At 41.8% G+C, this 125851-nt stretch overlaps 4 protein-coding genes across 5 annotated transcripts; 2 read left to right on the forward strand and 2 right to left on the reverse strand.

Moving 5' to 3' along the window:
- Positions 1 to 21944: 21944 nt before the first annotated feature.
- On the reverse strand, positions 21945 to 27207 carry NHLH1 (nescient helix-loop-helix 1). Its single transcript, XM_037059783.1, has 2 exons — positions 26954 to 27207; positions 21945 to 24088 (listed from the first exon to the last, which is right to left on the reverse strand). Exon 2 carries the CDS (start codon positions 23912 to 23914, stop codon positions 23513 to 23515), a length of 402 nt encoding a protein of 133 aa, XP_036915678.1. The 5' UTR covers positions 23915 to 24088; positions 26954 to 27207; the 3' UTR covers positions 21945 to 23512.
- A 6683-nt stretch (positions 27208 to 33890) lies between these two features.
- Positions 33891 to 49150, reverse strand: NCSTN (nicastrin). Its single transcript, XM_037059785.1, has 17 exons — positions 48998 to 49150; positions 47727 to 47831; positions 43718 to 43841; positions 43163 to 43284; positions 42577 to 42722; positions 41691 to 41841; positions 41382 to 41491; positions 40760 to 40912; positions 39988 to 40092; positions 39743 to 39820; positions 38348 to 38520; positions 36818 to 36920; positions 36606 to 36701; positions 36222 to 36309; positions 35757 to 35911; positions 35308 to 35520; positions 33891 to 34698 (listed from the first exon to the last, which is right to left on the reverse strand). Exons 1-17 carry the CDS (start codon positions 49080 to 49082, stop codon positions 34576 to 34578), a joined length of 2130 nt encoding a protein of 709 aa, XP_036915680.1. The 5' UTR covers positions 49083 to 49150; the 3' UTR covers positions 33891 to 34575.
- Positions 49151 to 49195: 45 nt separating this feature from the next.
- COPA (coat protein complex I subunit alpha) lies at positions 49196 to 107599 on the forward strand. The gene is made up of 33 exons (XM_037059784.1): positions 49196 to 49330; positions 52600 to 52713; positions 52911 to 52984; positions 56501 to 56581; positions 56918 to 56994; positions 58240 to 58349; positions 61115 to 61224; positions 63035 to 63134; positions 73083 to 73218; positions 74087 to 74169; positions 75517 to 75667; positions 76551 to 76617; positions 77552 to 77627; positions 82370 to 82452; positions 83106 to 83245; positions 83798 to 83883; positions 83999 to 84137; positions 98436 to 98598; positions 98701 to 98847; positions 99579 to 99768; positions 99873 to 99968; positions 101152 to 101240; positions 101385 to 101508; positions 102633 to 102722; positions 102895 to 103004; positions 103394 to 103471; positions 103638 to 103706; positions 104268 to 104404; positions 104679 to 104865; positions 104955 to 105065; positions 105393 to 105554; positions 106094 to 106288; positions 107060 to 107599. Exons 1-33 carry the CDS (start codon positions 49291 to 49293, stop codon positions 107117 to 107119), a joined length of 3675 nt encoding a protein of 1224 aa, XP_036915679.1. The 5' UTR covers positions 49196 to 49290; the 3' UTR covers positions 107120 to 107599.
- Positions 107600 to 110845: 3246 nt separating this feature from the next.
- PEX19 (peroxisomal biogenesis factor 19) lies at positions 110846 to 116841 on the forward strand. Of its 2 annotated transcripts, XM_037059793.1 has the most exons (8): positions 110846 to 110953; positions 112381 to 112490; positions 112909 to 113074; positions 113510 to 113595; positions 113810 to 113971; positions 115094 to 115270; positions 115502 to 115546; positions 115708 to 116841. In XM_037059793.1, exons 1-8 carry the CDS (start codon positions 110884 to 110886, stop codon positions 115789 to 115791), a joined length of 900 nt encoding a protein of 299 aa, XP_036915688.1. In that variant the 5' UTR covers positions 110846 to 110883; the 3' UTR covers positions 115792 to 116841. The 2 variants fall into 2 exon arrangements, with proteins under 2 accessions (XP_036915688.1, XP_036915689.1); XM_037059794.1 differs by lacking the exon at positions 113510 to 113595 and having other exon boundaries at positions 112909 to 113070.
- Positions 116842 to 125851: the final 9010 nt, after the last annotated feature.

Below are 125851 nucleotides of genomic sequence, written 5' to 3' on the forward strand. Positions count from 1 at the left end.
AGAGGAGAAGAGACTGAGAGGAGATGCACTGTGGAATATCTGATGTTAAAGGAATCTGCTTGTAAATAATAAAATAATAACATTTTGAGACTGGGAGAGATCTTTCTCTGTGTTACAGATGAGAAAACAAGTGTAGAGCAGGTAGATAGCTCACTGCCCAAAAACCATACAGCTAAAAACTGGTGGCAGCACCCAAACTAGAACCTAGGTCTCCTGACTTCATATTCAGTAGTTTATCAACTGCACTGTGTTAATGGAGCTCTTATTATTTCACTTAAATTTAAAGTATAGAGCAATGGCCGTTAGCTTTTTGTGGACTGTTGCCTTCTTTGAGACTGTGATGAAAACTATAGGCTCCCTCCATAAAAATGCATATGAAAATTTCACATCCATTATCAGGGAACACAGGATGCTGGTGACTGAGTGAGGGATGAAGAGTCTAGAAATGGAGAGACTAGTAAGAAAGCTGATGCAAAAGTTGAGAGAGAGAGAGAGTGCAGGACCTAAAATGAAGGGGATAAGAAAGAAAGTTTAAATTTAAAAGGTGACCTGCAGATAGTAGAGGTGAGAAACAAGGAGGTATGTAAAATGACTCAAAGTCTTCTGGCATAGATCTTAAGGAATGTGGTGATGCCACACATAAAATTATGGCTACTGAAGGAATAAGTTTGAAGAGTACACCTGTATTTGATTTGACAGGTGTCTTAGATGTCTGCAGGCCATCAGGGTGAAGATGTTTACAGAAAGCTGTCAATATCACAAGCATCTTCCACATTTTCTCCTGCCACTGTTCCTGAGATCGTCTTGACAATCTATTAGTACCTGCTCCAAACACATATTTCCTGCCTTCATCTCCTCTGTTGTTTCCACTCCCTCTGTACAATGTACATTCCATTCACTATCATCCTTATTGAAAATATTTCAAGGCCCAAGTCAAATCATATTTTCTCTGATAAGCCATTCCTGGCACTACCCATTGACCTAATCTCTCCCTCCTCTGAAATCTCAATTTTTCTCAGAACCTCTCTCACCATATTTTACATTTTGAATTTCAGTTATGTTTTTTTTTTAAGGCATAAAGAGAGGGGAAGGAATCAAGACAGATGGTACAAATAGATAACAAATAGCAAGATGGAAATTTTAAACCTGACTATATAAAAACTCACATTGAATGTAACTGGTGTAAACACCCCAATTAAAAGGCAAAGTTTGTCAAATTGCAGTATAAAAGCAGTATTTAACTATACAAGAAATACCTTTATATATAAACATGAATTTAACCTATTCATGGTTATATTTAACAATATTTATATTTATAAAAGGAAAGGGGAAATATATATATCATGCTAACACTAATCAAAATAAAGTACAAATGGCTATATTAATACTAACTAAAGTGGATTGCAAGCCAAAGAGTATTACCAGGAATAAAGAAGCTCATTTTATAATGGCAAAGAAGTCAATTCATCAAAAAGACATATCAGAGATTGAAAGTACAAAATCAGCCACAACTCGCTGATTGGGTGTTGGCTCAGTTGGATGTCATCCCATAAATGGAGAATTTGCCCGTTTGATTCCCGGTCAGGGTGCATGCTGGGGTTGTGGGGTTGAGGGGCCGGTCCCTGGCTGGGGCATGTGCAAGGAGCAATGAATTGATATTTCTCTCACACATCAATGTTTCTGTCTGTCTCCTTCTGCCTCCCTTCCCTTCTCTCTAAAAATAAATAAATAAAATCTTTTTATTTTTAACATACATGAATCAAAAACTGACGGAACTGCAAATAGAAATTGACAAACCACAATTAGAATCAGAAATATCAATCCCCTTCTCTCAGCAATTGATAGAACAAGTAGACAAAAAATCAGTAAAAATAAAAAGGACTAGACTAAAGCTATGAACTAGCTTGATTAAATTGACATTTGTAGAACATGCCACTCAGCAACAGAATGCACATTCTTTTCAAGTGCCCATGGAATATTTACCAAGATAGGCCATATCTTAGACCATAAAAGAAATCTAGATAAATTTTAAAGGAGTCAGATCATACACACTATATTCTCTGACCAAAATGCTATTAAATTGTATGTCCATAATAGAAAAATATCTGGGAAATCCCCAAATAATTGGAAACTAAGTAACACAATTCTAAATTATTCATGGGTAAAGAAAGAAATCAAAGGAAAAATTAAAATTTTGAACTGAGTAAAACTAGAAACATAACATCATAAAATTAGTGGGATGTAGCTAAAGCAGTACTAAAGGAAAATCTGTGGCTCTAACAGCCTACATTAGAAAAAGGAGAAAGTCTCAAGTTGATGACATTATCTTTTACCTTTCAAAATTAGAGAAAGACATAAATGAGATCCAAAGTGAGATGAAGAAAGAAAATAATAAAGATCAAGCAGAAATCAATAAAATAGAAAATGGAAAATCAACAGAAAAAAATCACTTAAATCAAAAGCTGATTCTCTGAAACAATAGGAAAAAATGGATAAATCTAGCCAGACTGATCAGAAAAATAGACAAAAGAAAAGACCAGTAACTAGTATCAGGAATGGGAGAGGCAACATCACTACAAATTCTACAGATATTAAAAAGATAATAAAAATATTATGAATGGCTTTATGCCAATAAATTTGGCTCTTTAGATGAATGTAAAAATCCCTTGAAAGTAACACAGTATTAAATTCATTCAAGAATAAATAGATCAAAGCCCTGGCTGGTGTAGCTCAGTGGATTGAGCACAGGCCTGCGAACCGCACAATCGCAGTTCGATTCCCAGTCAGGGCACATGCCTGGGTTGCAGGCCAGTTCCCAGCAGGGGACTCACAAGAGGCAACCATACATTGATATTTCTCTCCTTCTCTCCTTCCCTTCCTCTCTAAAGATAAATAAATAAAATCTTTAAAAAAATAGATCCTTTGAATCCCTCTACAGCTATTAAGGAAATTGAATTGTAGTTAAAAACCCTCCCACAAAGAAAATACCAGGCTTAAGTGGCTTTACTGGTGAATTTTACCAAACATTTACAAAAGAACTAATGCCAATTTTACACAAAGTCTTCCAGAAAACTGAAGCATTGAGAATATTTCCCAATTCATTATATGAAGCCTACATTATTCTGACACCAGAATGAAACAAAAACATTACAAGAAAACTACAGACCAATATCCCAAATGAACATAGGTGAAAAAATCCTTAACAAAAATCTTACTAAATCAAATACTAACATTATATAAAAAGGATAATACATCACGAACAAAAATGCAAAGTGGACTTAATATTTAAAACACTGAAAGCATTTTAAAAGATTTTTTAAAAAATAAAATGAATAAAATATGATTATCCCGCTATCAAAAAACCTTAACAAAAATCCAATATTAATTTCTAATTTAAAAAAAATCTCTCAACACATTTAAAATTAGAAGGGAACTTCCTCAACCTGATAAAGTACATCTACAAAAAATTAGGAAAACATCCTATGTAATGGTGAAAGGTTGAATACTTTCCTCTTAAGATCAGGAACAAGGAAAGGATATCTGCTCTCACAACTTTATTCAACATTATAATGGAGGTTTTGCCCAGTGCAATATAAAGCAAGAAAATAAAATAATGGCATCCAGATTAGAAAAAAATAAGTAAAATCATCTTGATTTGGAGATGACAAAATTATCTACACAGAAAATTCAATGGAATCTATGGAAAAGTTACTAGAACTAAAAACTGAGTTTATCAAGGTTTCAGGATACAAGATCAATGTGCAAAAAACAATTATATTTTTATATACTCACCGTATTTGTTTCCTAGGTCTGCTGTAACAAAGTATCACAAACTGGAGTGACTTAGATCAGCAGAAATTGATTCCCTCACAATCCTGGAGGCTAGAAGTTGATATCAAGGTATATGCAGGGCCATGTTCTCTGGTAAGGATATAGAGAGACACCCTTCCTTGCCTCTTTCAGTTTATGGAGTTTCCTGCCAATCTGTGACTTCCTTGGCTTATAAATGCATCACTTCATTCTCTACCTCCATTGTCAAATGACAGTCTTTTTCCTCTCAGTTTCTACATAATCTTTCCTGTCTGCTTGTCTGTGTCCAATTTTCCTTCTTCTTACAAGAACACCAATCATAGATTTAGGGCCCATCCTACCACAGTATAAACTCATCTTAGCTAAATCTTAACTAATTATATCTACAGAGACCCAATTTTAAAGAAGGTCACATTCACAGGTACCAGGGGTTAGGGCTTCAGAGTATCTTTTTAAAGAATATATATTTTATTGATTATGCTATTACCATTGTCCCATTTTCCCCCTTTATCCCCCTCTGCCCTGCACACCCCCTCCCACCCACATTCCTCCCTCCTTTAGTTCACGTCCATGGGTCATATATATAAGTACTTTGGCTTCTACATTTCCTATACTATTCTTAACCTCCCCCTGTCTACTTTCTACCTACCATTTATGCTTCTTATTCCCTGTACCTTTTCTCCCATTGCCCCTTCCCCCTCCCCCTCCCCTGTTGATAACCCTCCATGTGAGCTCCATTTCTGTAGTTCTGTTCCTGTTCTAGTTGTTTGCTTAGTTTGCTGTTGCTTTTGTTTTAGGTGTGGCTGTTAATAACTGTGTTTGCCATCGTTTTACTGTTCATATTTTTTATCTTCTTTTTCTTATATAAATCCCTTTAATATTTCATATAATAAGGGCTGGTGATGATGAACTCCTTAAACTGTACCTTATCTGAGAAGCACTTTATTTACCCTTCCATTCTAAATGAAAGCTTTGCTGGATAGAGCAATCTTGGTTGTAGGTCTTTGGATTTCATGACTTGGAATACTTCTTTCCAGCCCCTTCTTGCCTGGAAGGTCTCTTTTGAGAAATCGGCTGACAGTCTGATGTGGACTCCTTTGTAAGTAACTGTCTTCTTTTCTCTTGCTGCTTCTAAGATTCTCTTTTTATTTTTAATCTTGAGTAATGTAATTATGATGTGCCTTGGTGTGTTCCTCCTTGGGTCCAACTTCTCTGGGACTCTCTGAGCTTCCTGGACTTCCTGGAAGTCTATTTCCTTTGCCAGATTAGGGAAGTTCTCCTTCATTATGTTTTCAAATAAGTTTTCAATTTCTTGGTCTTCCTGTTCTCTTTCTGGTATCCCTATGATTTGGATGTTGGAACATTTAAAGATGTCCTGGAGGTTTCTAAGCCTGTCCTGACTTTTTTGAATTCTTGTTTCTTCATTCTGTTCTGATTGAATGTTTCCTGCTTCCTTCTGATCGACACCATTGATCTGAGATCCAGTTTCCTTTCCCATCACTGTTGGATACCTCTAGATTTTTCTTTATTTTACATAATGCAACCTTCATTGCTGCCTAGGTCTTTTTTGTGTGCCATTGAAGTACCCTGTGAGTTCCTGGAGCATCCTGATAACCAGTGTTTTGAACTGTGTATCTGATAGGTTGGCTAGCTCTTTGTCACTTAGTTGTATTTTTTCTGGAGCTTTGAACTATTTGTTCATTTGGGCCTGTTGTTTGTTTGTTTGTTTGTTTTTGTCTTGGTGTGCCTGCTTCATAGTAAGGGGCAGAGCCTTAGGTGTTCACCAGGACGGGGCAACCCATGTTGCTGTGTTGTGATGCTGTATGAGGGGGAGGGGTCCAAGAGGAAACAGTGCTGCTTGCTCCAGTCTCAGCTGGTTTTCAGTCACTTCCCCAGCTACCCACAATCAAATTCGGCCCTTCTTGTGCTGAATCCTAGTGGGTGGATTTGTGTACATTCTAGGACCCTGTGGGTCTCTCCAATGAACTCTCCCGTGAGGCTGGGAGTTTCTCCCACTGCTGCCTCAACCCCCACAGGTGTTTTCAGTCAGAAGTTTTGAGACTTTATTTTCTGCACTGGAACGCTGGGTTGCACAGTTTGTCTCGGTCCCTAGTTGTTCCTCTTAGTTTATCTGCACATGAATGTGGAACTGCCAGTCTGCAAGCCACTGCCTTGCCACAAGTCCTCTCTACTTGGCTGCCCATCTCCATCCCTCCTATCAGTCTGGATGAATGTTTCTTCTTTAACTCCCGGGTTGTCAGACTTCCATACAGTTTGATTTTTTGTCAGTTCTTTTTTTAAAAAAAATTTGTTGTTGTCCTTGTTTTAGTTGTGCAAGGAAGCACGGTGTGTCTACCTACACCTCTATCTTGGCTGGTATTTTTTATTTTCAAATTGTTGTTGTCCTACTTTAGATTGTGTGAAAATGAAAAGTGTGACTACCTATGCCTCCAACTTGGCCAGAGCCAAATGATTTTTGACAAATGTACTAAAGCAATGCAGTAACAAAAGACAGTCTTTTTAATGTAGAACAATTAGACATCTATTTGCCAAAATAACAAGAAGAATATCAATCTATACATTGCATCAAACATAAAAATTAACTCTTAATTGATTGTAAAACTAAATGTAAATCATGAGACTTCTAAAAGAAAACAAAGGAGAAAATCTTAGTGACCTTTGAGTTAGGTAAAGATTTTCTTAGCTCTGACACTAGAAGCATGATCCATAAAAGATATAAAATGATAAATTAGACTTTACCAAAATTAATAATTTCTGATTTCAAAAGATACTTTAAAGAGGTAAAATGATGGATATGCTTACAAATAACATATTTGATAAAGAATTTTTATCCATGTTATATAAACAACTCTCAAAACTAAAAAGTAGAAACAAGAAAGAAAGAAAAATAAAAGGAAAATAAATAATATGTAAACATATTGAAAATGAAGAAGTAAGAGTGTTATCTCAATAAATAAAAGACAGATTGTTCATACATGGTATTGGGATAATTGGGTAACCATTTGGAAAAAAGTATAACTGAGTTTCTTTTCTTATCAGTGATTTGCAAATCTTTTTTTAAAATATATTTTATTGATTATGCCATTACAGTTGTCCCATTTCCTCCCCTTCATTCCCCTCCACACTGCACACCCCTCCCCCACCATCCCCCCCTTTAGTTTATGTCCATGTGTCACAAGTTCTTTAGATTCTATATTTCCCATACTATTATTGCCCTCCCCTCCCATCTATTTTCTACCTACCGTCCATGCTACTTATTCTCTGTACCTTCTCCCCCCTTCTCCTCTTCCCACTCCCCTGTTGCTAACCCTCCATGTGATCTCCATTTCTATGGTTCCTGATCTAGCTGTCCTCTTAGTTTGCTTTTGTTTTAGGTGTGGTTGTTAATAACTGTGAGTTTTCTGTCCTTTCACTGTTCATATTTTTATCTTCTTTTTCTTAGATAAGTCCCTTTAACATTTCATATAATAAAGGCTTGGTGATGATGAACTCCTTAAACTGTACCTTATCTGAGAAGCACTTAATCTGTCCCTCCATTCTAAATGAAAGCTTTGCTGGATAGAGCAATCTTGGATGTAGGTCTTTGGATTTCATGACTTGGAATACTTCTTTCCAGCCCCTTCTTGCCTGGAAGGTCTCTTTTGAGAAATCAGCTGACAGTCTGATGGGCACTTCTTTGTAGATGACTGTCCCCTTATCTCTTGCTGCTTCTAGGATTCTCTCCTTCATTTTCATCTTGGCTAATGTAATTATGATGTGCCTTGGTGTGTTCCTCCCTGGGTCCAACTTCTTTGGGACTGTCTGAGCTTCCTGGACTTCCTGGAAGTCTATTTCCTTTGCCAGACTGGGGAAGTTCTCCTTTATTATTTATTCAAATAAGTTTTCCACTCATGTCTGTTCCTCTCCCCTTCTGGTACCCCTATAATTCATATGTTGGAATGCTTAAAGCTGTCCTGGAGGTTCCTAAGCCTCTCCTCATTTTTTTGAATTCTTGTTTCTTCATTCTTTTCTGTTTGGTCATTTTTTTCTTCCTTCTGGTCCACTTTCTTGATTTGAGTCCCATTTTCCTTTCCATCACTATTGGTTTCCTGTACATTTCCCTTCATTTCAATTAGTGTAGCCTTCATTTGTCCCTCTAATTGGTGACTAAAATCAACCAGTTCTGTGAGCATCCTGATCACCAATATTTTGAACTGTGCATCTGATAGATTAGCTATCTCTTGGTCACTTAGAAGTATTGGCTCTGGGGCTTTGAGTTCTTCTTGAGCCATAATGTTTTGGTTTGTTTGTGCCTGTTACATATGAGGGGCAGAGGCTTAGGTGTTCACCAGGGTGGGGCAACTCAAGTTGCTGGGTTGTGATGCTGTATGTGGGGGCGGGGGTAGAGAGGGACAATGGTATTTGTTTCACTCTCTCTCGGATTTCGGTCCCCTCTGTTGCTTCCTGCAAGCAAACCTGGCCTCCCTGCTGCCAGCTCCTGGGTGTGTGGGCCTGTGCACCCTCCAGGACCCTGTGGGTCTCTCCAACAAACTCTCTATGAGCCTGGAAGCTTCTTCCGGCACCTCAGCCCCTAGTTTTTCCAATTGGTGCTTTTAGGCTTTAATTCCCATCACTGGGGCCCTAGCCTGTGCAGTCTGTCTCACTGTTTGCTCCTTCATCTGGTTTATCTGAGTGTGAATGTGTGATGGTGGTCAGCCAGCCGCCTTGCACCCCCACTGGGTCTCCCCACACCTGGAATCTGCCAACTGCTGCCTGCACGTCTGGGTCCGTCTGGCCACTTTGTCCTGCTGGACCCTGCTCCTCTGCCAGCCACTGACTCCACCCCTCTTACAGTCTGGCGGAATGGTTTGTTGTTGTCAGACTTCCGTACAGTTCAATTTTCTGTGTTTTGGTTGCGTTTTTGTTACTAAAACTTTGTTGTCTTTAAACTTAGTTGGCGAGGATGCAGTGTTTCCACCTACACCTCCATCTTGGCCGGAAGTCCTCTATAACTGAGTTTCTATCTCATTTTTTATCAAATGGCATGGAAATAGATAAAAGTCCAAAGGTAAACAATAGAAACAACAAAATAATAATAAGTATTAGAAGAAAGCAATGGAGTGTTTTGGTTTTTTTTTTCATTTGTGAACTTGGAGCAGGGAAAGCCAAGGCCTAAAAACCAGAAGCCATAGAAAAAAGTTATAAATTTGAGGAAATAGAAATGTTCTGTGTTGTAGGCCACTCTGCCTGGTTCTAGGAATTGTATCTCGATCCCTTGTGGCTAAGGGCCAGGCACGACCTTTGGAATGGCAGCCACGGGAGACAAAGCTTGTCTCTGGTAGCAAACGCTGCCTCAGTTTCCTCTCTCTGCCCCCAAAGCTTGGTTGGAAGTCAATGACAGGTAAGACCCCTCACAGCCAGAGGCAACCTAAGCCAGACTCGATCACTTGGGAGGCCTTTGTGGGAGGATTCAGGGGGCCGCAACAAAGAAAGAGTAATGGACTCTCGCCCCCACCCAGCTTTGAGATAACCCGAGTCCCCATGTTCTCTGGGAGAAATGCTCCCTGGCTCTAATCCCCTTAAGCCCGAATACCTGTTGGGGAGAGGTGCAGCTCCTTGCCTTGCTAGAGCATGTCCTGGGGAAAAATCTGGCACCACAAAGACTTCCTGATAAACCTGTTAAATCTGCTCTGCTAAGAATGCTTTCATTCATATGTTAAGGGGTCAAGGGAGAAACCATAAAACTCTGTTCCTGACAGACTCTGACTCAGAGTAAGCCCTCAGATTTCTTTGAAATGTTATCTACTGTTTGATCCTTGCCTCCTGGTATTCCTGGGTATTAGAACCCAATAAAAGCCCTGCAGGAGGGGGTTTGGGGCCTTTTTCTCCTAGGAGAAACTGGCCGCTGCTGCCCTTTGTTTCCCCAGAGAAACTGGCCACTGCCCACGGCCTTTTCCCTCTGGGAAAATGGCCACTTCTCCTCCCTAAGCAGATCACATCACGTCTCAGTCATATTACTCTCATCCATGACACACGGGGTGGGGGGGGGGGACTTGCAAGGAAAGTAGCTCCCACAGTTCTGCATAGCAAAAGAGTTGCTGTCCATATATTGCAGATGCTACAATCTTATAATTTTAGAGAACCTACAATCAATTGCAAAATTCCCAACAAAGAAAATAGGAAAAGAATGCCTATGACTTTACACCTACCTGAGCAGCAAAATTTAAAAATTAGATAATATTAAGTGCTAGTGAGGTGGTAGGTAATAGAGATCTTTTTTTCTCCTTTAAAGATTTTATTTATTTATCTCTAGAGGGGAAGGGAAGGACAAAGGAACAGAAATATCAATGTATGTTTGCTTCTTATGCATCCCCTGCTGGGAACTGGCCTACAACCCAGGCATGTGCCCTGACTGGGAATCGAACCACGATCCTTTGGTTCACAGGCCTGCACTCAATCCACTGAGCTACACAAGCCAGGGTGGAAATAGAGATCTTAATGAGTAGCTGGGATGGGTATAAATTGATGTTTTGTAGGGCAATTTAGATGTTCTTAGTAAAACTGAATATATGTATTGTAGACTATACTCCACTTGCCTCTTTGGGGAGATATTGCAAAAATAACCTTGAAAATGATACATAAAATGACATACTCAATGATACTCATCAGAGCAAAGAGTTGCAGAAAAACCTTATATGATAAATACATGGTGAAATGAACATATGGTATATGTAGGTAAAACTGAACTAGTTCACCACATACTGTGTTTTAAATTCAACCTCATATATTAAAACATAATAGAATCTTAAAACATAATGTTTAGCTAAAAAAAAAGAAGAAACATAGTGAGATGTATATCACAATACTGTCCTGAAATGTAAAACACACAAAATAATATACTATGTCAATCATTGTTATATATATGTGTAAATAAATAAATGAAAGAGAGATTCGAAGATGCGCACTAAGTAAACGAGTAAATGCCTCTGGGAGGGGTGGCAAGGAAATCAGGATAAGGGATGGGAAAAGAGGAAGCAACAAAGAGGAAGCATGGACCAATTATTTAATGTGCCACATTAAAGAATTTAATTAATCATAGCAGCTGAATTTTGTGAAGAACAAAAACATTTTTGTTTTAATTAAAATAAACTACATTTAAAAAATACTGCATAAAGTTAAAAAAAACAATAGGCCAAAGATATGAATAGGTAATTTACAGAAGAAATACAAATATCAAGTAACCATATATATTTTTTAAATTTTATTTATTTATCTTTAGAGGGGAAGGGAAGGAGAGAGGGAGAGAAATATCAATGTATGGCTGCCTCTTGTGCAACCCCTGCTGAGAAATGGCCTGCAACCCAGGCACATGCCCTGACTGGGAATCAAACCACAATCCTTTGGTTCGCAGGCCCATGCTCAATCCACTGAACTACACCAGCCAGGGCTACCATATATTACTTTCACCTTCAAATATAAGAAAAATGCTTATTAAAGAAAAATTTGTTATTTCTTTTATCCATCAAGTTGGAGAAAAAAATTAAAAGAATGCTGACACTTATTGCTATAAAGGGTGTATAGAAATATGGAGCTGGAAATAGTGTATACTGATAAAGAGTTTTTAAAGGGCCCTGGCTGGTGTAGCTCAGTGGATTGAGCGCGGGCCTGTGAACCAGGCGATCACGGTTCAATTCCCAGTCAGGGCACATGCCTGGGTTGCAGGCCAGTTCCCCGCAGGGGCCAGTTCCCAGCAGGGGACGCATGAGAAGCAACCATACATTGATGTTTCTCTTCCTCCCTCTTTCCCTTCCCCTCTAAAGACAAATAAATAAAATATTTAAAAAAAACAATGCTTTTAAAAAAACAAAAACAAAAACAAAAAAAAAGTTTTTAAAGGGCAATTTGGAAGTGCCTATCAAAATTTAAAATGTGCATTCTCCTTAATCCAATTTTTAAATGAATTTATTTTCCAAAAATTCTCACATAGGTGTACAAATATGTATGCATAAAATTATGTGCACTGTTAGTAACAAAAGATTAGAGTTTATTTTTTCTTTATTTTTTAAAATTATATTTCACTGATTATGCTATTACAGTTGTCCTGATCTTTCCCCCTTTGCCCGCTCCATCTAGCACCTCCCACCCCCTCAGGCAATCCATCCACCTCTGTTCATGTCCATGAATCATGCATGTAAGTTCTTTGGCTACCCCATTTCCTATACTGTACTTTAGATCACCATGGCTATCCTTTAACAATGTATTTGTACTTCTTAATCCCTTCACCTCTTCACCCATTCCCCCATAACCCTCCCATCTGGCAACCATCCAAATGCTCCCTGTATCCATGATTCTGACTCTGTTCTTCTTGTTTGTTTTGTTTGTTTTTTAGATTCAATTGTTGTTAAATAGGTATTTATTGGCATTTTATTGTTTATATTTTTGATCGTCTTTTTCTTAAATAAGGCCCTTTAACGTTTCATATAATAATGGTTTGGTGATTCCTTTAGTTTTTTTCTTGTCTTGGAAGCTCTTTATCTGCCCTTTGATCGTAAATGATAACTTTGCTGAGTACAGCAATCTTGGCTGCAGGTCCCTCCCTGCTTTTCATGATTTTGAGTATTTCTTGCCAATCTCTTCTAGCCTGCAGTTTCTTTTGAGAAATCAGCTGAGTCTTATGGGAACTCCCCTGTAGGTAAGTAACTTCTTTTCTCTTGCTGCTTTTAAGATTCTCTATCTTTAATCTTTGGCTTTTTAATTATGATATGTCTTGGTGTGGGCCTGTCTGCAATATCTTGTTTGGGACTCTCTGTGTATTCCTGGGCTTGCATATCTACTTCTTTCACCAAATTAGGGAAGTTTTCTTTCATTATTTTTTCAAATACATTTCCAATTTCTTACTCTTTCTTTTCTCTTTCTTGCACCCCTATGATGTGAATGTTGAACTGCTTGAGGTTGTCCCAAAGGCTGCTTATATTATCCTCATTTGGGGAGATTCTTTTTTCTTCTTGTTGTTCTAATTGGTTGTTTTTTGCTTCCTTATGTTTCATATCATTGATTTGATTCTTGGCTTCATCCATTCTACTGTTGTTTTCCTGTAAATTGTCCTTTATTTCAATTAGTGTATCCTTCATTTCTGACTGGATCTTTTTTATGCTGTTGAAGTTCTCATTAAATTTCTTGAGCATCCTTATAACCACTATTTTGAACTATGCATCTGATAGATTGCTTATCTCCATTTTGTTTGGCTTTTTCTGGAGTTTTGATCTGTTCTTTTATTTCAACCACATTTCTTTTTTTTAATTTTATTTATTTATCTTTAGATGGGAAGGAAAAGAGAGAGGGAGAGAAACATCAATGTATGGTTGCCTTTCCTGCGTCCCCTGGTGGGAGTTGGCCCGAAGGGAACCAGCCTGCAACCCAGGCATGTGCCCTGACTGGGAATCGAACCACGATCGTGTGGTTGGCAGGCCCGTGCTCAATCCACTGAGCTACACCAGCCAGGGCTCGACCATATTTCTTTGTCTCCTCATTTTGGCAGCCTACTTGTATTTGTTTCTATGTATTAGGTCGAACTGCTTTTGACTCTGTCTTGGAGTTGTGGCCTACTATATAGTAAGTGTTCTGTAGGGTCCAGTGGCACAGCATCCCTTATCACCCAAGCTGGGTACTCAAGGTGTGCCCTTTATGTGAGTTGAGGACACCCTCCTCTTGCAGTTGAGGCTTGACTGCTATTGCCAGGTCAATGGGAAAGATTTACCCAGGCCAATAAGCTTCAAGGATTGGCTGTGACCAATGACCACCAACCTTTGGCCTTTGTGGAGGATCAGCTGTGCAGGGTCAAGGTGGTGGTGCTCTGACATGGTCTGTAGCTGCCTACTGGGTATGCAAGCTCTGAGATTTCCCCGGCCAGGGAATGGCAAGGTCAGCCCCCTACCTGTTTTTCCTGGGGCCACCCTGCTTGAGCTATAAAACAATCTGAAATGGCTGCTACTTGTGCTGGGCTTGGAGATTCCCAGGCAAAGCCAAGCTGTGAATCAAGGCTGCCTACTATTAGTGCTGGGCCTGGGTGTCACTGAAGCCGATTGTTGCTTGTTTGAGATGATTTAGGAAGGTGTGAAGCATGAGCCAAGACCAGCCATTCATATAGAAAAGCAGCTTGGATGGGTTTATAAGTTGGGTGGATTGGAATCTCTGGGGATCTCCAATGCAGGTCAGACAATATTAGCCAGGTTGGGAGTTTTAGATATGCACTAGCTTACCAGCTCTGTGGCTCTGTGGATCTGTGGAGAAGGTTCAGAAAAGGGCAGTGGCCTCTGCTTGCCTTGATACTAGACACTTCAGTTTCTCCCTGTATACGTACCACTGGTGCCTTTTGAACTGCTACCCTGTTGCTAAAGCTCAGAGGGAATGAGTCTGTATAGGGGAGTCTATGTGTGGGTTCTTTAGGAGAAACTGCTTGGGGCTCTGGAAATTTCTTTCACCTACTCTATCCCCACTTGGTTTTGCTGTCAGAAGCTGGGATTTATCTTCCTAGTGCTATAACCCTGGGTTAGGGGGCATGGTGTGGCACTGTACTCCTTGCTCCTGAGATAACCCTCTTGAATTTTAATCCACCACATTCTGCATCTGCATCCTTCCTACCAGTATGGATGGCAGTGGTTTCTTTAATTGCATATTTGATAGACTTCATTCAACTTGATTTCTGACAGTTCTGAGTGATGGTTATTCTATATTTTAATTGTAATTTTGATGTGGTTGTGTAATGAGCAGTCCATGACTGCCTATGCCACCACCTTGACCAGAAGTCAAGATTGGAATTAATTTAAATGTCCATCAGCAGGAGAGTGGTTATACATAGGCCCTATGCAGAAGTTTAAGAAGTGAAGTTAGTCCATATATAAAGATATAAAATGATGTTTGTAATGTATTGTTAAAGGAGTGGTACATGTAAGATAAATAAAGTCTAATAGTAAATGTACAATATAATTTTAATTTTAAATGCCTGGACCTATATATTTATGTATATTTATAAAACCTAAAGTCTGGAAGGATACAGACCAAGTATTTAGTATGGACTTCTTTTGGGGAAGAATGTGTAATTCATGCCTACACAATTGGTATGTAGGGGTCATACATTTACTTTTATGTTTGTGTACTGTAGCATTATTTGAATGTGTTACAATAGGCATATATTACTTTGGTAATTTTTTAACTTTTTAAAAATTAGCATCTTACGGCTCACAGTGAAGTGAAAAGATAAGACACAGCTTTACAGAGGAGATAATGTATGAGAACCCCACCTGAAATGTCAAGTGGATTGGAATATATGAACAAATCTGTGTTCTTAAGGTGAATAGTCAAAGGCAGATGTTGGGACAACTCAAGAAATTGAAGTGGAAAGTAATAAAAGCAGTAATAATCCTCTAATAATCACCATTTACTGAGTTTTGTTATATACTAGCATTGGACTAAGGGCCTTACATGTTGTCTTTGATGAGGAAACAGATGCTCAGAGATTTTAGTAACTCATCCCAGGTCACACTGAAACTCATTAATGATTTCAGTACAATTCAATAGGAGGAGGGCAATCATAGAGATACGCATGGGAAGTTAAGGGGATAAGGAGGAGCCAAGCTTAGGGGCATAGGAGGGCACACCAAGTCAAGAGGTGTCCTGGAGTAGAGGATATCTGCATTGTCTTGAAGAATGAGTAGGACTTACCTAGGCGAAGTAAGAGGAAGAATTCCAAGAGCACAGGCACAGAAATAGGGGGCAATAGGGAGTGTGCATGAGATTTGAATTCTGTTGAATGTTAAAGCACAATTTGGCAAAGGATGGAAGGTGGGGCTGGACAGACTGGCAGGAGCTGCCCTGTAAAGGGAATTTTATGCCATATTGAAGAATTTGGATTTTATTCTGGAAATAACAGGGGGCCAATAAAAGGACTTCAGTATGGAACTGTCCTGATTGGATGTGCATTTTGGATGGGTCACTCTGACGGCAGTCTAGATGGTGGATTTAAGGGAAGTTAGCCAGAAGGCAGGGAGAATAGATTAGTGACTGCAATAGTGACAGTGAAGGAATGCAGGGGTGTTACAGATAGATATATAGAAACAGTTCCAAGTCACATTTAGAACACAAAATAAATAGATGTTGATGATGGACTGAAAGTGAGAGTGGGGGAAAGAAAGGTGTGATATCATCAGGGCAATTTTATGCTGACAACGCCATGTATTCATTTGAGGAACACCAAGGGAAAAGTAGGGTTGGAGGAGGAGGAAATGAGGAGTCCAGTTTAGGGTATGTGGAAATTCCTGGGAAAGTCCTGGTAGAGAGGTCCAGCTCTTCATCTCCAAACCCAGGAAGCCAACTTCCTTCTAGAGACCTCCATGGGAAAGAACAGTTCTCATTCAATTTGTCCTCATTATGTCCCCACTACTGCCACCATCTATAATTCCTTACAAAGTTTCTCTTCCTATATGGCCTCTTTTTGAATGTGGCCCCACTGTTTATTCAGGCCCTTAAGTCAGAAACCTGAGAGTTCTCTTCTAGTATACCACATTTAATCAATTATCATATCTTACTGAACCTACCATTTAAATAGCCTTCCTAAAATTGTCCTCTTTTCTCCATTCCCACTGCCTAAATACAGACACTTGTCCTCTCTCCCATGACCTTGTAATGATTTCCTAAATCAGATCTCTCCTATGCAGATCTTACTTGCCTATCTTCAGAATTGCCCTTAAAATGATTTTTCTCACATGCAAATCTGATGGTGTTTATCTACCCTATTGAAGAACATCCACTGGTTTCCTATCACTATGGCATAGTTCGAGCTTCCCAGCATAATGTACACTTCCTCTCCTGACCTGGCCCCTGCTTACTTCTCCAGGCCATTCTCCATCGCTTTCCTGTCCCACCAGCCTCTTTCGTTTTATGTCCTAACAGTATCAAACTGCTTATAGTGCGCTCTTGCTTACCATGTGTCTTCAGGCCTCCATGCCTTCATTCCTATAGTGCCTTCTACCTGGCATATCACACTCTTAGGTAGGGTTCCCTGGGAAACAGATTCTTGAACTCTGAGATTATATGTAAAAGAGTGCTCTTAGGCATGCTCCTGAGAACACCTGTTAAGTGTGTGAAAGCTGGATTAAACACAGAGAGAAGCTGAAATGCAATGTAATTGCAGCACAGGCCTCTGGTAATCTCAAAGGGGATCTCAAGCTGAGATGGTCTGCTGTGAGTCAACACTGCTGCAGCTGAGGAAGTGGGTGTTCCAGTCCAGTGAAGGAAGAAATTTGTGAAAGGGGTTCTTGACAGCACACCACAGAATTCTCTGCAAGTACCTCTGCAGACCTGGAAAACCCATACTGGGGTTTTCCCAACATGGGCTTTCCAGATCTTCAAAGCCCAACTTGGGTTTTACCTGCTCCCTCCCTCATCAACACTAAGTTAATCTTTCTTTAAGTTAAACTTTCTTTCCTTGAACTACTTCTATTTTGTGTGTGTGATATTCACTGTCAAAAAATTAATGTGTTTACATGTCTGTGTCCCCACTCTATCTCCCCAGTAGATGGTCAGAAGAGCCTGGATCTGTATCTCAGAACCTAGAACAGTGCCTGGCACACACTGGCTATTCAATGAATATGTAGTGCATTGACTAAAATGGGATTGACTAATGAAGGAGAAAGCTACAAGGCTATGAAAGAAGGCTGGAGTTTAAATGCCAGTAAGGATAAAAGGGAGGATGGTAGCAAAAAGCTTCTGATCTTGAGGCCCTCCATCTCCTCTTACTTCACTTGGGAACTAAGGTCCTTCTGGGGAGGTCTAAAAGACCCAGGTTAGAGCAAAGCAAGGCTCTGAGCTTAGAATGTCCAAAGTGGGGCAGGAGCCAACAAAAGACTGTCACTATGTAAATAGTCCTGTGGCTGATGGAGCTAGAAGACAGAAGAAAAACCCAGAGAAAAGGAAAGGGCTTCTAGGGGGAGAAGAAAGGAAACAGGGTCCAGCCTGACAGCTGTCACTCAGATTCCTATGTAGAAAAGCACACATACCCTGGCCAAGTGGCTCAGGTGGTTGGAGCATTGTACCATACAACAAAAGTTTGCAGGTTTGATCCTGGTCAGGGCACATACCTAGTTTGCAGATTCGATCTGTGGTTGGCTGTGTATGGTAGGCAACCAATCTATGTTTCTCTCTCACATAGATGTCTCTCTCTTTCTCTCTAACCCCCTTCCTCTCTCTCTCTAAAATCAATAAAAACATATCCTCATTTGATTTTTTTAAAAAAGGACACAAAACCAACACATTGATGTACACAAACACAGGAACCATAGAAGCAAGCAAACACCTCCAGAGACAGAATATACACACTATATACACATACACAAAACAAATTAAATGGATAAAGGCAGGGGAAAAATCAATCTGAAAATTATTGACCATTAATATATGTAAATGAACACCTATGAATTCTGGTCTCTATTTATCCCTAGTCAGTAATCAGCTCTTATTTGCCTTAAAGAAACCTTAACAAGAATTCTGGATGGCAGGTCCCCCCACATATTTTTCATCCTCTGTCCCCTGTCTGGTGTTGTTTTCAGATTCCTACCAGCTCCTAGCCAAAAAGAGGGGAAGAGTGAGAAAGTCTCTGAGTATGGCCAGCAGATGGCAGTGTTCAACAAGCAATACTCAGACCAGGCTTAGGGGAGGGAATGGAGGAGGAGCGAAAACCAGAGGTCGCTAAACCGACACAATTTTCTGGTCACATCCCGGACCCAGCTCTCCCTCCTTTTCTGTTTTTTTCAGCACACCTCTTTTCAGTTGCAGTGTGCCTCTTCAGCTGCAGTGTGTCCATCCTCAGTTGAGCAAATTTCATAGTTTGGTTCTTTCTAACTTTCCGGAATACATTGAACTAAGGGATCTTTCCCTCTGATGTTCCCATAGCCTCTTGTCTCCTCCCATTCTATCTTGGTTTCCAAGGTGGTCGGGACCCATAACTTTTCTTTTGGACTTGTGACTGATGCTCAGGACTCCACATAAGGGTTTTGATTCCAGGGCCACCTCTCAGGGGTTGCATGCATCCTCTCTGGTGCGCAACTGGTATGGTGGAGCAGGGTCTGGATGTCAGGCCCCTTCATTGCCCTGGCCTAGCTACTTTGTACAGTGCACAAGCTATACAACAGTAGAGGCTGGCCCTGCTACTTACTGCTCCTGAAGTAGCATGTGGTGAACACTTACTGCACTGAGCACCACCTGGATGAAATCATTTAATCCTCCTAACACCCTGTGAGACAGGTCTTACTATCTCCCTCAGTTTACAGATAAGGAAGCTGAGCCTCAGGAAGGCATATGGTTTGTTCATTGTGGCACAAAAAGAAATGGTGAGTATGGAGCCTAGATGCACACAGGTTCTCTGGCTGCCAGGTATGCACTCTCTCACCCCTTTAGCCCAATATTGCTGTTGTGGCGGCGGCTGCCCATGCCGCTGGCCACCAGCCACACTGACTCCCTTCTCCCCATTCCTTCTATGCTTGTATTCTTCTCTCCCAAAACCAGCAATCAAGGACTGTGACCCTTCTGTCAGCTTCTTTCTCCAGTTCACAATCCTCACACAGTAGGATTTTAAGAGCTCAGGAAAGGACACAGGAAAGGCAGAAAGATGAAGGAAGGGGTCATAAAAGAGGCCTTCCACATAGAGAAAGAGAAGGCAAAGAAGCAGAACACTGGACTGGGGATAGAGAAGAAAGGAAGCTGGGCTAACCGAGGAAGAGGGCACGGGTAAGGCCTCCATTGTGTGGGCACAAAGGGGCCATCTGCCTGGCAGCCTACACAAAGTGTGTGTGTGGGTGGGGAGGAGTGGCTAAGAGTCCTTCCTCCCCCCACCCACCTCCATTATCAAACCTCAGGGGCCCTGCTGTCTGCTCTGACACTGGGGGTGGGGTTTGCTGAGAAAGAGGGCAAAGGGGAGCAATTATGACAGACAGGACTGAAGGGTTGGGACCTATAGTACCTAGAGATGGAATAGGGCATGGATAGCTGGAAGTGGTATGGCCTGATGAGAAGAGACTGGAGGAGGAAGGGAAGGGTGAGGTGCCAGAGCCCCCCTGGTCTGGGGCCCCAAAGTGCCCCTCTCTCACCCCACTGGCACACTTGCTGAGTTTTGGAGGATATGAAATAAGGATCCCAAGATGGCATGCTCTTCTCGCCTTCCCTTCCTCCCTCCTCTGTGTCTGTTAGCCCTGGAGTTCTCACTTTCCCCTCATCCCTTAGCCTTGGGACTCCATCTTCCCAATAGCCTCCTCTCCCAGTGTCCTGTCCCTTCCTCCTCTCACTCCCACCTCCTCCCTCGCCTGTCCTTTGGAGTCCAGTAATAACAGGGCCAATTGATTATCTGAAGAAATTTGGAGCTAGCAGTAGAACAGCTGCAGCTGTCCCTTGAAATCACCCCCAGGTCCTCAGGGATCCCTGAGGAGGTGGCCCAGTAACCCCTTCTGCCTTCCAGCTGACAAAGTGGGCGGGGGGGGGGGCGGGGAGCTTGAGGCTGTGGCTGCTGTGCAGGGGGAAGCGAAAGCACTCGGGGCCAGAAGTGAAAGATCCAGGTTCTAGTCCCATTCCACCATCACGTGTGAGACAGCAGCCTTGTGGACAGCAGTAACCTGCCTTTAAAACAAAGGTGTCAGATTCAATGCTTTCTGTGCTCCCTTCCCACTCTTGCCCCTTGCAGTCCTCTACAAGAACTGAACTGGCCTCAGTTCAGCCCTTCCTCTTGTAGTGTTCTGGGCAAAGCACATTTCACTCTAACTCAGTGGAGGAAGGGAAGATATCAACTCTCCTCCTTAAGTCTAACTCAAACCCCTCTTGCTGCTGATACCATTCATTGTGCTCAATGCAGATGAAAATGGCATCTTTCAGAAACTGTATTTCCCTCCCACTGTCTGCCTGCAGCCATCTCAGATGACCTTAAGTTTGAAAAGGATCTTGAAGACCACCTAAGCAGGAATGTGTTCAGTGGTACCTGTCTACTTGGACCCCTCCTCCTTTTGAGGCTGGACTTTCCATTGTGGGACAAGTCCAAGTCTGGAAAAGGTTTTCTTGCACTAAAAATCTGTTTCCTATAACTTCTGCCTACTAGTTCTGGTTCTGACTCCCAGGAACACGCAGAATGTTGGCTTTTGTTTCTTCTTTCAGTATTTAAAGATGAGTAGCACATTGCCCCTAAATCTACTATTATAAAAACACATATCCTCAATTTTTCAACTATTCCTTCTGTGAAGTAGCCTCAGGCCTTTAGCCTTCTTGGCCACACAATTCTAAATACTCTAATTTACCAATGTTCTGTTAAAATAAGGGGTCTATAGGGTGCCACCTGTTAGGCCGTCATATCAGGGAGGCAGAGGGCCCTCGGCAGTACAGAAGTTAAAGGGCCTGAATTTGAACTTTATCTCTGCCCACAACTACCTGTGTGACCTTGGGCAAAGCCTTCCTCCTCTCTGGACTTTGGTTTCTTCATCTGTAAATTGATTGTAGGTACCTTTTATCCTTTGATATTCCTTCAGCACTCCTTTTTGTCCCTTTCCGTATTATTCTCTTAGTCCTAGGTCCTCTACTGTGTTCTTCCCAGTATCCTAATGTTGGGGATCACAAAATGGGTCAGGAACTGGGACTGCAAGGAATTTTGATCCTGCTTAGGGACAATAATGAGGAAGGCAATGGTTCGTGCCATGGCTTTTCCTAGGAGCATGGACTCAGAGACACATGTTTAACTTAAGGTAGGTTCTGCTGAGACACTCAACTCCTTCTCAGGCCCATAGAGAGCAGAAGCAGAGCACATGAGAGATCAGAAAGTGTCACTTCATGAGTGCCAAGATGGGGGTACAAGATACTTAAGTGGGGAGGTCTAGGACCTGTGTGTTACACCTTCCTGTGCACCTCTTTTGCTTTCTGCTTTCTGTCTTCATTTACTGATCAGACTGAGCTCTCATGATCCAATGAGAAGAGCCGTCAAGGCCTAGAACCCTTAGTGCCCTCCCTACCATAACCTGCAGGCCACCTTCACAACCTAATCAAATGATCCAAGCCATCCATACCTTGTGCTGGATGAGGTCACTTTAATTTTTCCTTTTGTATGAAATTAGAAATGCAACAGGAAGGAATCATACAGAGGAAATTGGACATAGACCCCTAAGTCCCACTCTTAGGGGTACTAGGAAGAAGTGAGGGCCATGGGGGAGAGCTGGAGAGAGAAAAGAGGCAGGTGGGACAGGGTGGAATTGTCTGGGAATGGAGGGAGGGAGAAAGGATCTGGGAGCCCTGGAGCTGGAAGAGGGGCAAAACCCCAGAGGACTAGAGTGTCAGGACAGATGGATCCGAGGAAGGGATATGGGCGTTGCCAGCGAAGGGGATCCCTACACACACCTGAAGTTGCAGAAGGAGGACAAAAGGGAAAGGAGTAATCAGGGAGGAGGCAAGAGGGACCTGGCTAGGGCGCCCCTCCCCCTACCCCAAAGTGCACAACTGGGCAATAAATAGTAACATTTATAAGTAAGTAAGTAAGTAAATAAATAAATAAATAAATAAAAGTCATTGTAGAGCTAGGAGTTTGGTATGAGGGAGGAGCATGTAAGTGTAGTGAGCTCCTTTCTTCTACATAGGTCCAGGGCCCTTGCTCTACTTTAGACCCCAGGCTCCAGTGAGCAGGTTGGGGCTCAGTTATATGGGTGGTGAGAGCAGAAAGCCTGGAGGTGGGGTCTCTTCCCTTGCTGAAGGCAGCTTAAAGAAGGAGGGAAAAAAAGTAATAAAGACCCTACAGCCAGGAGAGCTGCAATGATGGGGCACCCCTTGCATCTAAGGGAGGAACTTGTGCGGGTTTGCACATTTTTGTGGTGGGCTTGAAAGGAGGAAGCAGGTTGAGATATGGTCCACTCATTCCCTGGGTTGGGAATGGGTGACATCACTCCTTACCGCAGGATCTAGATTTCCTTTTCTCTAGCTCTACACCCAAGGAGAAAATTGGGACTGTAGAAGCAGGAGGGCACACAGAGGGGGCCAAATAGTACAGAGAGGGCAAGGCACTCACTACCAAGTAAGATTCAAGGTCTGCACCCTCAGGAACAAGATAGAAAGCAAGACAGAAAGACTCATTCCCTAACTTCAGCTACTGAGATTCACCTCACAGGTATTAGCTCCCCAGGCACTTCCGCCAAACAGACTGAGATCTTTGAGGAAGAAGCCCATTCCACTCTAATCCCAGCCTATCTGCTTCCTGTTCTGATGGCCCTGCCCTACCAGGGGCAGGAGAAGCTGGAACAGGGTGGAAAGAAGAGTGTGTGTGTCTGGGTCCCTGATAATTTGGATGTGGGGTAGAAGAGGCAGCAGCCCATGAGAGAGCTAAAGGAGACACATGTGTGGTGGGCTTAGTAAATCCAGCAAGGACTGTATACCGGCCTCCCAAGCAGACATTTCTAACAGTGGGGGCCCAACCACAAACTTCAGAAGGTGTCAATAACAGCCTTGGGATGCCTGGGTTGGTAATAGAAAGTTGCCTTCACAACCAGCTGGTGGTGGGGCACTGTTCCTGGGCCTGGTGCCTAGGGGACTCCATGCCAGGGTATAGGGCTCAGGGAAGAAATGACTGTTGTAGCCAGTGGGTGATGAGAAGGGACCTAGCCAGGCCAGGCAGAGGGTCACATCCAGGCTGCCTTCAGACGTCCAGTACGTGGTTCAGGTAGGAAATGTAGCAGATGGCCAGACGCAGGATCTCAATTTTGGAGAGCTTCTTGTCCGGGGGCAGTGTGGGCAGCAGCTTGCGCAGCTCAGCGAAGGCCATGTTGAAGGCCTCCACACGGATTCTCTCCCGAGTGGCATGGGCTGTGCGGTACTTGGCCGTGGCCCGGCGTCTGCGCCGCCGTTCCTCTCGGCTCAAGTGCTGCAGGTCTTTCCTGCAAGGCTCTCCTAGCTCCAGGCCTCGAGTCTGGCCTCCTTCTGGACCCTTAGGCCCAGCCCGGTCAGGGCCCGCTGTGCCCCGACAGTCTCTGAAGCCTGACTCTGGCTCAGAGTGGGTGGGAGGCAGATCCAGCTCCATCGTGTCTGAGTTGAGCATCATGATGGAGGATCCCTGCTCTGTTGTGATCAGGATTCCTTCCCAACCCCTTCCCTCTGAGAGCCTGAAAAGCGGTTGTGGTAGAGGCAGGAAGGGCCTGGGGTGGTAGGGCCTGCCACCGAACTGAAGAAGTCTGAACCACTTCAGGGTTCCATGGTCAGGGTTCCAGTTGGGAGCCTGAAAGAGAGAAGAGGAAACTGATAGGGAGGAAGGAAGGACAGGACAACTCGGAGATGAGAAGAGCATAAGGAAAGTTTGAGATAGACTTGGAGGAAGGAGGTACTGTAAGTGTAGGGGAAGAAAGACAGAAACAAGGGCAGGAGGTGGGGGTGGGCAGCAGGAGAGTTAGGCATGTGAACACATTGTAAAAGAATAATAGAAAAGATGGTAAGAAGGAAGAGAATACAGAAAGTGAGGTACAGGGAAGGAGGAGAGGTGATGAAGAAGACATGACACAGAATAAAACCAAGCAAGAGAATTAAAGACCTAAAACTATATAGCTCCTAGAAGAAAACATGGGGAGGGGGGAGTTTCATGCCACTGGATTCTGCAATTATTTCTTAGATATGACACCAAAAGCACAGGCAAAAAAACCAAAAACAGACAAGTAGGACTATATCAAAATTAAAAACTTCTGTGTATCAAAGGCCATAGTCAACAGAATAACAAGGCAACCTACAGAATGGAAGAAAATATTTGCAAATCCTCTATTTGATAAGGTCTTAAAGACCAGAATATTATAAAGAACTGTACCTCAACAACAAAAGATCAAGTAACTTGATTAAAACATAGGCAAAGGACTTAAATAAACATTTCTCCAAAGACAATACACAAATGGCCAACAAATATATGAAAAGAAGATTAACATGATCACTCATTAGAGAAATGCAAATCAAAACCACGAGATATCACCTCACACCAATTAGGATGTATGCTATCAAAAATACAGAAAATAACAAGTGTGAAGATGTAGAGAAATTGGGACACTTGTACCCTGTTAATGGGATTGTAAAATGATGCAACCACTATTAAAAACAGTGTAGAGATACATATCCAAAAAATTGAAGTCAGGATCTTAAAGAGGGAGGTATCTGCTATGCAATGTTCATTCACAATTACCAAGATATGGTAACAACCCAAATGTCCATTCGCAGATGAATGGATAAGAAACCACATAGATGAACCTTGAGGGCATTATGCTAAATGAAATAAGCCAGTCACAAAAAGACATATTGTATGACTCCACTTATATAAGGTATCTAAGCAGTCAATTTCACAAAAACAGAAAGTAGAATGGTGTATCAGGAGCTGGGGAAGGCAGAAAGGGGAGGTATTGTCCCATGGGTGCAAGACAAAAAGTTATGGAGATCTGTTTCACTGCACCGTGAATATACTTAACACTATTGAACTGCACACTTAAAATGGTAAATTTTATGTTCTGTTTTTTTACCCCAATACATTTTCAGAAAAATGATAACAGAAAAAGAAAAAGAATTGAGCAACATGAAGCCACAGCTCCATGAGAGATTGGCTGTGACTCTAAACTTTTACTACTGAGGGGGAGAACTGCAAGTCTTGGCCCTGTGATCCCCTCCCTCCCATGGCCCCTCTCCATCCGTGTGTGGGGTGGGGGTGGGGGTGGTGAGGAGGCAGGAGTAAATACGCAGATTGCCCATTGTAGAGGGGACTGGGACATATGGAGCTCTGCCCAGCTGCCCCAGCTCAGTGACTACCAGACCACACCTCACTCCCAAACATGATCACTGCAGACACCAGATCCCATCAGCTTCTCCACTTGAGTCAGGAGAAGGTAGCTCCTCTGGCTGTGACTCCTCTGCTCAGGACCAGCTTTTTTCTCTAGTTTTGAAGTCCATAACCTTAGATTTTCCTCTGGCCCTTCCTCTGCAAGGAAGGTTGGAGAAAGGGAATATAAGCAGCTTTTCACTTGGCACCCTCCCACAGCCCGAGGTCAGTTCATATGCAGCCTATAGAGGAGGATGTGGAAAACTTCTTGGGGCCACCATTACGGAGCTTGGCTAAGGTTTGCTTGTCCCAGGGACCAAAAGATGTCAGGGCAAGACAGCAGGAACATGGCCCGGGCAGGCTAGGGAAAGGGCTCTGCTTTAGGGAGTGTTAAGCAGGAATTCACTGTAAGCTCAGCTGGATTTAACAGCCAGAAGCAGAAGCACCAAGGCTCTCTCACAGTCATCATCACCCCTTCCTAACCAACCTTGGTTCTCCTGCCTGACAGACACCCTCACAGGTATCAGGAACCCCCAAGCTTGCCCCACCCTACTGCATAGCAAACAGACTCGATTGCAGTGGACAAATAGTAACTATGCTCTGTGGGTGGGGGTGTCAACATTTGACTGGCAGGTACAATACAACCATAACACAAAACAGAAGGTGGTTAATCCTGAAATTTAGAACACAGTCCATAGTCTGGGGTCCAGAGGAACAAGAGGGGATGGCAATAGTGTGGGAGGTTCCACAATCTGCACCTTCTGGTACATATTCAGTTCCCCAATTCCCCACCCCTATGCTTCAGGATTCCAGCTGTGGAGTTCTCAAGACATCTCTCATCTGGTCTGATTCTCCCTCTGGCCAGGCCCCATGTCCCTGCATCCCTGATCACTTTGCCATGCGCTCCCTTCCCCTCTGTCTGCTCCCAACCTGACCCCTTCCCCTTCTCCATCTGGCCCCATTGTCCTTCCCAGCTCTAGTCCTGGCAGCAGCTTCTGTTTACTCATCAAGTCCTCACCCCAAATCCATGTCTCCTCTCAAAGTTCCAGGCTCCAAGGATCAGGGAGAGCAGCAATTCCAAGCATCTAGGACATGACTTTCTGCCCCACTTCTGCCATTCCCAACCCGAATGAGGAGAGATAGGCACAGAGTCAACAGGGAGAAGTAGGTAAGAGGGTGGTACAGGTCAGAGAGACACAAAACACTGGAGAGAGAAGTAAAGGGAGGCTCTGGGAGGGGACTTGAGCCAGAATGGGAGCGACATGCCCACCCCTCCCTAACCCGTGGTTCCCCTTTTACCTAAGAGGACCCTGTGAGGGGATCCAAGCTGGCAGGACAGGGGCAGCGTTGATAGCCCCAGTCTCTTCTGGCTGCTCAGAGCTCATCCATCTGCAAAATAAGTGACCAGCTTTCTACAGCTCTCAGGGGCAGCGTGGCGTGGCTGTACAGGCTCCAGGGCAGATGAGAGGGGTACACATGTTGGGGATATAGGACCCAGGCGGAAGGGGTGGGCTTGGTCAGGTACTGGGCCACCAGTACTCACACAAGGGCACACACATTCACAGACATACACACCTGGGCTGGCCCAGCCCTATGTGTATATATATGGAGACACACACACCCCCCCCAGCTCTCCATTGGCTGGCCCAGGCTCCCCCCTCATCAGTATTAAACAGGCAGGCCAGGCAGCCATTGGCAGAGGGACCCTGGAACCCCCCACTCTGGAAGCTAGGGGTGGGGGCTGGCCCTGGGGGGCGGGTAGGCAGTAGGGGAGCAGGGACATCTGTTCTCCATGCATATTTCATAAGAAAGAAATAGAGAGCTGGGGAAGGGGTGGGGCTGGGGAGACAGCCAGGGCATGATCACAGATGAACCCCTCAGTCTCCCACAGCAGAGGCAGCAGGGACAGAGACCCCCAGCAAACTCAATTTTAGTGCCATAGTCCCATTCTAAGTCCCAGCATGACTTTGAATACTCCTTCCCATGTCTCCTTTTCCCTGGGAAGAAGGCTCTCCAAGGCATTAACAGGGATAGGTAGAAAGCACAAGTAGACAGTATAAAGATGCAGAAGAGGACCCATGCATGAGCCCTTGCCCTCATCATTGTGGGACTCAATCACCCACACCTTCTTATTCCAGCCCCCATTCTCCCACCTACTCTATCACCCAGGGAAGCAGGATCAGATTCCTGACACAGAGCACAAGGAGTTTTTCTATGCTGCCCAGCCCAACCTGATCCACTGGGAATTAGGGGCTCCTCCGGAGGAGTCAAGCCTAAAGGAACAAAGTGGAAGAGAAAGGAAAAACCAGCATATGAAGTACACTGGGGTAGGAGGGCAGGGCAGCCCCAGCAGGCTTCGCATATGCTGGGGCATCTAATGAGCAATTAGAAAACTAGATATGAAATTATATGCAGTTTGGGCTGGTGTGGCTCAGTGGATTGAATGCCGGCCTGAGAAACAAAGGGTCACTGCCAGGCCTAGACCTTAGTAGGACCAACCACATCTCATGTTTAGGCTGTAGGAGGCATTTGCCATTTCCCTCACTGATCAACCTTTTCTGGTTGAGACATTCCCTAAGGAAGGCCTGCAATTCCTCCCCAAGGTCCCCCACCCCTTCCTACCACCAGGTCTGGGAGGTGAGGTGCAAACTCCCACCTGGGCAGGCCCAGACAGGTGCCCAGAAACCAACAGATGGGCTGAGCTAGAGGGGGAAGGAGGCTTGAGGAGGGGGGTTGACAGGGCAGGGGATCAGGTGGCATCTCAGTTCTTGCATCATCATTTCCATGGTGCTGATTAAAAACCAATCTCCACCTAATGAGCCCCCAGCAACAATTTTAGCTTCCCCACCCTCCTGCTCTCTATGCCATCCAAGAAACTGGGAAACTGAGAGATGCATGTGAGTGTGCCATGAGGGAGAGGAGAGATACTGACAAATGGGAGATGGAAAGGAAGCAGGTGAAATGAAAGGGGAGTGGTGGGGAGAGTGGGGAAGGGTGGGGGAGAGAGAGAGATAGGTGGCCAAACAGAATCATCAGAGTCACTGGGTAACAAACATGGAGAAGACTTGTCACAGGGAGATGGAGACATAGGGGAGATGGAGATAAAAAAGAGAGGAAGGGAGCAGAATTCTCCCAGGTTGCCAAGGCTTTGTGGGAGACTCAAAGTTACAAGATATGAGTGGGGCAGGGACATAGGATGGAACCTGAAAAGAGGAGAGCATTAAAGAGACATGGACCTGGAAGAAATATAGACGTGGAGAAACACAGATGTTCAGGGATGGGCAGATACTGACCCTGGAACAGAGTCCCAAGGAAATCCCCAAGACAGGGTAGAGACATACAGACATGGGAAAGACAGAGCCCAAACAAGTTGTAAGAAACCAAAAAAATACCCCAGATGAGAAACGGGTGGGGAGACACAATAAACAGAACTAAAGAGATGAGGGACTGTTACTGATCCCAAAGGATAAGACAGTGAGGGAAACAAAAGCAGAACCTACAGAGACCTTAGAAGCAGGAGGAAAATGTGGTGGGGGTGGGGAGGGGATGTAGAGAAAGAAGGAACCAGATCCCCGTACCCAGTCTCTCTCCTTCTGGCCCTTCAGCTCAGATTTTTGACCCTCCAGCCTTGAGGCATCCAGCCCACGCTCTCCCCAGTGCGAGCTGAGGTTTGATGATAAAGGGGGCTCTGAGAGTGCTCTGGAACCACCTCCTTGTCCTCTGCATCTGTCATCTCAGGATCCTGGACACTGGGGCCCCCAGTCAGTCATTATTCAGGGATTCAGTTTTTGCTCCTTAGGGGAGTAATGAGAACATAAGTGTGTGACAAAAAGGAGCTGAAAGCCTAGAATGGTAGAAAGAACCACTAATTGTACTGAACTTAGGGCCAGTAGACTTGGGTCTAAGGCCTGGTGACCCTGAACAAGTCACTTAAGCTTGACTGAGTCTGTTTTTGTCATCTGCGAAGTAGGGACAATAGGGCTTTCTGCACAGGGTTTTTATTATACAATGCATGGGAAAGTGCCCAATACATTGTGAAGTGCTGACCCCAACCTTTACATCTGTGCACAGTGATCTAAAGGTGGCAAGAAGTTTCCTACACATATATGGGGTGTTATGACTGAGAGAGGTTGGAGAGCTCAGGTTGCCCTCCAGCCCCCCTCAAGAGTTGTGTGAAGTCTTTGCTGTAAGGGAAATGGGAGGAACAGAACCACAGGATGGGGGGATGCTGATGGTTCTATAGTTTTATTTTGCATTTTATAGGTGTTCTCTTTTTCAGCTTTGTACAATCTCTTTTCATCACTAACACAGCCTTTGAGGTAGACTGTTGGAAAAGGAGGCTGGTGTGTAGGGAAGACCCTGGGGCCTATGACTAGTCCTTGAGGGTGGGGGGAGGGCCTGAGGAGCTTGGAAGCAGTGCTTTGGCAGAAGAGAGGGTGACATATGTGGGGAGCCCTGGGGACCCAACCAGGAAAGCTGCTGGCAAGGAGAGCTCACAGTGTTAACCCTTGCTGTGCCACATGGCCTGACCCTTCCTGGAGTAGCCCATGACAGAGGGTGCTGTGTTCTGGGTCACAGGAACAAGGCAAGCAGGAGGACTCGTTTTCCTGGGGAGCAGCCGCAAGTCTTGGATCTTCTTCCGTACTTGAGGTTCTCCCCTTGCCTGCTCTACTCGTCTCTGTCCCCACCTCTCTATGTCTCTAGAAGGTGACAGCGGGTCTCCACTCTGGCTAACTACACAATCTGTTACTCTCTGCTGCCAGCCTGGCTGGAGGCCCCCCTTTTCAGTGCCCGAGCCCCTGAGCTCTCTCTTGCTTCTGGCTCCCTAGCCTTGCAGCCTTTGTCTCCTAAGGCAGCCTCCCTTTTCTTCCTCTCCACTCATCTCTCCTCAGCTCAGAGCCCATATTCTATCTTATTTTGACCTCCTATCACTGTATCCCCTCCCCCAGCTGCTTCTCTTCCCTCCCCCATCCATCTGTCTTCCCTGAAGCTCTCTTCTTTGTGTCCATCCATCTGTCACCACCAGCTCAGGGCCCACTCCCCTCACAGCCACGCCCACCTGGCCTTTCTCCCCTCGGGCTCAGTTTCCTTTAGCACTCCCAGGCTTCCTTTCCTCCTTCAGCCCTGCTAGGTCTCCCTATTGCCTATATCCCACTACTTCTTTGTCCACTCTCCTTCCCACCTGCCCCTGCCCCATACCCCCTTTCATCTGTTTTTCTTTTCCTTCAATTTCTCTAACTACTCCTCGGTTGATGGGGGAAAGGGGAGAGTGGGAACTCTAGGGTCCTAGCCCCCAGCCCCTGAGCAGCTAGCCAGCCTGAACCAGAGGCTGGTAACATTCACTCACAGTTGCATCACCACCTCAGGCCTCCTGAGATAACCCCTGCACTCCTGCTCAGTTTTTCCTGGCTAGGAACAGAGGCCATAGCTTCCCTTCTCCACAAAAGGAGTGTGGAAGCTCTTCTACTGAGTGAAGATTCAGGAAGGAATTTGACCCGAGGCCCATTCAGACCCTGTCCTTCCAAGGGTCTCTGCTTCCCAAGCTCAACTTTCAGGAATTCCTGCCAAGTTTTCTTTGTAGATGGGATTGAGGGCCAGGTCTCTTTTCTATGGCATATGCCACAATTTCCCCAAATTCCTACTGTGTCTGGGTTAGAGGATAAGTGCATCTCAGGCCCCCCTCTCTATATTGACTCCAAGATCTAGAAAGTTCATGAATTATCAACCTGTCAAATCAGCCCTGTCCTGGAGTTTAAGATGAAAGAGGGAAAGGAAGGCCACACAGAACCAGATGTCAGTGCCAACAGAGGGACCTCAGAGAGCACCCAATTTCTCATTTCGTAGATGAGAACACTGGGGCCCAAAGAGTGTGCCCTTTCCAAAGTCACACAGATCATCAGGGCTCACTAGAAAATCTGGTCCTGAGCTCTTCCCGCAAGAGGAAGCTCCTCTTTATGAGCCCCTCCCAAAGCAAACCTTCCATCTGGTTTCAAGTAGAACCTGTTCACAGCACTGGTTTGGTTTTACAAGGAGCACATGCTGCCGTGCCTGGTTGTTTTATCTTGTATCATGTCCCACCCTGCCATCTAGACTTTGGGTCTTCAGTCTCTGAGGGAAGGCGGACTTATCCCAAACCTGTTTTATGTTGCTGGGATAATGTCTTGCCCATAGCCATGTTCAATAAATGTTTATTACTGCTACAGCTGCCAGTGCAGATATAAGACACGTCCTAGTCTCAGCTCCTATCTGCTGTATGACCTTGGGCAAGCCACATCATTCCTCTTGGTTACTGTTTCCCCTATCTATCAACTACATTAGGCCGTACACATAATTTCTAAGGTCTTAATTATATGGCCCCTAGAAGAAACAAGGTACTACTGAATAAGATGGAATCTTGGTGCAGAACACCAGACTCTGAAAAATCTCCTCAGATGATGGGATTTTTGGAGCAGTGGGCAAGATGTGGGAAACAGAAGAGGAGCTGGGGAGAGAGGTCTTGGGGAAGGGATGTATATTATTCAACTTTCATGGGGTGGGTGAAGAAAAGGTGCAGTGTAAGCTACCCATGGGTAGAAACAGGGAGGGAGGGAAGCCCTCTGAGAAAGGGAGGGGCTGGAGAGTACATTTCAGGAAGCACAGGGGGTGAGCAAGGCCTACAGCAACTAAAAGGGAGGCTAAGGAGTTACATTCTTTGGCCCTAAGGTGCTGCCAGCCAGTCCCATGTGATCTCCAGGGCAGAGGAGGTAGCCGATGAAGAGCCAGATCAGTCTCAGAAAGGTAGCCCCAGTGGTTCACCTGGGGGCCTGTGCCCCTTCCAAAGCCTGGCCTCCCCAAGAGCCATAGAAAGAGCCAGTTTTTTGGTTCTGTATTTTTGGGAGAGGGTGGTAGGGGTTGTGAGGTGGGATAGCATGAAGAGCAGAGAAGCAGCTTGAGGATTCTTTCCGAGGCAGGAGACCAAATATTAAAGGCCCTACACCTTGTACCCTTTTCTTCTTGCTTACCCTGTTCCCTTGATTCTTCCCATCCCTCTGCTTCCCTGTTCAGCCCCCTCACTGATAACCTAGCTACTTCCTTGCTTCCTGAAGCCACCAGCAGAATGAGAGTAATGCTCCCTCACTTCCGCTGGGAAATGTGTTGGCCAAGGGAGGTGTGGAGTCAGCCCAGATGATGGTGGCAGCTGTGCTCAGCTCCCAGCCAGCACAGCACACAGCCCTGCAGCTCAGATTGGGAGGCATGCAGCGAGGGGGGGCACAGCAGTGTGTATTTCCATTTCCCAGAACCCTGAACATTCCCCTGAGGAAACTTGGAAAGAAACCTGGAGAAAAACTACTTCCTCTCAGCAGGATTCAATAAAGTAAACAGCCCAGTCAGGAAACTAAGAGAAGGGTTTAGGACTCTGAAAATGGCCACTTCTTTTCCATCTCTGCTGTCTCCAGGCACACGGGAAACAGCTTCGTGGCCACAGTGAGGGGAGAAGGCTGGCTTCAGTGCCATTCCTGTCAGTTCTTCCCCTCAGCTGACTAAGCCTCTGCCCCTAATTTAACAGTGCTGCTACATTCCAGAATTTTGCCTCCATTAAGATCCAGGGGATTAGAGTGTATCCAGAGAATCCCAAACCATTCTTTGCTTTGGTCTACAAAATGCCCACCATCAACAGAAAGCACACCACCCAAGGGGGCCTTCGTGACCTGGCCCCAGCCTCTCCTGCTGATCCTTATGGCTTGAGCACACTGAATAGCTAAATGTTCCCAAACACAACCAGTGTTTTCCCTTGGCTCTGTGCTTCCGCACCTGGTAAATCTAAATCACAACTCAAATGCCTCCTCCACTGTGTAGCCTTTCTAAATGCCACCACACTGCCCCAAGTCCCACTATGTGCTACCATGCCACTCCAGATATTCTGTAATTATTCCATTTATCACACTGGATCACACCCTATAGGGAGTGTATCTGTCTCTCCCCTCATCCCAACTTGGAGCTACTCAAGGGCTGTATTCCCTTCATCTCTGTACCTTTACCAGTATCTCAAAGTGAATAAAGAAATGTCTGTCAAACATAAAGGTGGGGAGAAACTGCTAACATTGTTCTTATGAAACAGAGACCAGGGCTCCAGGACTCCAGCTGGTTCTGACAGAGCCTTATTCCTCGGGCCTCAGAAGACCCAGCAGAGAGCATGAGGTAACAATTTTGTGACTTCCAGTCTGGGTTGCTGAGCAAGAGAGCCTGGGACGCATAATAGATCATGTGGGATAATCTTTTTTAATGAAACCCATTATTTATATATTTATACACAAACAAACAAACAAAAGGAAAACAACAAAAATAGACATCACAGCTTATTACAAGTGACAACTCAGCACTGTGGGCTGGAGGTGGGATACCCACCCAGCAGCATACCCATCCTGATGTGCCATCTAAAGGCCTGGAGACGGGAGGGTGAAGGGACACAGCAAGCTTGGCCCCCAGATCGCCCCATCCTCCTTCTCAGGGTTCCTTGTAGTTTGTTCTTGGCATCCAACCCTTCATGTCATTCTTCCTGGTCAGGAAGGTGGATGGGTACAGAAGGTGGAATGGGGAGTAGAGGGAGGAAAGGGCAGGACAGAAATAGTAGTTGAGGAAGGGTAAGTTATGGTGGGTAGCTAGGAGTTAAACAGGAGCTAAAAGCTTCTGTTTGTCATCCTAGAAACTGGCAGAGGGGAGAAAGAAGAAATGGGAAAGGGGAGACTGAAAGCGGGTGCTGGGGAGGGAAGGACACTTGTTTATCTTTCACTGTCTCTGTTGCGCAGTTCCTCTTCTTTATGTTAATCCCAGTCTGAGCCAGGCCCAGAAAGGTTCCAGTGACAAACTAGTGGTTTCTGTCCCAGTGGGACCAATGATCTAGGGAATGAACCACAGAGCTGCAGGAAAAGCTGGGGTTCTCCTCAGAAAGACACAGCACCCGGCTCCCGGGGAACAATGAAAAGGACATCAGCTTTGGCATTGATGCAGTAGGTGATGATGAGAGAGAAGACAAGGACGCCAAAGCCCACCGTCAGGGTGATGAACTGCAGGGGGAGACAGGTGCTGATTATTCTCTCAGTGCAGTCTGGGGTGACTGCTTGGGGCTGGGAGCCAGGACGTTGAAATTCTGGAGCTGGCTCCAAGCACCAAATACTGAACAATCATAAGTAACATCTCCCCATTCCCGAGACTTATAGTTTCCACATTGTAAAACAAAAGCAAAGTACCTACCTCTGTTCTTGCTTGTCTTGTATTACTTAGATTTTAAGCATCTTGTAGGCAGGACCCATGACTTTGACTCTCCCACAGCAATTACATTACTGACTTACTTGACAGGTACTTGATAAATACTGGATTGACCCATGCCAGCTGTGCCAGGTGGGAATGCTGGTGGGAGTGGAGTTGTGGAAGGACTACCTGGGGACTATAGGGCTAGCAGTGTCTCCTTAGGTCTCTAAGAGAACATATCTCCAGAATGAATACAGAATCATATTATCAATGATGATAAGCTTCCTAATGGGGTATAATAGCTGACAAGGGACAGATTTACTGTAGGTTTCTATGGCAAATCTGAGGCAAATGAGAAACGAAGGGATATGAGACAAGAGGCAACAGTCAAAGAGATCTCTGCCACCACTTGTCTCCCATCTCACCTCAAGCTCTTTGCTGGCTATAAGAAATATCCGGGCACGGATGTCTTTCCAGCGGCTCTCGGTCCATGTAGAGTACTCAGTAGAGCCCCACTGCCCAAGTTCAAAGGCAGGGGACAAGGCCCTGGCCAGTCGTGCCGTGGAACGCACACACCTGGGGAGCCGATCCGTCTCGTTGGAGTTTAGAGGGCCCTGAACCCAGGTGTACTCATACAGCTGCACAGGAAGACATGCCAGAGCATGGGCTGAGGTGACCCTCTCTGACCACTCCCTTTACCCTTTAGATGGTCCTTTTTCACTCAGGCTACTGCCTGTTCAACACTCAAGTTCAAAGGGCTGCATCCCTCCACCTCTCCATCCCCAGCCTTGGGTCCAATTGGGCCCAGGAAATCCTCTAATTTTCCCAAGGGAAAGGAACTCTCAGGGCACCTCTGACACCCACTACCACTCACATCCTTGTTTTCATTGGGGACTTTATTCGGATCCTGGCACTGCTCTCGGGTAAGGTCGGTCACCTTGCCGGTTAAATTTGCCAAGGCACACTGTACAACATAAGTGGCGTTGGTGGGGCTGGAGACGGCGATGTAATGTTGAAGAGGCCCATCACCTGATTGGAAACCACAGGGAAGGGAAGGGAAGGATTTTGTGGATAAATGGTACAGTGCAGATGGGCAGAGACACAGAGCCCCAGGTTGGCCAGAGGCAGAGGAAAAAAGAAAAAGAGAAAGAGAAAGAGAAAGAGAAAGAGAAAGAGAAAGAGAAAGAGAAAGAGAAAGAGAAAGAAAGGGAAACAAAGGGGTGGGGGGCAGGGAGAAGTAGAAAGGAAAAAGAAAATATAGTAAAAATTAAAGCAAAATGAAGATTTTTTTCTACCCTTTTCCTTGGCCAAGGGTCCCATTCCCACATCAGGTGCTTACCCAAGTAGGACCTTAGGTCCTGCCTGAGGATAGACTGGAACCATGAGTTATTGGCTCTAACCAGGAAGCCATAAAGCAGGCGGGTGACCTAGGATTGGGAAGTGAGAAGACAGAGCTTTGTGATTTGGGTTACAGGGACAGAGTGATTAGTGGAGGTCCAGCCATGGAATAGAAACCACACTGACCAGATAGACTCTGGGGTTAAGGAAACAGTGGCTGGCTCATGGGGGTACAGACGAGGCCCAGTCAAGGGCTTCCTGGGGTGTCAGGTATCCTCACAGGCACATACAGGCATGGTGAATTCCAGGTGTGGGAGACCAGCCAAGGGACATAAAGGCTGTGGTGTAAATGGACAGAAAGGAGTCAGGGCCCATTTGTTCTTACTGTTTGAGGATCAGCCAGAATAGTGTCACTGAAGTTGGTTCCTCCTGCAAGCTGGTACAGTGCGCGTCCCAGCACCGTGGCCACATCTGCAAGAGCCTGTGGTAGGTGAGGAGGGGGACTGAATGGTCCACCTCTCCTAATCCCAAACAGTAACATTCTACCCAACTTCTCTGTGTTCCCCATTACTCCCACCCAGCCCAAGCCAGTGCTACCTTGGCAGTGTCTGTCACAAAGTTCAGGTCCTCTTCAGGGCTCTGCCATTCAGGGTAGCTCACATTAATGTTCTCAGCAGTGTCATAAACGCTCTGGTAATAGCTGCCAGGAAAGCCAACATGAGCCTTGGCTACACTCATCAAGGGTCCTGCCCCTTCCCTTCCTCAAATGCCCCATACGCAGCAACTCAGTATTCATTTTTCATCACCCAGGACAGGTAGAGAGATTAGGATCCCATATCGAAGTAGATGTGGCAAAAGGGGAGGCAGGAGTGAGGATAACAGTGACTAGTTAAATACAAAGACTTTTCCAAAAGACAAGGTAGAATAGGTGAATGAGAATAGAATGCAGGAATCTCATCTCCAGGAGATCTTTAAACACAAGAGGCACTTTTGTCATTTGGGCTGGAGATAAAGGAGGGTGGTAAAAATGACTTTCAGTGAAGGTGACACACATTACCAGAGTGATTGTGTGACTGTTCTAATGAATATTTCTGTTGGGTGTGGCTGAAAGTAGAGGAGGATTAGCACATCTATTCACAGATATATACTACTCCACTGGGTCAAACTACCCCAACACTCCTTGAGGAGCCCCAAGGAGGCAGATCTTAGAAGTAGGACTAAGAAAAGAAAGCTCCCAGCTTTTACCATCTATAAATGCCTCTCCCACACAGAATCAAGTCAGCCACATAAGTCCCAATGTGTTCAAATGGTGAATCACCCCTTATCCTGAAGTGGTATGGTTGACAAACTGGGGGAAAATAATTGACCCTATGCACTAGAACTGTTGCTACCCAAAATAAATGAGAAGTTGCTACTTGGCTATACTCAGAGAACCAGAACCTATGCACTGTCACTCAGAAATTCCTCTGACCTGTTGAAAGAGGAAGGGAGGCTTGGGGCTTAGCAGTTCAGCCTGAGTAAGAAGTTTTAGTCCAGGGCTCAAGTTAGAGGCAGTTTAGAGGTGCCTACGACCAGGAAAGAGGTGACTAACAGGCCTCACCCCTTATCTCTAGAGCTATCTCAACTGTAGGGGACACAATACCCTCACACTGAACCACATGCACTTACCACATGGCAACAACATGTGACACATCAGAATATGGTTCAGAAGACCCTTGGTGGGCCCCAGACAAGGACAACGCTCTGTTCTACACCTTAAGAACCCTATCGTCATTCCAATGCCCTTTTTTTGAGATGATGCCCTGTACCAGCAGCCCTAGGGAATTCAAGCCCCCAGAGAGCTTGGGAGAGGTGAAAGCACAAGCAAGGATTATGCAGCAAAGGGTTAAGGTGAGAACTGTTTTCTAAGTTGAACATCAAGTCAAATGAGGGGACAAGTCATATGAATATGCTACTGAACAAAGAACACAAACTGACCTGATGTCTTAGAGAGGGTGGTGTGGGGAGAGGGGACAGCAGTAATCTTTCTTGACACAGAATTCATCTGTCTCTCTGTGGACCTTGGACCCTTGACTGCAGAACAGACTCTCTCCAAAAAGTAAGACGACGCAGCCAGGTAACTCTTACCGGTTATGGAAGCTAGTAGCATGGTCAGCAAGAACAACACCAGAGATGTTTCGAGCTCGAAGAAATCGCTGCAGAGAAGATGGTGGGAGAGGCTGGGACTGGTTCACCCTCCTAAGGACAACAGTAGGTACACCAGCACCACTCTTCTCCAATGTGGTCCGGAGATGCTCCACCTGGGAGGGTGAGGGAGATTAACTCATGAGAGGATGGGAAATGGCAAGTGAGAGGTCTCTTTTAGGACTAAAATGCTTTCTACTTCAAAAGCCAAGCTTGGGAAGTTGTCCCACGCCCTCCTAGATCTAAATGCCTCAAACATTTTTGAATCAAGGCCCTCTAATTTTCTGTAGCTCCTACCATCCTTTTAAATTACAGCATAGGCATACTCTCCCTTCCAGAGAGTGCCCATGCCTTTCTTCCCTCTCAGGGGTGCATCCTTACTTTTCTCTCCTAAACTCTAAGGGTCTCCAGGAGACTTGAAACCAGGGGAACAGTGGGCAGCAGCTCATCCTGGGCTCAGCCCCTGAACCTATCTCCAAGTCCCCCTTCTCTGACTTCTCAGTGGGCTGACAGCAGCCCCACCCTGGCTCATTGTGACTTTTATTTCTCAGTGAGCCAACAGCAGCCCCATCTAGGCTCATTTCTTTCCTATAGCATGTCTAGAGAGCCAAATCAGCCTCACCTAGACTCTCCTTTTGCTTCTTCTATCCTAGGTCCTTCCTTGTTTCACTGTCCCCAGCTTTAATAAATATACCCTTAAAGTAAAAAAAAAAATTATGGCATAAAGAGGAAAGAGGCCTATGTTTTTTGTATTTATAGGTAAACCCCAATGTCCTCAGAACTCTGCCTTATCCTCCGTAGATGCTTCAGTTATTATTTATTGTGCAAAACTAGAGGAACAAATAATAATACAGAACAGGTAACCCAGCTGGCAAGGGCTATAGGAGCCCAGAGCAGGGATAACACTGAAGTTGCAGTGGCAAGAAGAGACCTCTCAGGAAAAAACCAGGCCTAAAGCTGGACATCGAGGGGATGGAGGAGCTTGAACAAGTAGTGAGGAAAGTGATGGCAGGAGTCTGGCATGCCAGGAATGGGGCAGCATGGCCTGGACAACTGGAACCATGGGGCAGCAGGGAGAGAAGGGAGCCAGTCACCACCTTGTCCTAATGGCGGACAAGTTTGCTAGGCACCAAATGATCAAAGAACTATCCATCCCATGAAACCAGTGGTTCTTGCTGGGGAGCTATAACAGTCATGGTGTTCATCCCTTACCCAATACCCAACTTAAGGTTCTGTCTCACAGGCCTTGGGGGCTGTTGGGGATAGTGCTAGGGTAAGGGGGTGCCTATATTCTAAGCTGTTCAAAATAGAAGTGATGGGGAGAGATGCTCAGATTACCTTGTTCCATACTGACTCATTTTTCTGAGACACAGGATCTGTGTGCATCCAAAGCTCTAGTGAATTTCTTAAGGCCACCTGGGGGGAAGGATGAAGAAGCAACATTTATACTCAGTCTGCTGAGGCATAGGAGTGTGTTCAAAGGAGAAGTAAAGGAAAGAAGCGATGGTACCTACAGGGAGGACAACAGAACAAAAGAAGAGGAAACTTTAGGAAGGAAGGGGGCAAGGACACACGGTACACACCTGTCTCAGTTCCACAAATGAGTCAATGTTTTCTAACTGCACAGGAAACTTGCCCTTCTCCATATCATAGACCATTCTCGAGCTGCCAATGTAGTCAAAAGTTTCCTGAGAGGTAGAGATAGGTGAGAAAGGGAACAGAGGTTCCAAAGGGTTAGGGCAACTTTGGTTCCTTGAGGCTAGATCAAAGCTCTCAGCATAAAGGCTACTGTCTTGGTATCTTGAGTGCTGGCTAGCTTTTGGAATCACATGACTGTATCCTCTCCCCTACCTTGCCTCCCAGCTAGGACTATCCCTCACATGTTGTATATATCACATGACCTTTTGAGCCTAAAAATGGGCAAAAGAGCCTGAGGCAAACATCAGCTGCTCTGTGCCTGCTTCCTGCCCCTTTCATACTTCTACTGGCTCAGCCACAGCTGATGTTCCCTTATTCCAAGGCTAGGTTATCGGGATAGGGAGAAAGTCAGGAGCCTCAGGTCTCCTAAGTGGAGGTGAGTATAAAAGGGTCCAGGGAAAAAAGTAAAAGAATGCCTCAAGTAGATGGCATAAGTGGGAGAGAGAGGGGTGGGCAGTACACTACTTCTAGGGCAGAGTGCAGAGCCTTCCTAAAATGGGGGACTCTGAAAGAGATACATGTAGACACATCTAGAAGCTCTCTATTGAATGACAACTTAGATCAAATATTGAAATCTTCCCCAGAAGATGGCCACTCCCACCTACACCCCGCCAACTCCTATTCCTGGCCATTCCACTCAAGCCAGAGAGCTCTTACCCCTTGGAAAAAGACAAACATGACGTTGTGGGGTAGGGTGTTCACATCGGGAGCCTTGTGCAAAGCTTCAGCTGCAGCCAGCTGGGTGACGAAGGAGGCAACAGCACTCTCAGCCCCTGGGGCCACATTCCAGAAAAAGGAACGACTGTCCAGCTGGGTCCACCAGAAAAGGCAGGGAGGTACGGTTTGAAAATGGAAATTAGGAGCAGGCCCCAGACCCCTTCTTCTCTTTCAGTCAAGAGAATACCATGTCCTGAAGTACAGAGTCCCATAGCCCAGGTCCCTCTAGTTGAGGGTCTCCACTATAGTAACTATGAAACCTGGTATGTGCAACAGAGGCCTGCCTGTCCCTCCCTGTTTCTAAAAATTTTATTTATCTTCAGAGAAGGGGGAAAGGTGGGAGAGAAACAACAATGTGTGAGAAAACACATCAACTGGTTACCTCTTGAATGTGCCCCAACCAGGGACCAGCCTGCAACCCAGGCATGTGTCCTGACCTGGAATTGAACCAGCGACCTTTTTGCATTGCTGGAGGATGACCAACCAACTAAGCCATACTGGTCAGGGCTACCTACTCTTTCTGTACCAGCCATACACACCCTGATCAGAGGCCAACACTTACCTGGGTGGCAGCAACCACAACCTTCTCATCCGGTTCTAAAGTCCCAGACGTATTTATAGGCTTAAGTATGCTCCATACGTTGTAGTCAGACAGGGGATCACAAACAATTTCTGAGCAGGACACAGTGAGACATGAACAATGTAAAGTAGCTAAAAAGAAGGTATGGAAGTCCTCTCTGACCAGTGCCCCATGGATTCTGTGAGTCACATGCTCTCTGCCTATGCCCACTCCTTCCCTACAGGTCTCCCAACATTTCTTGGTCCCCTTATCACCACCCAGCACACCCAGCATGTCTCAGATTTGCCCTACCTGGGTTGATGCTAAAGGTGCTCTGGATAGAGCTGCGTCGCATGCAGGTGACAGTGCTGATGACAGCATGCATGTGTGAGAAGAGCTGCATGGCACACAGTGGGAAGGCTGGTGCTGAACCGTTCTGACTCAGGTTGTGATCTCGATAGCACTAGAAGGGGAGATGGACCCCACTGAGGCAGCCAGCTGGAGAGGCCCTCCCATACTTCCCAGAAAGAGGAGGGCCCAGCTCTATTCTGAAGCCACTCCTACACCTGTCCCAGAGCTGTAGCTGTCTGGCACAACCACGGGATCAATAAGGTCAGAGAGAAAAACTCCTCAAGAGGTGTGAAATGACTTATTTGGGGCAGAAGAAATTGACCTGCATTAAATGACCTGGCCCAATTTGGAGTTTCAGCCACTGTTCCTAATGTGGTTTGATGCAAACAGCACTGAACTGGAGACCAAAAATCAAATTCAAGACAGCTTGGACATCAACTCACCATGTAACTTTGGATAAATCTCGTAACTGCTCTGTGTGTTAAAATGAAGAGGCTAAACTAGAATTGGAGAGTATTAGAGCTGAAAAGAACTTCAGAAATTACTGAACTGAATCTCTCAATTCCTAGTTCAATGTTCTTTTTACCATAATGGGGGTTCTTAACCAGGGCTCTCTATACCTTGCTTCATATTAAATATCCTTTATATTTCCTTCCAGTCTAAAAACCTTTAATGCTGTAAAGGCAGAAGAGAAATGGGAAGGGGGAAAAATTAATTTCTTGGCTTTTCTGGAAGCAATTGTCTTTCAGAGGGTGTACTAATAGAATGAGATTCCTTCCAAATAAGAGGAGAGCCTACAAAATAATTCTTTCTAAGTGGAACTGCTAGGAGCTCACAGGGTCATTACCTGTTTAATGACATTGGTTTCATTTTCATCTTCAAGAAGAAAGATAGGGAAACTAAAGTCTTCATAAGCCAAGCCATCACCCAGGTAGTTCCACTGTATTTCTCTGCAGTGCGCAAACTCTGGCCCATAGGAGTTGGAGTACACACCTAAAGAAGAAGAGGGGGCTAGAATGTTGGGACACCAACCATTTAGGGACCAGGTGAGGAAAGCTAACATATTATAGGGTCAGAACAAAGAGTTTCAAAGAAAGGGGACTCAAAGAAGCAAGCATCAACCTGTCATCACCCAGAGTAAAACAGACACTGGTATCTGGGAGTGGTAGCTGGCCAATTAGGGATCTGAGCATGTGACAAAAGTGAAGATGGAAGGTTAGTGAAGAAGAGAAAGCAGGAGAGGGAAGGGGAGAACGGCAAAGATAAGAAACACTATCTTCTTTTGGGGAGTCAGCTGCTCACACAACATACAAACACAGACACACAAACAGATACCACCCCCCGACACACACACACATACACAAAGACATGAAACTGATGCAACAATAAACTCTGGGTGACAGTAGGCTCCACTGATCCTTTAGGGCTCTTACCAAACCCATCATTGGGACACTGCACACTAGGAGAGAAGCCTGAGGCAGGGCTGGGTTTGGCCAAGGACACTGCAAGACCAGCAATTCGACTAGTACTACCCTTCAGCTTCTCCATCACCTTCCTAGAACAGGGAGGAAAGGACATGAAGAAAGATAGAAAGGTTATCAGGCAGCCCAATATCCTGCCCCTAAGGATAAAAACAAATGGGAAATTAGGGGCAACAAACTGTTGACTCGTTTCTCGCCTTTTCAGTCTCTACCTTCTGAGGAGACTATTACCCAATATGAGATTGGGGTTTAATCTCATCTACTCTGTGTCTGAATGACTCTGTGTACTCCTCCTCCCTCCCTGGCGTCCTTACTCACTAGAGTTCTACTTATAAGGTCACTGAGATAACTCCTTTGAATGGTGCATCTTTCCTTCTGAGGAGCACTCCACCTTCTATCCTTATCAGACCAGGAAGCCCAGGGAAATTTTCACTCACAAGCGAGGACTGTTCACTGAATTTTTCCACTCTCTGCATGCAGTTTCCAGCAGATATACCCAGTTTTTACCTGGTAAAGAGCGTGCCCTCCAACAGGACCACGTAAGGGGGGTTGGGGCCATCAATCAATACCCACTGCAGGTCCTCTTCTTTCTCCACTACGTGAATAACCCCTGTGTCCCCACTAATGGAAGCTGCCAGGACAGAAAGGATCAAATTAAAACCCCCACAGTTAGCAATTCTGACTTTGCCTCACTGACTCTGCAGATCATCTATCCCCAAACATGCCACAAAATATCTGGGTTAATATTGTCATGTCTAGACTTGAACTAAAGAGCTGAAAGAACCTCCTCATTCCACATGAGGACTACAAGGAGGGAATGGAGGGCAAAAGAGCCCAAGAAGTCTACTCAGGAGGCTTTGTTCATTAAAGATCAGAAAGGCTTTGTAATCTTCAATTTCTTCCCCACTTCCCTCAATCTCATTTAGCCAAATATACAAGATTCTAGGACAGCACACATAAAGTTTTCAAACCTGTATTTTCTCTAGAAAATGGCAGGCTCTAAATCTCTAGCTTGTGGTTCTACCATTGAATCTTCCTTTGTGAAAACATACGTGCAGATTCCATTGGCCTCAGTAGCCTCCCTAGATCTCCATTCCTTTGCCCTATTTGAGAATGGCTTTACTTGCTTTTGGCCAGTTTTAGGTAAAGTTCATCAAGAACTCTGAGGTCTCCAGAACACAGTTTCCCAACTGAGGGGCCTTAGATTGATTAGAGATGTGCTGATATTGATTCCCCTTATTTCTAGGGAACTAGGGTTTCCAAAGACCATAGGCCGGTCACTCCCAGTCAGGAAGACTCACCCATTACCCCAGAATACCCTACAAATATTCATTTCTATATGAGTCAGAGTCCCACTTTCTATGTGTCTCATGACATGACAAAGATTGGGAAGCACTGTACTAGAGGATGGATGACCCATTGTCCAATGACCCATAGACCCATCCCATGGATGACTATGGGTCATTCATCTTTTATACCTTGAGTTCTATAAAGTAGTACCCCTCAGGTCCCTAGTGATCCATGTAGAGACATTGCAAGGTCCCTGCATGAGTTTACTCCTCACTGAAATTTGGATGTGTTACTCACAAATTGTGTTAAAGCAGTAGTTCTCAACCCTAACTGTGTATCAGAATCACTTTGGAGTTTTAAAAAACACAGATCTACTAAATTAAAATCTCTAAAGGTGAGGCTCAGGGATGTGTATTTTCAAAACATACCACATGTGGTTCTTTAATATACACAGCCAGGAATAAGAATTATGGCTACAGATCAATGCACTGAAACACTTGTAATCTGCATGAAACAGAAACCATAAGCACTGTCACACTGCCAGCCAGGTAGTATTTTTCTCCCATGGGATCTGGTAAAATTTAGACATGACAGCAGGTCCCCCAAATTCAACTCTGTCTTATATACACTAAATACTTAAGTTCATGTTGACAATCACAATATATAAAAGAATATCATACTCTGGAATAACTTTAGTAATGATCTGGCTACCAATAACAATTTTAAATAAAACTAAAAACAAAAGTCCTTGCCAGAGCATTTAAAACATGGGCAAAGGAATAGCTTGTATTCTTCCTGAAAGAGGACAGGAAGAAAACAAGCTATGACAATGAAATGAAAAAACTTGGATTCTGCCCTGGCTGGCGTGGCGCAGCGGATTGTACACTGGCTGGCAAACAAAAGGGTCGCTGGTTAGAGTTGATTCCCAATCAGGCCTGGGTTGTGGGCCAGCTTCCCAGTAGTGGGTGTGCAAGAGGCAACCATACATCGATGTTTCCCTCCCTCTCTTTCTTCCCCCCTTTCCTTCTGTATATAAACAAACAAACAAACAAATAAAATCTTTAAAAAAGTTAAAAAGTTTACATTCTGATTTGGGTCCCAATGAGTGACTGACTATGTGGTCTTAAGTAACTTGCTTACTTTCTCTGGACCTTCAATGAAGAGTTTTTCCATCCCTATTTATCTTATATTATGGGAATATATTAATAAAGGAAAGAAAGGAAGGAACTAAAAGAAACCTACATAAATTCTTTGAGCAATTTAAAAGGGTCCAATAGAAATGGAACATTATGATCATAAAATTAAACCTGGGTCTCCTTTAATGCTAGCAACCCTAATTAAAGAGGGTATAGCTTGCTCAGGACTGAAAGACATGATGAAGAAGGGCTTATAAATGAGTAGGTTCAAAAGGAAATAAGATCTTAATTAGGAAGTGGTCAGAGTCCAGACCTTACCCACTTGCTTCTGTGTACTGGCACTTGGCTACTGCTCTGCTTCCCACAGGTTTGCTCTAAGAACATGCAGCAGAATGACTCATTCCCAAAGGCGGTATCTTGGAGACCAGCTCCAGGAGGCTGGAGTTCTAGCCTTTCACACTTGACTGGAATTCCAGCAAGACCTGCAGTTGGATCTCAGTCTACAATGGGTCCCTTCTACCCACAAACACAGTTTAAGAACTAAGTCCAACAAACATTTTATATGGAACTCTTTGGAACCAGTTAATGTACTCCCAGCACCTCCTGTAGCAGAGACATGGGATGATGAACACAGAGTATAGCTCAGGGAAGGATGGGTAAGAAATTACTAACTGTCACCTTGAGCAAGTCCTTCACTTCTCAGTGTTCCAGTCTTCTCCTACCAAACTGGAAGGTTTCAGGAAATCACACAGTACTGCTGAGAGCATACTACTTACTCAGCATCATCAATAAACATCTGCTAAAGGCAGTCTGACTTTCAGCTTTGTGCAGGTATATACTGTTTTCATTAAGAGTAAAATGAAATTCAGAGGTGACCAATTTGATGATGAAGGAGCCAAGATCTGATTCTATTTCCTGCTTACTAGCAAAAATTATTCTGTGACAGAGCTACTTATTATCCACAGAAGAACAAAATCTGAAAACAGAAGGTTAAGCGGAAGAGGAAGTGAGATTCAACCTTTAGATCATAACCTTTTCTCCCTTCCATAGTTTTATAATCATGTTGTCAGAGTACCCTGTTTTGAAACACATTTACGAAGCATGAAGACAAGTGCAAATGTTCTACTAACTACTCTTGCAATTATAAGCCTTTCTCAATGCCTCCTCTTCAAATAGTTCATTGCCTTTAAAAAGCCCATTTTGGTTCTAAAGAGATCAGAGTGTAGGTGGTAACTGAATTCCTCATAGCACAGGTGGCAAACACAAGGACCATGGGTCAAATTCAGCCCTCCATCTTGTTTTATCCCTCTTGGCACCTTGTTTCTACCCGGCGGCCCTAGTTAAGGAGCAGTTACATTTATACAGTCCTACAATTATATTCAGCCCTTTAAAGGCAACTGTGAGGCTGATGTGGCCCCTGGTGAAAATTAGTTTGACACCCCTGCCTTAGAATATGAACCTACTTTCTCCATAGAAAATAGCATAGTTTTCTTTTTTTTTTAAGATTTTATTTATCTATTTATCTTTAGAGGGGAAGGAGAGAGGGAGAGAAACATCAATGTATGGTTGCCTTTTGTGCATCCCCTGCTGGGAGTTGGCCTGCAGAGAACTGGACTACAACCCACGCATGTGCCCTGACTGGGAATCAAACCGAGATCCTCTGGTTCGCAGGCCCGTGCTCAATCCACTGAGCTACACCAGCAGGGCGCATAGTTTTCTACTTAACCTTCTGGGTGGTTAAGAGTCCTTGTTTAGAGCCTGGACCACCAGGACTCAAATCCTGGCTTCAATACTTAGTTGCTGGATGATATTGGAAAAGTTACTCAACTTCTCTAAGTCTCAGTTTCATCATCTATAAAATGACATAATAATAGTAGCTACATCATGGGAATTAAATGAGATGCATGTTTAAGAAACTTAGTATGCAGCATTTACTAAATGTTAGATCTTCCTTATTATGTTGCCTGGTTTTACAAAATGGTTCTCTACCAGCTTCCACCTACATAACTTAATTTGTGTGCTGAGACTCCCAAGCAGGGCACAGACTGAAATATCAACAACCATGAACACAATTCCAAACTTGAACTCACAATGGCAGCCAATCTGATGAGTGGCATTGAGCAGACGGACACAGGGAGCTGTTCTATTTAAGGGAATGTAGATCTTCCTTTCCACTGAGTTTCCTCCACACAAACCTGATCAGAAAATAAAAAGTGTTAGAAAAAATGGATAGTACTAACCTCCACTTTGTCATTAGCTCACTGTATGGCTTGGGTATGTCATACTTTCTGAAATGGGACTAATGTCTATTCTTCTCACTTTCTGGACACATTATGGGAACACAAAATGCACCTAGCTATGTGCCTCAGAGGATTATTACAAATTTTACATAGAGCAACCGACAGTAAAGCCAATAGAAAACTTCATTTGTCAAAGGAAAGGCATTTAACCACAGATGTACCAGCTTCTGGTTGCATGGGTGACCACACTTCGGCTTTTCTAGCCTATGTGTATATTACTGATTAGTTAATAAAATGGGTTCCAGTCTAAGAATATAGGTTGCAATTTAAAAATTCTTTGAGACCTTTTTCCAGGAGTCAAAAGAGAATCGGGAGAAAACTTACGCCACACACCTGTCAGTTATCTATCACCAGTAGCTCATTTGTGTGTGCACACAGTGTGGGGCAGCTATAATTTCTTCTCTGGAGATCTTTGAAATCAGTGTGAATTTGGGGGAAGCTATGGTCATGGTCGTATACTGGCATGTTTGCATTTTAAGACTCGACAAACCAGAAAGCCATTATATACCATTATAAATGCCTCAAGTTCCTTGAATTGTTTCACGGTCAGTTAGGAATTCCCATATACTACTTTCGTTTCACTCTGCTGATGAAACAAACAGGCAAAGCACAGGGGCGCGGGTTTACGGTGGAATCAACAAAGAAATGAGGCATCTACTTTCTTAATAAACGCTGCACTGCCCCAAAAGAACGAGGCTGCTTTCATCTTGAAACGTCTACATGAGTAGACAGGAAGCTAAACTGACAAATGTCCTTTTTGATTGTGGGTGGGGTGCCTGTGGCTCTGGGGCAAAGGAAGCATCCGGATAAAGTGGGAGAGTCCAGGAGGAGGCTTGAAGGAGGAAGTGGGGCGATCCGACATGCCATTGGGGAAAAGGGACCTTTAGATCCAGGTACAGGGAGAACTTCTGTCGTGGGAACGTAAGAGAACAAGGATTTACAGGATGGAGGAATAGACCGGCAACGGGAACCAGAAGGGAGACGGCGGCGCCCGAGGCTCGGCGGATCCGCAGAGTGCTCCTCAAAGAGTGGAACTCACGGGTGGGGGAGGGAGGCCTCACCTGCCAGGAGGACGCAGAAAGACAGAAGGTGAAGAAGAACCCGACTTTCCAAGCCAGCCTCAAAGCCACCCCCAGCTGTGGCCATCTTGCCTCTCCACGGAACTTCTGTTTCCCTCCAGCCCGGTAGTGACCCCTCTAGGCTCGCTCGGGCGCCGTCTCGGTTGCCCGGTGTTCCGGGGACCGGAAGTTTGTGACGGGAGGAGCTTCCGGGAACCGTGGCTGTGGGCCGCTGACGTGGAAGCAACTTGGGGGCCTCCGGGAGTGTCTGGGGCTCGGAGCCGTGGGCCTGCAGGATGCTAACCAAATTCGAGACTAAGAGCGCGCGAGTCAAAGGTAGTGCAGTAAAAGAGGGGGAACACAGGACTCGGGGGCTGGGTGTCAGGGATGGCGCTGTCACGGAGGAAGAAAGGGTAGAGTGTGGGCCGAATTGGCCCCTGGTACGAACCCCGAGGAAGGCGGGCGGGAGAGAGGTTAGACCCTGGGAGGGGTGTTCTCCAGCCGACTCTCCTTTAGCATGTTCTCGCTGTTTGATATACCTATAGTGATTCTCACACCTCAGGAGATCCTTTAGGCCCGTTTCCTATTCTTTCCGTCCCCCTTCCTCCTCACCTATGCAGTGTGTTCAGCTCCCAAGGCCCTGTGTTGGCTTTTGATGACCGTGTTGTAGGGAGTGTTCCAAGGGACTGAGTCTCGACCTCTGCCATTCTTACCCAAGTCAGTAGCTTTTTCGGTGACGAGCAGTGGCTGCCTCACTTAAGGGAGGCCCTGGCTACACCACGTCAACATCGAGTGTCTCCACTGGCCTTTATTTCCAACCTGGAAACGAGACATAGAGGCCTGTAACCCCAGTAAAGTCTGAGCCTGATAAGGTTGCCTGGACGTCTAGTTATAGTTGAATTTCAGGTAAACAGTGAATAATCTTTTGGTATTGTTCGTGGTTTACCTGGAATTCAAATTTAACTGGGCATCTTTATTTCCTAAATATGGCAAACTCAGAGCTTGAGTGTCAGTGGTTGTGGAGGGCAGATGGCTGAAACTGTAGCAGTAGTGTCTTAGAATGTTACAGTGGAAAAGGCAGAAGAGTAGGGTATTCTGAAATTGGGAAAAGATATGTATCTTGAATATTTAGTAAGATGCAACAATGCAAAATGGTTAGGAACTTGGCCTTTGGGGTCAGTGGGCTTGTTTTGGAATGCCAAAATATCCATCACCAAGGAGTATGACCTTGGGCCACTTATCATTTCTAAATCTCTAGTTCCTCATTTGTGAAATGTGTATAATTAACACTATTAAAATGAGAAAGTATATGAAAAATGCTTATTACAATGTCTGGCACAGACTCAGGCCCAGAAACTAGAGGCCATTTTTCAATGTGAGAACAGATTCTGAACAGTTTCTAAGTCTTGTGGAAATGTGATCATGATGAGTACCATTAAGAATTCTTGGATGGTTGAAATGGATCTTTATAATCCGTGTATTTTCTTTTCTGCCCATAAGTTTTTATTGGACAGTAGGGAAGGAAAAGTGAGGAAAAAAGATTTCAGAATATTTGAGAATTAATATCCATTAATAAGTGTTCCTTTGTATCATAAAGGTAAAAAGGGAACAAGCTAATGGAAAAATATACAACTTAAAACAAGAAATATTCGATAAATATGTGAAAATATATACCTTGCTGTATACCTGCAACTAATACAGAATAATATTGAATGTAAACTAATTTTAAAAAGAGAGAAAATTAAATTAAATCTTGATAAAGTTTTAAAAAAACCAAAAATATTATACACCTCACTAGTAATGAAAGAAATATAAAAAAGGAAAAGAAAGTGAGAATACCTTTATTTTTTTGGCCTTAGAGTAGTAAAACAAACAAAACAAGTAGCTGATAATATCCCATGTTGGCCAACATATGCAAAAGGGGTACCTTTACAAAATGTCTGTATATTTATACACTTATTTTGCAGTCAGATAGTATCTGCCAAAACATTAAATGTATGTACCCTGTTCTGAGCAGTCCCACTTCCAAGTCCTAAGGCAGTAATAATGCAAATAGGCCGTATATGTAGAAGTATCTCAATTTTGTCCTGTTTTCTGATTGACAAGAGTTGGGGGGGTGGAGCTTTAATGGCCATCATTAGAATAATTTTAAGATGGTGCATTTGTACCTTGTAGTTGGTAAACAAAATGATGTTTTGTTCATATGTAATACTTAGATGTAGTGAGATCCATGATATGTAGTTAAGTAATAAAATAAATTTGCAGGAAAACATATTTATCTCCATTTTCATAAAGCGATATGTTCTACATTAAAAATTTGAAAGAACACACTCCAAACTGTGGTTGTTACCATATTTTGCCATGTGTAATACATACCCACATTTTTGGCCCAAACTTTCAGGAAAAACATCTTATTTTGTTTTTTTTTAATTCAATTTTTACTTCTTTATATTTAAATACTTGTTTTTTGTATTGTAAAGGAATTTTAGCATTTATTTTTGAACATAAGGTATAAGAAATTTTATGTAACAAATAATATGACTTATTACTGTATTCCAGGTTATTATTTTGCGTATGGATATTATTACTGCTGTCTAGAGTTACACTTTTAATGCATACACATAAATGAAAGAATTAAAAACATTTATATAGATACAAAATCAGTACTACCCATGTATAATGTGCATCTTTATCTTTCAGAAACTTGGGCAAAAAAGTGCCAATTATACACAGCAAGTATGGTACTTCATTCAACTTCCATTTCTAGTCGTGATAGAGTAATAGAGACCAGATTTACCTTCCCACCTTAAACAGTTGCACAGCTGAATAAAATGTATAAAACAAAGGATTTCAGACATTGAATGACAGTCACTGCAGAAGTCATTCTTGAGAGAAGGGAAATAAACAAGATAAGTCCTATGATTGTTTTTAGCTTACTACCCGGAGTTTTCAGGCTGCAGTAAAGGGAGGGGAGTAGGGCCTTGGGGTTTCACTGAAGAGGATAGAGTTTAGAGTTCAGGGAAGCCAAGATAGCTATAATTGGCTGGGCAGAATACCAGAGAAGAGGGAGGGTGCTCAGAGAAAACGGGAGTTCTGCAGGGAATCCTGTCAGGCCTTTGACTACTAATTCATGTGAGGAAAGGACCCAAAGACAAATGGAACTGCTATAGAAAAGAAGGCAGACTACACCCTGAAGTTCATATAGGGCTGGGAATAGTGTTCCTACTAGCCAGGATGGAAAGACCTCCTTAATACATGGCATCATACAGAGACCTCAGAAGGGTATTGCCTCGACACTAATGCCAAATTAGATACACACTAAAGGCTGCCGTGGACCCACCCTAACAAAACTTAAAAGCAAGACTCAAAAGGATCAACTAATTCCAAGTAACTTAGCTGCATCCTAAAATAAAGCCCAACAATATTTAAAGGAATATAACAAAAACCCAGTACCTCATAACATAAATTCACAAAGTCTAGCATCCATTGAATGAATATGAACCTAGAATTAACCTAGGCTGTTCCTTCTTATCAGAGTTGTCAGAAGGTAAGGTTGCGGGACTTACTTAGCTCACAAGATCATTCTCTGTCCCCCGACCCCACAGGGCTCAGTTTTCATCCCAAAAGACCCTGGATCCTGACCAGTTTGCACAATGGGGTCATCCAGTTATGGGACTATCGGATGTGCACCCTTATTGACAAGTTTGATGAGCATGATGGTAAGATGATAGTTTCTAGGAGGAAATTAAGGATGTAAGTATATGTTTTATTCTGGAATAGTTTAAGCCTTGTTTGACATTAATTCCTTTAGGATTAAAAAATGTGGAGGGGATAGAACTGAAAAATCCTGAATACGAATCACCTTGGAGATTAGGAAATGTAGCTCTCTTTAACATATATTGCCTGCCTTCTTCAGGTCCAGTCCGAGGCATTGACTTCCATAAGCAGCAGCCATTGTTCGTCTCTGGAGGAGATGACTATAAGATTAAGGTATGGAGAGTCTGTCATTACTGGGAGTAAAGAACAGAGAATGTGGGGTTTGGGAATTGTGGAAGGGACTAAAAAAGCAGTAGTACATTTTACTCATACAGAGCTCATGCTTTTGACAATGATATACAGAGCACTTGTTCTGCAACATTTATTGAATGCTTAGTGTGTACCATACAGTTTTATTTTTGGGGAATCCAAAAATAAGAAATGATCTCTGGTCTTAAGGAGCTTTTATTCTAATAGAAATGATAAATATATACCCAAATAATAGCTGTATAGTTTAGTGAGTAATACAATAGAGAGATAACAAAAGTGAAATATGGAAGGGCAATTCATGTACAAAGACAAAAAGGCATGAAATGGTTGGATACATTTGAGAAACTTATAAGTAGTTTTGTGTGGATAAAATCTGGAGGAAAGGTGAGGGAAAGGAGTGATCTTAGCACTTTAATGTGAAGTGATCATGGAGTTTGCAGCATTTAGCAGTTTACTCCTTGTTATCTGTATATTATACAGATAACAAGGAGTCATTAAAAGCACTTAAATAGAGGAATGACACGATTTTAAAAAAGATTATTTGGTGGTAGTATAAAGAAACTACTGGGTGAATTGGGCAAGACTGGAGTCAGATACTAGTTAGGGAGTCCATGTGAGGGATGAACAGAGCCTGAGCTTAGGCAGTAGCATTCAAAACGGAGAAAAGGATCAATGTAAACACTCAAGGAAATGAATCAGTAAGTCTGTTACATGGATGTTGGAGGGATGGTAAGGGAAAGTACATGGGATTACTCTGTTTATCTCAGGCTTCTGTTTGGGTCACTGGGTAAAAGGGGTACCATTAACTAGGAAAGGAAAAATAAGAGAAAGGACAATTTTCTGAAGTGGAAAAGGATGATATCTCAGTCTGTTTGGGCCACTATCACAAAGTACCACACACTGGGTAGCTTATAAACAGCAGAAATTTATTTCTCAAAGTTGCTGGAGGTTCAAGATCAGGATGTCAGCATGGTTGGGGTCTGAAAAGTCCTCATCTGGGTAGCAGACGGCTAACTTCTCACTGTGCACTCACATGGTGGAAGGGGAGGACACAGATGTGTAATGAATACTATCTTGGCTCTGATGTGTTTGAGGTACCCAAAGGACAGTGTAGTGGAGATATGTCTGCACTGGAGATATTTTTGGGAGTTGTCATTATGAAAGAGGGTACCAAAACAGAAATAGTCAGAACATAACACTCAGGGATTATATTGAATGAGAAAACAAATACATGTAAACAATAGAGGAAGTAAAGTTAGTGTAGAATGGTTTGAGATGTTGGAGATGATTCAAGAGGGAGAAGCAGAGTACTCGTGGATACCAAGGAAGGACAGAATTTTTTGAAGGAGAAAGTGCTCAGAATAAGATAAAGACCAAGTAACCTTTCAATTGATTATTTAGCAAGGCATAAGTGATCTTAGTAGCACTTAGAAGCAGTGCTACTGCTTCTAAGAAGAGAAGAATACAGGCAATTCTTTGAAGAAGCCTGACTGATAAAAAGGCATGAGCTGGAGCCAGAGACATTGAACCTTTTTTTTTTTAAAGCAAAATTTGCTTTGGTTACTTCCACAGAAAATTTTTCTAAAACAATATTTTTAAAAAGGAGTTATCTCCCATTTATGAGAAATGTACAAAATAGGTAAATTTATAAAACAGAAGATAGATTGCTGGTTGTCTATGGGTAGTGGGGGCAGTGGTTAGGGAAAAATGGGGAGTGACTGCTAATGGGTATAGTTTTTTGGGGGGGGGTACTAGACTGTTCTTAACATTGATTGTGGTGATGGTACATGACTATGAATGTAGTAAAAACTGTTTAATTCTATAATATTTATTTATTTTTAGAGAAGGGGGAGGGAAGGAGAAAGAGTGGGAGAGAAACATCAATGTGTGCTTGCCTCTCATGTGTCCCCCACTGGGGACCTGGCCTGCAACCCAGGCATGTGCCCTGACTGGGAATCGAACCAGCAACCCTTTGCTTCACAGGCCCGCGCTCAATCCACTGAGCTACACCAGCCAGGGCTAATTCTATACTTCAGTGGATGGGTGTTATATGGGATTAGAATTATGTCTCAAAACTGTTATAAAATGAATTTGTCTTAGCCTAGCTAGTAGGTAGGTATATAGTGCTATCATGCTGTGGTTTTGATTTATATTTCTCTGATAAAAGGGGGATTATCTAAAAAAGTCACATTTTTGGATCATTATATTGTTTGCAATATCCAGATTTACAAAGAGTAAGATAGAAGCCCAGCAAATGGTCAGAGTCTATATACCTTATAGGTCTTTAAGGATTCAGAGTTCTGGAGTTTTATAAAGGAGTATAAAGGAGCCAAGGCAATTTGAAGTTAAATATATGAACATTTAAAACACTGAACTCTGTAATGGAAAAAAGTCTAGTTACAGAATAGTATTTGTGGTATGACCTAAATATTTGTGTGAAACTCCAGCTCTGCTGTATACATAGATGAAGGTGAAGGTCTTGGGATACTTTCACTGTTTGTGTTACTTATCTTTTCTCAGTTCTACACCTTGAGCACCTACTAAGTGTTAGCTATTGTATTATGTGCTTGAAGTATAGTGTTGAGCATGATGGAAAAGGACCCTGCTTTTAGGGACTGTATATTTTTGTTAGCACAATCTTACTTTTGGGTTGTTTCAATTTTGTAATTTAAAAAAAATTTTTTAAATTTTAAGTTGAGAGAAAGAATAGTCACAAGCTGGTCAAGAGAGACTATAAATAAGTATTAAATGTTAAAAAAGAAAAAGCATCTAACCTCTCAATTTTGTACTTTCGTGGGGGGCTTCTATGTGGGCAGCATGAGCTCTCTTACAGTTACTGTCCTGACTTTAGTGTCTTCTTCCCTTGTGCCCATCGATGCTTGGTACTTTGGTAGTAAAGTCAAGTTTATGTTTGAATATGATGTTTCTCTGCTTTGCTTTGCTTAGCCTAACTGAACAATGTGATATTTTCTGTGGTAATGAGTTAAAGTCTGTTTGCATGGTAGATGAATATAGATCATGAATGTTTTGTCATCATTTGCCATCAAGTTAAGAGTCTAAGAGAAGATGATGCCATATGTTATGTTATTGTTTCCTGTGGAGTTATAGTATTTGTCCTACTTTTTTTTTTACCCTGAGCTAAGATGATCAGTAAAGCACTTAAGGGATTTGTATTAAAGCTGAGAACAATTATACAGTAGAAAGAAGAGCTTCATGTTAAGCTTGAATAAGCATCTTTTCTCAAGTTATTATAGATGGTTTCTCCCCAAGAAAGGAACAACCTTTCCATAGTTTTAGCTTTTGGTTTTCCCTAGCCTTGCCTTTTTTTCTTCCCCACGGGTTATTTGGTCTTCCCCTCCGACTTTAAACAAGACTCCCTGTCAGAGTTACCACCTACTTAGAAATGCCCAAATATAAATCCAAACTTAGAGGCTCAAAAACCTCAGGTCCTATTCCTTAGCTGTATTTCTCTCTTTGCAGGTTTGGAATTACAAGCTTCGGCGTTGTCTGTTCACATTACTAGGGCACTTAGACTACATACGTACCACATTTTTTCATCATGTAAGTAGCCACGGTGCCTCTGATTATAAGATATTCTTCAGTTTCCCTGTAGGAATCATCTTCTTGTTCTTCAAGAAACCATACATTTATTACAGAATTATGTTATTAGAGTGACTTTTCTAGGATCTCTGAGGTGCTAACTTTCCTGCTTTGTTTCCTTGTATAAAAGAAAGCACTGAAGGTTATATTGAATTAAATCAGAAGAAGCATTCCCTTTGTTAATATAGCTGAGATGTTAGACAATGGAATTTTCCCTCCAAAGAGAGAAGTGGTTACAGGAGCCTGAAAGAACACATTTGCTTAGTGTTCAAACCCTTTATTTGGAATATCTTTCAGGAATATCCTTGGATTCTGAGTGCCTCAGATGATCAGACCATCCGAGTGTGGAACTGGCAGTCTAGAACCTGTGTCTGGTAAAGCAAGAAACAGAGGGCTCAAAAAGCATCTTCATTCTTCCTTATAATCAACTTCTCTTCAGAATAATCATTTCTCTCCCCTAATGGACAGTGTCTGATGATTAATTACTGATTGTATTTATAAGATGATTTTATGTACAAAGTGATAAATATAGAAGTAATCTTATAAGTAACATATAAATCTGGATTTTCTGATTTCTTACCAGAGAAAGGAAGTCATATATTTAGACTTTTAGAACAAAACCTTTAGTTAGTTTTCAGTTCTGTTTTTGTGAAACCTGAGTCAGGGTCTAGACCTTTGTCTTGCTTTGTATTTGGACTTGAGCTTTCCATGATGATGAAAGGACTGTTTAAAATGATGCCCCTTAAGAGGGATATTCCATTAAAATTTAACAGATAGTTTTCGGTAAGAATTACTAAGATTCTATTTATTTTAATATTTTAAGTGTGTTTAAGAGGAGAGCTGTGCCATCTCAGTTCTCCTGAAATCAATAATAAATACTAGAGTATTAGAGGTAAGGAGAGCTATTGTTTAAACAGATGACCTTGTTTATTATTAGTTTCAAATTGTTAGGATGACTTGTCTTTATCTCGAAAGAACTGTGATTGCCCAAAAGAACCTATGCACCCCAATGTTCATAGCAGCACAATTTACAATAGCCAAGAGTTGGAAGCAACCAAGGTGCTCATCAGTAAATGAATGGATCAAAGAACTATGGTACATATACACAATGGAATCTATGCAGCAGGAAGAAGGAAGGAGCTCCTACCCTTTGCAACAGCATGGATGGAACTGGAAAGCATTATGCTGAGTGAAATAAGCCAGGCATTGAAAGACAAATACCATATGATCTCACCTTTAATAGGAAGCTAAACAACAAAACAAACAAGCAAGCAAAATATGATCAAAGACACTGAAATACAGAACAGGCTAACAGGGACCAGAGGGGAGAGAATTTCAGGGGAAAAGGAAGGAGTCATAGGAACAAGTATAAAGGACACATGGACAAAAACTAAGAGGGGTGGAAATGGGAGGGAGGTGGGGAGCACTGGGCGACTGGGCTGGGATGGGAGTAAAAGACAGAAAACTATACTTGAACAATAATTAAATTAAAAAATGCTGAAAAAAGAAAACTGGGATTGGATTTGCATCTGTTGACTATGGAGAGGTATTTAGTGTGTAGTAGTCTGGTGATTCGTGTCTCTAATTTGGTATTGTCTTTCTTTTTTTTCTTCTTGCAGTGTTTTAACAGGGCACAACCATTATGTAATGTGTGCTCAGTTCCACCCCTCTGAAGACCTGGTTGTATCAGCCAGTCTGGACCAGACTGTGCGTGTTTGGGATATTTCTGGTGAGCTGCCCAAGTTCAGGGGAAAACCTAGTCATGTGTGGCACAAAACTGCAATTGCTTAAGATAGTGAAGGTAGTTAGCTTGAAATAGGAAAATTTAGAATATTCTCTTCTCATATAATAGCATCTTTGTTTCTGAGGATGTTAAATTTTCTTTGATGATTCTTCATGTTAGAGGCATTTCCTAAGAAAAGTGGTTGATCTAAGAAATTTACTTAATTTGGAGAAAGTTGAATTTTTTAGTTAGATCAGTTTTAGTTCAAATCTATATACCTTTGGCAGTATCTGATTAAGAATCAAACTTTACACTAAAAATTTTTTTAAATCTTTGATAAAAACAAATTTGGGGAATAAATTAGTACAGGGAAGCAGAACTCTTGGATACTGTGACCTTATTCAGAAATAGGAAAGTCTTTTATATTTATTCTAGTGTAAGGAGCATGGGGAGGTGGGATAAGGGGTGCTATGTCCAGAATACCGTTTAATATTAGAACAGGCTTCTGGGACCAGAAGTTAAAATAACTTAATAGATTTTGGATAGTCAGGATAATCCTCCTTTCATGGTTTGTATATCTTTATTTTGTGATAGTATTTAAATGTTTAGTGCTGTATAGAGAAGACATGACAAGTTGCTAAGTAGAAAATTTAAATTCAGAGAAAGGACTGTAACTATGAGATCAGTATGATGGAGAAATGAAAGTGTTTTTCTGGAGTTCATTATAGGGAGATGAAACTCTAAATGCTGTGGTTCTCTGCCCAGTGAAGTTTACTCATCATTTGCTATATTATCCCTATTTTTTGTTGCCTTAGAAATTCTTGGAAATCATATTCTCTGAAAGGTCTATGGTTAGACTACAAAACAGTGTTTTCATTCTGTAAAAGGAAGGCCCCCTCATAGGTCTTGCTTAGTTGTTTTTTGGTAACAAAGGAGTCACCTTTCTGTATTGTATAGCCAAAGTGATAACTTTTCTCAAGTCTTTTGTGGCTTGGTGGGTTGGGGAAGTATAGTAGTTGCTGTTCCAACAAGCCAATTTAAACAGCAAGTTGAAAATTTGAATTCCTGAGTGCAGCATTTGGAATATTGTAATGGGTATTTTTTACGATTCATGTAGCACAGAAAGCCCAAGGCAGGATAAGGACAGTTGGAAAGTAGACCTTTAGATCATGCATTCTGAATTAGAAGGGAGTGGTATAAACAAGATTCTATTGGAGATAGTTGGACCCTCTTCAGCTAGGGCATTTGCCATTCCATTTTTTCATCAGGCTGGTAGGAGTTTTGCAGTACACTCAGATGTTGACCAGCCATGCCAGCAGGAGGAGTTAGGCACAGATACTGCAAGCCTGTGCCCTCTCTTCACTGTTATACTAGGGAGCTTATTTTTTCACTCTCCCAAGACCTAGCTCTGGCTTTTCATGGATTTTCACTACATGCATTTTCAAAACACTGTTTCAGGGCATAGGAGCCTGATAGGGTGAATCCTGTTCTGACTGGTCAGGGGTAGTTACAATATTTAAAATAGCTTTTCCTATCCAGGGTTCTGTGAGAGAATTAAAGCTACAGAAATGCTTTGAGTGACTATTTTCTCAGTTCTTCTAAGAACGGTGTTCAACTGATGCCATTCTAGATCATAAAGAAGTTATTTGTTACATGCATAAACTGATGCTTTGGCCATTAGGGCTTAATTCTTTGCTAGTGCACTGGGTTAAGAAGGGCCTTAAAGTGCTCTACTCTCAGAGTTTATACCCCTTGTAGTTAGCACAGCAGTTTCCCTGTGGCTCAGCTAATGCAATCTGGGGCAGCTAGGTAGATGGATTCTCATTAGTGATCATGAAATGCTCAAGGCAAGAAATTCTTTTCTCTTTTGTAGGCGGGAGAACATTTTTGCATCAGTATTAAGGTCCTTATTAGAGAAAAGAATAAAGAGTGTGTAACCTCATTTGGGGTTTATACTTGATCTTGAAAGTGTGAAGTGCGTGGATTATATATATATAATATATATATATATATATATTATATATATATAAGACTTCTTACCCTGGTGTCTTTTTTTCATTGTTTTCAAATTATAGGCTCATTCCTCCCAATGAAACTAACCTCCAGAACTTTTAATGAAAGTGTACATGTATTCAGATCTATTACCAGTCTTTTAGGCAAGAACGTCTTAATGGGACATAACAGATTGAATTATTTTGTCCCCTGCCCAAGACTCAAGTAGAAGACATGAGTACACTTTGCATAGTTTATAGTTTATAGTATCTTTCACCATATAGCTATTTTATAGTTAATAGGCCTAGTTTCCTTAACTCTTTTGGAACTTCCTTATGAGTTGTCTAAAAGCTCCCAGTTTGAGAAACACTGAGCTGTGGTCTCCTCGAATACCTTCTCTTTGAAAATTCTTTGAGAGTATGAAATAAAAGTTGCTATAGATTTTATGAAGTTGAAAGTTGTAAAGTAGAAATTGAATATTTTTCTCTTGAGTTGAGATTTGTTGAAGAAGTTAGTTGTGTTAGAAGTTTGGCCCTTGTTTCTGAGGAGAAATCTCAGTAGTGGGCCTGTTAAGTGTTAAGGGAGCAGAAGAAAATGTAGTGAATGTACCCATTCTTCAATATTTTGAACATTTCTAGAAAGAAATAGATAGGAGTCTCTAAATTTCTTTCTCCCTTTTCTTGAATGTTAATGTATCACTATACCTTTCTGTGCTTCTGTTACAGTGCTCTTTTTGGTAACATGTTTATATCTTTCATCCCACTTCTTACCCCTCAAAGGTCTAAGGAAAAAAAACTTGTCCCCTGGTGCAGTGGAGTCGGATGTGAGAGGAATAACTGGGGTTGATCTGTTTGGAACTACGGATGCAGTGGTGAAGCATGTACTAGAGGTACTTGTCTTTAGAGCCATCAGCTGATTATGAGCTCTTCTCCAGGGAAACAGTGATAGTATGTCATTGCAGTGTTTATTCTTTCAATAATGATTTATGCAGTTCTTAATCAGGTGGTAGGCACTGTTTTGAGGCACTGGAAATTGAATAGTGGGTGAGCCCACTGAAATGAAACTTACATGCTACCTAAGGGAGAGTCATGGTGTCTTACAGAAACTGAGAAGAGAAGGAGTAAGCAGCCATAGGCTCCATCACCATCCCAAAACAGAGCCCATTCTCAAGCCTGTTGTAAGGGAGAATGGGATTGAGGGGGAGAAGGGGGGATTTAATCAAAGTTATTGGAAACCAACCATGTGTAAGTAACTTGCAAGCATAGTAGAAAAATATAAAAGCATTTCTATCTTAATGAAAAATAGATTTGTTTTTACTCTTAGGTTGGTTTTTTTTTAAGATTTTTATTTATTTATCTTTAGAGGGGAAGGGAAGGAGAGGAGAGAAATATCAGTGTATGCCTCTCATGCGCCCCCTTCTGGGAACTGGCCTGCAATCCAGGCATGTGCCCTGACTGGGAATCGAACTGTGATTGTCTGGTTCGCAGGCCCGGGCTCAATCCACTGAGCTACACCAGCCAGGGCAGAAAATAGATTTTTAAAAAAATCTAATTTAATCTTCACAGTTATCCATTGAAGTAGACATTGTTAACCTCATTTTGCTGAAATGAGATAAAAAAATTTTGATTTAGAAAAATTAAGCAGTTTACCAAAGTCCACGTGTGTTTAGTAAATAGATTTCAACTTGGATGACTCCAAAACCCATGTGCTTTTCACCATACAATATCTCTCAGAAATAATGCTAATTTGAAACTGCCTTATCTATGATTATGTCACAATACAGAGTACAACTATATAAATAGGGTACAGTATATCTTAAAAAATTATAGTAGTACTTAAACTTTGTGGACTGAAGACCTCTTTATATTCTTAAAACTTATTCACCCCCCCCCAAAAAAAAACAAAAAAACTTATTGACCCCCAAAGGGTTTTTGTTAATGTGAGTTAGAGCTGTCAGTTTTTACCATATTTGAAATGTTTTAAAGCTAATAACTTTTAAGTACACATTCCATTAGCCATTACAGCAATAACATCGCATGCCATGTAACCTCTAGGAAACTGTACACTTAATAAGTGTACACTTACATTTAATAGATGAAGAGGAAAATAATGTCTTAAAGTTATTAGGTTTTGACCTTGCAAATTTCCTAAAAGAATCTTGATGATCAGTCAAGTGTATTCCAACTACACTTTGAGAGTTTCTTCATTAAGTTATAAAATTGGCCTTTTTTCTTTTTAAGATTTTATTTACTTAGTTTTAGAGAGAGAGGAAAGAAGGGAGAAAGGGAAAGAAACATTGATTGGCTATCTCTTGCACATGATCCAAATGAGGACCTGGCTTACAACCCAGGCATACGCCTGACTGGGAATTGAACCAGTGACCCTTTACTCTGTAGGATGACACCCAACCAACTGAGCCATATTGGTCAGGGCTGCTTGTTATTCTTGGAGTTAGTTGGAGAAATTTATAAATAGACAAGTAACAAAACCAGGCAGTATATCACAGGTGCAAGTGAAGCTAAATTTGGGGATAATATTGGATAGACTGAGATAGTAACTCTAGTTCAAATCTTACAGCAGCATCATCTTATATGAAGAGTACAAATCAGAGACACTTTAACGACCAACATGGTTCATCGGCTTTCTTTGAGTAATGGATAGAAAGCCATTTTAGAAGAACCATTTCTTTTTTTCTACAGGGTCATGATCGTGGAGTAAACTGGGCTGCCTTCCATCCCACTATGCCCCTTATTGTATCTGGGGCAGATGACCGTCAAGTGAAGATCTGGCGCATGAATGGTAAGTGAACAGTGATGGTATCACCATGATTAAAAAATTGACTGCTGGCCAGCAAGGTGATGTAGCCAGGTTTTCTGGACTTAGTGACCCAATTTCTTACCTTAGGTGTTTATGCTAACCCCAGGGACATAAAAATTTCCTCATTCCTTGTTTTCTGGTGATGGCATCCTGATTTTGAGGAGTAAGAGCACGGTGAAGAGTAGGAATTTATTCATTTCAACAAATGTTTATTTTTATTAAATTTATTGGGGTGACATTGATTGATAGGATTATATAGGCTTCAAGTGTAGAATCTGTGATACGTGATCTGTATATTGCATTGTGTGCCTACCACCCAAAGTCAAATCACCTTCAATCACCATATATTTGGCTTCCTAACCCTTTTTTATTCCCCAACCCCTCTTCCTTCTAGTAGCCCCCATACTGTTGTCTGTTTCTCTGAGTTTCAGTTTTATATCCCACATATGAATGAAATCATACGCTTCTTAGCTTTTTCTGACTAACAGTTCATTTAGCATAATATTCTCAAGGTCTGTCCATATTGTTGCAAATGGCAATATTTCATCTTTTCTTATGGCTGAGTAGTATTCCACAGTATATACATACCTTTTTTATTCATTCATCTATTGAAGGACACTTTGTTTATTTCCATGTCTTAGCCATTATGAATAGTGCTGCATTAAACATTGGGATATATATATCTTTGTGAATAAATGTTTTCAAGTTTTTCAGGTAGATACCCAGAATAGAGGTTGCTGGGTCATATGGTAACTGTATTCTTAGTATTTTGAGGGACAGCCATACTGTTTTCCATAGTGGCTGTACCAGTTTACATTTCCACTTGCAGTAAATAAGAGTTCCTTTTTCTCCATAATCTCTTCAGCACTTATTATTTGTCTTGTTGATAATAGCCATTCTAACAGGTGTGAAGTGGTATGTTGTTATAGTTTTGATTTGCATTTTCCTAATAGCTAGTGAAGTTGAGCATTTTTCATATATTTCTTGGCCACTTATATGTCTTATTGGGAGAAATGTCTGTTCAGGTCCTCTGCCCATTTTTTAACTGTACTGTTTGTTTGGTATTGCATTCTATTAGTTCTTAATATATTTTGGATATTAACCCCATGTGAGAGCTGTTGTGTACAAATATCATTTGGCTGGTTGCCTTTTTGTTTTGTTGGCTTTTGTCTTTTCTGCGTAGAAGCTTGTTAGTTTGATGTAGTCCCATTCATTTATTTTTGCCTTTACTTCCCTTGCCTTTGGGGTCAAATTAATAAAATCTTCTGTAAGATAAGGTTTGTAAGTTTAGTACCTGTGTCTTCTCTTATGTAATTTATTGTTGCAGTTCTTATATTTAGGTCTTAGATCCATTTGGAATTAATTTTTGTACATGGGAACAAACCATAGTCTAATTTCATCCCATGTGGCTTTCCAATTTTTCCAGAACCATTTATTGAAGAGATACTCTTTTTTTCATTATGTGTTTTTGGCTCCTTTGTCAAAAATTATTTGCTCATATACATGGGAGTGTATTTCGGGGCTCTCAGTTCTGTTCCATTGGTCTGTGTGTTTCTGTTTTTCTGACAATACCATGCTGTTTTGATTATCATTGCTCTGTAGTATAATTTGAAGGTAGGTAGTGTGTTACCTCCAGCTTCATTCTTTTTTCTCAGGATTGCTTTGGCTATTTGGGGTATTTTGTGGTTCCATACAAATCTGATGATTTTTTGTTCTGTTTCTTTAAAAAATGACATTGGGATTTTGGTGGGGATTGCATTAAATCTGTAAATTGCTTTGGATAATATGGACATTTTAACTATGTTGATTCTTCTAAACCATGACTGCAGAACATCTTTCCATTTCATTTTGTGTTTTTCAATGTCTTGTAATAATGCTTTGTAGTTTTCAGTACATAGGTACTTCACATCCTTGGTTAAATTTATTCCTAGGTATTTATTCTTTTGTTGTAATTCCAAAGGAATAGTTTTTGTTTTGTTTTTTCTTTTTTTTTTCCAGAAATTTCATTGTTATTATATAGGAATGTGGTGGATTTTTTTGTATCCTGCAAATTTACTCTATTTGTTTATTGTTTCTGATAGGTTTTTGGTGAGGCCTGTAGGGTTTTCTACATATAAAATTATGTTATCTGCAAAAAGTGACACTTTTACTTCTTTCTCCCCAGTTTAAAAGCCTTTTTTGCTCTGTCTAGGACTTCCAGAACTATGTTGAGTAAGAGTGGTGAGAGCGGACATCCATATCTTGTTCCTGATTTTAGAGGAAAAGCTTTCAGTTTTTCACCATTAAGTATATTAGCTGAGGATTTGTCATATATGTCCTCTATTATGTTAGTATTTTCCTTCTATACCCATTTTATTGAGTATTTTTTAAAATTATTTATTTATTTATTTTTAGACAGAAGGGATGGGAGGGAGAAGGAGAGGGAGACAAACATCAGTGTGTGGTTGCCTCTTAGGTGGCCCCCACTGGGGATCTGGCAACCCAGGCATGTGCCCTGATTGGGAATCAAACTGACAACCCTTTGGTTTGAAGCCTGCACTCAATCCACTGAGCTACACCAGCCAGGGCCCATCTTATTGAGTATTTTAATCATAAATGTATATATCAAATGCTTTTTCTGCATCTATTGATAAAATCACATTTCTATCCTTCATTTCATTAATGTGCTATATTACATTGATTGATTTGCATAGGTCGAATCATCCTTGTGCCCCTGGAATGAACACCATTTGATTGTGATGCATTGTTTTTAATGTACTTTTTAAAGATTTAAGTTATTTTTAGAGGGGGGAAAGGAAGAGACCAAGAGAGGGAAAGAATCATTGATCCGTCGGTTCTCCCAAGCCCCCAACTGGGGACCTGGCTAGCAACCCAGGCATGTGCCCTGACTAGGAATTGAACTGGAGACCTTTATGTTTATAGGCCAGTGCTCAATCCACTAAGCTACACCAGTCAGGACTATTTTTTGATATATTGTTGTATTCAATTTGCTAGTTTCTTTTTATTTTATTTATTTATTTATTTTTAGAGGGAAGGAGAAAGAGTGGGAGAGAAACATCAGTGTGCTAGAGATACATCAGTGGATTGCCTCTCACATGCCCCCAACCGGGGAACTGGTCTGCAGCCCAGGCATGTCCTCTGACTGGGAATTGAACTAGCAGCCTTTGGGTTCACAGACTGGCACTCAATCCACTGAGCCACACTATCCAGGGCAATTTGCTAGTATTTTGTTTAGGATTTTTGTATCTGTATATATCAGAGATAATCTGTAGTTTTCTTTTTTGTGTTATTCTTGCTAGGTTTTGATATCGTGGTTATGTTGGCCTCATAAAATGTCTTAGGAAGTATTGCCTCTTCTTCAGTTTTTTGGAAGAGTTTGAGAAAGACGGTATCAGATTTTTTTTTTTTTTTTGAGTGTTTGCTAGAATTCATTAGTGAAGCCATCTCATGCTGGACTTTTATTTTGTGGGAGGATTTTGATAGTTGTTTCAATCTCATCACTATTGATTCATCTATTCAGATTTTCCAATTTTTCATGATTCAGTCTAAGAAGGTTATGTCATTCTAGGAACTTACCTATTTCTTCTATGTTATTGAATTTATATACAAGGTCTGTCCAGAAAGTATCCAGACATATAATGTGAAAAATAGAGACATTTATTGAAGAAGATGCAAGAAAAATTGTACATAGGTCAATGGCACCTCAGTTCACTTCAAAGTAGACACCTTGCGACCTCACATAGTTCTCCCCATGACCATCAGATGCCCCATCATATTTTCCTGAATCTCACTGACGGTCTGAAATCTCTTCCCCTTCAAAGGTGATTTTTAGTTTTTGGGAAAGCCAGAAGTCACGGGGTGCCAAATCTGGGCTGTAGTGGGGCTGAGTCAATTCGGTGATTTGGCATTTCACAAAAAAACTGCATCAGATGTGGTACATGGGCAGGCACGTTGTCATGATGAAGCTGCCAATGACCAGTTGCCCATAGTTGCAGCCTACTGAATCCAAATAGTTTTTGTGGAGGAATGTTCAAGCTTAAAGCAAAATTTGATGCAGATTTGTTGCTCTACTCAGTCATTTTAAATGCAACGACCACACAGTACATGTGCTCACTCAATGGTGTCTACCATCCCCACTGACTAGTACAGTGAAGTTGTCAGTGTTCATGCATGTGCCTTTCAGTCTACTCTCCTTGGCTGCTAGGTTACAGTGATGTTGCATTAAATGTTCTTGTTACATTAACAATGACTGGACTTTTTCTAGACAGACCTTGTAGTCTTAGTATTCTAACATGACCCTTCGTATATCTGTGACGTCTGTGGTAGCTTCTCCTCTTTCATTTCTTATTTTGTTTATGAGTCTTTTCTTTTTTTTTTGCTTTGTGAATCTAGGTAGGGGTTTGTCAATTTTCTTAAACTTTTCAAAGGACAACTCTGCATTGTATTTATTTTATGTATACTCTTTGTTCTCTATTTTTTCAATTCGTTAATTTTTATTATTTTCTTTCTTTTTTGTAAAATATATTTTATTGATTTTGCTATTACAGTTGTCCCATTCCCCCCCTTCACTCCCCTCCACCATGCACACCCCTCCCCCACCATTCCCCCCATTTTTGTTCATGTCCATGTGTCACAAGTTCTTTAGATTCTGTAGTCCCCATACTATTCCTGCCCTCCCTCCTGTCTATTTTCTACCTACTGTCTATGCTACTTATTCTCTGTACCTTCTCCCCCCTTCTCCTACTCCCACTCCGCTGTTGCTAACCCTCCATGTGATCTCCATTTCTATGGATCCTCTCCTGATCTAGCTGTCCTCTTAGTTTGCTTTTGTTTTAGGTGTGGTTGTTAATAACTGTGAGTTTGCTGTCCTTTCACTGTTCATATTTTTTATCTTCATTTTCTTAGATAAGTCCCTTTAACATTTCATATAATAAGGGCTTGGTGGTGATGAACTCCTTGAATTTGACCTTATCTGAGAAGCACTTTTTCTGCCCTTCCATTCTAAATGAAAGCTTTGCTGGATAGAGCAATCTTGGATGTAGGTCCTTGCCTTTCATGACTTGGAATACTTCTTTCCAGCCCCTTCTTGCCTGGAAGGTCTCTTTTGAGAAATCTGCTGACAGTCTGATGGGAACTCCTTTGTAGGTGACTGTCCCCTTATCTCTTGCTGCTTCTAGAATCCTCTCCTTCCTTTTCATCTTGGCTAATGTAATTATGATGTGCCTTGTTGTGTTCCTTCTTGGGTGCAACTTCTTTGGGACCCTGTGAGTTTCCTGGACTTCCTAGAGGTCTATTTCCTTTGCCAGACTGGGGAAGTTCTCCTTTATTATTTGTTCAAATAAGTTTTCCACTCGTGGCTGTTCCTCTTCCCCTTCCTGGTACCCCTATAATTCTGATGGTGGAATGTTTAAAGATGTCCTGGAGATTCCTAAGCCTCTCCTCATTTTTTTGAATCCTTGTTTCTTCCTTCTTTTCTGTTTGGTTGTTTCTTTCTTCCTTCTGGTCCATTCCCTTGATTTAAGTCCCAGTTTCCTTTCCATCACTATTGGTTTCCTGTGCATTTCCCTTCATTTCAATCAATTTAGCCCTCATATGTTCCTCCAATTTTTGACTAAAATCAACCAGTTCTGTGAGCATCCTGATCACCAGTGTTTTGAACTGTGCATCTGAAAGGTTGGCTATTTCTTGATCACTTAGAATTATAGGCTCTGGGGCTTTGAGCTGTTCTTGAGTCATAATGTTTGGTCTGTTCACACCTGTTATGTTTGAGGGGTGGAGCCTTAGGTGTTTGTCAGGGCGGGGGGACCCAGTAGCTGGGTTGTGACACAGTATGTGGGGGCAGGGTCAGAGAGGGAAAAAATGGCGCTTTGCTCTGCTTTCTCTCAGATTTCTGTCCCCTCTTCGGCTTCCCACAAGCAAATTGGGCCCCTCTGCTGCTGGTTCCTGGGTGTGTGGGCCCGTGCTATCTCCAGGACCCTGTGGGTCTCTCCAACGAACTCTCTGTGAGCCTGGGAGCCTCTCCCAGCCCCTCGACTCTGAGAAAGTCTTCCCAGTTGGTGCTCTCAGGCTCTAATTCCCGTCTCCGGGGCCCTAGCCTGATCAGTCTGTCTCACTGTTTGCTCCTTCACTTGGTTTACCTGCACGCAAATGTGTGCCTGCAGTCAACCATCCGCCCTGTGCCCAAGTCCATTCATTCTAATGTGTCACTTAAGGCTGATTTTTTTCTTAATTGATATTTCTGTTTGGGTGTCCTATCTAGAGCCATCAATGGAATATTTAGGTCTCCTACTATAATTGTGTTTTCCTCAGTTTCTCCCTTTAAGTCTGTTAGTATTTGCTTTATATATTTCAGTACTCCCTGATTGGGTATGTATATACCCAATTGAGAAGTGTTGTGTCTTCTTGGTGTAGGATTTCCTTTATCACTATAAAATGTTCATCTTTGTCTCTTGTTATCTTGAAATCTATTTTGTCATATGTAAGTGTGGCTGCATCTGCTTCTCTGTGGATGCTATTTGTTTGGAGAGTCATTTTTCACCCTTGCACTTTGAGTCTGTCTTTTTCGTTGCATCTTAGATATGTCCCCTGAAGGTAGGATGTGATTTTGTGATCTGGTCTGCTACTGTGTACCTTTTTATTGATGAATTCAGTCCATTTACATTTAGGGTGATTTTAATTTTAAAGATTTTATTTATATTTTTTTAGCGAGGGGAAGGGAGAGAGAAAGAGAGGGAGAGAAACATGGATGTCTCTCGTGCACCCCTAGCTGGCGACCTGACCTGTAACCCAGGCATGTGCCCGGACTGGGAATCAAACTGACGACCCTTTGGTTTGCGCAGGCCAGCACTCAGACACTGAGCCACACTAGCTAGGGCTAGGATGATTATTGCTGTATGAGGATACCCTATAGCCATTTAATCTTTTGTTTTCTGGTAGCTCTTTGCCTTTATTGGTTCTTTTCCTTTGTGTTTCTGTTTCTTTTGTTCAGTGAAATTTCATCATTTTTTCTCTGTTATCTCCTTTTTTAAATTATATGTCTCAGTTTGGAGTTTTTTGTTGTGTGGTTACCATTAAATTTATGAAACAGAAAGTTTTATATGTACAGTATTCCTTTCTCTTTTGAATGCATCTGATATCCATCCTCCTTTGCAAATCCAGACCTTTATTCTCTCCCCTTCTATGTTTTTGATTCTCACAAATATGCCTGTTTAATGCTGTAAGTTTGTTGGGGAATCTTGCTTGTAGTTTTGTGACCTTTTGTTCTTTGTTTCATATGGAATAACCCCGTTGAGTATTTTCTGAAATAGAGGTCTGGTGATTAATTCCCTCAGCTTCTTTATGTCTGGAACAGTCTTTATTTCTTCTTCATAGCTAAATGACAACTTTGCCAGATATATATGTTCTTGGCTGGCAATTTCAGTAGTTTGCATATTTGGTTCCACTGTCTTCTGGCTTGTAATTTCTGTTGAGAAGTGCAGTGATAACCTAATAGGCTTTCCTTTATAGGTTACTTCTTTTTCCCTACTTGGCTGCCTTGAGAATTCTTTTCGTGTCATTAACTTTTTTAAAAATATATTTTATTTATTTATTTTTAGAGAGAGAGAACGGGAAGGAGAAAGAGTGGGAGAGAAACATCAATGTGTGGTTGCCTCTCATGTGTCCCCCACTGGGGACCTGGCCTGCAGCCCAGGCATGTGCCCTGACTGGGAATTGAACCAGCAACCCTTTGCTTCACAGGCCCGTGCTCAATCCAATGAGCTACACCAGCCAGGGCTGTCATTAACTTTTGACAATTTTAATACAAACAAGCCTTGGAGAAGACCTTTTTGGATTGAGGTGATTAGGTATTCTGTTTGCTTACTGGATCTGAGGATCTCATTTTCATAGGTTTAGAAAGTTCTTGTCAAATATTTGTTTGAATAGGCTATCTGTTCCCTTCTATGGGTATGCTTATTTTCTTTTATTGCTCTTCCTGATGGACTCAGATAGTTCTCATAGTTCTCATAGAGTTCTTTCTTTCTTTTCTTTTAATGCTCAAGTCTCTGTCTTCTTTCCTTCCTGTCATTTCTAGATATCTGTTTCGATATCACTTATTCTTTTCTTCATCTGGTGAGCTCTATTTCTTATGCTCACTAGTTAATTCTTGATTTATTTTATTGAGTTCTTCATCTCCAGAATTTGTTTGGTTCTTTTTTAGAGTTTTAAAGTTCCTATCTCTTTGGCAATGTGCTCATTTTATTTATTATTTTTTTAAGCTCATTAAATTGCCTATTTGTTTTTTCTTGTATCTCATTGAGTTTTTTCAGAATTGCAATCTTGGACTCTGTCATTTAAGTCACATACTTCCATGTCTTTTAAGTTTGCTTTCTGGAGATTTTTTAATTTTCTTTCTGAGTTGCCTTGTTACCTTGGTTGTTCATGGTATTTGATAGATTTCTTCTTGGTCTACGCATCTATGTATGAGTGGCACTTATTTAACAGATTGGTAAAAAGAATTTTTTCTATTGTTTTCCAGTGTAGCACTGAATCACAAACTTTTTACCTCTCTTGTGTTTCTCTGGCTTTTCAGATCTCCACGGGGTGGTAAAAAATGGCCTGTGCTCCTGAGAAGCTGGGTGTCTCCCCTGTGATCTGGTCCTCCTGGTCCAAGGGTACCAACCCCATAGGGGAATGCTGTTGGTGATGTGATTCCACATCTGTGAAATCCCAGTGCTATCCTCCACAACCACATGCTGGCAGTGTAGTGGTGATGTGTGGGGGTGGGTGAACTCAGGGAACTGGCCCTCTCTTTTGTTGCTTTGCCTTCCTGGTAATGGTGACTAGTGGACCTCTGAGGCTTCCCCCACAGCATCTTCACCCAAACCTAGGCTTAGTTACAGAGTACCCTTGTCACTCAGGGAAAAAGTGATTCTGTGGTACCAGTTCTTGGATTTACAGATAATGTGTCCTGCAACCCAACATGTAGGGTGAAGGGAGGTGTGTTCTGAGAGGTTAAGAAGAGGCCAGGCCTCTCTCAGGGAGGGGGGAGTAATGTGGAGGGAAAATGGAGACAACTGTACTTGAATAACAGTAATGAATGAATGAATGAATGAATGAACAAATAAATAAGGAGGCCAGATATCATGGTTTTGTTTCTCTGAAATGCTAATTGCCAGACAACCAATGCCGTACCTCTGTGCTTCGAACCTGCCTAGGTCACTGGACTCAGCCACAACTCATACTGCTCACTCCTGCAGGAATGTTCACTAAATCTCTTTGCTCCTCTAGGCTAAAAAGAATGCCAGCCACAGCCTGATTTTTTTCTCTCTAGGCTGAGCTCTGCCATAATCTGGCTGCACAGCTGCCTCTGTGGCAGAGGCAGCCCTGTAGCCTCTGCTTTTTTCCCTTTTTGCCTCCCTGGTTCACTCCCACTTGCCCACCTTTAGATGCTTGAATATGTGGATCTGTTAGATGTGTTTGTGTGTTGAGCAGGGAATTCTTTGTTGAATTATGGCTCAAATTGTTGAAACTTTTAGGGGAGAGATGAGAGGATCTCTTACTCTGTCATTCCTCTGACATCACTTCAACAAATGTTTATTGATTACCTACTTTGTATTAACCATTTTTCAAAGCTCTGGAGATAAAACAGTAACTAAAACAGATAAAACTTTTGTCGTATGAAGTTTATATTATCTAATGACAGCTAGTGACAAGTAAAACAGGGTAAGGATGATGAGGAAGAGGTGCTGTAATTGATAGGAAGGTTAACATGAAAGAACAAAGAAATATGTAAAGATTCAGAGGCTTAAAGAAAATTACCCTATTAGAAAGAAGTTGCTAATTTTGCACTTTGTAGTATATCTTACATTTGGTTAGAGGATCTGGTAATTCTAAATCCCAAACTTAGAGTACTTGGGAGTTTTGATGACCTAATTCTTTTTCGTCCTTCAGAATCAAAGGCGTGGGAGGTTGATACCTGCAGGGGCCATTACAACAATGTATCTTGTGCTGTCTTCCACCCTCGCCAAGAGTTGATCCTCAGCAATTCTGAGGACAAAAGCATCCGAGTCTGGGATATGTCTAAGCGGTAAGGGGATTATGATACTGTGGGACCAAACTCAGGGGAAGTCCCTTTCTTTCTCTTACTCTCTCTCTTTTTTTTAAATTTAATTTATTTTAATTGGTGTTCAAGTATAGTTTTCTGTCTTTTACTCCCAACTCAGCCCACCTCCCCTTACTCTCTCTTTTTAAAAATTAAATTAGAATACTTACATTTGTTTCTCATTGTTTTCAGCATGTAGAGAAGTCAGATCATATACAGGCATACTTTGGAGACATTGTGGGTTCAGTTCCAGAGTACTGCAATAAAGTAAATATGGCAATACAGCAAGTCACACAAATTTTTTGGTTTCCCAGTACATATAAAAGTTACATTAATTATTAGAGCTTGTTATAAAAATGGTGCCAGTAGACTTGCTAGATGCTGGGTTGCCACAAAACTTCATTTTGTTAAAAACGCAGTACTTCCAGAGCACAATACAGTGAAGCTCAATGAAATGTGGTATGCCTGTATTATGAAAATTTGAAAGGACCTAAAGATCAGCTAATAGTTACAAATTTTTCATCAAATAGAGATCTCCATGTGTATTCTTTTTCTCCTGTAAATTTAAGCATGTTCTTCTGTAGCTAGAGAAATAAATATGAAATGAAAGCAGTATAGTAGAAAATTGTGATGAATATGGAAAAATTGAAATACGAAAATAAGAGGGTCAGTTTAGAGTTTTCTCTTTCTGTTTTTTAGTAGAATTTATCATGACTTCCGTTACTTAGGATATACAGTATACTATTCCTGATTTATATCAACATGCTGGCTTACCACTCAGTATTCTTATATATGATGGCCTGAAGATTCCTTGGAAATTAATATTTTTGTTTGTGCACCTTTTGTTTTCTAGAACTGGGGTTCAGACCTTCCGCAGGGACCATGATCGTTTCTGGGTCCTAGCTGCCCACCCTAACCTTAACCTCTTTGCAGCCGGTAAGGGCCATATCTTCTCTTTTTTCTCGTTTCTGTTCAAAGTTTATAAGATGAGAGCGATTCTCCATTAGCTTTGTCTCCAGTAAATGCAGAGTAGAATGACAAGGAGAAATATAATTCTCACAGCCATATGTTGAGGCTTTTTTTCTTTTTTCCCCTCTTACCTCCTTGGAGTAGTATTCTTTCAGTGTTCTTTCTTCACCAAGAGCCATTTAACAATAAAGCCCATTAGTTCCTAGGAAGCTTTGGAGGCCAATACTGGACACTTGGAATTCTCAGACTGAGGAGCTAGAAGCTGAGTTTTATTCATTCATTTAGCAAATATATACTGAATGTCAGGCCCTAGTCTGAGTGCTAATGTTATAACATAAAACAATGTCCCTCATTTATGGAACTGTTTTTTTTGCAGTGTAGGAAGATAGACCATAAACAATAAATATATAAAACAATGTATAGTGAAAAATACTTTGAAGAAAAGTTAAACAAATGTAAAGGAGAAAGAGAGGGCTGAGTGTGGGGACTGACAAAGACCATTATATAAAGGATGCTGAGCATGTCTGAAGAACATGCCAGTAGGAGCATAGTGAGTAAGGGGCTAAGTATAGGAGGTAATACAAGGCCATATTGTACATGTTACTCTGAATGGAAAGCCATTGGAAGTGTCATGATCTAGCTTATGTGTGGAGAGGGGACTGGAGGGCAAGACTCAAGGTTTCTCTAAAAGATGGATAATGCCAGTGGGGAAAAAAGCAAAACATTTGTTCAAAACAGAAGCATAAAGACTTAAAACTAGCATCTATTTGTTCAGCAAATATGTTTACGTTCTTATTATAAGCTAGGCACAGGGGAGAGATGGAAATTACTGTAATTTCTGCCTTTAGAAAGCTCGTGGCATCGTGGGAATGATAGACCTACACAATTACAGTGTAAGATAGGTGCTATAATAGAGGTTTGTATAAAATGTTAGGAGAACACGGAGGAGGGAACGTCTAAATGTAGCAGTGTGATAGAGTGCAACAGGTCTTCAAATAACATTTTGTTTATTATTTCTTTATAATGTTAAGATGCTAAAGGCACTTAACCTTTGTTTATGTCAATTAGCCTACGCTAAAATTGGTTTCATTATATACATGGTTTTGCTTAAAGTTGCAAAACCTATCAACCACATAAGTGTGGGCTTAGTGTATTAAGAAGGGATTCACAAAAATTTATTTGAAGAAAGATTCCAAAAATCATGATAATTTAGGCAAAGTATGCATACATACGTAATCCTTTTCCTTATATATCTCCTGTTTCCAGCTTTGTTTCTTGCCTAAGGCTAATTCTTCTTTTCTCCCTGTGTCCCAGGCCATGATGGTGGCATGATTGTGTTTAAACTGGAGCGGGAAAGGCCAGCCTATGCTGTTCATGGCAATATGCTACATTACGTTAAGGACCGATTCTTACGTCAGCTGGATTTCAACAGCTCTAAAGATGTAGCTGTGATGCAGTTGCGTAGGTAAATCAGACTTCCCTTCAAACCTTCTCATCTGTCACCATGATATGATACCCACAAACCAAAGTCTGTTTTGGATCGTATCTCCTGTCACTTATGGAACCCCACATATTGGCTGAGGCTACTCAGTTTAAATCCTAGGAGTATGGTGAGCAAAGAGGTAGCCATGAAGGAAATGGTTTCTTTGCTGAGAATGCTAGTGACCGTGTGGATAGAGAATCATACTACCACTTTTTGCCAGCTCTTGCAAACCAGAGAAGGATTCTAGTAGAGAGTAGCCCAATTTGATGACAGGCCTTTGTGTCTTTGTTTGGCATTTCTGTAACTCTTCTTTGCTTTCTGGCAAAATATATGCAGCTCTAAACCAGAAATATGTCTCTGGAAGCTCTTTAACTCTGAAGCTGTAATAACCTCTGGGATGCCTAGCAGCAGGAACTGTTCTCTTAGAAAGCTATCATCATGCTGAAACATTCATGGTGGCAAACTTTGTCATGAGGGCTTGATAATGACCCTCTTAGTATGACTACAATAGAACGATGAGTTTATGTGAACAGAATAAATTAACCAGAGACAAATCACCTTATTAATTCCATGGCATCCACACAATTATGTATGGGAATTTCTACCCAAGGAGAACCAATTCTACTTACTACAGCATTGCTAACCCTACCTGCTGTTGAATAATTTGACTTGTACTAGGGTTTGGTTTTTTAAAAAACTGTTTGCTTAAAGCTGGGGTATTTATTTACTTTTATTCCTAATTGTAAAAGTGACGAGTATATGTGTAAAGGTTACATAACTGAGAAGTGTAGGAATAATTCCTTTCTTCCTTCTATTCTTACGCCTCTTTCTTATTTTCCCTCTTTTTAAAAATATATATTTCTAGTGGTTCCAAGTTTCCAGTGTTCAATATGTCATACAATCCAGCAGAAAATGCAGTCCTACTGTGTACAGTAAGTAATTATTGATTGCTTCTAGGACCTCCTCATTTCTCATAGGTCTCTTTCTTGTGCCATAGGAATCGCTGATGTATTTATTATTCAGTGATCACTTTGAGAGAACTAACATGAAACAGAGGCTCAGATCAAGTAGGCTTCAGTTGTTACAAGTATCTTAAGGGTTGTGAACATATCTTTCATAAAGATAACACCTTTTAAACTTAATGAAGCATCAAGATGAATGACCAAAATCATTGAAAGTAATTTGAGAGAATGGTTAGGGCCATATCTTAGGGAAAAGAGATGCTTACCTTGATCCTTTCATTTGAGTGAAAATAGTAGAGCCAATTTTGAGAGGAGGTCTTTTCAGTGCAGTTGTCTTCAGGGTCATCAAGTAGAAATCATCCTCATTTCTTACCATACAATTCAAAAAAGAAATGAAGTTCTAATTTTAGAGCCCTGGTTACCAAGTTAAAAAGAATGAAAACTTGGCGTTCCCCACATGACTTCTAGTGTCTAATCCCAGTTCTTTTTCAGTATCTACTAACAGACCCATGTTTTCCTCTTGGCAATTTTCTTTAATGTCTTTTTTTGTTTGTGTTGTCTTTTTTCCCCTTCAAGCAGACTTTAAAGTTGATGAGTATATTCAAGTGGGGCACTGGACTACTAGGGTCTTAGTCTGTTAATTTGTGGAATAGAGTAATCCTTGCTTTCATTCAATTAATATCTGCATCTTTGGAGGATGAAAAAGATGAAACGACAGGAATGCTGAGTTCTTTGGCAAAAAAACCCTTAACATTTTAGCCATGGAGACATTCAAATGCCATCTGAGTGAAGGGTTAGAAATGTATAGTTTCATGTTGTGGTCTGTGTAATTATAACTCTTTTCTCTGTCAGAATAAACTTATATCTTGGGTACCTCTGACAGTTTAATTTTTTCCTTCTACAGAGAGCCAGCAATTTAGAGAATAGTACCTATGATCTCTACACTATCCCCAAGGATGCTGACTCTCAGAATCCTGATGGTATGTGTTCTATTTATCTAAATTATTTCCAGCTCTCCTTTCCACATCATCATTCCTTTTTGAATTTTTCACATTCCGTCCTCAAGCTGTGGCCACATCATTCACTGCTGTGGCAGGTGGCACTGACAGTTGCATCGCAGGCAACCATGGTGTGAAATATTCATGTTCCTCCTCCATTTTATTACTCCAGCTAGATATATATATTTTATAATTTGGTTATTAGAAACTCCATTTTCTCTTTCAGCACAGCATGTTATCCTAGTTTATTGTCAGCTGATATGACTTTCACCCTGGTAATTTCATTTATTTAAAAATGTGGTTCCAATCTTGCAGTGTCTCATTATGGAACTAGGAATTTATGCTCCCGCATCCACATCCAGATCCGCTTTACTTCCTTTTGCATGTCAGAAAGATGAGGCTATTAAAAGCCCCACATTCCACCGGGGAATCCCAGGATCCAGCTGAGACCCCTGCCTACCTCTTCTGTCACCACATCTTGTTGATGTCTTTAGTATTAGAACTTGCTGACAGAATATTATCAGAATAGATTTGAGTGTTGCTAATGCTCTTTTCAGTGCATTCCCTCCAGTTGGTTTATAGGTCAGGTTTATTCCTCAACTCACTCTTACCAGCATACTTTCATAATAGTTTAGACCACATCAACAAATTCTGAGAAATATTGGGTTGGCCAAAAAGTTTGTTTCTTTTTTTCTGTAAGATGACTCTAGTAGAGCTTAGCTGTCTTAACTTCATTTGAAACAATTTTGTTAGATTTTATTGTGCCAACTGTCATAAAAGTGTGGATTTTTAAAAAAGACATCTAAATTGGTGAATTTTTGTGTAGCTATTTTCATATTAAAGATGGACGAAAATATGCCACATTTTGCTTTATTATTTCAAGAAAGGTAAAAATACAACTAAAACAAAAAAAGATTTGTGCAGTATATGGAGAAGGTTGAGCAAATGTGTCAGAAGTAGATTGCGAAGTTTCATGCTGGAGGTATTTTTTGTTTTTTTAAATATTTTTATTAATTATGCTATTACAGTTGTCCCATTTCCCCCCTTTCAGTCCCCTCCACACCCCCTCCCACCCACATTCCCCCACTTTAATTCATGTCCATGTCTCATAAGTTCTTTACCTTCTACATTTCCCATACTATTTTTACCCTCCCTCTATCTATTTTCTACCTACTGTCTATGCTACTTATTCTCTGCACCTTCTCTCCCCTTCTCCTCCTCCCACTCCCCTGTTGATAACCCTCCATGTGATCTCCATTTCTGTGGTTCTGTTCCTGTTCTAGTTGTTTGCTTAGTTTGCTTTTTTTTTAGGTGCAGCTGTTAATAACTGAGTTTGCTGTCCTTTCACTGTTCATATTTTTTATCTTCTCTTTCTTAGATAATTTACTGCTGTGGCAGGTGGCACTGACAGTTGCATCGCAGGCAACCATGGTGTGAAATATTCACGTTCCTCTTTCTTCTCTTCCCTTTAACATTTCATATAATAAGGGCTTGGTGATGATGAACTCCTTGAATTTGACATTATCTGAGAAGCACTTTATCTGCCCTTCCATTCTAAATGAAAGTTTTGCTGGATAAAGCAATCTTGGCTGTAGGTCTTTGGATTTCATGACTTGGAATACTTCTTTCCAGCCCCTTCTTGCCTGTAAGGTCTCTTTTGAGAAATCCGCTGACAGTCTGATGGGTACTCCTTTGTAGGTGACTGTCCCCTTATCCCTTGATGCTTCTAGGATTCTCTCCTTCATTTTGGTCTTGGCTAATGTAATTATGATGTGCCTTGGTGTGTTCCTTCTTGGGTCCAACTTCTTTGGGACTCTCTGAGCTTCCTGGATTTCCTGGAAGTCTATTTCCTTTGCCAGACTGGGGAAGTTCTCCTTTATTATTTGTTCAAATACGTTTTCCACTCGTGGCTGTTTCTTTCCCCCTTCTGGTACCCCTATAATCTGGATGTTGGAACGTTTAAAGATGTCCTGGAGGTTCCTAAGCCTCTCCTCATTTTTTTGAATTCTTGTTTCTTCATTCCTTTTTGGTTGGATGGTTCATTCTTCCTTCTGGTCCATTCCATTGATTTGAGTCCCAGTTTCCTTTCCATCGCTATTGGTTTCCTGGACATCTCCCTTCATTTCAATTAGTTTAGCCTTCATTTGTTCCTCTAATTGGTGACTAAAATCAACCAGTTCTGTGAGCATCCTGATCACCAGTGGTTTGAACTGTGCTTCTGAGAGGCTGGCAATTTCTTGGTCGCTGAGAGTTATCGGCTCTGGGACTTTGAGTTCTTCTTGTGCCATCTTTTGGGCTGTTCATGCCTGTTATGTAGCAGGATCGGAGCCCTACGTGTCCACCAGAGCAGGGCAACTCAGTCGCTGGGTTGTGACGTTGTATGTGGGGGCGGGGTCAACGAAGAGCAGTGGTGTCCTGTCTGCCGCCTCCTGCCTCGGTCCCCACAGGTGCGGCAGCTGCCACCGTCACTGGGGCCCGCGCATTTCGTCCCACTGCACACGAGTGTGCCACGGCCTCAGCCCTCGCCCCCAGGGCCTGCGTGGTCCGTCTCACTGTGCCCGAATGTGCGACCGCGGTCAGTCTGTCCCACACCTTGACTGGGTCTGGGCCACTTGCACGCCTAGGTCGGGGGATCTTTCCTGCCCAACCCTGCTCTGCTGCTGGCTCCGCCCCTCTTACCGTCCCGGTTGAACCGTTAGTTGTTGTCAGACTTCCGTATAATTCAATTTTCTGTTCTTTGGTTGTGTCTTTGTTCTCCAAACCTTTGTTGTATTCAAACTTGGTTGTGGGAGAAGGTACAGTGTTTCTACCTATGCCTCCATCTTGGCGGAAGTCTTCTGGTTGTTTTGTTTGTTTCTAAATTTTTGTTGTCCTTAATTTTGGTTGTGCGAGGAGACAGTGTGTCTACCTGTGCCTCCATTTTGGACAGAAGTCTGGAGGTTTTTCACTGGACAATGATCCACAGTTGGGTGGACCAGCTGAAGTTGATAGTGATTGAGTCACATTAATTGAGAGCAATCAAATGTTTTGCCACATGAAGAGAGCTGAATATCCAGATCAATAAAGTTGTTGGTCAAAAGGAAATATGTGTCTTTTATTTTACAGAAAAAATCATACATACTTTTTGGTTAACCCAATATTTTGCTAGCTCTGTCCCTTTTGTGGGTGCCACTGTGTCATTATTGCTGCTAATATGATTCACTTAAGTGTCATGGCAAAAAAAAAGAAAACATGTCTTTGGTATCCGTAAATCAAAATAAATCAGTTGAGTTATTTCTGACTGGATTTTGTGATTTGGGTACTTCCTACCCACCCCCTTGCTTTTTTTTCTCCATGTGTTTACAATGATTAGAGTTTAAAATGTCTTAGTTTTGACTTCTTTGCTGCTTTTATTGACTCTTCATCTTTTGAGGGAGAGGATAATTAGTAAAGAAGTAAAGATGCATTACTCCTTTACTACTCTGCTGAGTAGGCAGCAGAGGAAGAAGATCAAAAGCCTGAATAGTGAGGTCCCCGCAGCCTCTAGAAAGTGAGAGTGTTGTTTGTCCTAAGAATTAGTTTGGCAACTGGCCTATCACTCCTAGGTACCAGAAATATACAAAGCAGCTGGCCAGCACATTGTGTCCAGTTTTCCTCTGATACTAATAGGTTAAAGAATATTGCAGGAGCCCTGGCTGGTGTAGCTCAGTGGATTGAGCACAGGCCTGCAAACCGAGGATCGTGGTTCGATTCCCAGTCAGGGCACATGCCTGGGTTNTCTTTGCTGCTTTTATTGACTCTTCATCTTTTGAGGGAGAGGATAATTAGTAAAGAAGTAAAGGTGCATTACTCCTTTACTACTCTGCTGAGTAGGCAGCAGAGGAAGAAGATCAAAAGCCTGAATAGTGAGGTCCCCGCAGCCTCTAGAAAGTGAGAGTGTTGTTTGCCCTAAGAATTAGTTTGGCAACTGGCCTGTCACTCCTAGGTACCAGAAATATACAAAGCAGCTGGCCAGCACATTGTGTCCAGTTTTCCTCTGATACTAATAGGTTAAAGAATATTGCAGGACATCCTTTGGTGTATCGTTCTTGAAGTTTTCCAGAGAGTGTAGTGCCCATACTGAAATCTAATCAACCAGTGAAATGTTTGGGAACTGAGGAACATTTTGCAATTTTCCTCAGGGTAATGAGTGTAATTGGTTGATATTTATGGAGCAATGGCTTGGTGTTAAATACTGCCCAGCATAGATTTTGGGAGTGCTCTGCTCTACCCTCCTCTGTTAAGAGATCTGCATTTACATGTTAAAAACAATGGAGCAGCTGCATTCTGAGGGGGCTGGTGCTCTGTCTGTACTGCAGCTTGTTGAGGTAGGAGGTCCAATGACACCAACAGGCTGCTTGCAGTGTGCCACAGCTTGGCCAGCGAGGCCCTGCTCGTTAGCTTAATGGAGTGTGCTATCTCCCAAGATATGGGCAGTCCTTCTGCCAGTGCATAGTATTGGCTGAAATGCAGTCTCTTGGCCTAGAGAAAAGAGGCTTGGCAGGGGTGGAGGTTGGAGTTTGGAGGGGACTGGTGGGAAAAAGTCACTGACAATAGCCCCCAGTTATGGCCGAATTAGTTATGAAGCAGTTGAACTGGCAAGGCCAACATGGCAGCCAGCAAGACTGGCAGCTCCATGGCACCTGACTCTGTCACCTGCCAGTTGCTCACCACATGCTCCCGCCCACTGGTTTTGTTCTTCTCAGCTCCTGAAGGGAAACGATCCTCGGGCCTCACAGCCGTTTGGGTTGCTCGAAATCGGTTTGCTGTCCTAGATCGGATGCACTCGGTGAGTTAAGACTAAAGGTGGAAACTAATTTGGAGAGTGTGGTAGCAGTGGCCTCTGTATGGCAGAATAAAGAAGGGTTTTTTCCCCATTACTCACCTCTGGGCAGCTCTGATGCTTGTGTGTCAGCTCTACTTCTATCCTTAACCTTACCCCAATCCCCCTGTGGAAAAATGGCCGTAAAATTGACTTAATTGGGTTACTGTGGGGGCTTAGGAACCAAGCTAATGTTACTCTTGAAAACATAGGAGACAACACCAACTTTGAGAAAGGTAGGCTGGATGTGAAGTTGATCCTCCTCCATATTCTACCTCCATTGGTGTTTAAATTGTATTATGTCCTATACAAGATAAATAAAGCTCTCTCAAGAAAACATTTAACAAATTTAAGCCCAGAAGCACTTTTCTCTCTCTTCGGATGTTTGAGGAATTAAGACTTTAGTTGGATTTCTCAGGATATTTTAATTTTTTAAAAAAAAAGCTATTAGGGCTCTTGGAGAGAATCTTGGAGTTTTTTTATACCACTGATTGACCTGGACAGGAAAATAAATAAGTTCATTTATTGAAGCTAAGGAACAGTGGCTGAGGGATGTTGTCAGCTCTTGTCATCTTATATACACATGCTTCTCTTAAGGCCTCCTCTAATACTCATTTCAGCTTTTGATCAAGAATCTGAAGAATGAGATCACCAAAAAAGTTCAGGTGCCCAACTGTGATGAGATCTTTTATGCTGGCACAGGCAACCTCCTGCTTCGAGATGCAGAATCCATCACACTCTTTGATGTACAGCAGAAGCGGTATCATGTCAGGGGCCCCTAAGGAGACAGGCGTGTAGTGGGGGAGAGTAGACATCTTTAGTGGGAACTTTTTTGCCCCCAAGTGAGTTTGCCTCTTGGTTTGATCACTTCTTGTGGTATAACTCCAAGCCATGTTTTTCCCTCTCTAATCACTCTCCATCCTTTATGTACACATTAACATTATGACAAAGGGCTTATTTGTTTTTAGAGCACTAACATAAAGAATGCTCTTGGAATTAGGAATATTAGGGACACAGGGATGAAAAATAGTTTCTGTACTTAAAGGAACTTATAGAAAACATACATACAAAAATTCCTAATAATACATAAAATAAAACCGTGTCTTATTATATTAATAAAGAAGTTGAGGAAAGGGGAAGTGCCCAATGTGAGCCAGAATGTTTAAGTCACTGAGCTACAATGCAGAGAATATTTACTTGGTACTATTTTAAGAAATTAGGGTTCCCATTAATTTGGAGATGAGAAGTTAGGTCATAACATGGGACAAAAGAATCTGGTCTACTTATTTTTGTCCTTCTCTTTCTGTCCCAGAACTCTGGCATCTGTAAAGATTTCCAAGGTGAAATATGTTATCTGGTCAGCAGACATGTCCCATGTAGCCCTACTGGCCAAACATGGTAAGTCTTCATTATATCATCCCTGATTTGGAGACCAATCCCACCCTCCCTATCCTTTCAAGTCTCCTTCACTCACCCTATCCAGCAGAGTACTCATGCCCTTTGCCTCTTACAGCCATTGTGATCTGTAACCGCAAATTGGAGGCTCTGTGTAACATTCATGAGAACATTCGTGTCAAGAGTGGGGCCTGGGATGAAAGTGGGGTATTTATCTATACCACAAGCAACCACATCAAATATGCTGTCACCACTGGGTAAGTTAATTATTTGTTGTAGGATACAGAGTGGGAGAAGTTGACTTCTTGAAGTCACTGTTCTGTCTCAAGAGATGTAACTGAACTCTCTGAACTTTCTTTGTGGGAAAGCTTTATGTAGCATATATGTGCTAGACATATATGTGGTAGGGGCATTAGAACATTCTTTTTTTAACTCTTAAAATTGTAAAATAAGGTACAAATATAGAAAATTATGTACATCACATATATATATATATATACACATATATATAGAATAGCAAATAGTTATGTAAACATCTGTACAAATGTCACCCAAGTCAAGAAATAGAACAGTTCTGAAACCACAGAAGCCTTTTGCTGTGTGGTCATTATTGGTTGCAAACCCCTTCAAAAAGAACATTATTTTAACTTTTTAAAAAAAAAATTCATTTATTTACTTTTAGAGATGGGGAAGGGAGGGAAAAAGAGAGGGAAAGAGACATGGATGTGTGAGAGAACATTGATTGGATGCCCTCACATGCCCCCAGCTTGGGACCTGGCCTGCAACCCTGTCATGTGTTCTGACCAGGAATCAACCATCAATGGGCAACTTTTTGGTTCATGAGGTGGCACCCAACCCACTGAGCTATACCAGTCAGTGCTATTCTGACTTTTATGGTAATTTTCCCCCTGCTTTTCTTTGCAATTTTACCACTCAGTGAGTGTCTTAAAATATAATTTGATTTGTCTCTTTTTGAATACCATATGAATGAAATCATACTGAATATATTATTTCATGTTTTTCTTATTACTTTGTTCAATATTTTGTTTAAGATTCATTCATCTATGATGTGACTCTTATTTATTTATTTTCAGTGTTGTATAATATTCTATTATGAATACACCAGTTTATCATTTCTACTCCTGAGAGATATATGAATGATTTCTAGTTTTGGCTATTATGAACAATGTTCTTTTAAATATTCTTTTAAAACAACAGAACACATATTTTTCAATAGCACATGGCACATTCATCGAGATAGATCATATTCGAGGTCATAAAAATACTTCAAATTGAAAGAATAAAAACTTAGATCTATTACTATAAACTGGCAGCTATGGGAAAAACTAGCTCCTTAAACTCAAGAGATGTTACACTACTTGAGGATATTGGTGTGAATACAGTGGTAAAATTAAAACTAGAAAAATTAGGACCTAAAAGAAAATAATTAAATGGCAAAAGTATACACGTGTTCTGTGAGTCATTCAACTTTCCTAAAGTCAATCAATAGGATAATGTTTTTACACAGTATATATATAGATTTAATAAAGTTTTATTAACATACTGATAAATATATAAGTATTCTTTTACATATATTCTGGTGCAAATCACATGTATTTCTCTTGGCTGTCTGAGAGCAGATACCGCTGGGTCATAAAGTATTCATGTATTTACATTCATTAGATAATGTGAAACTGCTCTCCAAAGTGGTTGCACTATTTTGCACACTCATCAGCATTGTATAAAAGTTTCTTTGCTTGTCACCTTGGCTCATTATTGCCTTTTTCAGACTGATTTTTGTTTATCAGGTAGATGTGTAACAGTATCTCATTGTAATTTTTCTTTGCTATTTCTCTTATTCCCAATGAGATGAAGCAACTTTTCATTTGTCTATCTATAAGGATTTCCTCTTCTGTGAATTCTATTCAAGTCTTTTCTCTCTCTCTCTTTTTTTTTTTTTTTTAATTTGTAGGAGTAGGTGTAGTTAAGCTTTGAACAAGGCTATGGTTAGGGGCACCACACCCCTCTCACATTCTCCCCCATCCTCCACGAAGTTGAGATTCCTTCTCTAACTTTCGACTTTTCAAAAACTTGACCNACTATTTTGCACACTCATCAGCATTGTATAAAAGTTTCTTTGCTTGTCACCTTGGCTCATTATTGCCTTTTTCAGACTGATTTTTGTTTATCAGGTAGATGTGTAACAGTATCTCATTGTAATTTTTCTTTGCTATTTCTCTTATTCCCAATGAGATGAAGCAACTTTTCATTTGTCTATCTATAAGGATTTCCTCTTCTGTGAATTCTATTCAAGTCTTTTCTCTCTCTCTCTTTTTTTTTTTTTAATTTGTAGGAGTAGGTGTAGTTAAGCTTTGAACAAGGCTATGGTTAGGGGCACCACACCCCTCCCACATTCTCCCCCATCCTCCATGAAGTTGAGATTCCTTCTCTAACTTTCGACTTTTCAAAAACTTGACCACTAATACCTTACTGTTGACCAGAAGCCTTACTGATAATGTAAATAGTTGATTAACACATATTTTGTATGTTATATGTATTATATACTGTATTCTTACAATAAAGTAAATTAAATAAAAATATTATTAAGAAAATAATGAGGACTTCCAGCCAAGATGGAGGCGTAGATGGAAACACTGTGCCTCCTCGCACAACCAAGTTTAAAAATAACAAAGCTTTAATAACAAAAATGCAACCAAAACACAGAAAATTGAACTGTACGGAAGTCCGACATCAACTAACCATTCAGCCAGACCGGTAAGAGGGGAGGAGCCAGCAGCAGAGCCGGATCGGGCAGGAAAGATTCGCCTGACCAACCAAGGTGTACAGGCAGCCGTGGGTGGATCCCAGGTGTGGGGTAGCAACGGACGGACCCAGTGAGGGCACAAGGTGGCAGGCTGACCGTGGTTACACATTCACCCACGCGCGCAGATAAACCAGCAAAGGAGGGAGCAGTGAGACAGACTGCACAGGACCAAGTAGCTTGAGGGAAGCAGCAGTGGGGACCGCCATTGCCCCTCTTTGACCCCGCCCCCACACACAGCATCATAACCCAGCAGCTTGGGTTGCCCCACCCTGGGGAACACCTAGGGCTCCACTCCTCACACGCGACAGGCGCGGACAGACCAAAATATTATGGCTCAAGAAGAACTCAAAGCCCCAGAGCCAATAACTCTAAGTGACCAAGAAATAGCCAACCTATCAGATGCACAGTTCAAACCACTGGTGATCAGGATGCTCACAGAACTGGTTGATTTTAGTCACCAATTAGAGGAACAAATGAAGGCTAAACTAATTGAAATGAAGGGAAATGCACGTGAAACCAATAGTGATGGAAAGGAAAATGGGACTCAAATCAAGGGAGTGGACCAGAAGGAAGAAAAAAATGACCAAACAGAAAAGAATGAAGAAACAAGAATTCAAAAAAATGAGGAGAGGCTTAGGAATCTCCAGGACATCTTTAAACGTTCCAACATCCAAATTGTAGGGGTACCTGAAGGGGAAGAGGAACAGCCACGAGTGGAAAACTTATTTGAACAAATAATAAAGGAGAACTTTTCCAGTCTGGCAAAGGAAATAGACCTCCAGGAAGTCCAGGAAGCTCACAGGGTCCCAAAGAAGTTGCACCCAAGAAGGAACACACCAAGGCACATCATAATTACATTAGCCAAGATGAAAATGAAGGAGAGAATCCTAGAAGCAGCAAGAGATAAGGGGACAGTCACCTACAAAGGAGTTCCCATCAGACTGTCAGCGGATTTCTCAAAAGAGACCTTACAGGCAAGAAGGGGCTGGAAAGAAGTATTCCAAGTCATGAAATCCAAAGACCTACAGCCAAGATTGCTTTATCCAGCAAAACTTTCATTTAGAATGGAAGGACAGATAAAGTGCTTCTCAGATAAGGTCAAGTTCAAGGAGTTCATCATCACCAAGCCCTTATTATATGAAATGCTAAAGGGACTTATATAAGAAAAAGAAGATGAAAAATATGAACAGTGAAAGGACAGCAAACTCACAGTTATTAACAACCACACCTACAACAAAAGCAAACCAAGAGGACAGCTAGATCAGGAGTGGAACCATAGAAATGAAGAACACATGGAGGGTTAGCAACAGGGGAGTGGGAGTAGGAGAAGGGGGGAGAAGGTACAGAAAATAGCATAGACAGTAGGTAGAAAACAGATAGGGGGGAGGGCAAGAATAGTAGGGGAAATATAGAATCTAAAGAACTTGAGACACCTAGTCATAAACTAAAGGGTGGAGAATGGTGGGGTGTGCGGGGGTGTGCAGGGTGGAGGGGAATGAAGGGGGGAATAGAACAACTGTAATGGCATAATCAATGAAATATATATTTTTTTAAATGAGAGAATACATTTACAGCATTTATTGAAGAAAATCTGTGTATAAGTGGACCTGTACAGTTCAAACCCATGTTGTTTAAGGGTCAACTATATTTGAATATCAGTCCATCAGGGCTGTGTGTTGCAGATAATATCTCCTGTCATTCCATGACATGTCTTTTGACTCTCTTTATGATGCCTTTTGATGAACAGAAGTTTCTAACTTTAGTGTCGTTAAATCTATGAATCTTACCATTTATGGATATTGAATTTTGTATCCTGTTTAAAGAAATCTTTATTGACTTCAAGATCATAAAGGCATTCTTTTATATTCTTTTGTAGAAACTTTATAGTGTTGCCTTTTAAATCTAGGTCTGTCTATCTGGAGTTGACTGTTGTGTATGGTTTGAGGTATAAGGGACTCAATTTCACAGTTTTCTGTAAGAATACCCAGCATCCCATTTATTGTCATTTATTGAAATTATTGAAAAGATCAGCTTTCCCTATAGTTTTGCAATACCATCTTTGTCATATATAAATCATGTTTACACAAACATAAGGATCTGTTTTCTGTGGTCTATTTACCTCTGATCTAATTCTATACTTCAAGTATTATAGATTATGAACCTTCTGATCTGGTAAAGCAGGTTCTTCCAATATTTCCTACTTTGTGTGTTTTAAAGTTATCCAGCTATTTTCAAATTAATTTTGCCTTAAAAAGGCAAAGTTTTCAGTAATTTTTTGTCTTGAAAATATATAAATTTTAGAATCAGCTCGTGAAATTTTACACAGAAAAAAAAACTTGTGAATTTAGTGGGGATTACATTGAATTTGTATTTCATTTTGGACATAATTGTCATCCTTACAATATTAAGTTTTCTTCTTTTTAAAAATTTAATATTTTATTGTTCTCTCAAAGTTGTCCCAAATTTTCCTCTTTTGCTTCCCTCCACCCAACCCAACCCCCCCATCCCTGTACCTGCACTCAATGCTCACCCTGTTGTCCATGTCCATGAGTTAAATTATCTAATCTGTGAACATGGTATAGCAGCACTTTTTTTACTTAGGTCTTCTGAAACGCCTTTTAGTAAAGTTTTACAATTTTCTTCATAGAGATTTTGCATTTCTTTGATTAGATTTATTCTTAAGCACTTGATATATTTTACTGCTACTTTTATATATATAATATACACTTAAAATTTTATTAACTTTTGCTGATACTTAGAGATACAATTAAATTTTGAAATTAAATTTTTACAGATTTTATTTATTTATATTTAGAGAGAGGGGAAGGGACAGAGAAAGAGAGAAACATCAATATGTGGTTGCCTCTCGTGCGCCCTGCACTGGGGACCTGGGCTGCAACCCAGGCATGTGCCCTAACTGGGAATGGAACAGAAAACCCTTTAATTCGCAGGTCGGTGCTCAATCCACCGAGCTACACCAGCCAGGGTAAATTTTTTAATTGATTTTATTTCAGAGACTGTGCTAGACTTACTAATTCTAGTAATTGCCTTTTTTTCTTGAGGATTTTCTTTACAGATAATCATAGCATCTGTGTGTGGGTAGTGACAATGGTAGTTTTATTTCTTGTTTTTCAGTACTTATACTTTTTTAAAGTAATTTTTTTATTTTTTGTTTACAGTTGAGATACAATATTATATTAGTTTCAGGTATACAGCATAGTGATTATACATTTACATAACTTAAGTGATCACCCTAATAGTTCAGTACCATATATACTTTTTGCAGTATTATTGACTGTATTTCCCATGCTGTACCTTACATCCTCATGACTATTTTTATAACTGGCAATTTGTACATCTTAATCCTTTTCCCTTCATCACCCCCTGCACCACCGCTCCTCCCATCTGGTAACCATCAAAATGTTCTCTGTATTTATGAGTCTGTTTTTAGTTTCTTTGCTCATTTATATTATATTTTTAGATTTGACATCTAAGTGAAATCATATAGTATGTGTCTTTCTCTGACTTATTGCACTTACTATAATACCCTCTAGGTCCATCCATTATTTTGCAAATGGCAAGACTTCACTCTTTTTTGTGGCTGAGTAACATTCTTTTGTATACAGGTACCACATCCTTTTTATCCATTCATCTACTGATGGACACTTAGGTTGCTTCCATATCTTGGCTGTTGTAAATAATGTGGGAATGAACATAGGGATGCATATGTCTTTTTGAATTAGTATTTTGAGTTTCTTTAGTTAAATACCCAGAAGTGGAATTGCTGGGTCCTTCTATTTTTTATTCTTATTTTTATTTATTTATCTTTAGACGGGAAGGGGAGGAGGGAGGGAGAGAAATAACAATGTATGGTTGCCTCTCATACATCTTCTGCCAGGAACTGGCCTGCAACCCAGGATTGTGCCCTGACTGGGAATTGAACTGAGATCCTCTGGTTCACAGGCCTGTGCTCAATCCGCTGAGCTACACCAGCCAAGGCTGTTTTGTTTTGTTTTGTTTTTTAAATGTATTTTATTGATTAGCTATCACATTTGTCCCAATTTTTCCCCCTTTGCCCGCCTCCACCCAGGACTCCCCATTCTCTCCAGCCATCCTCCCATTATTTCATGTCCATGGGTTTACACATAAGTTTTTTGGCTACTCCATTTCCTATACTCATCTCTCTGTCTATTCTGTACTTACCAATTTGTACTTACTAATCCCTGTACCTTTTCCCCCATTCTCTCCCTTCCCCCTCCCAATTGTTAAGCATCCAAATAATCTCCATAGCAGTGATTCTGTTCTGCTAATTTGCTTAGTTTGTGTTTCAGATTCAGTTGTTGATAGTTGTGAATTTGTTGCCATTTTAATGTTCATAGTTTTGGTCTTCTTTCTCTTCAGTCTCTTAACATTTCATGTAATAATAGTTTGGTAATGATGAACTCCTTTATCTTTACCTTATCTAGGAACCACTTTATCTGCCCATTAATTCTAAATGATAGCTTTGCTGGATGGGGTAATCTAGGTTGTAGTTCCTTGCTTTTCATCAGTTTGAATACTTCTTGCCTGTCCCTTCTAACCTACAAAGATTCTTTTGAGAAATCAGTGGACAGTCTTATGGGAACTTTTTTGTAGGTAACTCTCTGCTTTTCTCTTGCTGCTTTTAAGATTCTCTTATATCTTTAACCTTTGCCATTTTAATTATGATATGTCCTAGTGTGGTCATCTTTGTGTCTAGGTTGTTTGGGATTATCTGTGCTTCCTGGACTTGTATGTCTATTTCCTTTGCCAAATTAGGGAAGTTTTGTTTCATTATTTTTTCAAATAAGTTTTCAATTTCTTGCCCTTCCTCTTCAACTTCTGGCACTGCTGTGATTTGAATATTTGTGCATTTGAAGTGGTCCCAGAGACTCCTTAACCTGTCCTCATTTTGGGGTCGTTTTTTTTTTCTTGTTGCTGTTCTGATTAAATGTTTTTTTCTTCCTTATGTTCTAAATCATTGATTTGATTCTTGGCTTTATCCACTCCACTGTTGGTTCCCTATAAATTTTTCTTTGTTTCATTTGGTGTAACCTTCATTTCTTCGCAGGTCTTTTTTATGCTGTTGAAGAATCCAGTGAGTTCCTTGAGCATCCTAATAACTAGTGCTTTGAACTCTGATTCTTATAGATTGCTTATCACCATTTTGTTTAGTTCTTTTTCTGGAGTTTTGTTCAGTTCTTTCGTTTGGGCCATGTTTCTTTCTGCTCATTTTGGCAACCTTCCTGTGTTTGTTTCTATGTATTAGGTAGAGCTGCTTTGACTCCCTGACTTAGTAGTGTAGCCTATTGTTGAAAAGCGCACCAGTAAGTTGGCTGGGGTAGAGCCTTAGGTAATCACGGTGCGGCAGCCCATGTGAACCTGGTTGACTGAATCTCCAATATGGTATAGCTGCTCTGTGGCTTTCTCTCGAGGAGGGCTCAGAAAGGGGAGAGTGCTGCTGCCTGGTCCTTGGACTTTTGTCCCGGAGAAAGCTTTCCCCTGGCACTCACTCTGATACCAGACACTTCAATTTCTCCTCATATGCCACTGGTGCCCTTCCTGCTGTTGCCCCAGTGCTGGATACCAGAGGGAGTGAGTCTACAAAAGTCCTAAGTCCATTGCAGGCCCTTTAAGGGGAGATATCTGAAAATCCTGCAGTGTCTTCTGCCACCCAAACCCTACTGGTTTTTACAGTCAGAAGTTATGGGGATGTATGTTCCTGGCACTGGAACTCCGAGCTGGGTGGTCTGGTGATCTCTTGCTCCCATGGTAACCCTACTGATTTTTATCTACCACATGTGGGTTTGGGACCACCCATTCTTCATCTCTTGACCTCTGCTTCTCCTGCCTATCTAGATGAATGTGACTTCTTTAATTCCTGGGTGTCATACTTACATACAGGTCTATTTTCTGACAATTCAGGGTGATAGTTGTTTTATAATTTAGTTGTAATTTTTGCTGTGGTTGTGTGAGCAGATGAGCCATGTTTAACTATGCCTCCATCTTAATTGGAAGTCATTGAGTCCTTCTTTGTCTCTTGTTGCAGACTTTGTTTTAAAATCTGTTTTATGTGAACAAGTATTATGCCAGCCTCTTCTTTTCATTTCATTTGCATAAAGTATCTTTTTCCATCCCTTTCAGTTTGTGTGTATCTCGACCTGAAGTGAGTCTCTTGGAGGCAGCATATATAAAGGTCTTGTTTTCTTATCTATTCAGCCACCCCTATGTCTTTTGATTGGAGCATTTGATCCATTTACAGTTAAAGTAACTGAAGATATGTATGTAGTTATTGCCAGTTATAAGAGAAAATGTATTGAGAAAATGACAGAGGTAGAAAAGAGGAGTCAGCTGGGGTGTGTGGGCTCAGGAAATAAGTTACAGAGACAAAAGAAGGGCTTAGGGGAGAGTAAGGGAAGAGTAATGCACCTGGGGGCGAAAAAGAGGGGGAAGAGAAAGGTATGGGCACACTCCAGAGAGAGAGATCACACCAGGAAAAGAAGGTGGGGAGGCACAGTTCTACTTCAGAGGAGAACACAGTTACTGCCATTTTATTACTCGTATCTTTGATATTTTTTCCTTATTATTAAAGAAGTTTCTTTAACATTTCTTGTAATACTGGTTTGGTGGTGATGAACACCTTTATCTTTTTCTTGCCTGGGAAGCGGGAGAAAGAGGGAAAACATACAGGGAATAAATGGGAGGTAGAAAATAGGCAGGGGGAGGTTAAGAATAGTATAGGAAATGGAGAAACTAAAGAGCTTATATGTATGACCCACGGACATGAACTAAAGGTGGGGAATGTGGGTCGGAGGGGGATTGCAGAGTGGAGAGGAATAAGGGGGTAAATGGGACAAGTGTAATAGCGTAATCAATAAAATATATTTTAAAAAGAAAATATAGGAAATAAAGTCAAACTGAAAAATTATCTGGTAGGTCATAGTTTTTCCCTCAGTTCTTTCTGTTCAACACTGAAATCAATAAATTGTGGGTTACTTGAAGTATATATATAATTGATTATGCTATTACAGTTGTCCATATTTTCTCCCCTTTATTCCTCTCCACGCTGTATCCCCACCATCCATATTCCCTCCCCTCTTTGTTCATGTCCATGAGTCATACATGTAAATTTTTTGGCTTCTCCATTTCCCATACTACTCTTAACTTCCACCTGTTTATTTTGTATCTACCATTTATGCTTCTTATTCTCTGTACCTTTCCCCCCATTCTTCCTCTTCCCCCTCTCCACTGATAACACTCCACATGATCTTTTTTTCTGTGGTTCTCTTCCCGTTCTAGTTGTTTGCTTACTTTGTTTTTGTTTTTTGTAGATTCAGTTGTTGATAGTTGTGAGTTTGTTGTAATTTTACTGTTCATAGTTTTGATCTTCTTTTTCTTAGATAAGTCCCTTTAACATTTCATATAATAAGGGCTTGGTGATGATGAACTCCTTTAACTTGACCTTATCGGAGAAGCACTTTATCTGCCCTTCCATTCTAAATGAAAGCTTTGCTGGATAGAGTAATCTTGAGTGTTGGTTCTTGCTTTTCATGACTTGGAATACTTCCTTCCAACCCCTTCTTGCCTGCAAGATTTCCTTGGGAAAATCATCTGACAGTCTTACAGGAACTCCTTTATGGGTAACTGCCTCCTTTTCTCTTGCTGCTTTTAAGATTCTCTCCTTCTCTTTAATCTTAGCTAATGTAATTATGATGTGTCTTGGCGTGTGCTCCCTTGGGTCCAGCTTCTTTGGGACTCTCTGGGCTTCCAGGATTTCCCATAAGTCTATTTCCTTTGCCAGAGTAGGGAAGTTCTCCTTCATTATGTGTTCAAATAAGTTTTCAATGTCTTGCTCTTCATCTTCCCTTTCTGGCACCCAAATGATTCAAATGTTGGGACATTTAAAATGTCCTGCAGGTTCCTTGTGTTTTGAACTCATGTTTCTTCATTCTGTTCTGGTTGAATGTTTATTTCTTCTTTCTCCTCCAAATCTTAGATTTGAGTCCTGGTTTCCTTCCCTTCACTGTCAGTTTCCTGTACATTTTACTTTTTTTCACTTTTTATAGCCTTCACTTTTTTTTCTGTTTTGCGAACATACTCAATCATTTCTGGGATTATCCTGGCTACCAGTGTTTTGAACTCTGCATCTGATAGGTTGACTATCTCTTCATCACTTAGTTGTATTTTTCTGGAGTATGATCTCTTGTTTCATTTGGGCCACATATCTTTTGTCTTGGCATGCCTGTTACATTGTAAGGGGCGGAGCCTTAGGTATTCCCAGGTGGAGCAACCCATGACACTGGGTTGTGGTGCTATATGTGGGAGAGGGGTCTGAGAGGGAACAATGCTTCTTGTTTAGCTCTTGGCTGGCCATCACCCACTTCCCCCTGCTACCCACCAGCAAATTGGGCCCTTCTCCCCCTGATTCCCCCATGGGTGGGTTTGTGTACGTTCTAGGACCTTCTGGCTCTCTCTAATGAACTGTCATTTGAGGCTGGGTGTTTCTCCCACCACTGCAACCCTCCTTGATTTTACAGCCAGAGGTTTTGAGGCTTTATTTCCCTTGAGCTGGAACTGTGGGTTACACAGTTCTTCTTGCTCTGACAGGAGGGACCAATTGTCCCTCCTTACTTATCTGCTCACAAATGTGGGACTGCCTGGTCTGCCAGTCACTGTCTCACCCGCCCTGGTCCACCAGCTCTAGCTTTGCTCTGCCTCCTCTCCACCCTAGCTTCCCATCTCTGCCCGTCCTACTATTCTATATGAATGTTTATTCTTTAGTTTCTTGGTTGTCGGACTTCTAAACAGTTCAATTTTCTGGCAGTTCTGGTTGGTTTTTGGTTTTAAATTTGTGGTTGTCCTTTTGGTTCTGTGAGAAGGTACACCTCCCTCTTGGCTGGAAGTCCCAGTAGTGTGGACATTTTAATGATGTTAATTCTTTTTTAAAAATATATTTTATTGATTATGCCATTACAGTTGTTCTATTCCCCCCTTCATTCCCCCCCACCCTGCACACCCCCTCCCCCACCATTCTCCACCCTTTAGTTTATGACTAGGTGTCTCAAGTTCTTTAGATTCTATATTTCCCCTACTATTTTTGCCCTCCCCCCTATCTGTTTTCTACCTACTGTCTATGCTATTTTCTGTACCTTCTCCCCCCTTCTCCTACTCCCACTCCCCTGTTGCTAACCCTCCATGTGTTCTTCATTTCTATGGTTCCATTCCTGATCTACCTGTCCTCTTGGTTTGCTTTTGTTGTAGGTGTGTTTGTTAATAACTGTGAGTTTGCTGTCCTTTCACTGTTCATATTTTTCATCTTCTTTTTCTTAGATAAGTCCCTTTAACATTGCACATAAGAAGGGCTTGGTGATGATGAACTCCTTGAATTTGACCTTATCTGAGAAGCACTTTATCTGCCCTTCCATTCTAAATGAAAGCTTTGCTGGATAGAGCAATCTTGGATGTAGGTCCTTGCCTTTCATGACTTGGAATACTTCTTCCCAGCCCTTCTTGCCTGGAAGGTCTCTTTTGAGAAATCAGCTGACAGTCTGATGGGAACTCCTTTGTAGGTGACTGTCCCCTTATCTCTTGCTGCTTCTAGGATTCTCTCCTTCATTTTCATCTTGGCTAATGTAATTATGATGTGCCTTGGTGTGTTCCTTCTTGGGTGCAACTTCTTTGGGACCCTGTGAGCTTCCTGGACTTCCTGGAGGTCTATTTCCTTTGCCAGACTGGAAAAGTTCTCCTTTATTATTTGTTCAAATAAGTTTTCCACTCGTGGCTGTTCCTCTTCCCCTTCAGGTACCCCTACAATTTGGATGTTGGAACCTTTAAAGATGTCCTGGAGATTCCTAAGCCTCTCCTCATTTTTTTGAATTCTTGTTTCTTCATTCTTTTCTGTTTGGTCATTTTTTTCTTCCTTCTGGTCCACTCCCTTGATTTGAGTCCCATTTTCCTTTCCATCACTATTGGTTTCACGTGCATTTCCCTTCATTTCAATTAGTTTAGCCTTCATTTGTTCCTCTAATTGGTGACTAAAATCAACCAGTTCTGTGAGCATCCTGATCACCAGTGGTTTGAACTGTGCATCTGATAGGTTGGCTATTTCTTGGTCACTTAGAGTTATTGGCTCTGGGGCTTTGAGTTCTTCTTGAGCCATAATATTTTGGTCTGTCCGTGCCTGTCGTGTGTGAGGAGTGGAGCCCTAGGTGTTCCCCAGGGTGGGGCAACCCAAGCTGCTGGGTTATGATGCTGTGTGTGGGGGCGGGGTCAAAGAGGGGCAGTGGCAGTCCCTTCTGCTGTTTCTTCCCGCAAGCTACTGGGTCCTGTGCAGTCTGTCTCACTGCTCCCTCCTTCGCTGGTTTATCTGCGCGTACAGGCGAATGTGTGACCTCGGTAAGCCCGCCGCCCTGTGCCCTCACTGGGTTTGCTGGTCGCCACCCTACACCTGGGATCTACCCACGGCTGCCTGGGCGCCTGGGTGTCCGGGGGGATCTTTCCTGCCCGATCCGGCTCTGCTGCTGGCTCCTCCCCTCTTACCGGTCTAGCTGAATGGTTTGTTGTTGTCGGACTTCCGTATAGTTCAATTTTCTGTGTTTTGGCTCCATTTTTGTTTACTAAAACTTTTTATCTTTAAACTTGGTTGTGGGAAAAGGCACAGTGTTTCCACTTATGCCTCCATCTTGGTGGAAGTCTCTAATGATGTTAATGCTTCCTATCCCTGAATATAGTATGTGCTTCCACTTATTTGTATCTTCTTCGGTGTCTTAGAATTTTCCCAGAACAGGTCTTTTACATCCTTGGTTGGTTTTATTTCTAGATATCTTATTGTTTTCTATTTTTTAAATTCTACTCTTAGCTTTATTATTTTCTTCTAAATACATTATTGGTAACTTTAAAAAGAATAAAAATTTTGAGATGGCACTTATTAATTTGGGGGTTTTCTTCTAATATTTTAGAGCTCATTAGTTTTCAGTATTTCTTCTAATACAGTATATTTATTTAACATTATAAATCACAGGTGGCAAACACAAGGCCCAGGGGCCAAATCCGGCCCTCCACCTTGTTTTATCCAGCATGGCACTCTGTTTCTATCTGGCGGCAGCACCAGCTCTTGCTTAACTGTTAAGGAGTAGTTATGTTTTTACAGTTCTAAAATTATATTTGGTCCTTTGAAGGCAACCCTGAGGCTGATGTGACCCAGTGAAAATGAGTTTGGTACCCCTGCTGTGTTATCCATCAAGTATTATGTTAGCTATACCAAAGGTTTTAATTTGTGAACTTTTTATTTTCATTTCAGTTAAGTTTCTTTGTGTGTCAGAACCCTTTACATTATCTCTCTTCTGCTTTCTCCTATACTTTATAAGAAGGAGTTAACTGTCCACAGTGGGCTGTTGATTTTATATCAGAACTTGAGTTAACTTTTAGGTCTCATTCCTATAGCCATGTCTGTTAGCTCCTAAATTTATAGCTTATGAAGAAAGATTATACTATTTGTCCTTATCTTTCCCTGTCATACGAGATAATAAAATAAGAAAATAAGGCTTTAATCCTGCTCTTTTTTGAATCATTTCTCATCTCTATCTTTGTTCAAATGGTACTTGACAAAAGGCTAGTAAGGAGATAAAAGGCTTGTCCTAGGCTTGTTCCATTTTTTTACAGGCTGGATTTCCCCCCTCACTCCCTGAAAGTTGTGTTCTCTTACTCCTTTTAGGGACTACGGGATCATTCGAACTCTGGATTTACCCATCTATGTCACAAGAGTGAAAGGCAACAATGTATATTGCCTAGATAGGGAGTGTCGGCCTCGTGTGCTCACCATTGATCCTACTGAGTTCAAGTTCAAGCTGGCCCTTATCAACAGAAAATATGATGAGGTACAAAAGAAGAAAACAAGCTAGGAGTATTGAGAGGGACAAAAGTCCATTTTTCCTATAAGTAATCTTTGTTTCCTGCCTTACCCAATCCCAAATGTCTAGGTACTACACATGGTAAGAAATGCCAAACTAGTAGGCCAGTCTATCATTGCTTATCTCCAGAAGAAGGGGTATCCTGAAGTGGCACTGCATTTTGTCAAGGATGAGAAAACTCGCTTTAGTTTGGCACTAGAGTGTGGAAACATTGAGGTGAGAACAATGTGGTAATAAGCTCCATATCAATGTGGAGAAGATAGGAGGGTTAGGGTAGCATTGGAAAGGCATTATTCTAGGTTTGCTTTTTTAGTTGATAAAAGAATTTGGGATTTTTTTAGTTGTTAAATAGAACCATCTTTCTGTTGCTGTTTGCCCATCTCTACTTTTTCGTATTTGCTTCTGCCATAGCATTTCTACTGTTGTCATACTCAGTCTGAATCCAATAACTTCTGCAATAAGAGCAAGATAACATGGAATTAGAAAAATCACATTACTTCCTAAGTAGCCTGATTGCCTACTTAGATGAAAGAGTGCTTATTAAGTGTTGGGGCCTAGGGGCTATAGGCATTTTTATTTTCAGTAGGGAGAAGGTTTAGGGACATTGATTTGTCAGTTTGGAACTTTCTTATTTTATTATTTCTTCTGTTTTTCCTAAAGCCCCTTTAGACTTGGCAAGTAGGAAATAAGGTATTTAAGAAATAATTGGTTCTATGGAAACAGCAACTGCTAGGAGATAATTTTGTAAAAAACAAATTTCTGAGGAGGATAATATATAATTCTTCTGTCCTTGGCTCCAAGTGGATCATATTTGTTGATGGGAATTTGTTTCAGTAGAATTAGACTGAAACTGAATGTATAGAGGGTTCCTTGGGAGATTTATTTAGTAATCCCTGGTTTGGAAGTACAGTACCCCTCCTGTTAACTCTGACCCTGGGATTCTTTAGATTGCCCTGGAAGCAGCCAAAGCACTGGATGACAAAAACTGCTGGGAAAAGCTGGGAGAAGTGGCATTGCTACAGGGGAACCACCAGATTGTGGAAATGTGCTATCAGCGTACTAAAAACTTTGACAAACTTTCTTTCCTGTACCTTATCACTGGCAACTTAGAGAAACTTCGCAAGATGATGAAGATTGGTGAGGCCTCAGAAATAGGGCTGAAAGAGGGGCTCTTGGGGGAAGGAGAAAGGTAAATAGAGGAGAGAAGACCTAATTTGGTGTCTCTAACTGACTTGGTGCAGCTGAGATTCGAAAGGACATGAGTGGCCATTATCAGAATGCCCTGTACCTGGGTGATGTGTCAGAACGGGTGCGGATCCTGAAGAACTGTGGACAGAGTAAGTATGTAACCAAACCTGCCAGCTCCTTTGGGGACTTAGAAAGTATTTTCTCTTCCTAGCGGCTTGTTCATGTATAGTGGTGAGGGATTTGCCTTCATTGTGCAGGTTTTCAGAAGAGACAATATTCTCCTACCATGCTTAGAAGACTTTCTTCAAAGCCAGATGGAGACACAGCCAGAATACCTCAGTCTGGCTAAGCACTCTTAGGAAAATATTTAATAGTAATGGGGAAGTTAGAAGGTGTTAAAAGATTCTGGAACAGGCACACTAGTTAATGCAGTTAGTTGGATGCCATTAGAATTTTATTCTTTCAGTTCAAGTCTGGAGATTTTGCTGACTTGTTTATATATTCAAGGGATTTTTTAAAAGGCATTTCTATATACCAAGCATTATATTAGCACATGAGATACATTAGGGAACAAGAAAGAAAAGATGTAGTTTGGACCAAGGTACTAGCAGTGAAGGGATGAGCAATGGTCAGATTTGGCATATAAAGGGAGAATCAACATGATTTATTAAGGGATTGGATGTGGGATGTTTAAAAAAGGAGTCTGCAGTAATTCCCCGATTCTCATCAACATTGGTGATAGATCTTAAGGATAAGCCACTGTATTAGTAATCTATTACTGTTAACATATTGCACCCAAATTTAGTACTTTAAAACAACAATCATTGACTATTTCAGTATGCAGCATGGCTTCGCTGGGTGCCTCTGTCCCATTGTATCTTCTGAGGCTGCAATCAAAGTGTTGGCCAAGGTTGCAGACATCTCAGGGTTCAAGTGGAGGAGGATCCACTCCCATGCTCACTAAATGTCTGTGGGTAGTCCTCAGGTTCCCACAGGCTGGAAGATGGCATTTTTCTGCCATGTAGGCTTCTCTATGGTGCTGTTCACAACATGACAGCTGGTTTCCCTCAGAGTAAGTGAGCAAGAAAGGGCACGCAGGATGGAAGCCAGTCTTTATATGCTAATGTCAGGATTGATTTGTCATTACTTCTGCCATATTCTGTTCCTTAGAAGCAAGTCAACAAGTCCAGCCTGCACGTATGGGGAGGGGATTGTGCAAGGACTTGAATACCAGGAGGCAGGGATCACTGGGGAGACATCTTTGAGTTTGCCTACCCACTGCAGCATTCACTTGGAAATGTACCTGTACTACAAAGTCTGTTTTCTTTACAGAGTCACTGGCCTATCTCACAGCTGCTACCCATGGCTTAGATGAAGAAGCTGAGAGCCTGAAGGAGTCATTTGATCCAGAGAAGGAGAGAGTGAGTCTTTATTTACATGTGTCTCTGATTACAAGATTAACTCTGAGATCTTGGGATATTTTAAACCTACCTGAGGCTCTATTACCTTCCCTACATGGTTCCTGAGAGCTGTTTGCTTTTAACCTTTTTTTTTTTACCTTTCAGATTCCAGACATTGACCTTAATGCCAAGTTGCTCCAGCCACCCGCACCTATCATGCCATTGGATACCAATTGGCCCTTATTGACTGTGTCCAAAGGGTTCTTTGAAGGCTCCATTGCCAGCAAGGGTAAGTGCCCACTTCTTCCATAGCATTTTTGTTGTTTGTTTTGTGCAGAACTGTCCTAGAGCCCTGGTCAGGTAGTTCAGTTGGTTAGAGCGTTGTCCTGATATACCTAGGTTGCAGGGGTCAGTCCCCAGTCAGGGCACATATAAGAATCAACCAATGACTACATAAATAAGTGGAACAATAAATCAGTGTTTCTCTCTCTTTTTCTCAAAAAAATCAAATTTAAAAAAGATTGATAAAAAGCTACCTTAAAAAAAGAAGAACTGTCCTAAAGAGTACCATCTGCTCTCCTGGTGCTTTTCATCTGTCTTTTTTTTCTCTATGAAGTACTGAGAGTACTTCATGGAGTACTGAGATGACAAGCAGAGTCATAGTATACAGTCTCTTTAAATCCAAATAACAGCATTATGAGATCCTTAACATTTAAAAATAGGTGGGAAAAAAGAGCGATATCTCTTGGTCATTGCTTATGATAACCACTGCTAAAAAAGATTTTGGTGTATTTCCTTGGTTTTACTATATATGTAGTAATACTCTCCAGTATTTTATCACTTGTGATGAACAATGATAAAGGTACATATTCAGCTACCTCAAATTCTGTTATATCGGCATATGCAAATGTGTGCCACCACACCCACCCTTAGCCCTCCTCCTATTTTCTCAGATATGTCTACTAAGTCATTTCTCTTGACTTAGAGCCTAAATAGATCCTTGGGCATTTTGTGCCCACCTTGGCTCTATCCTCCATCTCCTCTAATTGAGTCAGTGTCCTCATGTCCTGTGTACACTGTACTGATAACTTAGCATAAGATCTCAGCAAGAAATTCTGAAGTTGACTGTAGTCTCTGGTTTGGAACCACAGTAGACAAAGGTTGGTAAGTAAAAAATAGTTTAAGAAGCAGTTTTGGTAGCAGGAAGGCCAGTTGTTTCCCTCGCTTTTCTGTTCCCTCTGTGAAACCTACTGAAAGTTAGCATAATTTATATATTACAAAAGTAAATAATGAAAACAGTAAGTGGACAGAACGTTGTCAGCTTTTGTAAGCATGCAGCTTGTCTGCAGAGGAGGCCATATCTCATACTTGCCTGACTATAACCAGCTTATTTTTGGTCCTTTCCCTCTATAGGGAAGGGAGGAGCATTGGCTGCTGACATTGACATTGACACGGTTGGTAGTGAGGGATGGGGAGAGGATGCAGAGCTGCAGCTGGATGAAGGTAAGAATACTGTGCCTAGGACTAGTATGGGCAGATGGCCCCTCTGGTTTAGGAGTGGGCTGTGGGCAGTTCTGCAGAGTTCCAAACCATGGGATTAACAAGAATCTCAAGGATGTTTGGCTAAGAATCTGTCACTACAAGGATCTATTCTGAGCCTGGATTTTCCTTACAGAGGGGTTTGTGGAGGCTCCCGAAGGTTTGGGGGATGACGCTCTCGGGAAGGGACAGGAAGAAGGTGGTGGCTGGGATGTAGAAGAAGATTTGGAGCTCCCTCCTGAGTTGGTATGTGGAATTCTTACCCCTGTAAGGTTTTTTTCTTCTCACTGTGGAAGCCAGAGGCCTTATAGCCCCCTGCCACTACCACCCCAGTCCTAAGGACCACAAAAAGAAAAGGGTCTAGACCCTCCTAATCTGATGCTTTATCTCCCATTTCAAAGAAAGAATGAGGTAATCAGGGTTGTGCTAGTAGCAGCTTATGAAAAGGCATCAAGCTTTTGATATATCGTTTATTACTGGTGAAGCTATTCCTATTTTGAGGATCTTTTTCCACAATCACCACCTCTATCTCCCAACAGAGGCTGGGAACAAGGTAAAGGGTTCTGTGCAGAGACATCAGAACAGAGTGCTTAGATGGTTTTAAGAAAATGACATGCTTTTTGTTTTTCCCCTAGGATGTACCCCCTGGGGCAGCTGGTGGGGCTGAGGATGGGTTCTTTGTGCCCCCCACCAAGGGAACCAGCCCAACTCAGGTAAGCAGGGAAACATAGCCCTGTGGGGATGAATATTTCTGAGCTGGCTAGAATTGATTGATGTTTAAAGAGTATTGATACTTTTCTACTGTAGATACAGCATAGGAGAGTTTGGGAAGAGTAAGAACAAGATCTCACTTGGCTTGGGTTTTCTGTTTCTTGTTAGATCTGGTGCAATAACTCTCAGCTTCCAGTTGATCACATCCTTGCAGGCTCTTTTGAAACCGCCATGCGGGTAAGTCTTAAAGTAACTTCAGCTTTTGTTAAGTGTATCTTGACCAGGGTACCAGGGAGATGGTTAACTCACTTTAATCAAACAGAAATTATCCCACCCACAAGGGGACAGGTTTGTATTTATCGTTGAAACCCTTGGTCTTGACTGAGGAAACTTGTGTCAGAAGGCCTTCCTTTTACCTGCTTTCCATTTGGCTTAGTAATCTCCTAGGGTAGATCCATCCAGCTAGCTGTCTGTCTTCCACTCATTTTATAGCCTGCTTTCTGGCTTCCATCAGTGAAGTAAGAAGCATCCCTTCACAAACAGGTATATGTTTTGAACACTAAGTGATGTGCTGTAATAGCAATAATAACAACCACCACAACTGCAGCAACTAATATCTTTTTACTATTGACTGTGTGCCAGGCACTATCCTGAATGCTTTCTAGGTATTATGGAATGAGGTAGGTCCTATAACTAAGTATAATCTACTGATGAGGAAACAAGTACAGAGAAGTTAAGTACCTTAGTTTTTAAGTGGTAGGGCCAAAATCCTTATGTCTCTTTCTTTCTATATTCCAGCTTCTTCATGACCAGGTAGGGGTAACCCAGTTTGGCCCCTACAAACAACTGTTCCTGCAGACCTATGCCCGAGGCCGTACCACCTATCAGGCTCTGCCCTGTCTGCCCTCCATGTATGGCTACCCTAATCGCAATTGGTAAGGCCCCTTGCTCCTGGTTTTTATCTGTTCCAACCTGGCATGGATATTTCAGTTTGTAGCTTCAAGGATAGTCACATTTGCCCCAAAGCTGAGGTTTCCTAGTAGGAAAAGATCTTTGTCTTGCCACTCTGTAAGGTTTGGTTTACACCTTCAGCATCCTATTGCCCAGCTATTTTAGTAGGGTAATTGTGATTATGTTGCCAGGAAAAGAAGTTGAGTCCTAGTGGACTCTTGATTATTGTCTGTTGTCTTCCTAATTTTCCCTTCTTAGGAAGGATGCAGGGCTGAAGAATGGTGTACCAGCTGTGGGCCTGAAGCTTAATGACCTCATCCAACGGTTGCAGCTGTGCTACCAGCTCACCACAGTTGGCAAGTTTGAGGAGGCTGTGGAAAAATTCCGTTTCATTTTACTCAGTGTACCACTCCTTGTTGTGGACAATAAACAGGAGATTTCAGAGGTTAGGTGGGGTCTAGCTATGTGTCCTAGTCATGGGCACCTCCACATTCTTGCCTCTGTACCATGACCTTCCTTTGCCCCTCCCTCCAGGCTCAACAGCTCATCACCATTTGCCGTGAGTACATTGTGGGTTTGTCCATGGAGACAGAAAGGAAGAAGCTGCCCAAAGAGACTCTGGAACAGCAGAAGCGCATCTGTGAGGTAAGACCTTTGGTTCTCCAAGCAGTAAAGAGGTGTCCTTCCCTTCATTCTCCATTAGGTCTGAATTCCATACCTAGATCTCAACCTGGGGAATAAAAAATTTGGTCCCTTTTCTGGCAGGAGTGAATGTATTTCTCCACCCTTCTTCCTTATCCCATCAGTCTTCCATACCTAGGAAGCAGAACACTTCTCTGTTTTATAGCCAGTCCTGCTTTTAGTTTTTTAATTTTTTATGTATTTATTTTTTTAATGCATGTGTAGCATCTATGAATGACCTGTCTCAGCTGTAGCATCAACCTAGCATGTATTCCTCTTTATTTCCACCAGATGGCAGCCTATTTCACCCACTCAAACCTGCAGCCTGTGCACATGATCCTGGTGCTCCGGACAGCCCTCAATCTCTTCTTCAAGCTTAAGAACTTTAAAACAGCTGCCACCTTTGCTCGTCGCCTGTTGGAACTAGGGCCCAAGCCGGAAGTGGCTCAGCAGGTAGATAGGAACTCCTTCAGTGAGCATAAGGGAACCTGATCTGTTCTTACATGGAGGGAATAGACCAAGGCCTTGGCTCTGAAACAAATTCAACAAAAAGAGTGAGAGTGACTGGCAACCTGGAATAGCTCCATCATATCTGAAAATAACCCTCTACCTGTCCTTAAGCTCCGGATCTCCCATTACCACCACCACTAACCTCTACATACGTGACCCATTGTGTTCTCCAAAAGCATTCTTGAACAATGAAGCCAGTTCTAACTCTTTCAGGCCTGACCCTGATAATTCTCAGACTTGGTAGAAGAGTATGGGTCTAGATCTGTGGAGTCTCTTTGATATTGAGAAAAGGAAAGCCTGATACCACAAGAATGGTAACCGTTACCCCTTCATATATTGTCCTGTATAGAGGATGTATTTTGTATTAATTTAGTACAGTTTCATCCTGCACCAGGGAAACTACTAACTCATGAAGATGAAATCATTAGAGTTGTGTGCAGCTTTCAGTCCTCTTAAAAGAAAATATTACTTCCTTCTCTTAGACCCGCAAAATCCTGGCTGCCTGTGAGAAGAACCCCACAGATGCCTACCAACTTAATTATGACATGCACAACCCTTTTGACATCTGTGCTGCATCTTATCGGCCCATCTACCGTGGAAAGCCAGTGGAGAAGTGTCCACTCAGTGGGGCCTGCTATTCCCCTGAATTCAAGGGTCAGATCTGCAGAGTCACCACAGTAAGTACTATCCTTAAGAAATGCATCTAGCCCTGGCCAGGTTGGAGCACTTGGTCAGAGTATTGTCTCATATACCAAAATTATGTAGTTTAGCTTCAATTCCTAGTCAGAGAACATACCTGGGTTGTGGGTTCAATTCTCAGTCAGGGTGTATAGAAGACAGATGTTTCTCTGTCATATGGGTGTTTCCTTCTCTCTCTCTCTCTCTCTCTCTCTCTATCCCCCTCTCTAAAAAACTATAAACATATCCCCGAGTAAAGATTTATTTTTAAAAATATTTTATTTATTTATTTTTAGAGAGAGGGAAAGGGAAGGACCTTGAAAGTGGGAGGGAAACATCAACGTGTGGTTGCCTCTCATGCATCCCCCACTGGGGACCTGGCCCACAACCCAGGCATGTGCCCCAACTAGGAATTGAACCACTGACCCTCTGCTTCATAGACCTGTGTCCAATCCACCAGCCAGGGCTCGAGTGAAGATTTTTAAAAAAGAATTGGTCTAGCCTTGAGGCAAGGGGACCAACTTAAAAAAAATGGAAATGCATCTAGGATATTGAGGGAAAGGAGAAGAAAAAAGAGCACATTGGTCCATTTTCTCTGTCTTTGCCCCACCTCCTTGAGACAGTGATATCTGATAAAGCTAGAACTTCTCACTGTTCTTTATCATCATTGCCAATAACAAAGCCCTCTACTGTGCTTATTGAAGAATGGAGGGAGTAAAATGGCTTCTAATCCTCACAAATCCCTAACTTTTTTGTTTCTTCTTCCACAGGTGACAGAGATTGGCAAAGATGTGATTGGCTTAAGGATCAGTCCTCTGCAGTTTCGCTAAGGCCCCCTTTGTGTGTATAGGGTCAGTCACCATATTCCCCCCCAACCTAAGAATTAATCTATATCCTTCTAACTTGCTGTTCCTTAACTACCTTTCAAATTGACGTGTAGCTTTCCCTGCCCTAAAGTCAAATGTCCTTCTCTCTTCTACTATGGCTAATCAAATGTCTAAGCTTGACTTATTTTTTTTGGCCTCTGAAGAAGACCTTTCATTGTCTCAAGGACATTACAGTTGTAGTCACAGTGGGACTTGTCTTCCCAGCTTAGCTCTTTTGTGGAACAAATGAAAACTCAGTGGTGAACATTTGTTTAGTAAATTTCTTCAATATTTATCCTTTTCCCCCTTTATAATCTTTTGCTGGAAGGACCAAGATGTAATAAATAAGATAGCATCTTTTACTCAGTCACAGAAACTGTTAGCCATACCGCATTTTAAACTTCTAGGCAGGTACCCTCTTTGTGCCCAAAAACTTAAAAGTATGAAAAGAAACTGTTTGGTTTTCTGAAAATGCATATCAATTTTTATTGATTTGTTCTTTACAATCATTGTTCTTATTTTTTGTTTCTCACACTAAATAAAGTAAATTTCTGTAAGAGTTTCATGGCTTGCTATTTGTTTCCTGGTTACTCTCATGTTCCTACTTACTCCATGCAGCTGCCCTACCAAAGCAGATTTTTCCTTTGATAATTATTTTTATTTACAAAAGTAGTAAATACCCATTGTTTAAAAGAAAGCACACATTTTCCATAGGATGTATTAAACTCCTATGAGAATGGTAGAAAGCAAAAATCCCCCCTATTCCATTACTGACTACAGTCTTCCATCTGTTGCTAATTATAGCCTGTACTTATTGAGCACCTATCATGTCTATCACTGTACTAGATGTTTATGTGTTATATACATATATAAGATTAATTAGAAATTAAAAATTATAATGATTACATTGCCAATACAGTACTTTGCTTGCTATGTGCTAAGACTGAGTAGAGTGACATGCTGTGCCCTTGATTAAAATTATGTTTTCAGCCCTGGCTAGTGTGGCTCAGTGTATAGAGTGCCGACCTGCAAACCAAAAGCTCACTGGTTCGATTCCCAGTCAGGGCACCTGCCTGGGTTGCAGGCCAGGTCCCCAGGGGGTGTGTGAGAGGTAGCCAGTCAATGTATCTCTTGCACATTGATGTTTCTCTCCCTCTCTTTCTCTCTCCCTTCCTCTCCTCAAGTAAATAAATAAAATTTTTATAAAAATTATGTTTTCAATAAATAGTATACTCATATAGTTCAAAAATCAGTAAGCTGGTCTGTGGCATCTTCTTCCTACCCCTCTCCTCAGCCACTCAGTTCCCACCACCTTCCCCAAAACAAGTAAACACTGTTGTTAGCTTCCTTATCTTTCCAGAGATTTTTATGTATATATAAGCAGATGTGATGATTTTCTTTCCTATCCTCTTGTTATACATAAATGGAGACATACTATTTAATGATTTTTCACCTTGTTAGTTATTTCATTTAACATATTTTAGAGTTTTCTTCATATCAGTATTTTAAAGAACTTCACTCTTTTTTACTTCTCTGCATAGTGTACCATGTATGATTTACCATAATTTATGTAAGTTGCTTTCTTGGTGTATATTTGGGTTATTTCTAGTCTTTGGCTATTATAAACAGTGCTGCAGTCAATAACTTGAATGTATATTGTACAAGTTATGTGGGGGAAGTGTGTTAGTAGGATAAACTAGAAATGGAATCCCTGTGTCGAAGAGCAGAGGTCTTTATATTTTTTTAGGTTAAAGAGTTGCTTTCTCAATTCTTAGTTGCAAACTAAGCCTGCCTTACTTTGATAACACATTCTCAGGTTATTAACATTCCTTCTGTAAATACATGCAAGTTGGTGATAAGTTTTGGCAAAAAATCTTTTGTAAGTTTAAAAATTAAATTACAAACTTAACTTTGTATACAAACAAACATTCTGAATGCAGAGTTATGAAAAAAGTGGGTAACCCATGCCTCTTGAAACTTATAGAATTGGGGGAACAAAATGGATATATGTGAAATAATTGTGAATGCCAGGCAAGAATGTAAGGTTGGTCAATAAGCAGTGGAGAGCCATTATGTTAAAGGAGAGTGATATAAAGAAAATGCTGTAAATTACTGTTTGCAACACTGTTCACTATACATTAGAAAGGCAGGTGAGTAAATACTGAGATGATGAGGAGCATCAGTAATAACAGAAAAGCAGAAGCAAGTTTAAGAAATAATACAAAAAACCCATGCTTGTTTTCAACTGTCTTCATTTTCTCCATTATCATCCAGTGTTTTCCATATTAACATGCTTGTATTACTACATTAATGAAAAGCAAAGAAATGCCTTTACATTTTTAAACATATGCTTGGTATAATTATAGTCATGATAGAGATACACGGGAGCAGTTTGGAGGTGAATGGGAAAGTTAGCTTGTAATAGATTGTTAACAGGTGTTGGGTACAAAGCAGTACCAGGGGATTTGATTATAGGTTAGAATTGAAAAGGACCCTAGGGTTCCAACTTTATTGTTATGTATTTGTAGGCCGAGGCCTAGAGTGGTGAAGAGTTTTGACCAAGTAATTTAGTGAGAGTTGCAACTACAATTTACAAATTATTCCCTGTCTGTAAAGGAACAAGAATGTACCGAATCTGGGGCTTGAAACACTATTCAGATGTGTGTTTTGGGAAGTTAAGGATGAAAGCCAGGAAGTGACTTTTTTCCATTTTGATGTGATTTTTTCTTTTGAAACTTTAGCAGTTTATCTTTACCTCTTTTAAGACCATATATTATTCTTACTATGTATATGTCTAATCCCTATCTCTTTTACAGCTGGTCCTGATTCATCTAACCTCCACTGTGTGGGGTCTTAAACAACAGAAGATGCCCTCAAAGTGCTAAAATAGATTTGTGTCTGAGGAAGTTTCTGTATTCTGTCAGTTCTGAATAGGAAAACAATTAATCTCAGATGAGGGAGATGTCCTGAGTTCTTTCTGTGTGATCCTTCCTAAATTCACTCCATTGGAGGTTGGTTCTGTGCAAAGAAAAGGAGATGGATCAGGGAAGGAAGGTCTATTACTACTACATTCATTGCCTTCTTGCTCAGTTCAAGGTCCCAGAGTCGCTTTTACTGTCTTAATTGATGCAACCAACATTGAATTCTAAGGTCCTGGCCCTGTATCCTTTGGTCGAACAGTCTAACTGATAACAGGAAACTGCTGTCCGTTAATATTCCGCAGAGAAATGTGCTTCAGAAGGGTGTGGGAAAAGCCAACGAGTTCCTTAGGGCCTAGGCCTTAGCCTAGGAGCGGAGAATACAGCAGTGAACACGACACGACGAAACTCCTTGCCACATAGTGCTGAAATTCTGTTGGGGGAGGGACCGGCGAAGGGGGAAAGGAAGACAATAAGCCATATAAATAAGCAAAATATATAGTATGGCAGAAAGTGTTAAGTGTTGAGAAAAATTATGGAAGAGCTATTTCTCTGGAAACTGCGGGAAGTTGACAGAAAGGATAGTCCAGTAAGAAACCTAGCAAAAGATAACAGTAAGCCCTCATCTGTTCTGGTTCTGGCAAAAAATAAAAAAGTCGGGGGCGGGGGGTGGGGAGAGTGGGGACCAAAGCTCCCTGTCCCTTTAAAAATGAAGATTCCGCACTGGCCCACGTTGCTATTGGCCGCAGAAGCGGAAGGGGCGGGGAACGCAGCACCGCTCACCTCATACGGTGAGACAGAGGGAACAAGATGGCTGCCGCACAGGAGGACTGTGGGGTCGGGGCTGACGCGGATCAGGAATTGGAAGAGCTTTTGGAAAGTAGGAACCCGTCATGGAAACACCCGAGGAGGGCGGGTGTAACCCTTTCAAGGCGTTAAGTGAATTTGAGATATTTGGGGCGGAGTGGGGGAGGCTGTCCAAAAATTGGACGGGGCTGAGGGTCAGACTGCGACTTTGAAGAACATCTCACGGTTCCCTTCTCCGTCCTCCAGGTGGGAGCTGGGGAGCTCACCTTGAGCCCATGAGGGCCCAGACTGTTGATATCCCTGCCAGAGAAGAGACAGTAACACGGCGGATGAAAGATCAGCCTCCAAAGCCCCCTTGCTTTAGATTAGTAAATTGTTGAAGTCCAACTTCCTTCCCGCCAGCAGAAGCATTCGGTCCTCTGTTGGCTGTGAAGCGGACACTCACAAATTGCTTATTTAAACTCTTAGCGTACCATTCTGTGCAGTGTCCTATCCTGTTTATCACAGAAGACACGTCTTTCCTCCTCCCAGTCCTTTCACCTTTACCTCACCAGGCTCCTTTCCAGTTCTTCCCTCATGTCAGCTGAAGCCGACGCCCTTTCTACTATTTTGAAAAACTGGGAATGAAAAAGTCTCAGGGAAGACAGTTCACCTTCCTGAACGAGGGTCAATGTTCGTTTTTCCTTAGCCATGTCCTCCATTCCTCTTGGTGTCTTGCCTAGAGTGGGGCCAATGGTCTCCTCTTAGGCCTGGCAAGCAGAATGGTAGTGAGGACAGAGGCTTTTCAGGGCAGAGGTGAATATTTTTTTCTCATGCACAGTCACAGAGACATGGGCAGGTGGAAGGATGAACGGAAACGGTAGAGTGCCAAGTGTGAATTGGTACTCAGTCATCAGCAGAGATAGGGCCAGAGGGACCTCTCGGAGCTTTGGCAAGGGAGAGCTAAATTGAAGAATAAGAAAGTTTAATAGCCTTCCATAGATTGCTGTTCGGTGTCCCTCAGTTTACATCAGTACCAGGACCCCATGGGAAGTTGGGTGGGACACCTTGTGGCTTCTGCTTCCTTGCCAAAAAATTACTCCCTTTAGGGCTCCAGTGTGTGTGGTGATGGGGGGCGGGGTGCGTGAGGATAGTGGGTGTTCTCTGCTCCTGTTGGATATATGTATGGGATTTCTAGCAAATCAGAATGTGACAGGGAAGGCACTGTGTAGATAGGTTTCTCCAAAATTTCTTTTAACTTCCTGTCTCTGAGAGAGATGCCTGTCCCACTTTAAGGTGTTTTCCCCCTTTGACTGCAATAAATTAGGTAATGTGGAGGGAATTGGGAGGTTTACTGAGGAGTGGGCCAGAATAGGGACACTCAAAAAAAAAAAAGGAAAAAAATTGAGGAATGTTGCCATTTTGAAAGATTGTTCTCTCAGTGCTTTGTCCAGAACCCTGCCCCCAGCCTTTCATTCTCATTCATCCCTGACACACATACCATGTATCTTGTCTCTGAAGGTGCTCTTGATGATTTCGATAAGGCCAGACCCTCCCCAGCACCCCCTCCTACCACCACGGCCCCTGATGCTTCAGGGCCCCAGAAGAGATCGCCAGGAGACACTGCCAAAGTATAAATTCCACCTTCTTAAGGGAGGGGGACGGGATGGCATGCACCTCTGAATAGAGGTGGGGGCAGGCCTCTGTGGGCCAGTGGGGAGTGGGAGGAGGGTGCTTTGAGGTCACACTGCTGAGTGCTCTTGTAAGCCTCAGTCCCTGTAAAACGGAGTTGAGGTGGATTGGTCTCAAGGAAGTTCCTTGAGAGAAGAGCAAGTTTAAATGATTGGTTTGGGAATGCCACTCTATACCCTTCCCTCAGAGGCCAGATACTTTTCTTGCTGTCCTCATAAGTGTGGTAGTTAGAATTTTCAGTGGAGGTAGTAGATAAGAGGAAGGCACGGTATTTCCCAGAGCCTGTGACTGTGGCATGTCAGAGGCAAGGTGCAGTGCAGTGCCAAGAGATACATTTTGGCCACTCTTCCCCTGTAGGATGCCCTGTTCGCCTCCCAAGAGAAGTTTTTCCAGGAACTGTTTGATAGTGAGCTGGCTTCCCAAGCCACTGCAGAGTTCGAGAATGCAATGAAGGAGTTGGCTGAGGAAGAGCCCCACCTGGTGGAACAGTTCCAAAAGCTCTCAGAGGCTGCTGGAAGAGTGGGTGAGAGGGGGCCCAGACAACAGGAAATATCTGAACAAATACCTTAAGTCATCGTTGCTTGAGACCACCAAAATTCTTAGTAAAGTTAATAGCAATCATAATACCACTGCCATGGGGGTGAAGGAGGAGATGACAGAGGGATGGGAACCCTGCTGATGAAAGGAATGAGATAGGTGGAATGTAATTGGAAGTATTATTGAAAACTGATCTTTTTAAAGGTTGCAGTGTTATCATGGGTGTCATTGTGGAACACAGACTAACACACAGTCTGTGTAGATTTGTAAAAGTGACTGAAAATAACCGTAGAGCATTAAAAAATTTGAAGTGCTAGTGACTCACTAGTAAATGCTCCATACCCAAGCTGGTAACCGGGTCAGTCTAGGTAAGCAAATAGTTAAAATTACAAATGACTTTGGCTCTTTTGATCTCACCTAGGCTGTGATGCGACTTCCCAACAAGAATTCACTTCTTGCCTAAAGGAGACACTAAGTGGACTAGCCAAAAATGCCACTGACCTGCAGGTGAGGGGGAAGAGGTAGGGAACCACTAGGGGCCCATTCTCAGATACTTCACTAGCAGAGTCTCAAAGACAGGCTCTCTTGGGTATCATTATCCCAAGTCTGTCCCTTCCTTGCTGTTTTGTCACAGGCAAGTTTAAATAGTTTTTTCATACCTCAAAGGGTAGTAAGCATCCCAAGGTGATATACTTGCTTACCTCTCTCCTATCCTTCCTAGAACTCAGGCATGTCAGAAGAGGAGCTGACCAAGGCCATAGAAGGGCTGGGCATGGATGAAGGGGATGGAGAAGGAAACATCCTCCCTATCATGCAGAGTATCATGCAGAACCTACTGTCCAAGGATGTGCTGTACCCATCACTGAAGGAGATCACAGAAAAGGTTTGCAAAGAGCTCCTATTTCTGCTTTTTTTTCCTGCCATTGTATCAATTCATGTTGATACATGAGTTGATACAGGTTGATACATAAGTCATGTGGGCTACTTTGGCTGCTTAGAACCTATAGAGATGGAGATACTCCAGTACATAAGTCCATTTGTTTTTTCTCTCTTATGTTTATTTATGTGGATTGGGGAAAGTTGGAGAGGAGTTGTGTCTCTAAGAGAATAAAGCACTACCGCACTGAGGATAGTTAAGGTAGAAGGGAAAATCCTTCAGCTCTAGTTTGCTGTACGCTAGTTTGATACTCTTTTGTTGTCTGATCAAATCCCTTGCATTTCTGACTTCATTCATTTCTCCAGCAGACTTTCACTGAGGATGTACTGACTTTTTGCTATGAAAAATTTAAGAGTAATTTAAAGCCCTGGCTGGTGTAGCTCAGTGGATTGAGCGCGGGCCTGCAAACCAGAGGATCGCGGTTCGATTCCCAGTCAGGGCACATGCCTGGGTTGCAGGCTGGTTCCCTGCAGGCCAACTCCCAGCAGGGGATGCACAAAAAGGCAACCATACATTGATGTTTCTCTCCCTCTCTCCTTCCCCTCTAAAGATAAATAAATAGATAAATAAAATCTTAAAAAAAAAGTAATTTAAATGATGGTGCCTGCCATGAAAGACCTTATAGTTTTTTTAAATAGATGAAATACAGGAATAGAAGCTTTTCAGTGATACAGGGCAACATGTGATCAAGTGTGAAATGAATAGTATAAACAGGGAGTCAGCAGACGAGGATCTGGGTGGACCAAATCTAATTCTTACATTTTTAAAGGTTGTAAAATCAAAGAAAAAAGGAAGAGAGAAATGTGTGACAGAGACCATATATGGCCCTTAAAGCCTAAAATATTTACTGCCTGGCCTTTCATGGAGGAAGTTTGCCATTGTCTGGTGATCATATATGCCAGGTGGTTGGTTGGAGTCAGTGCTACTTCACATACGGAACTAACTTATATTAGCTTTTCCATCTTTTCTGTTCCCCTCCTATTGGTACTTTATTGTTCTTCATATTTTATTGCCCTTCTTTATCCATTGTTGACTTAATTCTTCTCCACCCATTTTCTCTTTCCTTAGTATCCAGAATGGTTGCAGAGTCACCAGGAATCTTTACCTCCAGAACAGTTTGAAAAATATCAGGAACAACACAGTGTCATGGGCAAGATATGTAAGCAATTTGAGGCAGAGACTCCCACAGATAGTGAGGCCACTCAGAAAGCTCGTTTTGAGGTGGTGCTGGATCTTATGCAGCAGGTAAGGCTTCATTCTACCAACTGCCCACTGTTGGGTGTTTGATGGAGGATGTGTCTGGGAAGGAAGCAACATTGCCAAACCAAGGTGGAAGAGGGAGCACAAGAGAGGCTACATAGCGTGGTCCTCAGGAGAAAGCAGAGAGATCATAGCTCAGATTCTTTTTTTTTTTTAGCTGCTATATTGTCCTTCAGGATTTTCTCTGTCTCATGTTTCTCTTTCCTTATTTTCCAGCTACAAGATTTGGGCCATCCTCCAAAAGAACTGGCTGGGGAGATGGTGAGTATATCTTCTAGATTTTAATATTAGCCTGGGGTTCTAGAGTTCTTTAACCTTTAGAGATTGCACCTCAAGTGATAATTGTGGCTACTGGGAACAGACCTTCAGATGCTCTGACCTGAAATGTGATCAGTTCTCTGAGTCCCTTCATCTCTCTCCAGCCTCCTGGCCTCAACTTTGACCTGGATGCCCTCAATCTGTCAGGCCCACCAGGTGCCAGTGGCGAACAGTGTCTGATCATGTGAAACACAACACGTTTCCTCCCTGATTCCCAGCCATGGGGAATGTCTGGAGTCAGCAGAACCACTCGGAGCTGAGGCAGGAATGTTGCCTGTGGGAGTGGTCTGCCTGCTACCCTCTGTCATCCCATCCAAGATGGTGCCAATGCCAACTGATGTTTTTCCCCCGTCTTTCTAGGAATAAGACTTGTTCTGTGGGGCATTTCTGTGAGCCCATTTGCTTGTGGTTTTTGCTGCTAGCAAAGGCACAGATACCTACCTACCAAGTGAAGGAAGGCTTCCCTTTTAGGAAGCATGCATCTTCTTCCTTCTCCCAAAATAATGTTACATTTGCCCACATTGACATTCACCTTTGTACCCAGGGTCTTCGTGCCTTGTTTCCACTCCCTTCTCTGGGACAGAGTCTTGGGACTCTATTTCTGTAGTCTCTTGGACAGGTCATTTGGAAATGAATGGGGAGTAACCTTGCCTAGGCTGGAGCTATAGGTCTGTCACCATGCCCTCTTGCCTTCAGACAGACCTTTTTGAATTCTCTGAAGAGAAAGGCAGTGGAGGCTTTTGCTTCTAATGACAGTAAGGTTGAAAGACAAGTCCTGGGATTCTCCTCTCCCAAGGTGCTGAGTCCTCAACTCCCTGTTCCAGCCTGAGAATTCAGGTTGCTGCCCTAGTTCTTTCCATAGTGCTATGTGATCTGGATGAACCCAGCGCTTGACCTTCCTTTGCCTCTCTCATCTCCCCTCATTCAAAAATACCCATTTTTGAGTACCCATATTTCAACCTTTCTCCAAGCCCAAACTAACAAAGAAGGGCCCATCCTGTTTACCCTCATCTAGTCCATTTACTGTTTTCACTGGCCCTTTCTCTCCCTGGTAAACACAATATAATAATAATGTCAGATCTAAGAAGTGAGTGACTGTTATTCCCCAGATACATTTGGGCTTATTTGAAACAACTCAACTACTTTGAGTTCTGTCCTTTGATTCAGGGAGGTGGTTTGGGAAAGTGGGGGGTGTGGCCTAGGTCCTTTTTCCAGACTAATAAATATTTTGAGTGAGGCGTGTGGCCTGTTTTTCATCCAGGTCTTTTTCTGATCTTCCTCAACTTCTGTCAGCTGCAGTGTGAATAATTTTAGCAGACTAGTCCTGCATAACATTGCACTGATGGGTTCCACCACCACCCCTCTTCCCCAGCTCAATCTGCAGTTCATTTTGCAAAGCAGACTGATGACCTTACCTCATTTTCTCTGAGTATTTCAATATGGGAAGCCCTTTCATTTGTATTGATTTTAACATTTCACGTTTTTATTAATGTTAAGAATATATTATTAATGTGTTTTCTAAATTATTTTTCTTTGGGCTGACCTTGTCCTTCTCTATGGGATCTAGTGGATTTGTGGGCCTTGATTGCCATATGTTGATGGATACTCAGGTCAGACCAGTTGGCTGTCCTGGTTCAGTATTCAGAAAATAACTACCAAAGCAAATTCACTTTCAGCTCCTGACATGTCACTTTCCCCTGGGGTAAGCCTTTTCAACCCATAAGATCTCACATGTTCTGTGGTATTGGCAAGGAAGGTAATGTTCTTGAGGCCCCAGGCTTTTGGGGATAGTCTAGCTACTGTTCCTTATCAGAGTATGGAAGAGCCCAGGTCTGAATCTGAGACTCCTCCTACTCTGTAAGAGAAGGGGAAAATGTAGACAGACTTGTGATGATAGTCATTGACCTAAATGGCCAGAATACTCCCTTTTCTAGCTCCTGTCAAAAAACTAAATAAGGATGGAGAGGGAGGAGAGAAGACCAAAGGGCCTTGCTCTTTGAACTGTGCGCCTACTGTACTGCCAGTTTTCTTTATAAATTCTCACTTTTTGCTGGATTGGCCAGGGCTTACTCCAGGAATCTAAACAGATGCCCTAGTCCAATGGTCCCCAACCTTTTTGGCACCAGGGACCAATTTTGTGGAAGACTATTTTTCCATGGACCAGGGTCAGGGGGATAGTTTTGAGATGATTCAAGTTTATTACATTCAAGCTCACCTCCTGCTACGCAGCCTGATTCCTACCAGCGTCCATGGCCCAGGGGTTGGGGACCCCTAACCCAGACTACTTTAATTTTAATTTTGATTGAACATGAACAAACTAATTTTATGTTCTAAAAACACTACTTGAATTATTCTAAGACTTGTGGAAAGATAGAGCAGTCTTTTTCACACTGTGGTAAAGGGACCAGGTTTTTTGTTTTATAAATATCCAGTTTTTTTGTACCACCAATATGTATTCCTGTTGCCTGTGACGAGTGTGCAGTTCATGCTGAATGCCCCCCCAATGCAAATTTGACAATAGTCAAACTGATCATGATAAGTCCACTGATCATACTCTTGAATATCACAACAGTGTCAAAATGCTAAAAAGTTTCTGAATACCCCCAATACATGGTAAAATACATAACTCTTCAAACCACCTTTGGGTAGCACTACTATGGGGCCCTCCCCGGGCTCTCAGTAGCTCTACCAGTCAAACTGATACATTTCTATACTTACAGGTATAGAAATGGGTAAGGGTTGCCTCCAGTAAACTTTCTTCAGCAACAATGAGTCACTTTAAGGATATCTGTAGTGTTTTTCTAGGCTGCCTTTTCTGACACTTTAATTATCACGAAGGTTAGGTTTAAGCTATATATGAAGTGTTTGTGCCACTCACAAACTTTAAAAGAGGTGATCCTTTGTTCCAAAGTTCTATATGTTAGAAATTTGGTGGTTTGCTTGGTTTCAGAATTAAGAATCAAATTTATACAGAATTTGTGATCATATGGACACTTTCTTATGACTGTGAATCATCCTGGCAAAGTCCCCGTGAGGTACTTGTAATAGGCTTTTGAGAGCTTGGGGGAAATGATGGCCCATAGTAAATGAAGTTGAGGTGACAGACCATATGAGAAATAATCAAAAGCCTTAGAGGAAGTGGGTATATAGGATTGAACATCTGTTACACTAGAAACCCTACCAGCTGACTTCCTCATGAAGGTCTGGGAAAACAATTTTTTATAAAGGAAAGGCACTAATAAAGGGGTAACCAGCATCTTTGTGAAGTTTAGAAGTGGCTGTCTCTCTGTTGATAGAGGCTGATGGAAGGAAATTGTTGTTTAAGATCTGATTTTCCTCGAAGTAGTGGGGATGACATGACTTTGGCAGGGTGGGTGAATTCTATTTTGGCAGCATGGTTCAATAAATATGGCTAATGGAACTTGGGTGATCCCCAGACCAGAGAGATGGGCAGCTCAGGAAGATATTGATTTATATATAATTTAAATAGAGACCAAGAATAGGTGAATAGGATGCTGAGATCAGTAGCTTCAATGGAAAGTCACAATTCTTTGCGCAGCTTCCAGGCTGCATTTAACAGCATCGATAGATTCTGTGAATTAAATGAAACATATAATGAAACCAGTTTTACCATAGGCTAATTAATACAAACAAGATTAAGTTCCTGCAGCATCTCATCACTATAAGAAAACATTATTCAAGGACCTGCTGTACTCTGGATTCCTTGGTGAGACACAGTCCAGTGGTTGGGAGATAAAACCTGCAAAAGTGCAGGGCCCTGCCACATTAAGTTTTTGAGTTCAGCATTCTGAAACATCCTCTCCAAAGTAAAAGGTAACTTATTGGATCTTGTATCTTTTACCTCCAAGAAAGAAGCACAGTGCCTCGGAAAATTACATGGTACCGGGGGTATCTGTGGAATGAAAATATGCTTTGTGGATTCTCTGGCAAGCCACAGCAGGAGATCCCCAATATAAACTTTTAGGGTTCTGGAGTAAGGTGATGCCATCTCTACTAAAGTTTCACCATTTGAAAAGTATCTTCTGGCATGCTGTTAGTTTCTGGTAGAGACTTGGTGCCTGATCACAAAATATCGAATGACTATGACCAGTTGCCTATAATCAGCTGGTTCTTGTCAGACATGCCAGGCTATAAGATTGGGTGGGTATAATAGCAATCCATCTTACAGTGGGAAGCCCAAGCAAACTTGGTGGGCACAAGTAAGTTAAATTGAACAAGGAGCCCTAGACCTCCATATTACCTGTGTGTGTTGCACTGATACCTTTCTCTTAGTTCATACTTAGGGTAGCGTAAGAATTACTCAACTATTTGACAGAGGAGGAAACACATACAGGTCTGTTTCATAGACGTATGGGCAAGATACTTGAGAGCCACCTGTGGATGACTACTACTCAATAGCCCCATCCAGAGTAATCCTGAAAGACAATGGTGAGGGGAAATTCAATGAGTAGGGCTCTAGACAATGTACCTAATCATCCATATCTGGAGAGAGAAGTGGCCTGAGGCAAGGATATATAGCCCACGGTCAGTGGGCTATTGGTCAGGGACCCAAGTGGAGCAAAATAGGGAAATGGTGGGAAACAAGGTCTGATGTGGAGCATTTGGGATGATCTATGAGAGTGAGACCTGTGAAAGTGTTCACCAGGAAAGTACTAAATAACCAAATGAATGAGATGATTTCAGGACTGCCTTACCTATCCCACTTCTTGCAGTGTCATCACCAAGGCAGAAGTAGAAGGTATTTATTGGCCTTTTAGCATGGACTTCTTTCTCATCTAGCTAGTGCTGTTTCTAAATGTCCAGCCTGTCACCAACAAAGCAATGCTAATCCCCTAGATCATTACCACTGCTTTAAAAGAACAACCAGCCACTTGGTAAGTTGATTATATTGAGCATTTTCCATTCTGAAAAAGGCAACAATTCTTATTAGGACTGATACATATTTTGCTTTGCCTATCCTACCTAAAGTGCCTCAGTCAATATTGCCATCCAAGGACTTAGATATTTGATTTACTGTCATGGGGTTCTATATAATAACACCTTGAAACAAGGGACCTACTTAATGGCAAAACAGGTGCAGCAGTGGGCACATAGCAATGTGATCTGTTCCTACCAAATACTTTCCCATCTAGAAGCTTCTGACCTGGTAGAGTAGTAGAATGGCCTCTTGAAGGTATGTTTGTGACACCAGCAAGAATAGGGTGGTGTCCTTTGCAATACCTATTAACTTACATGACCAAAATAAGGTGCTTTATCCCCCATGGGTGGATATATCATAGGCTCTAGAATCAAGGAGTAAAAATAAGAGGGACCCTATTCAGCATTATTCTCACTCATCCACCAGAGGATTTGTGCTTCCCATCCCTGCAACTTAGTTCTGTGGGTCTAGAGGTTTTGGTTCCCAGAAATGGGAATGCTTCTGTAAGGCACTACATAAGACTCTCAGTAAACTTAAAGATAGGGCTGTCATCTGCTCACTTTGGGCTGCTAATGCCAGCAAACTATCTGGCAAAAAAAGAAGCAACTGTACTTACCATCTGGGATAATTGACTATTATGCAGAGGTAGGACTCCTGCTATGTTACAGATGCAAGAGGAAAGTGTTTGATGCACATGTGATCCCTAGGCTATTTCTTGGTCCTCTGATACTCAGTTTTATGTGAGTAAGTAAACAATTATGGCCTGATGACAGCATGATCTTCAGGGCTCAGAATCTCCTCTTCTAGGTGTCCCCAGAAAATAGTGACCAGAATGCTGGAGAAACTGCCTGGATAGAGTGAACTTAATGTACAAAGCAAATGGATCTGAGCAATGCTAGAGTTTGACTGTAATAGACAATAGACCCTGTCTAGATCCCCTTTACCTGGAAGTATGAAAGTTGGCTGCTAATAGCTCGTAGCCCCTTGAGAACTGCCCTTTGTACCAATAGGGGCCAATTCTGCAAACTTTTGGAAGGTTATACCCTCTCAGGGACAGCACCACAGCCAATGGCATGATGTCAATTTCTGCAAAGAAGTCAGCTGGCATTTTGATAGAAATTATATTATCAACAATACTATGCAATAAGTGTTATTTGCAAATGATACTAAGGTACAAAATTCCTCAAGCTGAGACAAATGTGCCAGAAGTTCTCAGTGGAAGCTAAACTAATCAGTTGAACCCATATTTTTCCCCTGTCTTGTCTTTAGTTTCACTACTAAACATGTAGTGAGAGAAGCAAGTCCCTCAATAACCCACTTGCATAGAATCACTTTTTCAGACTCTACTTCCAGGGAATACAACCTAAGACAGAACAGTGGTGTCAACTAAGACATAAGAATAGGAGCAGTTTGAGTTTGACAGAGGGTAGAACAAAGGTAGTTCAGTTTGGTGATGTTAAAGTGCCATTGGTGGGAACAGGGGGGGACATCGTCAGTTTGATAAAGTGCATAATATAAAAAACCAATGGCTAACATAATTAATAGTGAAAGTCTAGATGCTGAGATGAGCAACAAAAGAATATCAGCTCTTGCTACTTCTAGTCAATGTGCTGGAGGTTCTAGCCTGGCATTAGGCAAGAAAAAGAAATAAAGGCCATTGAACTTGGAGAGGAAGAAATAAAATTATTTATGCAGATGGCATGATCTGGTATGTAGGAAATCCTAAGGAATCCCTTACCAAACTATAACAACCAAATGAGCTCAACAGGGTTTCAGAACATAAGGTCAATATACAAAAATCATTGTATTTCTACACATTTGCAGTGCACAATCCAAAAAATGAAATTAGGAAAGCAGTTCCATTTACAAGAGCATCAAAAAGAATACTTAAGGAAAGAATAGTTAGAAATAAATTTAACAAAACATACAAAAGTATAATGTGAAAACTGCAAAAGTTTATGGAAAGAAGGAAAACCTAAAATGGGAAAACATCTCATGTTCATGAAGCAGACGACTTAACATTGTTAAAATAGCAATGTTCCCTAAAAAAATCTCTAGACTTAATGCAGTCTCTACCAGAATTCCAGCTGACTTCTTTGTGGAAATTGATTAGCTAGTTCTAAAATTCCTATGGAGTCACAATGGACTCAGAGAAAGAAAATCCTGAGAAAGAAAAATAGAGGATCACACTTTCCAACTTCAAGACTTACTACACAACAATGGCAATCAAAACAGTGTGGGACTGGCACAAGAATAGACATAGATACCAATGGAATAGAATTAAGAGCCCAGAAATAAACTCACACATCCATGATGAAGTCAATTCTTACAAGGGTGAAAAACCATAAAATGGGGAAAGAATGGTTCTGGGAGAACTGGATAGCCACATGCAGAAGTGAATTCGTTTGTTCCTTTGCACCATATATAAAAACTCAGAGTAGATCAAAACCTAAAAATAACAAAACTATAAAGCTCTTAGAAGAAAACACGGGTAAAAACTTCATAACTTTGGATTTGACTAAGGGTTCTTAAATTGGACATCAAAAACAAGCAACAAGCCCTGGCTGGTGTGACTCAGTGGACTTTGAGAGCCAGCCTGACCAAATGGTCACGAGTTCGATTCCCAGTCAGGGCACATGCCTGGGTTGTAGCACCAGGTCCCAGGTACTCGGTTGGGGGTGTGCCACAGGCAACAGTTGGTGTATCTCTTACACATTAATGTTTCTCAGCGTCTTCCCCCTCCTTTCCCATCTCTCTAAACAATAAATAAAATCTTAAAAAAAAAACAAAAATGGGGGGTGGTGGTGGGATGGGATGGTAGTAATAGAAAACTGTACTTGAAAAATAAATAAATTTTTAAAAACATAAAAAAAAAACAACACAAGGACCTCTGGACAAAATGGAGGCATAGGTAGACACTGTGCCTCCTCGTAAAACCAAAAGAAGGGCAACAATTTAAAAACAAAAAACAACTAGTACTGACAGAAAATTTAACTGTATGGAAGTCCGAAAATCAAGGAGTTAAAGTAGACACCTTCATCCAGACTGGCAGGAGGGGTGAAGTCAGGCAGCTGGGATGGAGAGGGCTTGTGGTTAAGCGGTGGTTGGCAGACCCAGCATGGCATTGCAGTGTGGAGCAGCATGGTGGGCAAAGCAGCTGGCAGACCTGGCAGTCCCACATTCGCATGCAGATATACCAGGTGAAACAGGAGCGAGACAGACCCCTCAACCCAGGGTCCCAGCAAGGGAAAATGAAGCCTCAAAACACCAATTGAAAACACCTGTGGGGGGTTGAGGTGCCAGGAGAAACTTCCAGCCTCATAGGAGAGTTTGTTGGAGATACCCACAGGGTCCTAGAACATACACAAACCCATGCACCTGGGAATCAGCACCAGAAAGGCCCAGTTTGTTTGTGGGAAGCAGGGGAAATGTTTGAAATCCAGCAGAGAGCAGAGTAAGCGCTATTATTCCCTCTAGGACCCCTGCCCCACATACAGCGTCACAACCCAGCAACCTGAATTACCCTGCCCGGTGAACACCTAAGGCTCCGCCCCTCACTGTGGTAAAAAGTGAGTCAAGACACAGACACACAAAAATGACCCAAACGAAAGAATAGATCAAACATCTCGAAAAAAATACAACTATGTAATGAAGAGGGAGCCAATCTATCAGATGCACAGTTCAAAATACTGGTAATCAGGATGCTCACAGAATTGGTTGAATTTGGTCACAAATTAGATGAGAAAATGAAGGCTATGCTAACTGAAATAAAGGAAAATGTACAGGGAACCAATAGTGATGGGAAGGAAATGGAGTCAAATCAATGGAGTGGACCGGAAGAAAGAAAGAAACATCCAATCAGAAAAGAAAGAAGAAACAAGAATTTAGAAAACTGAGGAGTGGCTTAGTAACCTCCAGGACATCTTGAAACGTTCCAGCATCCGAATTATAGGGGTACCAGAAGAAGAGGAAGAGCAACAAGTGGAAAAGTTATTTGAACAAATATAAAGGAGAACTTCCCCATTCTGGCAAAGGAAATACACTTCCAGGAAGTCCAAGAAGCTCAGAGAGTCCCAAAGAAGTTGAACCCAAGGAAGCACACACCGAGGCACATCATAATTACATTACTCAAGATGAAAGATAAGGACAGAATCTTAAAAGCAGCAAGATAAAAGGAGACAGTTACCCACAAAGGAGTGCCCATAAGACTGTCAGCTGATTTCTCAAAAGAAACCTTGCAGGCAGGGGGGGCTGGAAAGAAGTATTCCAAGTCATGAAAGGCAAGAACCTACATCCAAGATTACTCTATCTAGCAAAGCTTTCATTTAGAATGGAAGGGCAGATAAAGTGCTTCGCAGATGAGGTCAAGTTAAAGGAGTTCATCATCACCAAGCCCTTATTATATGGAATGTTGAAGGGACTTATCTAAGAAAAAGAAGATAAACATGCACAGTAAATGACAGCAAACTCATTAACAATTACACCTAAAACACACAAAAAAAGCAAACAACTAGAACAGGAACAAAACCACAGAAATGGAGATCACATGGAGGGTTATCAGCGGGAAGGGGGGAGGTACAGAGAATAAGTAGCATAGATGGTAGGTAGAAAATAGACAAGGGGAGGGTAAGAATAGTATGAGAAATGTAGCAGCCAAAGAACTTATGACACATGGACATGAACTAAAGGGGGGAAAGTGGGTGGGAGGGAGTGTGCAGGGTTAAGGGGAGTGAAGGGGAGAAAATGTGACAACTGTAATAGCATAATCAATAAAATTTTAAAAAAACAACAAAAGAAAGGTAAGCTGGACCTCATCAAAATTAAAAAGCTTTGTCCTTTTAAAGGATACCATCAAGAAAGTGAAAAAACAACCCACAGAATGGGAGAAAACATTTGCAAATCATATGTGAAAAGGGCTTGTATGTAGACTATATAAAAAGTTTACAACCCAATGATAAAAAGACAAATAGCCCAACATAAAAAGTGTCAAACAATCTGATAGGCATGTCTCCAAAGAAGACAAAAGTGTTCAATAAGTACATGAAAATAAGCTTGACATCACTAGTCATCAGGGAAGTGCAAATCAAAACTACAATGAAATAACCACTTAAGATCCAGTAGGATGTGTAGAACAAAACAGTCAGATATCAGTTATTAGCAAGGATAGGGATAATTGGAGCCTTCATACATTGCTGGTGTGAAATGTAAAATGATAGAACAGCTCTGAAAAACATACTGTCGATTCCTCAAATTATTAAATGATGTAATAATAAACCAGTAAGTTCATTGGTGGGTATATACGCAAGAGA

This window comes from Sturnira hondurensis, unplaced genomic scaffold (genome assembly GCF_014824575.4).
Source record: "Sturnira hondurensis isolate 20B ecotype Veracruz unplaced genomic scaffold, ASM1482457v3 Scaffold0011299, whole genome shotgun sequence".
Lineage (NCBI taxonomy): Eukaryota > Metazoa > Chordata > Mammalia > Chiroptera > Phyllostomidae > Sturnira > Sturnira hondurensis.

Bases quoted from the DNA above. Each gene is read 5' to 3' on its own strand.
- NHLH1 (XM_037059783.1), bottom strand. From the start codon at position 23,914: ATGATGCTCAACTCAGACACGATGGAGCTGGATCTGCCTCCCACCCAC.
- NCSTN (XM_037059785.1), bottom strand. From the start codon at position 49,082: ATGGCCACAGCTGGGGGTGGCTTTGAGGCTGGCTTGGAAAGTCGGGTT. The intron at 42,723-43,162 runs GTAAGAGCCCTA...CTTCTTCTTTAG, and splicing joins GTGTCCCAATGATGGGTTTG to GTGTGTACTCCAACTCCTAT. The intron at 38,521-39,742 runs GTAATCTGAGCA...TCACCCTCCCAG, and splicing joins ATGAGTCAGTATGGAACAAG to GTGGAGCATCTCCGGACCAC.
- COPA (XM_037059784.1), top strand. From the start codon at position 49,291: ATGCTAACCAAATTCGAGACTAAGAGCGCGCGAGTCAAAG. The intron at 52,714-52,910 runs GTAAGATGATAG...TGCCTTCTTCAG, and splicing joins CAAGTTTGATGAGCATGATG to GTCCAGTCCGAGGCATTGAC. The intron at 99,769-99,872 runs GTGAGGCCTCAG...GACTTGGTGCAG, and splicing joins TCGCAAGATGATGAAGATTG to CTGAGATTCGAAAGGACATG.
- PEX19 (XM_037059793.1), top strand. From the start codon at position 110,884: ATGGCTGCCGCACAGGAGGACTGTGGGGTCGGGGCTGACGCGGATCAG. The intron at 113,596-113,809 runs GTGAGGGGGAAG...TATCCTTCCTAG, and splicing joins AAAATGCCACTGACCTGCAG to AACTCAGGCATGTCAGAAGA. The intron at 115,547-115,707 runs GTGAGTATATCT...ATCTCTCTCCAG, and splicing joins AAGAACTGGCTGGGGAGATG to CCTCCTGGCCTCAACTTTGA.